The sequence below is a fragment of the Mastigoproctus giganteus genome, chromosome 8 (genome assembly GCF_048544385.1).
Source record: "Mastigoproctus giganteus isolate SK-2022 chromosome 8, ASM4854438v1, whole genome shotgun sequence".
Lineage (NCBI taxonomy): Eukaryota > Metazoa > Arthropoda > Arachnida > Uropygi > Thelyphonidae > Mastigoproctus > Mastigoproctus giganteus.
Window position 1 is genome coordinate 14,341,697 of NC_143582.1, and position 121,896 is coordinate 14,463,592.

Sequence of the window (121,896 nt, forward strand, 5' to 3'; positions counted from 1 at the left end):
CGACCAAGGCTCAAAACAAAATTTGGGTCTTTGATGATGACGACAAAGCCGTAATTGTCAGAAAATCCCGATCTGTAAAGAAGAAAATGATAGCTGTATTTTTCAAATCGAGTGGAATTGTGGAACGTGTCGTTTTGGACACGCAGAATACAGTCACAGCTAAGTGGTATACTGAACAATGCCTGCCTAAAGTCATTGGATCTATGAAGAACCTGCGGCCAAAGTCAAGAATGGACACCTGGTACCTCCATCACGAAAATGCTCCAGCTCACCGCGCCAAAGCCTGCACCGAATATTTGACCACGACAGGACTGAAACTTCTCGAGCACCCTCCGTACAGGCCAGACCTTGCTCCCTGCGACTTTGCACTGCTCCCGCATGTGAAAATGAAGCTAAAAGGGAAGCGGTTTTCCAGTGATGAGGACCTTCTACGGGCTTGGGACAACGAGTGTGCTTTACTCCCTAGTGAAACTTGGCAGAACTGGTTTAAAGATTAGTTTCGGAGGATGGAGAGGTGTATTGAATGTAGAGGAAATTACTTTGAAAAAATTAAATAAACAAAGCTGTATTGCAAAACTTTCCTAGTACCCTTTGTACTTCAGCAAGGTGAGGTGAAAGTGGGTTTCCTGGACTCAGCCCTTTCACTTGAAAGTAAAACATTGAATGAAAATTATTCTTGGACCAGGAATAATTAATGTGTCATTTTCAAATAGAGAATGTAGTATATTAATATGGATGTTATCATCATCCAAAAGAACTAGACTGGGTTATTGATGGGGTGTGCATACATGATATCCACAAGAGGACCATCTATTATATATCACATTATATGTTATAACCAGTGGACTTAACTTCAGTACTGGCTAACAGCCCTTCTGCCTTCAGTGCACAAAGAACATGTTACCCAGCCTACCTCTGAAACTTTCAGCTTCATTTCCTCTCTATTGGTGACATCTCCTTCCTTGAGCCATTCCAGTCCACATAGTTCTAATGAATTCTTGGATGAACTCCAGAAGAAATGTTGGTTCCCTTGATCTTTAAACTCATAAGCTGAGAAATCAAATGTGGGAATAGCACATGCATTTGAATAGACCGTGGTTCAAACCTGTATGACTACTAAATACATTTATTGATTGTATTTATGCTTGAATTATTAATTGTAAAACTCCTGTAACTTTAGTGGTTGTGTATAATTAGAACTTATTTTAACTTCATAGTTATTATGGTTTTCTCTGAAGTTTAAGAGCATACAGTTTAAAAACAAGTTAGTGTTCTGTTAATTTATTTTTCTGCATAATGAACAATAGCAACAACTGTGGTTCAAATAGGAATGGTTTTTTTCATAAAATCTTATTTGACACCAAGTATCAATAATACAAACGTATTACTTCTGGTCTCCCTCTTTATCCAGGCCAGTGTTTTTTTTAATTTTTTCGTGGGTAACAGAATACCAAATATATATAAACTTTATTTTGCTCATTCACTTTCAGTAAAGGGGGGGGGGGGGGGGAAAGCACTTCATTACTAGAAAGAGACTAATTCAAATTATTAACATCACAGGAATTTGTTTTTAGTATAGATATATTGATTTTTTTTTTTTTTTTTTTCATTTTAAAGTGCATCAAAATATCAAAAGGTATATAAGTACTACTTTTAATTGCACATTGCATGGAACACTTAAGTCAGTGCTTGTAGCATACCAGTCTCCGCAAGTGGTGTTTTTCAGTGGATTTTCCACAGAACATCAGTTGAGAGCATGCAGGCGTGCAAGATATGCAACCCACAAAGGCACCTAACTGGGGGGGGACATTTGGAGTTTAAAAACTATTTTAATTTTTTTTTAAAATTCAGTGTTTTAAAACTTAAACATTAATTTAAAAAGAGAATGATTATCTTTGATTTTGGTTGCTTTACTGTAACTTTTTTTTAAAAAAAATTTAGCAAACCAATATGTTATCAAAAATTTGTGTTCTTCTTCCTATCCAGTATTAGGCCTATAGGCCTGTTATGGTCTTTCTCCATCTTTGCAGGGGTCTACCTCTGTCTCTCCTTCCCTGGGGTTTGTAGTTCAGAATCTCTTTTGGATAGTGTTCATCCTCCGTTTTTCTCTACGTGCTGGATCCATCTGTTTCTGTATGAATCAATAAAATTCAATACTGATATCTCCAGTTCTGACAAGGATGTCTTGATTTCTTTTCATGTCAAGTCTGGTATAACCTGCAGTTCTGCACTATTCAGCTCCTCCTATCCCCTTTGTTCACTGTCAATGCCTCAGAGGCGTAAGTCAATATAGGTCTAGCAAGGGTGTTATGTATTTGCGTCCTTGTTTTCTTATGTACCAGATTAGATTTGAAAATGTGATTTATAGTTTTAGTTATTCCTATGTAATTATTTATTTTGTATTATTTATGTATTTTGCTATGTGTTCTTTGATCACTAAGAAACATAAAAAACTGTCAACAATTTATTCTCTTTTTTTGGGGGAAGAGGCACCAATAAGATTTTGCATAAAGGTGCCGCATAGCCACTTGGCATTCCTAGTCTCCATAGCTGCTTTGCATCCCTATTCTAATGCTGATCACCATGAGACAGCATTTGTCTTTTTTTTTTTTAATAAGCATTAGTCCACATAATAGTGTTTTGTTAAAGTTCACTTTACTGTACAAGCACAATGACTACTACATATATGTTTTTTTGGATTCCATTATATTTTCAAAAAAAAGTAGAAGCCTTTCCCTATCTACTTCTTATTAACATTTATGACAACATGTGAGTAAGCTAGTAACAGAATATTCATTCATACTTGAGCCACTCTCATATATTATCAATTAATATATAGTATTCACCAAATTTTATGGACTTTCTAACATTTCTCTCTTTTGTATAGATATTTTTATGAAAGTGTCTGCATGATGAATGCCACAAAGTTTGCCAGATAAACAAAAGAAAATTTAATAAATGGTAAGTTTATAATTCTTTCAGAGAATCCCAAGGATATTTTTTTATTGTTTTATTGCTGCTGTCAATTTTCCCCATTTTGACCCAGAGACCAAATGAAAACTTTGGCAACCATCTTGGAGACATTTTCATGCAAAATACTTATTGGAATAGAGGCATATTTCAGAAGTCATAAAAATATTTGCAATTCTAAGGATATTTTTATGACCTCTATTAAGTTCACTTAGAATTTAAAGCCTGCATTTTCCTTTAGTAGTCAAAATGCTAACTTTTTTGAACTGCTTTTATATACTTTACATTTTGTTATACATAAGTAATTGCCCAATGTAATTTTTACAGATCTTTATAAAATTTCTTCATTTATTCTAATACACAATCTTCTCAGATTGTATACTAGAATGGGATCATCCCTGAACATGAATTGAATTTTTGATATCTATAATAAAATGTTGCTTGTTATATAAACATGCCTGTGGCCTATTTATATATATCTTACATATAGTTCATGATTACACTACTCAGATATGCATTCCAGTTACTGTGCTGCAGAAAGTCAACTCTGGCTGCACATTGTTTCCAAATAGGGATGGAAAAACTTTACCACTCATTACAACTTTCCTCTTCCATTTTCCCTGAATAGCATAACGTACTTCTATATGCATTTCATAGTACACTGTGGTTTGGAATGATAGAATAATGCTGCCGTCCTTTAAGAACTCATGACTTGCCTACTGACAAAAATTGAGGACATGTCCTCAGTTTACATTACACTTAAAATATTTTCATAATATTCCAAAATACAGTTTTTCACATATAGGACTGTAACTAGGGTTGCTACCTCTTATGGATTTATGGGATTCTCCTGGAATTAATCTACAGTAGATAATTATTATTGGGACGCCATATTATTGCTTGGTGTGTGAGGTTCATGGTGTATGTAATAGGGACAGCATTTCAGGCTTTCACTGAAGAAGTACAGTAAGTACCACAAAAAACATCAGAGAATAATGTAACCCTTTAAGAAATTAAAAACAGATTACACTCTACACTGATTTAAGTTCTCATTTTCTCACTAATTTCCATTTCTTGATTTACGTGCACACACTATACCACTAAAAGAACGTTTTACAGTATTGTAACAATGAAAAGCAATACACTCTTGTTATAACACTCCTGCTTAGAACCCCTCGAAGTGGGCACCTGTACGTGGTGAGGGGACCTCCCAGTGATGCTGCTGGACATCCAGACTAGCATCACTGGGATCTAACGCCCACAGCCCAGGTTCCAGGCTTACATCAATGGAATCCGGCGTGTTTGCCGTGCGCTGCGACCCGTGGAAATTCGGAAAGGGGGATCCTGGTGGTTGAGGGGCCCAGCTTCAATACACCACTTTGGCCCCTGCTTCGACAAGACGGGTGGTCCTGGAAGGCCCGGCTAGGATCAATCGGCTAGTAGGCTCGCCTGCGAAGGTCAACCGTGTCAATGCCACGCCCCTACCCTCATGGTCCGAGGGACAGGATTCAGGCTGGCGGCAGTGCGGGTATAGTGTCTGGGTAGCCCTGGCGTTCCACTCCCGAGCGCATTTATTGCATGCCGGATAGTGGGCGTCCCTTTGGGCTCCGTGGTGGGTGTTGAGCCCGGGCACTGAACAATTTAAAAAACTATATGAATCCTGATAAACTTACTCCTTCAGGGGCCCCAACCCGGTCCCTATCTGAAAATTTAGACACAGATACAGATAGCATTATTGCTAAAAAGAGGCAGCGAACGGAATTACCATCAGGGCCTGTTCCAAGGTTCCTAATTATACACTCCACCGGAGAAAAACCAATTGGTAAAATGTCACCCTTCTTCATACAGAAAGGGTTAGATGGGTTAGCAGGGTCACCCAAATCGGTTAAGAGGCTCCGTTCTGGAGACCTCTTAATTGAAACCTAAACTGACAGGCAGTCTGAGCAGCTACTCCGTGCAACATCAATCGGAGGAATACCCATAACAGTGTCACCACACAGAACACTCAATTCATCGAGAGGTGTCATTTCAGAATGGGACCACCTCGACGTAACCGAGGAGGAAATCTGCTTAGAATTGAAACCACAAGGAGTTACTGCCGTTAAGAGAATTACTGCGCGAAGGGAGGGAAAAATTGTTAAAACCAGGAGCGTTATCCTGACTTTTAACTCTCCTAAACCTCCTGACGAGATTAAAGCTGGATATATCAACTGTTCAGTGTGTCCATACGTTCCGAACCCTTTTACGGTGTTTTAAATGCCAGAAGTATGGACATTCTCAAATGGCCTGCTGTGAAGTCCTTGCATGCGCTCGATGCGGTGCAAAGGACCACGAAACAACAGCATGTTCAGCCGCAAAACCCACCTGTATTAACTGTGAAGGCGAACACCCGGCCTACTCACGAGCATGCCAGAGGTGGAAAGAAGAAAAAGAAATTCAACGGCTGAAGGCAGAGCTAAACATATCATACCAGGAGGCAAGGAAATCGGTCAAACCCCTGAATATCAACAAACCTACCTACGCCCAGAAGGTAGCAGGGAGATGTTCCGTCGGAACTCAGACGGACATGACCATTCCTCCGAAGGAGTCTTTCACTCCCATCGCGCATTATCTCCTAAGTTCGCAAAAACCTGCACAGAAGGACCAATCAGCTGCCACTCCTATATCGGTACCTCCTAATGCTCCACAAGTAACAAAGGTACTTATGAAAGAAAAGAATAAGAAAGGGGAAGTCCCCCCTAGTACCCAAGAAAAGATGGATGTCGAGCAGAAGGAGGTACCCGAAGATTCAGTCTTGGAACTCTTTGCGGAGGAGGAAATGGACACGGGACAGCGTCGCGTCCATTCTTCCCCAAAAAAGATAAACCCAAGACTGATAAAAGTAAGCCCTCAGCACCTCGGAAGCCGCCTGATGGACCCACCAAGCCAAAATAATGGCTAAATTCCTACCATGGAATTGCCGTGGATTCCGGCAAAATGCAGAAGACATCAAGGCACTCCTGCAAAAGCACAAACCATCTTGCTTTTGCATACAGGAGACTTACCTAAGGGCAAATGATGACCCCAGGATGCACAACGTTACTGTCATTCACAAGGATAGAACTGAGGATGGCCCCGCTCATGGAGGAGTCACAAACCTTGTGGGCAACCATAACCCTTTTCAGCATCTGCAACTTACCACCAGCATAGAGGCAGTAGCAATTCGAATAACAGTGGGGTTTTTACTAACCGTTTGCTCTATATATTTGCCACCTGGTACTGACATCTGCCAGAAAGACCTTGATGATCTCGTAATGCAGTTGGCACCCCCCCCTTTCTTACTTCTTGGGGACTTTAATGGACATAACACCCTGTGGGGTAGTGCTAGCATTAATAGAAGGGGACGAGTCATAGAGCGTATGCTCACTGACAATGACCTCTTCCTTCTTAATGTGGGAACAAACACCTTTTTCCACATGCCTACCCGTACGTTTTCTGCCATTGATCTCTCTTATCAGCTCGCCTTCTCTTCTCTCTTCACTTACCTGGGGAGGTAGAAGGGAACCTGTATGGAAGTGATCACTTCCCCGTGATAACCACCTTAATTACTGGGAGACCTTGTCTTCCTGTCAGGTTACCGCGGTGGAAGTTTGATCAAGCTGACTGGAGTGCCTTTCAACACCTGGCAAAATTTGACAACTCTACAGTCAGTCAGGAGCCTATCAATGATGCAGTTACGTACATAACAGAAAATATTGTCCATGCAGCTGCAACTACAATTCCAAAAACGTCCACCCAGTTTCCTCCATTTCCAAAGCCATGGTGGAATCCAGAATGCACAGCAGCTAAAAAGGCTCAAAACAAGGCTTGGGGGATATTTCGAAGATATCCTACCACAGTCAGTCTATTAGCCTTTAAACGTGCCCGAGCCAAAGCACGCTACATCTGCCGTCAGAGTCAAAGGGAAATCGTGGATCCGTTTCACATCATCCATTACCCAGACGACCAGTACTAAGGTGGTCTGGGAAAAAATCCAGAAAATGAAGGGAAAATACACAGCACACCCTTCATCGGTCCTTGAATATAATGGATGTACTATTGCAGACTCTACTGCAATAGCCAATGCTCTTGGGGAAACTTTTTCTAACATCTCTGCAACATCATCTTACTCCCCGGAGTTTCTGGTCTTAAAACACAACATTGAAAAACAGGCCCTTAAATTCACATCGAAGGGTTCCCACCCATACAATGGGCCGTTTAATATCAATGAGCTGAAAACAGCACTCGCCCGTACAAAGGCTACAGCTGCTGGACCAGACAACATCCATTATGAAATGATCAACCATCTTTCACCAGAATCCATGGACCATGTGCTCTTCCTGTACAACAGAATCTTCCTTGAAGAGCATTTTCCGGATACCTGGCGCAAGGCAACTATTCTTGCTTTTGCTAAGCCAGGAAAGGATCCTATATGTCAAAAAAACTATCGTCCCATTGCTCTGACCAGCTGTCTGTGCAAAATATTGGAGAGAATGGTCAATGCCCGTCTCTTATGGTATTTAGAATCGAACGACCTAATTAGACTGGAAACATCTATCCGAGATGCTTTCCTAAAAAGAGAACATTTGGTGTCCATTTTCTTTGACATGGAAAAAGCGTACAACACAACTTGGAGATTTGGTATTTTAAAAGGCCTTTACAACCTTGGTCTAAGAAGCCACCTTCCAATTTTTATTAAAAATTTTTTATCCTGCCGTTATTTCCAAGCTCGTGTAGGATCCTCCCTTTTGCCATGAGGAGGGGGTACCACAAGGATCTGTCTTAAGTGTCACGCTTTTTGCCATTAAAGTAAATTCTATTTCTGAACAACTTCCTCCAACTATAAACAGTGCACTCTACGTCGATGACTTCAGCATATTCTCTCAATCATGCAATATGAGGGTTATTGAGAGACAACTACAACAAGCTATTGACCGTCTTAACTCCTGGGCCACGGCCAATGGTTTCAGGTTCTCACCGGAGAAGACCGTTTGCGTACATTTTTGTCGCAAACGTAACCTCCACCCTGAGCCTGAATTACGACTTGGACAAAGCACCATTCCAATTGTATCAGAGGCGAAATTCCTGGGACTCATTTTTGACAAAAAGCTGACATTTGTCCAACACATTCGTCAGCTTCGCACAAAGTGCACGAGAGGGCTTAACATCCTCCGCTCTCTCTCTTCTACCTCTTGGGGTGCAGACCGGTGCACTCTTCTATGTCTGTACCGTGCACTTGTACGCTCAAAATTAGATTATGGGTCTCAGGTATATGCATCTGCCAGAAATAGCGCTGTTCGTTGGCTTGACCCCATCCATCATCAAGCCATTCGTATTGCTACTGGTGCATTCAGAACATCACCTGTCCAAAATCTGTATCTCGAAGCAAACAAACCATCCTTGTCGCTTCGACGAATGCAGTTGTCTCTACAATATGCCTTCAAGCTGAAGTCCCTACCAGACCATCCCACGTGGACATCCGTTTTCGAGCCACGATGGGAAAATCTCTACAACACACGACGGACCGCCAATCGCCCATTCAGCATTCGTGTTCAAGAGCTACTCAATGAGCTTAACATCTCGGTAGACAAGGTCGCTCGATCACCAAAGGAACCCATTCCACCCTGGCATGCACAAACACCAGCATGTGACTTCTCGCTCAAGATTGCGACGAAGTCGAATACCCCAATTTCTGTCTACCTTCAGCTCTATTCACAACACCGTGCAGAACATTCTGACTTCTTGCCAGTTTACACAGACGGCTCGAAGTCAGAATCGTATGTGGGATCTGCTGCTGTCTTTCCAAATAATACCATATCAGAGCAGATACCCCTTGACTGCAGCATTTACACTGCAGAGCTGCATGCCATAGAGTTAACTCTAGATCGCATAAGAAAACACCGTTACCCACGGTGTATTATATATGCCGACTCAATGAGTGCACTACAGGCTTTATCAGCGATGTCACACACTAATCATCCAACCCTGTCCCGAATCCAGCAGATAATATACAGCCTCTATGAAAGTGTATTCGATATCCGCTTCTGCTGGATCCCCAGTCACATCGGGATTAGAGGAAATGATTTGGCTGACACTGCAGCCAAATCAGCAGCCCTGACCTGTTAGTCCCCTATACAGACTACAGGCAAGTGATCCGTAGTAACCTACAATCTCAGTGGCAAGATTCGTGGCATCGACTGATTACTACAAACAAACTATGTCAAATTAAGCCTATGATCCATCCTTGGCGGTCCAGCTTACGCAGGGATCGCAAAGAGGAAGTTGTTCTTGCTCGGCTCCGCATAGGACACTGTCATATTACACACTCCTTTTTGCTGAGGGCTGATGACCCTCCTATGCGTGAGCAGTGCGACACCATTTTATCCATTAAACATATTTTATGTGACTGTACCAATTTTAGAAATGCTCGTTTTACCGCTTTTAACCATCTGACTGAGCCGTATACACTCAGTCAGATTTTATCCGACAATGACAATGTGTCTGCTATTTTTAGTTTCCTAAAAACAGTAAACCTTTTTACTCATATTTAAAAAAATCTTGTTATTTTAAGATTTACTACTGTTACTTGTTTACAGATATTTGTATTTGTCTTTTACAGTTTATAATTGTTTTATACTCTGACTTAGTGACCTAATTCATTAGGTCACTGAATGTTTTACTAATTGTTCTGGCGCATTATAGCCTAAGTTGCTGATGCGCCAATAAAACTCAACTAACCAACCAACCAACCTGCTTAGAAACAAACCTATAAATTGTGGGCCCATGTGAGAGTTCCCAACAGCCCCACATGATCTTAAATGACCATACCAAACCAGCCATTGTTGCCTACCCCTCCTAGTGTGGCAGAACTAGCAGTATGTTCTACTCTGCTATTTCACTTTTAGCACTTTTCGTCTGGTCCTATGAAGTGTCTGGTCCTTTGAAAGTACTACAGGAGTTTACTATGTTTATCATTTGGGGTTTTTTTTTTTTTTTTTACTTGGAAAAAATCTTGCGGAATTAACTCCATGTTGTACTAACCTTGCTTTTAACAAACTTCTTTCACAGTATTAAAATCAAAATCCACACTATTCTCAAGTATCATCGAAGCAGTTTGTGAGTAATAAAAATTAAAGTAATAAAAATTACAAACTCCATTTGTGAGTAATAAAAATGCTTCATAAACTTATTGTTACTGATTATGTTTAATTAGAGGTAGGTATGTACATACCACCATTCTAAATAAACAGTTTTGAGTAACTTTGAGTTGCATGCAATTATGGGAATCACACCGAAGCATGGTTTTGTGGAAATTCCTACTTTAATGTACGATTGCCCACAGATGTAACAACTATGGGTATTGGAAGGTTCGTACTGTGGAGTGAGTGAATGATATAGTAGGTGGTTGAGGACCAACAGGTGAGATGGCAGTAAAAGACCTTACCATTCAGTAATAACATTGCTATTCAGGTCTGCTTCAGTGACCTTGAACGTGTCTGTGGTGATGGTTATTGGCTAGGTCTGTGGTGATGGTTATTGGCAACTGCTGTGACCAGTCTGTCATATTTTCAGTTGATTCAGCATGCAGAAGCTGGCTGTAGTGCACCTAAGGTTTCATATCTACCAATGAGTGTATATAACATTAAGGTTAGTGAATAGCATCATGTTTTTATGTAAGTGAATCACCAAATTGGTGAAAATGGCATTGTTTTTATCATTTCTTTCTTTCAGTCACAACTAACTAGTTTGGAAAATGAATTGTCACATTCTGCTTGCATTTCACAATGAATCTGCTCGTTGGCTGCCTCTAAACAAAATCATTATTTCCCTAAGTTAAGTACATGTTCTTGGCACCCTTTTTGGGTATAAATGTTACACATATAATTATTATAGTGGTATATAAATGCTCAACATATATTAAAATGCTATTTTTCTCTTTTATCCTAACACTGCAACCTCCAAAATAATTATTTCCTCTCTCCTCCCCTTCTACACAGTTTAGTAAATGCTGATGTTGTGGACTCAAGTTAGTGTTACATAAATCTCAAGTGTTCCATAAAAAAAAAAAAAGCAAGAGAGAGAATCTAGACGTCTATTCTGCCCAATGTGAATTGATAACTCAAGTTTTTGTTGAATGTGTATTGCTCATCCCATCCTTTTCTCAAATGTTTTCTTTATTGATTCGCTCCCAAGCTTGGACAGTGTTTGTTATTAGCTGCTTTATTATTAGGTATTTGTTTTGATATTTTCTTTCAGTTTAGAAATTGTTATGTGTATCAGTGGTTTTGTGGCGCCTAAAATTAATGGGCATATCATTGCATTTTGATCAATCACTTACATCAGTATATGCAGCGAAAGGAATTCAGAATGGGGGAAAAAAAAAAAAAAAAAAAAAACATTGGTGCCAAAATTTTACATCCTTTAGGTAAATCAAGTAAATAACAACAGGATCTCCAACATTTTTGTAGGATCCTCCAATAACAAAGGTTCTCCATCCATATTTAAGAGTGGACAACTGATATACATAGTGTCCACTATTAAAAATGGATAACTACTTAACGTCATTGTAACCATTGTAGATGTTTTGCTTGTTATCGGCCATATTTTTTTTAAAAAAAAAATGTTTCCAATGTTGCCTTAGGTTGCTCCATTTACACCACAGTATAAATGGAGCAACCTTAGACAATATGGAAAAATCTATTTCACTGAACATTTCCAGGAATGCATCTATGGCATTTAACAAAGCCTCCTTGTAAATAAATTTTCTGTTTATACTCTGCGATGACCATGTAAGGTCACAAGGTAGAGAGAATACAAGGACAAAACTGTATTTAGCAATCAGATGGTCTTGCGCTATAGTCTCTCGAGTATGTACTTCTGTACTCTCGTGCTTGACCACTTATATACGAACTACTATATTATAACTACTTGACTACTAATATATACAAACTTTTAGGCTGCTGTCTATCTTTTTATATAACCAGGTGTGCATTCTTGTCATGTTAATGAAGCTGTTCATGACAGTTGCTTTATTAAAGTTCTTTACAGATATGGAAATGTCTGCAGGGCCAGCATGAGTCCCCTGCCTAATAACTGCCAATTTTTCATAGGTTTGTGGTCAAGTATGATGTTGCAGATATACATGTGTTTCAGTGGCCATAATTCAAGTCCTTGTGACTTAAATATGGTGATGTTCTGGTATTTTCTCTATTTTGTGAACTTATATGGTTGTCCCCGAGTATAAACAGAAAATTTGTTTAAAAGAAAGCATTTGCTAAATGCCATAGATGTACCCATGGGAAAGTTGAGTGCAATGGATTTTCCCATATACTAAAGTATAATGGAGTACCTCAGGCAACTGATAGGAAACAATTTTTTTTTTTTTTTTTTTTCACAAATAATGCTACTAACAAGCAAATACAGCTACAGTGGCAACATTTAAGTAAACCTTGAAAAATAATGGCAAACCTTTTGCATGATCTGGTGAGTATGGACTTGGCACACCCAGAATCCTGAGCTGGACATCATCATCATTCTTCTCTTTCTTGGTGATTCCCTTCTATCTCTCTCTCCTCTCTCTCTCTCTCTCTCTCTCTCTCAGGGTAATTGAGGAATTTTTTTTGTGGCTAGTGCAGCATAAACCTCAGGCTTCCTTGCACCATATAATAATAATAATAATAATAACAATAATGAGAGATCCTGCTGTTATTTATTTTGTAAAGAGAATGCAAGATTTACCTAATATAACACACACAACCCCTTTAGGGCAGAATTTTACAAAAAAAAAAAAAAAAAAAAAAAAAACTGCAGCCATTATCAACCCTCTGCAGGATGGAAGCCTCCTCAACAATTCGTGCTGAGGGAAATGGGCCATAATCTGTCACGCTGGTCCAGTGTGGGTTGGCAGACCGACTGTTTTTAGCAGTCAGGGGCTTGAACCACGGTCTACTCAAAGAGTGTGCGCTCCCACTCGGCTACGGAGGCCTCCAAAGTCATATCCCAAAGGGAGTTGTAAAATTTTGACATCAGCTGTTTTTTTTTTTTTTCACTCTGATTTCCTTTCATTGCATATACTGGTGTAATTGATTAATACATTAAAAATTTTGTGACATTCATTTTCACATGCTTCATGCTTGTCAGACAGCAACTCTAGATATTCTTTTTGGAAGCTAATAACGAGTTTAATTGAGTTCAGATAACCTTGGTTATCTGAAATCAGTTAAAGTAGTTATGCTTTTGATTAGCACTGCACATCTTCCCTCTCTTACTCTTGTTTATGTGTTTTTGGTCTGAAACAAAGGAATTTGTATAGAGCATCACATTACCATTTACTTAGGAATTTATTTTTGGTACATGTTTGGTGGGCTCAGGTACACCAATGCTTAGATGGTGGAGGATTGAACGTCATCTGACAAATCCTGGTTCCTGCTGTTTAACATGGGCAGTATAACCAGATTGTGGACCCACCTAAATGTCAAAAATGCAGGATAGTGGCAGTCTAATGGTGTGTGTGTGTGTGTGTGTGTGTGTGTGTGTGTGTGTGTGTGTGTGTGTGTGTGTGTGTGTGTGTGTGTGTGTGTGTGTGTGTGTGTGTGTGTGTGTGTGTGTGTGTGTGGAGAGTTTCCTGGCACATATAGGCCCCTTGATACCAGTGGAGCAACATTTGGATGCCACAGGCTATGGGAAAATTGTTTCTGACCAGGTGCATCCTTTTGTAGCTGCAGTACATTCATCTGCAAATAAGTTCTTTAACAGGCCATGTTACAAGGCTAGAATTGTACAGAACTGGGTCCAAGCCAAGAAAATTATTAAATTCATCCTACTGTGGTGGTCTCCCCAGTCACCTGATCCCAATCAATTAAGTACCTTTGGGGTGGAGATCTGCCACCATCTAATTTACCACAACAAATCTAGTCTATTCTGAAGGTTTTGGGGGGGATATACTCATTGTTAGGTGCACCTAATAAAGTGGCCAATCAGTATACATAATGGAAGTATGGCATTATAGCATTTAGCACAGGGATGTTTGTTGAGGCCAGATTAGTGGAGACAAATCTTAGAGATGGAAGCCAGTGCTCCATACAACTAACTTTGTGTGCCTTGTGTATTAATGATGAGCCACATCAAGACCTCTGTGGAAGAATATACAGACAGACATGAATTATGACCACCTACCTAATACTGTGTTGGGCCACCATTCACAGCCACGCCACTGTTCACCTAGGCATTGACTCCACTATGTCTGCAGACGTCTGTAGGGCTCTACAGATGGTTGCATATTCATATGCCTCACTTCCTATTCTAAAACATCCCACAGGTGTTCAATTGGATTGAGGTCAAGCCAATCAAGGTAGGCAATATCTTCACTGCGTTCCTTGAACCACTCATGCACAGTGTGAGCCTGATGACAGGGCATATTATCATATTGAAAGATCCCATTTCTGTCCAGGAAAAAATGCAACATGGCAAGGTGCACGTGGTCTCCTAAGAGCTGCTGGTAGACCTCACCCATGAAACATTGGGCCATATGCACCAGAGGTCCCAGTTCTTGCCACCTGCCTGAATAGTAGGCACCATGCATGATGAGTCCATGGACTTGTATTGTTTGCTCTACATGAAAGCATCCATGAGCATGTTGCACCAAGTATTTGGACTCATCTGACCAATACACTTGTTTCCAGTCCTTCAGTGTCCAACCAGCATATTGTTGACACCACAGCATTCGCCATCAACGATGATCAGTGATGAGAGGACGTCTCTTGGGTCTTCTGCTGTGGAACCACATATGTCATTATGTGGCACGTCGTCATTTGGGATATTGTCCTTGCATTACCCATATTGTATTGCAATATCAACTATCTCATAGTGACCTGCCATTGAGCCTGTAAAATGCACTTCACCATGAACACCTTGCATAATTCTTTACAGTTCTGTCAGTGAGAAATGATTTGACCTATTCAACAGGCACCTCCGTAGCCAGGTGGGCAGGAGCAGCAGTGCGTTTCACACGCTTCTTGATTAGACTGGGATTCAAGCCCGTGACCACTAAATATGGAGGATGCAGAAAGGTCAGGGAATGACCACCGCATATCCCCAGAGCAATATGGCCTTAGTTGCTAATGCTCCTAAAAAACCAAATAACAACAACCTATTCGACACCATCCTTTGTTCACCTTAACTGCAGTGGGCTGTGAGCAACCGACGAGACATGTATTATCCCATATGGAAGCATCCAATGCACGAGCTCCCTTTTGAAGTTCCATGATGTCTTTACTATATCCCGTAACTATTACTTTATCACTTTGACTTGCACGAACAGATGCAAATTACCACTGCATTAGTGTAGGAAGCAGTTTGGCTTTTTGCACTGCAAGCTATGTGGCATCATAGTCTTACAGATGGGGTGGTCACAATTCAGCAATCATTGAGTGTATATATATATATATATTCATGACAATAGCAATGGAAACCAGAGTGGTTTACTTTTCTCTCTTTAAATTTATATCAACTACAATTTTAAAAATAATAAAGTCATTAAAATTTAATAAGGAACACCTGTTTACCTAAACCATGTAAGCTAATCATGTGTTATCAACTAAAGGTTCGTATGAGGATTCATTGTGCTCTCCAGCAGAACAGATGTACTATCCAACCACATGAAATGTGACCCTGAATACGTGTGTGCGTGACCAAGTCAGCATGGTCAATTTATTGAAAAGGGATGATTAGGTTAAATGGGCAAATATTTTTAAACACTTCAAAACTACTTATATATGAATGAATATATTACTGATTCAGTATAAAGTAGACATTTCATTACTATTACTTATTTACAACAAAACTTCAATCTGCTTAGGTTTACAACATTGAATTTCTTATAAAAATAAATAACAGTACCTTCAACGGCATCAGTAAATTGACTTCCATACATTTTATATTCATTCATTTCATCCTTAGAGGAACTAGTATGTTCATAAATCATTGTTTCGTCAGAACTTTAACTTATATCTTCATCACTGTCTTCAGTGATGAAGATAAGTTATCCCATCATAGCACATTTTCTCCAAATTTTCTTCCAAATTCGATACATAAGCCCAAAATTTTTAACAAGTTTCTTTGCCGATTGAACTTGTCCATGAATAGTTGGTTCTAATATATATTTTATTAAAATCTGCCCATACATATTTCAATAGCATTGATATTGCAGTGGTATGATGGCAGTGAAAAAACTAGAAACTTTTTTGTTCAAGTATGGAATTAAATTTATATATTTTATTTTGAGAATAGTTTTGCCAAATCTAAAAGTTCAACTTTTCTAAGATCATCACTGAAAGCAATATTATTCCAAGAAAGCCAATCCATTATTTCCTGTTTTTTGAATGATCAGTTAGGAGATCTGTTTAACTGTATGGAATGATGGCTGTTGTCTTTAATTACAACAGCCTTTTCAAATAAATTGGGTAACAGTTTATCTGACGCCCATTTTTTTTTTATAAAATTGTTGAATTTATCTGACCAACACAACATTATAAAATCAACAAAAACCATGATAAAAACAACAACACCCATTGTTTTTGCTTTGTATGCTAAATTTGAATTAGGAATAAATTCCATAAAATTGTCGAATTTATGTGATCAACACAACGTTATAAAAACAACAAAAACCATGGTAAAAACAACAACACTCATTGTTGTTTTTGCTTTGTATGCTAAATTTGAATTAGGAATAAATTCCATTTCTCCACCTGCACACAAAACAATAAGTCATTTTGAAGCATTACCATATTCATAGACACCACAACCATTTTGACTTTTCCAGCATTTACTAATTGCCAAATTGCTGTCATCAAGTTTTGTTTTTTTTTTTTTTTTTTTAAGTTTTACAATGGGCCTACTTCTCATCTAAGCCACATCATTATTTGTTGAAATATCTTTTCCTTTAAAATATAATTTTTTTTTGTTTCATTAAAAGCTTTTTTTTTTTTTTTTGAGATTTTTTTTCAAGAAATTCCGATATGAAGAATTTTTCAAAGAGATCTTTTAAAAGTAAAATTTATTTACCCTTTCAGAACTGAAATTAATTTAGATATTGTTTCAACTCTTTTCTCATTTATGTATAAGTTTGCCATAGACAGTTTGCCTTAACGTCTCAATTGATTTTCTCCACAGAAGATAAGCCTTGTTTTAATTGCATTTTTAGAGATTTAAAAGTGAGATTCTTGTTATCTTTCCATTCCCTCCTAATTTTTTAGTGGTTTCCAAACATCCAGTGGCGACATTTGCACAATTTACTGCTTATTTAACTGGCAAGCTGGGAATGCCATTTATAGAATTAGTTGGTCTCTGGCATAGATTAGTTTTTTTTCCCAGAAACTGGAAAACTTCACGAATGAGTTCCTCATATGTAGACAATCAAAATATTTTATATCACCATAGTTCCAGAAATGCTTGGTTTCCGAGTTTTGAAGGTCTGTCTATAACACTTAACTGTTCACGTCACCTTATAGTAATTGTTCAAAATGTCCACCTTCTGCCTGAATACAGGCCTCACATCCACGTCTCATGGACTCACGAAGACGATGCCAAATTCCTGGCATGTTTCGAATTATCTCACAACCTGCCACAATTTGATTGTGGAGAGTTTCCACACTAGCTACCGGAGTCGAATACACCAATGACTTTAAATGACCCCACATGAAGAAATCTAGTGGGTTTAAATCAGCTAAGCGTAGAGGTGAGAACATTACTTGTGCAGGGTAATCTGCTGGTGACAAGACCTGTACCCGTTGTAGATGGTAAGGATACAGTTGGTGTTCTAGCAACACTCTCCAAATAGTCGAACGGTGATCAGCCAGTTGCATTGCTATTCTGTGTGTGCTGATTCCAGGAGTGGCATACACAACATCCAAAATCTACTTCAGGAGTTGTAGATCTTGATCGTCCTCTGTCGGCAGCACGAGGTGTAAAGGTCCCACGTTCACAAAGGCGGTGATGGATACCTTCAAACGTTTTCCTGTCTGGACATCTTCGTTCTGGAAACCTTTCGGGTACAAACGACGAGCCTCCAGAACATTGCCGTCCGCCAAACCATACATATCCGCTTGCTCCTGATTTGAGTACATGGTCGGAATGCAAAACCACCAGATTCTGTCAGTACCTTGTAATGAAGTAAATCAACTGCAGGAGATAAGACATTCCGGTTAATAACTCGGGAACCAAACATTTCCGGAACTATGTGATATAAAATATTTTTATTGTTTATATATGAGCAACTCATTCCTGAAGTTATGCCATGTATTTTTGATACACCCTTTATATCAATGACAAGACTCCATAACCTGCCCTGACAGCACCTTTTCACTGCTCAAAGAACTTCATATTCGACTGCACAATTATTCCCAGTTCTTTTTCACTTTCCACATCCCTGAGTGTAGTACCACACAGTCGGTACATTTCTCGTCGGTTATTGCTACCCATATGCAGTACTTTGCATTTGTCAATGTTAAACTTCAGTTGCCACTTCTTAGCCCATTTTCTCAACTTATCTAGATCTAGTTGGAGTAGCATACTGTCTTTACTGTCTTGGACAATAAACCTGATATACCTTCATCAATATTATTATTGTTAGCCATGTAGTGCAAGGAAGCCTGAGGCTTATGCTGCACCAGCAAAAAAAAAAAAAAAAAAATTCTTAATAAGAGTCAGAAGAGAAGAATGATGATATCCAGCTCAGGACCATATCATTGATAAATATACAAAACAATGGTCCCAATACCGAACCCTGGAGAACTCCACTAATAACATTTCTCCACGTGGGGTAGTGTCCACTGGTTAACCACTCTGTCTTCTCCCACGCAACCATCCCCTTATCCATTGTAGCAACTTACCCTTAATGCCATATATCTCCAATTTGTACAGCAGTCTTCCATGTGCAAGAGTGTCAAAAGCTTTCCTGAAATCCAGGTATATGATTTCAAAATTATTTTTGGCATTCAGTTCGTTTGTAACCACATCATAGTATCCAATCAAATTGATCAGACAAGACCTCTCTTTAACGAACCCATGCTGTGCATTAACTATTACTGCAGTCTTGTCTAGATGATCCTGCAAAGCTTTAGCCAGTGTTTCCATTATTTTCCCCAGAACAAGTTAAACTAACAGGTCCATAGTTACTTGTGTCACCTTTTGAAGCCCTTTGTGAATTGGTAATACATTTGCCCCCCTTCAGTCCATGGGGACCTCCTGTGAGTCTAACCAAGCTCTCATCATTATGGCTAAGAGTTTGCATACTTCATTTGCTGCCTCCTTTAATATAACTGGATAGATTCCAGGTGCCTTTCTTATGTTTATCTTCAACAATTTCTCCTCCACTTTGCTCTCAGTTATTACAAAATCACTTAACTCCCTGGTAGCGTTTGATAAACTGCTGACACTCCCCTCATGTGTGAATGTAGATGCAAAATACTCATTCAGTTTATCAACTACCTGAGCACGATCATCAGTAGTCAACACATCTATGTTAAGTGGTCCAATGTGATTCACCCCTTTCCATCTAGGGTTTACATAAGTAAAGACTCTCTTTGCTGTTTTTCTTTGAGTCCTTTGCCAAGGATCTCATAATCTCCCATAGGCTTTTCTGTCACCTGATACTTTATGTGTAGCTCGTACATTTTTCTTCTCTGCCACGAGCCTCATTAGTTCAACTGACATCCATTTAGGCGTAAACATTGAACAGTTTGTTTGTTTGTTATTTGGTTTTTAGGAGCATTAGCAACTAAGGCCATATTGCTCCCATTGAACAGTATTTCTTAGTTGAAATGAAAAGCCTAGTAGCCTCCAAAATTAAGTCCTTGAAGGCTTAATTTTCAAGCCTACTAGACTTTCCCATTTAGAATTCAACGTTGGTAACATCATCAGTTGAACCCACTGTACAGAATTTAAAAACTGTCTGAGACCCCTGTAGTCACCTTTACGAAAGCAATAGTCCTTCCCTTTAGCCTTGATGGCAGTTACATCTTTAATTAATTCCCACATCGTGATCACTGTCACCCAGTGGTTCCTTTATCTGCAAATTCTTAATGCATGAATAATTACTGCTGATAATCAGATCAAGAGTAATACTCCGTCTGGTTGCCTCTCAAAGATGTTGCTGTATAAAAACAGTCATGCAATAAATCCACAAAAGCCTTGCTAGTGTGCTAGTGACCAACCCACAAGTTCCAATCGATATCTGGAAAGATAAAGTCTCCCATTATAAGAAATTCTGATTCACTGCCCCACTCTATTTCTCTGCACAATTGCTCATTATACTCATCAGATTCATTACACCTATAATATACACCTACTCTCATTTTTCTTTTCCCAGTGCTTATTTCACACCAAAAAGTCTCAACATTGCATTGTCCACCAACATCAATTAGATGCACTTTCTTAGATTTTATGTTTCTTAAATAACAGCATAACCCCTCCTCCATTCCTGGCCTCTCTGTCCTTCCTATACACATTGTACTCCCCAAATTCCAATTCTGCACTGCTTATGTCTGTGAAACACCATGTGTCCGATATTCCAACAATATCTACCTTTGATGTCTTGACCAGCATTTCAAGCTCATCAAATTTAGTAACTATACTCCTAGCATTGGTGTACATGCAAGTATACATGCACCTGTTTCTACTCTTAGTTACCCTAACACAGCCCATGTATTTACATTTTCCACTATGACTTCCAGAAGTCCTGGAAAACCCCATTGCTTTGCTTTCCAGGCTGCTGCTCAATTGCATTTCAATAGAAGCAGTGCAAGAATCACTTTCACCTCCACCAGCGGCTACTGTTAATCTATTAGTCTGTGTATCCCTCCTCAAGCTAGCAGTTTTCCGACTCAACTCTGCCTCGACAGCATCAATAAATATTCTTGCACCCTTTCTATTCAAGTGTACCCCATCCCTGTAGAAGCAGTCTCTCCTGTTAACAAGCACAGACCAGAATGAGAAAAATTCTACCCCTTGAGCCTTGCACAATCTCTCCAGGGCCGAATTGATCGACAAGGCTCATCATATATTCCCTCCTATCGTGTCTGGGCAGAATTGCAGATACTTTCACATACAACCCTAACTCGCGACTTTTTTTCAACATTGACCTGCACTTATTCAGTAAATCTGCAAATCTCATACTCTTAATGTCGTTACTTCCCGCGTGTACATCACTGTCACCTTTTGTTCCTTAAAAGATGATATCTGCTCTACAACGTCATCAACTTTTGCCCCTGGTAGACATATACAAGATCAATCTAGGAAAGTCTACACTGAAAATACACTGAGTGATCACTGAATTATGACTACCTACCTGATTCTTCGTAGGTCCTCCTTTTGCCCTCAGTACAGCAGCTATCCAACGTGGCATTGATTCAACAAGATGTCGGAAGCGTTTGGGAAGTATGGCTAACCAAGCTGTGTGTAATGCTATCAGCAGTGCAGGTATGGAGATGATTGGTGTATCCAGACCCCTGATATGCCTTTCCAAAGTGTCCCACAAGTGCCCTATGGGATTGATATTGGCAGAGTTCGGGGGCCAGTCGATATGTGGAAGTCAGAACTGTGTTCCTCAAACCATTCTTGCACAAAACGGTGCATTGTCAACTTGAAAGACACCATCGCCATTCGGGAAATAGTGTAACATAGCAGGTTGTATAATGTCAGCAATCAGTTGACGATAGTGTACACCACTGATACGTTGTTCCACATGCACCAGGGGTCCAAGTTCCTGCCAGTGAAACAACATACAACCGCCTCCACCGACTTGCACTTTTGATACTATGCATGATGAATCTAGAGCCTCTTGTTGTTGACACGAAATCCGTGCATGACCATCCTTGGTGTGGAGTAAATAACGTGACTCATCCGACCAAGACACTTTCCAGTCTTTTTTTTTTTTCTATGTGAACTCCAAACACGAGAGGTATTAGAACCTATAGTACTTAGTACCATGCTTGGGTTTGGGTTTTATTGGCACATCAGCAACTAAGGCTATAATGACCGTGCTTGGGTTGGAGGTTGAGAAGACGAAACAAGATATCTGTTGACATTGGACTTGAACTTCTGTAGATTGCAATTTTTAGGAAATACGTATGAAGGAAGGTTGTTCCAGAAAACGGCAGTTAACTGAGGAAGATGAAAAGTTTGTTCTGTGGGTTTGAAGTTGGACAGTAAATGAATGTTGGCTGGTTTCAAAACAGCCCGTGTTCGGACTGTTTTGAAAGAGAGAGCGGGAATTATAGAAGAACAGTGCCCATGGAAGTATCTGTAGAAGAGGCATGCAGCAGAAACAGTATGTACAAACTGAGAGAAACAGAGACTCTGTTAGAGATGAATCATTAATTAACCTAACTGCCCTCTTCTGAATGGAATCAAGAAGCCTGAGAGAAGTTTTGGGGGCACCACCCCCAGATGTGGGAACAATGTTCCATGGCAGGGCGGATTTGCAATTTATACAGAGTGAGCAGCAGTTTGGAAGAAAAGTAACGCTGAGAGCGAAAGAGAAAACCAAGTTTTTTAGAAGCAGAGGAAGCAATATTTGTAATGTGCTTGTGCCAAGAGAGATTAGAAGTCAGGGTAATCCCCAAAAGAGATATATCATTTTGCCTAGAAATTGGAGTGTCACTAAAGATAAGCAATGGAGCAGAAGAATCCTTTTTGCGAGATATAAGACAAGACTGAGTTTTAGAAGGGTTGAAATCAACTAAGTTGTCTTTGCCCCGCTGGAGAATTAGCTGAAGATCGGCATTTAAGGAATTGGTAGCAGATTTTCGAGAAGTTGAAGTTGATTGAGCAGGACAAGGTTTCTCAAAATGGAAAGTGGAATGCAATGTGCTATCATCGGCAAAACTATGGATAGGATTTCCAGTCAATGGAAGAAGATCATTAATATACAACAGGAAAAGAGTGGGGGAAAGAACTGATCCTTGGGGGACACCGGCATTAGTGAAGAAGTTAGAAGACAGAGCTATCTACCATCACCCTCAGTGAGCGATCAGAGAGAAAACTGGATAACCAATTACTAAAAACAGTTGGCAAACCATAAGATGGAAGCTTGTTTAGAAGACATTTATGCCAAACACGATCAAAAGCCTTCTAACATCCAACTTGCATGCTCTTTGCACCAGGCGAGTATTTTACCCCGATGAACCTTGGTTAGGAGAGGAAGCTGTAGGGGTCGTCTGCTTGTATAGGCCATACGTGCAGGCGTGCAACGCATGGTCATGCCAGATTTTGTTCCGGGTTGGCCATTGTTGTATTGGGTAGTCAACTTTTCAACAGTGCTACGCCTGTTCACCTATACGAGTCATCGGACCCAGCACACACCTCTAACACCAACCTTTCGCTGACCTTTGCAGTTTTGCTGTCGGGTTGTTGTTTGACCATTTTGACGCCACTCCTGATACACTTTAACTACGGCAGCACCCGAACACCCCACCATTTCAGCCGTTTGGGAAATCGAGGCACCAGCCCATCGTGCACCCACAATCCGTCCTTTATCAAAGTCCGATAAATCCTTTCTTTTACCTATCACACTCGGAATTTTACTACCTACTGAACCATCGACACCTTATCTATGCTACGTAGGTCGACTAAATCTGCACTCTTGTACCTCACGTGGTCTACGGATCGCATTCAGTTTTCATAGGGGGTGGTCATAATTCAGTGATCACTTCGTGTACGTCCTTGAAGAAGTTTTACAAAGTAATGGATTTTTGCCAAAGATCTGATTAAATTAAATCATAAACCAAATTAAATCTAAAAACAACCGGAAAACTGCGTTGTTAATCTTGAGTGTAATCTTTATTGCGTTCGAAATATATCCTTTAATGTTGAAGCTCTTCTTGCACAGCTCTCCTGACTTTTTTTTTTCTTATTTTATTTATGATTTTGAAAGATCGACAGCTTTCTTTTATTGGTTCAATTTACATCTATTCAAGGATCATGTCTGGTTTTCATAATACATTATGTAAAAATAATAGGCAAATAATTAATAAAACGGCTTTTGTAATTTAAAAATTAGAGAATACTTACTGTTCTAATAAAGCTTGGATGGCCATTTCAGCAAACAATAGAAACCTTAAAATAAGTCAACAACAATAGGTACTCGTGCCTCGAATAACCCCCTGACTTAATACGGTGCTGTTTCTTTTATTCTTTCAATCTTGGGAACACCTCTGATGGTGTGGTTGTCCTGGAGTATAAACAGAGTGTTATTTATTTATTTTACTCCAACGATATTAATGATGTAATTTCTCTTAACTCACATTCAGAGCAGAGCGAAATCCCCTCAGGTAAATTAATTGGGGATACCATGAATCTCAACAATTTTTATAATAAAAATTGTTATATATTCCATTTGAAAGTCCACTGATAGCGTAAAAGTCATGCCTTATCAAACAAAACATGTTTGAGTCTATTCAGGTGGTCTAGGGTATTGGCATTAAGCACAATATCTAGCAAATCAGTTAAGGGACTTCAAATTTCTAATTCTATTGCTGTATTAAGACCATAGGCGCCGGCAGCATGGTGGAAATGCACGACCTTTAGATTTCGAAGTAATACGTAATTTTTAATATTTTCCTTAATTTATTGAAACATAAGATATTGCATGTATTCGAAAATGTGGTGAACAAAAAATTTATTCCCACAATCACCACCTTGAATATATCCTGCCAGCGCCCATGATTAAGACACTTGATTTTAATTAAATATCGAGAACGATTTCGCAAATTCCGACATTAAATAAGACAACTATAACATCTTTTAAGAAGAGATGCTTGGAGTATTGGCCTTGGTTCAGAAAAAAATAGGTTTGAAGGTCATGTTAATATTGTATTGGGAAGGTATCTCACAAATTGGTTGCCAGTGCCGAAAGAAGTTTCTCAAAACCTAAACTGATTAAAACCTACCTTTGTACCCCAATGACAGAGGAGAGACCCTCATCATTGGTTATGTTGCCAATTGAGAACGAATGCTAGTTAGCTCGAATTGAATTCAACCATGGTTCATTTCTTTCAGTCAAAGGCTCAAAGTCAATTTTAGTCTTTGAGCTCTGTGTTCTGCAATTTGAAAATACAGAAGTAAATTTGTGTTCTGTGTTTGTTTCTATTCAGTTTTACAGATAAATATACACCAATGAGCGAGAGCATTATGATTATCCCCAGAGGCTCACTCTGGTGAGTATGGGCTTGGCACACTCAGGGTCTTGAGCTGGATACCATCATTCTTCTCTTCCTTAGCAATTCCTCTCTCTCTCTCTCAGTAACTCAGAAATTTATTTTAGCTGGTGCACCATAAGCCTCAGGCTTCCTTACACTATATGGCTAGTAATAATAATCACATACCTAATGTTAGCGTTAGCATTACTCGAGGCATATGATACAAGAAAGCAAGCTTATGCAGCATCAGCCAAACAAAAAAAACTACTCCCATTTCACCCATACGTTCGTTCGAAATATCTGTCCAGCTGAGCGTTAAATTTATTTAGGCTATCAACTTCCACAACAAGGGATGGAAGTCTGTTCCACCAACCAACTACCCGCTGCCTAAAGGCAAATTTCTGGACATCTATCCTACATCTGTCTTTCCTCAATTTGAATTTATACCCTCTCAGGTGATTATTCTGAGCAAGAGGCAGAATCCCATCAGCATTGAGCTGCTCAAACCATTCAAGGCTTTATACACCTCTATCAGATCACCTCGCTGGTTCCTAGTCTCCAGACTCTGTAATTTGCAAAACTTAAGCCTTTCTTCGTAAGAGCAACCCTTTATTCCATTCACTAATCTTGTTGCCCTTCTCTGCACTCGTTCCAGCAGCTCTTCATCCTTCTTGAAATGAGGCCTCCAGACCTGTATACAGTACTCAAGGTGTGACCTGACCATTGCCTTATACAAGGGAATAATCACCTTATCCCTGCGAGAAAAATACCTGTATATCATTGACAAGACACCATGAGCTACTCTTGCAGCCCGTCTGCACTGCTCAGAGAACTTCATATCTGCCTGCACAATTATCCCCTGGTCCTTTTCACTCCCTACCACGGTCAGAGTAGTGCCACAGAGTTGATACGTTGATCTGGGGTTTCTGTTTCCCATATGTAGTAGTTTACATTTGTCAATGTTAAACTTCATTTGCCACCTCTCAGCCCATCTCCTCAACCTTACCATATCCTGTTGCAGCAGCAGCATAGCGTCAGTAGTGTCCTTAATAACACTGCCAACCTTTGTATCGTCAGCAAACATGGACATTAAGCTTGATATACCATCTCTAAAAATATATATAAATTCATACACCGACCATTGAATAAAATTTAAAATGACTTGAATTTAAAATTCAAGGAACTATGTATAAGCAGGTTCGCGGTACTGCCATGGGTTCACCCATTAGTTCCACCGTGGCCAATTTGGCCATGGAGGAGTTGGAAAGTAGGGTTTTTAGTGGGTGTTCGTTTCCTATAAATGATGATGAGAGCATGATCTCTTTTGACGTTATATCTTTATTTACATGTATTCCTATTAGTCATGCAGTATATTGTGTAAAAATGGCATTGACCAGGGATATTTGGCCTCCCTTGGTAATAGATCACATCTCGGTGTGGAAGACATTTGCACCGGGGTAGAATTATGTCTAGCTAGTACTACCATGTTGTTTCAAGGAACTATGCATAAGCAGGTTCGCGGTACTGCCATGGGTTCACCCATTAGTTCCACCGTGGCCAATTTGGCCATGGAGGAGTTGGAAAGTATTGTTTTTAGTGGGTGTTCGTTTCCTATTAGGAACTGGAGAAGATATGTTGATGATAACTTTGCCCTGGTCCAGAAGGGGAGGGAGGATGATGCCGTTTGCTGGCTTAATAGCTTCTCCCAATTTATACTATTCACCTCAGAGGTGGAAACGGGTGGTACCCTGTCAATTTTGGATGTATTGATCTCCAGGGTGGGTTTTAGACTTAAGAAGTCAGTTTTTAAAAAACCCATGTGTAGAGGTCAATACACCCATTTCAATTCAGCACAAGCTGGACAATATAAGAATAGTGTAGCAAAAGCTTTATTTGACAGAGTAAGATCACACTGTACCACTTCTGAGGATAAAGAAAAAGAAATTAATCGTGTCACGGCAGAACTTAGAAAGTGCGGATACCCCCAGAGGATCCTGGATAGATATAGTAGAGGAGTGTCCGAACGTAGGGAGTCGTTCGTTCCGGTAGCCACAGCATACATCCCCTACTATCCGGGCCTTACTGAACATCTGGCAAGTATTTTACGGGGTTATGGGACATGCTGTGTACAGCTTCCTGGGCGGAGGCTGTGCACAGCTGTGTCTCAGGTCAAAGACCACATACCAAAAGATCTTAGTAGTGGAGTGGTTTATAGAATAGAATGCCCGGATTGTGGGGAGTGTTATGTGGGGGAAACAAAACGACGGCTCAGGGATCGTCTGGGGGAACATTTAAATGCCATAAGAACCGCTGAATACAACAAGTCTGCGGTGGCCGAACATTTTTGGGAGAAGCAGCATCAAATCTCCCCGGAGGACGCTATTATTTTGGATCGTGCACATGGATACTGGGAGCGTAAATGGCTCGAGGGTTTACGGATTAGTTCATCCAGTAGGAATACCATCAATAGAGATAGAGGTATACGTATTAATCCTATCTTTGAAACAATTATATTAAGGTCGGATGAACGATTTTCTTTGCCACGTTCCCGAGACATTTCCGCTTCCAGTTCTGACCATGTGCCGATTGAACCACGTGGAGAAATACCACGTGTGGAGGTACCGTGAGCCTGCTACTTAAGGAGATGTTGCAGGAAGTCATTTCACTGTTGAAGAAGGGAGCTGACGCTCCCGAAAGCTTCAGGTTTTTAGCGCTTTTATGTTTTATATTTTAGCAAATTTTATTGTAAATGATCTTTTATTACAGTTTTTAGCATTCCGCAATAGTTTATTGTAAATATTTTTGTGTAAAGATTGTAGTCATTTTAAATTTATTCAATGGTCGGTGTATGAATTTATATATATTTTTAGACATGAGTTTTCCCGACCTCCGAGGCGTCTTTCAGGATATTGATATACCATCATCAATATCATTTATAAATTCAGAAAACAATAAAGGACCCACACTGCACCCTGAGGGATTCCACTAATAATATTAGTCCATGATAAGCAGTGTCCATTGATTACCACTATGTCTTCTCCCCCTCAACCATCCCTTTATCCATAGCAGCAATTTTCCTCCAATGCCACACTGCTCCAATTTGTGCAGCAATCTTCCATATGCAACAGTATCAAAAGCCTTTCTAAAATCCAAATATATAATATCAAAGTTATTCCCTGCATCCAGTTCTTTTGTGACTGCATCATAGTATCCAATCAAATTGGTCAGGCAAGACATTCCCATTAAAAAAACATGCTGTGTCCGAACTATATGATTTACCAAGAAAAAGAAGAATGATGATATCTAGCTCAGGACCCTGGGTGTGCCAAGCCCATACTCACCAGGTGCGAGCCCCTGTGGTAAACTGAAGTCTTGTCTGGATGATCCTGCAGTGCTTCTTTAATCCGTGCCTCCATTAATTTTCCTTTTTTTTTTTTTGTTCCGTTTAACAAAAGTAGAAGGGAATCACCAAGAAAATGAAGAATGATGATATCCAGCTCAGGACCCTGGGTGTGCCAAGCCCATGTAACCAATCACTGCCTGCAATAAAGATATTAAATATTAAAATAACTGTCAGCGAATACCTTTGCTGCCAATTACATTTGCACAGTAATCGTCCCGTAACCGAAATTTAATATGATAGATTAATAATCTGTGACTTAATATAATAAGGGTGTGTTCAAGGGGTGGTGACGTGCATTCCATAACCTCTCCTACCCAAATGTCAACCTCACCTTCTCGGGGTGAACTGACCCGTTTCCACAAACGAGGCTCTGGCGACCGAGTCACGGCGGTATAATTGTCCCATCACATACAGAGGAAATGCTGTACCTGAAGCCTGTCTACAGGCTATAAGGTGGCAGCTCCGCCACTAGACTTACCCCGCGAAAGTCTGCGCCGGTAGCACAGTGGTATCGTCACCGTCCTCCCCACACCGGGTGGAAAAGGCCTGGGTTAGAATCCCGTCGATGACGCGAGGAACTTTAATGGGCTTTTTTCATTCCGTAGCTGAGTTAGTCGGTCTCAGGAGTAGATAGCAAGGTTTTTCTCCCCAGTAACTGGGGTTTTTTCGTCCAGCAAAACAGGCAAATCGACCATAGAACATACGCAATTTACAGACACAAATACGGGTTAATGTATTTAATTACGGGCAACTCTAAAATAATAATAATTTTAAATTACCCCGCGAAAGGCTGGTAACCTATCCGGGGGATATTCTAAATACTCGAAATAAACTCAAGAAAAAAAACTGGCCGGATCTCAAGAGTAACGACCTAGGATATAGGATTACGATTAAGGAACTTAAAGTAGCAACTTGGAACGTTAGGGGAATAAATCACAAATTAGATGAATTGACCATGGAACTAGAAAATAGAAATATTGACATAGCAGTCGTTACCGAAACAAAAAAGAAGAACAAAGGATCAAAATTTGAGGCATTGCTCAAAACATCAAAGGCAGATATTGTTGGGATATCAGACGTGGTGTCACACAGATATAAGGAATGCAGAACTGGAATTTGGGGAGTACAATGTGTACAGAAAGGATAGAAAGGGAGGAGGGGTTATGCTGTTAGTCTAAACAGGTTAAACACATAAAATCCAAGGAAGTGAAGCCAGTCGACATGCCTAGACAGTGCAGTGTCGAGTCAGTTCGGTGTGACATAAGCATTAGGAGATTAAAATTGAGGGTAGGAGTGTGCTATAGGCCTAATGACTCTGATGAATATAATAAGAAACTGTACAGGGAAATAGAGTGGGCCGGTAAATCAGAGAGTTTTATAATGGAGGATGTTAATTTCCCAAATATTGAGTGGAATTTGTGGGTTGGTCACTAACACACTAGCAAGGCTTTTGTGGATTTATTCGATGATTGTTTTCTACATCAGCATATTCGGGAGGCAACTAGAGGGAGTATTACTCTTGATCTGATTATCAGTAGTGATTCTTCGTGCATTAAGAATCTGCAGATAAAGGAACCACTAGCTGGCAGTGATCACAGTGTGCTGAAGTGGGATTTACTCAAAGAGGTAACTACCATCAGGGGTAAAGGGAAGGGTTTTTGCTTTCGTAATGATGACTACGATGGTCTGAGACAGTATTTAAATTCTATAGTGTGAGACCAACTGATGATGTTACCAACAGCAAATTAAAAGTGGGAAGCATTCAAAATACTTATCTTGGAAGCTACTAGGCTCTACATACCAACTAAGAAATATTGTTCAAGGTTTAGGCCTAAATGGATATCAGATGAACTAATGAGACATGTGGCAGAGAAGAAAAATGCATGGGATACATATAAATTAATTGGTGACATGGAAGCCTATGATAGATATAAGCTGGTCTGTAACCAAGTCACAAAGGAGATTAGGCAGGCAAAGGCAGATCATGAGAAATCCTTGGCAAAGGATGCAAAGAAAAACAGAAAAGAGTTCTTTACCTATGTAAACTCTAGAAGGAAAGGAATGAATCAGATTGGTCCACTGGATATTGATGGTTCAACAGTTGAGGGTCCTGCTCAGATAGCAACCAAACTGAATGAGTATTTTGCATCTACATTCACACATGAGCAGTTATTCAGGAAGGGGAATGCCAGAGGTGAAGTAAACTCTGGCAGTGAGCTAGATGATTTTGTAATAACTAAGAGGAAAGTGGAGGAGAAATTGTTGAGGATAAACATAAAAAAGGCACCGGGCGTGGATGGGATCTATCCACTTATATTATAGGAGGCAGCAAAGGAAGTAAGCAAACCCTTAGCCATAATTATGAGAGTTTCTTTGGACTCAGGTGAGGTACCCATAGACTGGAGATGTGCAAATGTGACCCCAATTCACAAAGGAGGATTAAAGGCTAACACAATTAATTATAGACCTGTGACTATAACTTCCGTTCCAGGAAAATTAGTGGGGCCACTGGTTAAACAAGCACTGCAGGATCATCTAGCCAAGACTTCAGTAATAGCTCGGACACAGCATGATTTTGTTAAGGGAAAGTCTTGCCTGACCAATTTGATTGGATACTATGATGCAGTCATAATAAAACTGGGTGCAGGGAATAACTTTGATATTATACAGGGTGTTTCAGTTAAACGTTTCAGAACTTCTAAGAGGGGTAGGGTACATCCTGACAACTCGAAATCATATAGCAATGTGGGGTCGGAAATGCTTTCCTGAAGCGGTGTTGTACACAGAAGCACCATAAAGAAAAGAGACCGTAAGTCAGAAATCGTTTTAATAATACATGAAAAGAAGCAAAAGGTACATGGATTAAAGTAAGTGTTCGAAGTTTCTTCCACGGGCTACAATGCACGCCTCACATCTCCGACGCATGGACATCCGAACATTCTGGAATACTCCAGGCGAATTTCGAATTTCTTCGGCAGCTACTGCGATTCTTGCAACCAGCTCCTCAGCATTGTCAACAGGGGTGTCATAAACTAGCGATTTCATATGACCCCAGAAATAAAAATCAAGACATGATAGGTCGGGTGACCGAGCAGGCCAACGCACGGGACCACCACGTCCGATCCACTGTTGACCAAATGTGACATCCAGGTAGTTACGAAATTCCCCCCTATAATGGGCAGGGGCTCCATCGTGTTGGAATCACATTGTCTGTTGCGTCGATGCAGAAATCTGTTCATCTCTCAAAAGTTGTGGCAATACTTGCTGCAGAAAGATCAAGTAGATAGGTCCGGTTAGACGACACGGTAACAGGTAAGGTCCGATGAGGTGATCTCCCATAATACCGGCCCATTCATTGACCGAAAATCGAATCTGTGCTGCACGACGTCGCACGACGACTTCTGTGTACAATACCGCTTCAGGAAAGCATTTCCGACCCCACATTGCTATATGATTTCGAGTTGTCAGGATGTACCCTACCCCTCTTAGAAGTTCTGAAACGTTTAACTGAAACACCCTGTATATTTGGATCTTAGAAAGGCTTTCGATATTGTTGCATATGGAAGACTGCTGCACAAATTGGAGCAGTGTGGCAGTGGAGGAAAATTGCTGCTATGGATAAAGGGATGGTTGAGGGGGAGAAGACATAGTGGTAATCAATGGACACTGCTTATCATGGACTAATATTATTAGTGGAATCCCTCAGGGTGCAGTGTGGGTCCTTTATTGTTTTCTGTATTTATAAATGATATTGATGATGGTGTATCAAGCTTAATGTCCATGTTTGCTGACGATACAAAGGTTGGCAGGGTTATTAAGGACACTACTGACGCTATGCTGCTACTGCTGCTGCAACAGGATATGGTAAGGTTGAGGAGATGGGCTTAGAGGTGGCAAATGAAGTTTAACATTGACAAATGTAAACTACTACATTTGGGAAACAGAAACCCCAGATCAACGTATCAACTCTGTGGTACTACACTGACAAAAGTGTAAAGTGTTCATTGTCTAACGGCCCAAGGGGTTTCCCCCATCTCCGTGTTGTGTACTCTGTTTGTGAAACACAGAACACTGTGAAGGCCAGAGATTTTAAAAAGTGTAAGGTACATGTTTATGTTGTGTAGTGTCATGTTGTGTTGTTCCTCTGACCTTTTAGCCGTTGGGCCCCTAGTGGGACCCCCCGTTGCCCACACTTAACCCCGAAGAGGCAGGTCAGGCATAGAGGGATCGCATTAGAAGTAATTACTCTGGCAGGCCCTGCCACCTAATTTCCTAAGATTTCAGTGAAAGGGCCTAAAAAAAAAAAAAATAAAATAAATAAATAAAAAAAATAAATAAAAATAATAATAATAAAAAAATCAATAAAAAAAAAAATAATAAATAAATAAAAAAAATAATAAAATAAAATAAAATTAAAAAAAATAAAAATAAAAAATAATAATAAAATAAAATAAAATAAAATAAAAATAAAATAAATAAAAAAAAGTAATAATAATAATAAATAAATAAAAAAAATTATAATAAAATAAAAATAAAATAGAATAAAATGCATATTTAGTTAGAGTAGGGGTGAAGACTGAGGAAGGGGGGGACAGATAGAAATATGGGGATGATAGGGAAGGCAACCCCAGAAAGGTCAGTGGAGACTGGCCCCACCAGGAGAAAAAAAAGGGTGTAGCAGGGAGGGGGAGGAGACAGAAACCCGTCCCCTCCCTCTCCCTACCAGGGGAGGGGGTATTAAAGTGAACCAAGTTAGGGTACATGGTTCGAATGCTAGTTGGCCAAGAAAAGAAGTTGACATCCAATGGCATGCCGGTGGCATTGTCAGTCTTTATCTAGGAGATTGTCTTATTGGTCACATCCATGAGAGACAAGTCCAGAAGAATAAGAACCTTTTGTCTTTCTTAGATTGTCTTAATTTGTGGGTTGTCTCTATTCAAAGGTAGTTATTTGGTAGTTATCTTTGGTGGGTGACATTTTGGAGAATGTATAGTAGTTCACACCAATGATGGTAATGCTGGTTAAGTTTAGCTGCCTGGTTCCAGTACCATCAGGGTCCCTGGGTTCATTTAGTAGAGGGTTATCATGTTGCTGCAATTAGTTGTCTTCTCCTCAAGGAAAGCTGCTGTGCATAGTTGGTGAGAGCTTGATACTCTTCCTTAGTATCCAGTAAGTGGTTTTCTTTGCCTTTTGGTATATAAGTCAACTTTGTGATAAGCTGGCAGCGGAGGTCATCGTAGAGGGGGCACTCGTGCATGAGGTGATCCCAGTCCTCAATTCCTCCACAGGCGCATGTTGAGTCCTCTTCTAGGCCAAAGGTTGTTAGTTTTGCCTTTATTGAACCATGGCCAGTAAGCAAATACGTGGCATACAAGCCTGGAGAAAACCATAATGGGGATTTTGGATAGATTCTGCTAACATCTGGGATGAATCTCCTGGTGATTTCCCCCTTGGTTGAATTTGTCCAGCGGTCCTGCCACACCCACTGCATGTGTGCTTGAAGTCTCCTCTTCTCAAATTTTTGGTTGTTGGTAAGATTCAGCTCGAATCCCAAGCAGGTCTGAGACACGCCCTTAGACAGATGATACAACATTCCATTTCTCACCACCTCCAGGTCGAGGGGGAGGGCCCCCACCAGGACCTGGAGGGCGTGAGTACTCACAGTGCAGCAGGCACGAGAGATGGAGAGCAGGACCGTGCGTTGAGTGGAATCCAGGATTCGTCTGTTTACTGCAGTCGTAGCCTTGCCAAACCAAATTCCGGCTGCATACGTAATCACAGGGATGAAGATAGCCTTGTAGTACAACGAGAGGGTTCGCTTGCTGAGACCCCAGTCCCGACCGGATATCCTAGCAACCATGGCAGTATAGTTTCTCACTTTGGTTCTGATGTATTTGAGATGAGCTTGGAAGGAGAGTTTTCTATCTAGTACTATGCCAAGATATTTCAGTTGCTCTGACAACTTTATGGTCTTGTTTCCAATTTTAATCTGTGGTGGTCTTGTAATACAGAGAGTTCCTTTAAGAAGCAGAGAGTTTGTTTTTGATGGTGATATGGTCAAGCAGTGTGTTTTTGCCCAGTCCTGGAGGATTTGGAGTGCATGGTTTGCCAATGTCTCAAGCTGGGCCCTGGAATTTGGAGTCACCATCAGGATGAGATCATCAGCAAAGGCTTCTGAACGAACCTCCCCGAGGTCAAGGCATAGAAATTCGTCCATCACCATGTTCCATAAGGTCGGCCCCAGGACCGAGCCCTGGGGGCAGCCACGGTGTATCCGTCTTGTGAGTTTCTGATAAGGTGCATTTACTGTGATTACCCTATTTGAGAGGTAGCTTTTCATGATACTGAACAAATTGTCCGGTACATTTGCTTGCCTGAGTCTGCGGAGGACGCTCGGCCACCAAAGGGTGTCGAACGCTCCCGCGAAATCAATTGTAATCATCAGGAAGTATTTTCTGTCTGCTTGGTGGGCCTCAGTGAGCAGTGCCTGTAGAGCATCAACCGTGGAACGCCCTGGTCTGAAACCATATTGGTTTGGAGATATTAGGTTTGCTTTCTCATAGTGGCTTTGGATCCGTACATGGAGGAGACGCTCTAGGAGCTTGCTGCATACGGACAATAGGGCTATGGGCCTGTACGAACTTGGTAGATGTGGTGGTTTTGTCGGATTTTTAAGGATAAGTTTCATATTTGCAACTTTCCAGTCATCAGGGAAGGTGCTAGTGTGTAGGCAGAGATTGAATAGGTGCAGCAATAGCTCCGGGGAAAGCTCCACAACCTTCTTCACAATCTCAGACTCGAACAAGTCAGGCCCTGGACATTTTTTCCCTTTGATAAGAGCTGCTGCGGCTAGGAGTTCTTCATGTGTGAACTGCGGTTCGACTTGTCCAGTCCAATACGTTTCATTTTCTCTGCAGATCTCATGCTGCTCAGTTGTTGTTGGATTAATGTTTGGAGGAAAAACGTTGTTTAAGATGTTTGAGACTGAGTCCCTCCAGGTGGTGGTTTGGTTTCCCTGCGGGGTTTCTGTAGCGGTGTTCACTTCCCCCCTGGGGAGTTTGTTTGTGGTGATTTTGTACACCACCCCCCAGGGGTCAGAATTTCCCGTGTAAGAGACAAGTTGCTCCCAGGATTGCTGCTTTGATTTCTTTATTCTTTCCGTATACACGTTTCTTGCTGTTCGATATACTTGTTTAAGTTCTTCGACCTCCACATCAGGCCAAGATCTTCTCGCCCTTTGGAACACTTTTCGTTTGGCTTGTACCTCCTTTCTCATCCTTCGAAGCTCCTCATTCCACCAGGGCACCGCTCCCGGAGAAGGTTTTTTCCTTTTAATTGTGGCATTGCAGACTTGTGTTAATAGGGTGGTAATCTCTTTTTGAAGAAGGTTTGGATTTTGAGTTTGCCTGAGTTTCTGCTGCTGTTTTCCCACCATTTCCAGCAGGGCACCCCTGAACGTGTCCCACTTTGTTTTTTCTATTGCATATCTATGTTGCATTACTCTGGAAATTGGTTGTCTATTACAGTTTTTTGTGATCCTGAATGTAATGGCTCGGTGGTCCGAGGTCGTCCAATCATCTTGGACCTTCCAGTCGGAGATATAGCTGGCTGTGTTTCTTGTAGCAAGAGAAATGTCAATGGTGGCTTCCCAAAGGGTGCTGCTGAAAGTGGGGAGGTTGTTTGGCTGATTGAGGATTCCGAAAGGGGAGTTACCCAGGTAGTTCTCCAGTCTTTGGCCGTTTGTTGCTCCTCGACGGTCTGGTGTTGTGCTGTACCACGCGGGAGACCTGCAGTTTACATCTGCCCCAACGATAATTCTCCCTCCAGGAAGAGTAGTACACTTTGAAGGTATCGTATAGCCCTGATAATATCTTCTCCTGGACGGCAGTATAGGGCAACGACGTAAAAGTTTCCAAGCGCTGTAATAATGTGGGCACATACGGCCCAGGCTGTGCAAAGTTGTGTTATCTTTGTGGCTGTGATGTCAGGGTTTCTTACAGCTATTGCTGCCCAGGGGGTTTCCCCTTCCACCTGGATGACTTTGTAGGTCAAGGGATAGCCTCTGACCTGGTTCTTATGGATGTACGGCTCTTGCAGGATAATTACATCCGTGTTGTCCTCTTCTGCCCGAATCCTGATTTGGCCGACCACAGCCCGGGCCCGCTGCGCGTTAATTTGCATTATTTTTACCTCTTCGAAGTTAAATTTTTTAAGATGTCTCCCCATAATCGATCCGTTGTTGGTGCTGACCCTTGGCTTTTATATATGTTGGACATATTCTGTCTCTGATGGAATGTGCTGAGTCGATTTTGAAACTTTTACAGTCACACAAATAGGATCTTTGGTTTTGTTAGGACAGCTGCTAAATTCGTGGCCTTTTTCAGCACAATGGCCGCACGTTGGCACTGTCTGGATACAAGTGTGTGAGGTGTGGCCGAACCTACAACATTTGAAGCATTTAGGCACAGCCACATGTTCGCGAAAGCGGTGGCTGCCCCAGTTTATGTAGACCCTTGCTTGATTGTTAAGGACCTTCCAGGCGATTGGGTTGATTTGAACAATCCAGTTTTTGCCTCCTCCTCCTTTGACTTTTTTTGAGTATTTAGGTGTGATTAAGGCATCTGCCTCTAAGTCTGGGAAGTACTCCTGCAAGTTCCTACAGTATAGTTGCTCAGTGAGTTGCTGCGGGGTCAGGTTGTCACTGAGGTCAAAAATGATGATAGAGGGCCCCAACTTTTTTGGCGGCTCTGCCTTTAGACCCATTGTCATTATTTTTGCATTGGTCATAATTTTATTAGCTTCTTTTTTAGTTTCCGTTTCGATCACTATGCCTGTATTTCTAGTTTTTCTTATTGCTTTTATTTTCGTAGTTTTGAGATCATCTTTCAACTCTGTCATTATTTTGGTCTTGATTTGTTCACTTGTATGTGATTCTTTGGAATTAATGGATCTGATAACGACCAGATTCTGCTGTTTTATCAGGGTTCCCTTTGTTATATGCTGGGGGTTTTGTTGACTGGTCTCTGGTGGATGCCCTTGGATGGAGGCACCCAGTTTAGAGGTTGGAAGGTTCTTAAATACAGCACCGGCATAAGAGGGCACTGTAGTTGATTCAGGTTCTGTGGTTAGGCCCAGTTCCCGCTCGGGTGAAGACTGCGGAAGCTTAGCGCAGATGTCTAAGGCCTTTTCCAGTATTGTAGACCTTGTCTTGATTTCTTCATTGACAGCTTTTAGCTTCTCATTCTCGATTAGAAGAGCTGTTGTGATTGTTTCTAGGCTTGTCCAAAGCTCCTGGACATAGTTTCCAGTGGCTTTGGTGAATCTTATGGAGTCTTGGGGTTGAGGAGTGCCACCAAGTTCCTGTGCAAGACTGAGATGATCTGATGGAAGGAGGTGGTGTCTCCCTCATTAAAGAGGCCAGCCAGAACAGGTGGTGCAGGAATGGTAAGCATACTGGATGGTGGGATCCCAGATGAGACCACTTGGTCCAGAGCAGACGGTAGTTGTGTAGCCAAGAAATCTGCTGGGGCAGTTTGAAGTGGCAGAGCTGATGGAGTTTGGTTAGCACACTGACAGTGGTATAGAATGAAAAGGACCTGGGGGTAATTGTGCAGGCAGATATGAATTTCTCTGAGCGGTGTAGACGGGCTGCAAGGATTGCTCATGGTGTCTTGTCAACGATATACAGGAATTTTTCTAGCAGGGATAATGAGGTGATTATTCCCTTGTATAAGGCAATGGTGAGGCTACGCCTTGAGTACTGTATACAGGTGAGGAGGCCACATTTCGAGAAAGATGTAGAGCTGCTGGAACGAGTACAGGGAAGGGCAACAAGATTTGTGAAGGGAACAAAGGGTTGCTCTTATGAAGAAAGGCTTAAGTTTTGCAAATTACGGTGTCTGGAGACTAGGCACCGGCGAGGTGATCTGATAAAGGTGTATAAAGCCTTGAATTGTTTTGAGCATGCTCAATGCCGATGGGATTCCTCCTCTTGCTCAGAATAATCACCTGAGAGGGCATAAATTCAAATTGAGAAAAGACAGATGCGGGATAGATGTGCAGAAATTTGCCTTTAGCCAGCAGGTAGTTGGTTGGTGAAACAGACTTCCATCCCTTGTGGAAGTTGATAACCTAAATAAATTTAAGGCTCAGCTGGACAGATATTTCGAACGAACGGAGGGGTGAAATGGGAGAGGTTATTTTTTATTTTTTTTTTTTTTTTGGCTGATGCTGCATAAGCTTGCTTTCTTGCATCACATGCCTCTACTAATGCTAATGCTAATGCTAATTGCAAAATCCGAAGATGAACTACAGCTAGCAGCAAATGAACTTAATAAAATAGGTAAAAAGTACGAGATGAAAATCTCAACCTCAAAAACAAAATCAATGGGATTATGTGGAAAAAACATACAAAGAGTCAAAATTGTTAATGATGATCAAATAATAGAACAAATATCTGACTTCACCTATTTGGGAAATTTAATATCAAATGAAAGGAAAGACATCCACACTAAACTACAAAAATATAATAAAAATGAATGGAACGATTAAACGCCACTTCGGAAAACAAATGACAACTGAACCGAAATTATGACTGCACAACATCACTTGAAAACTGGGTGCGAGGTTGGCCTGTGCGGACATTGATCCTTAAAGCTCTTCAAACAGAGAAGTTTTTCCTGATTTATTTTCTGCTTTATTAGTTTAAATTGTCATATTAACTTATTTTCTAGAGTAGCTTTATATTCCTAGTTACGATACTTAGTTTAAAGTTTAACTTAGACAGAGATTTTGTAGATATTACTTAGTATCCGTAACGGTATCAAATCCACGTGTCACAAACCAAATTTTTTTTTAACCAAATTTAGTCGATTTATTAACCAACTGTTATATCAAATTATCTTCTATAAGTAGATTATAGACCTAGTTAGGATCCTTAGTTTATTCTAAATTGAGATAGCGAGATTTGGAAGCTAATCAATACTTACCAGTCCGTAGAAATACCGTTCGTGATTTCCCGCCATTTTTACACTAGCATAAGCTTAGTGTCGTATAGTGCATAATATAATATTGTCAATTAATCAGTAAATCTATTAATCTTGATAAACTTTATTGTCAATTATATTGTACTTTTAACTCTATATATATATATATATATATATATATATATATATATATATATAACGACTTAATCGTAACAAATAATTAATACATAACTATAGTGGTACACGTGATACGGAAGTTGTATAAAGGGAACTCGTAGAAAACACTAGATACCGAAAAAAATATATATATAACATAACTGTTTTGGGATATAACTTAAGGATTTAATTTTTGTTTTGAATTTTATTGAATTAAATCGGAATCATGACTCTGACCAGAGCAGCAAAGCAAAAGGCTCAAGCTAATGGGAGTGCTGTGGTTCAGGGGAGAACTGAGGGGGGCAGTTGCCCTCTGAATCACAGTCTATTAAAATGCACTGTTTGCTTGATGTTTGCGGAGCAGTCGGGTACGGGACATGATATTGCCAAGGGGGATGTCTTTGTGTGTGCAGATGTAAGGAGTGCAAGGAAATCAGGCGACAACTCAGCGTTGTTATGGGCCTTTATGAGAGCTTGAAGGACAGGGTGGATGCCCTCGAAGGAAATAAATTGAGGGGCCCATCAAGCTCTCAGCTGCCCACATCAACGCCAGAGCTTGCACTTGGTCATCAGGCAACACAGAAGCAGCCCCCTAGGCAGAATGCGCTGGTCCCACAGGAACTAGTAGTTGTTGGTGACTCTATTGTCAGGGAAACGGGGAACATACTTTGTAAAAAGGATAGGTGGAATAGGACCAGGGTATGTCTGCCAGGGGCAAAGGTTGATGACGTTGTAGAGCGGATATCATCTTTTAAGGGCACAAAAGGTGATATAGTTGTACACGTTGGCACTAATGATATTAAGAGTAGGAGACCGGCGGAATTACTTAGCAAGTACAGGTCATTGTTGAAAAAAAAGCCGTGAATTAGGGTTGAATTTGAAAGTGTCTGCAATTCTGCCCAGACACGATAGGAGGGAGTATATGATGAGAGCCCTGTCGATCAATTCGGCCCTGGAAAGATTGTGCAAGAAGCAAGGGGTAGAATTTTTTTCAGCCTGGTCTGTACTTGTTAACAGGAGAGACTGCTTCTACAGGGATGGGATACACTTAAATAGAAAGGGTGCAAGAATTTTTGCTGATGCTGTCGAGGCAGTGTTAGGTGGGTCGGAAAACTGCTAGTTGGGGGGGAAACAAGGACTAATAGATTAACAGTAGCCAGTGGCAGAGGTGGAAGTGATTCTTGCACTGCTTCTATTGAAATGAGCAGAAGTCTGAAAAACAAGATGCAGGATATTTCAGAGACTGCTGGTAGTCATTGCGGTACAAGTAAACACATGGGTTGTGTTAGGGTAGCTAAGAATAGAAACAGGTGCATGTATACCTGCGTGTACACCAATGCTAGGAGTTTGGTAAATAAATTTGATGAATTTGAGGTATTGCTCAAAACATCAAAGGCAGATATTGTTGGGATATCAGAGACGTGGTGTCACACAGATATAAGTAATGCGGAACTGGAATTTGGGGAGTACAATGTGTAGAGAAAGGATAGACAGGACAGGAGGGGAGGAGGGGTTATGCTATTAATTAAGAAACACATAAAGTCCAAGGAAGTGAAGCCAGTCGACATCGATGGACAGGGCAGTGTCGAGTCAGTTTGGTGTGACATAAGCATAGGGAAATCAAAATTGAGAGTAGGAGTGTGCTATAGGCCTAATGACTCTGATGAGTATAATAAGATATTGTACAGGGAAATAGAGTGGGCCTGTAAATCAGAGAGTCTTATAATGGGGGACTTTAATTTCCCAGATATTGACTGGAATTTGTGGGTTGGTCACTCGCACACTAGCAAGGCTTTTGTGGATTTATTAGATGATTGTTTTCTACATCAGCATGTTCGTGAGGCAACAAGAGGGAGCAATACTCTTGATCTGATTATCAGTAGTGATTCTTCATGCATTAAGAACCTGCAGATAAATGAACCACTAGGTGGCAGTGATCACAGTGTGTTGAAGTGGGATTTACTCAAGGAGGTAACTACCATCAGAGGTAAAGGGAAGGGTTTTTGTTTTCGTAAAGGCGACTATGATGGTCTGAGACAGTATTTAAATTCTATACAGTGGGACCAACTGATGATGTTACCAACAGCAAACTCAAAATGGGAAGCATTCAAGGAACTAATCTTGGAGGCTACCAGGCTTTACATACCAACTAAGAAATATTGTTCAAGGTTTAGGCCTAAATGGTTGTCAGATGAACTAATGAGACATGTGGCAGAGAAGAAAAATGCATGGGATACATACAAATTAATGGGTGACATGGAAGCCTATGATAGATATAAGTTGGTCTGTAACCAAGTCACAAAGGAGATTAGGCAGGCAAAGGCAGACTATGAAAAATCCTTGGCAAAGGATGCAAAGAAAAACAGAAAAGAGTTCTTTACATACTTGAACTCGAAAAGGAAAGGGATGAATCAGATTGGTCCACTGGATATTGATGGTTCAACAGTTGAGGATCCTGCTCAGGTGGCTAACAATCTAAACGAGTATTTTGCATCTACATTCACGCATGAGGAGTTATTCAGGAAGGGGAATGCCAGAGGTGAAGTAAACTCTGGCAGTGAGCTGGATGATTTTGTAATAACTGAGAGGAAAGTGGAGGAGAGATTGTTGAGGATAAACATAAAAAAGGCACCTGGGGTGGATGGGATCTATCCAGTTATATTAAAGGAGGCAGCAAAGGAAGTATGCAAACCCCTAGCCATAATTATGAGAGCTTCTTTGGACTCAGGGGAGGTACCCATAGACTGGAGATGTGCAAATGTAACCCCAATTCACAAAGGAGGATCAAAGGCTGACACAAGTAATTATAGACCTGTTAGTTTAACTTCTGTTCCAGGTAAATTAATGGAGGCACTGGTTAAAGAAGCACTGCAGGATCATCTAGACAAGAATTCAGTTATAGCTCAGACGCAGCATGGTTTTGTTAAGGGCAGGTCTTGCCTGACCAATTTGATTGGATACTATGATGTAGTCACAAAAGAACTGGATGCAGGGAATAACTTTGATATTATATATTTGGATCTTAGAAAGGCTTTTGATACTGTTGCACATGGAAGACTGCTGCACAAATTGGAGCAGTGTGGCATTGGAGGCAAATTGCTGCTATGGATAAGGGGATGGTTGAGTGGCAGAAGACAGAGAGTGGTAATCAATGGACACTGCTCAACGTGGACTGATGTTATTAGTGGAGTTCCTCAAGGTTCAGTGTTGGGTCCGTTGTTGTTTTCGGTGTTTATGAATGATATTGATGATGGGATATCAAGTTTAATGTCCAAGTTTGCAGATGATACAAAGGTTGGCAGGGTCGTTAAGGACAATACTGACGCTATGCTGCTGCAACAGGATCTGGAAAAGTTGAACAGATGGGCTGAGAGGTGGCAAATGAGGTTTAACATCGACAAATGTAAAGTGCTGCATATGGGAAACAGTAACCCCAGAGCAACGTATCAACTCTGCGGTACTACACTGACAGTGGTGGAGAATGAAAAGGACCTGGGGGTAATTGTGCAGGCAGATATGAAGTTCTCTGAGCAGTGCAGACGAGCTGCAAGAGTAGCTCATGGTGTCTTGTCAATGATATACAGGAATTTTTCTAGCAGGGATAAGGAGGTGATTATTCCCTTGTATAAGGCAATGGTAAGGCCACATCTTGAGTACTGTATACAGGTCTAGAGGCCTCATTTCAAGAAGGATGTAGAGCTGCTGGAACGGGTACAGAGAAGGGCAACAAGATTAGTAAATGGAACAAAGGGTTGCTCTTACGAAGAAAGGCTTAAGTTTTGCAAATTACAGAGTCTGGAGACTAGGCACCGGCGAGGTGATCTGATAGAGGTGTATAAGGCTTTGAATGGGTTGAGCATGCTCAATGCCAATGGGATTCTTCATCTTTCTCAGAATAATCACCTCAGAGGGCATAAATTCAAATTGAGGAAGGACGGATGTCGGATAGATGTGCGGAAATTTGCCTTTGGCCAGCGGGTGGTTGGTTGGTGGAACCGACTTCCATCACTTGTTGTTGAAGTTGATAGCCTAAACAAATTTAAAGCTCAACTGGACAGGTATTTCGAACGAACGGAGGGGTGAAATGGGAGTGGGTTTTTTTTTTTTTTTTTGGCTGATGCTGAATAAGCTTGCTTTCTTGCATCATATGCCTCTGCTAATGCTAATGCTAATGCTAAAACGAGCCCTCTTCTACAGTTATGAGACTTGGGTCATAAATAAGAAATATGCACAGAAACTAGAAGCAGCACAAATGAGATTTTTAAGACCATTATTAGGCTCTACAAGACTAAGCTTTACTTTGTGTAGTTTTTTTTACCACCAAAGAAATTTAGATATCCGCGAGAAATTAAAAGTAGATAACATAGTAAATGACATTAAACGATATCAGGAAAAATTAATCAGCCACATAGAAAGAATGAACCCAGACCGGATCGCAAAATTAGCCTTTAACTACAAACCTACAGGCAAAAAAAAATTACTATATTAGGGTTACCCGTAAATGATTACATTAACCCGTATTCGTGTCTGTAAATTGCGTGTGTTCTCTGGTCGATTTGCCTGTTTTGTTGGACGAAAAAAAACCTCAGTTTCTGAGGGGAAAAACCTTGCTATCTACGCCTGAGACCGACTAACTCAGCCACGGAGTGAAAAAAGCCCACTAAAGTTCCTCGGGTCATCGACGGGATTAGATCCGGCCTTTTCCACCTGGTGTGGGGAGGACGGTGACGGTACCACTGTGCTACCCACGCAGAGAACCTACAGGCAAGAGAAATGTTGGTCGACCAAGACAACAATGGCGAGATCAAGTCTACCTCCAAGAGCTACAACGGAATAGGTCTTAAAAGACCTAAGCCGGTCCAAGTTCATGATGATGATGAATGACTTAATATAAGCATTTCCACTTGAAACCCTCGGCAACACGCCGTGATGGGTATATTGTATCGTGTTTTTAAGTGCAATAAAGATTACTTTATTTTTATATTGAAACAAAATAAATTATTGTTATTATTATTATTAGCCATATAGTGCAAGGACGCCTGAGGCTTATGTTGCACCAGCTAAAAAAAAAATTTCCGAGTTACCCTGAGAAAGAGAGAGAGAGAGAGAGAGAGAGAGAGAGAGAGAGAGAGAGAGAGAGTAGTGAGTTAACTGACTTTGAAAGAGGGATGATCGTGGGTGCCCGACGCATTTATCACTCTATCGCGGAGATGGTACCGCAATTGTTCTATCCCCGTTCGACAGTATCAAGAGTGTATCGGGAATACGCCATTTCTGGAATAACATCTTATCGTGGACAGCGCTGTTTGTAGGGAAAGGTTTTGGATGAACGTGGCCGTCGACGTGTCTCGCATTGTTTTAGTCAACGTGAGAGCGACAGTGGCACAAATCACCGTCGACTTCAACAAGAGAGATGCTAGAAACGTCTCCACCAAGACTATCAGGCGATCATTAGCTGCAATAGGTTATGGGAGCTTTCCCCCCCCCCCACCAGAGTCCTATTGCTAACATCAGGACACAGGACTCTACGCCTCAACTGAGCGAAAGAACTTCGGCATTGGACCTTGAATGATTGAAGACGGGTTTCCTGATCCGATGAGTGCCGTTTCCAGTTATTTTGAGCGGACGGGAGGGTACGTATCTGGATGAAGCCCCACGAAGCTATGCACCCATCATGTCAACAAGGAACTGTTCAGGCAGGTGTCATAATGGTCTGGGTTGTGTTCAACTGGCACACGGGCCCTCTGGTACGTCTAGACGCATCTCTGAACGGGCCAGGTTATGTGTCCATCCTTGCAGACCATCTTCATCCCTTCATGGTCATCGATTCATCGTGCACCCACAGGGCACTGTTCAGGTGTACTCTTCCAGCAGAAGAGTACATTGCCCTGTACAATGCGACTTCTCACAGAGCCGTGGCGATTTGAACATAGTTCGAGGAGCATTCCGCAGATTTTATCACCAAGGAATGGCCTTCCCTTTATTGGACATGACCCCTGTGGAGCATCTTTGGATAGTGTGGAAATTCAGTTCAAGCTTTGGATACTCCACCCAGGAACACAATGGAATTATGGACAGCGGTGTAGCAAGCATCGATGGAAATACCTGTGGAACGATTTCATGAACTAGTGCATTCAATGCTATGCCTTGTGCCTACCCTTATCCCGGCGAAATGGGGTCCTAACCGTTACTAGATAGGTATCCCGTGATTTCTACTATGTGTACTACTCTGTGCTACCATGCCCAAAAACTCAAAGAAAAACTTACAATCTTGGGTGCCATCATGCCATGGCAATCAAAAATCCACAAGCATCGTCGTGATCGACTGGTTGGTTCAATTCAAACACCACTAGCATGTCAGTGCCTTCTTTTTTTTTTTTTTTTTTATTTGTTTCCACCAACACTGTTAAAGTTTAACTAATTAAAATACTTTGCATTTTAAGTTAATTAACGCGTCAAACCGGTATCTTGCTCTTGCTCTTGCTTAAAACTATCAGTCACTCACAAAAACTGCTACTGTCGGGTACCGTGAACGAGAGCCGACTACCAAGAGTCGATTTATTCCTGAGTGAACAGCTCACTATCGTATCGTGACTGCTCACTCTTCAGGTGTACTTCGTTTCACGTGTTCTGCAGTCAGATGATTTTGCGAGTTGCTTTTATCGTTCTTAAATAATCGACAAACTTTTCTTTTTCATGAAGTTACTGGGTAATTACTTTCCGTCTTAATAAAATTGACATTGCCTTACCAATAAGGTATAATAGCAAATATTGAAGCTGTCTTAACGTTTTCTCCCAAAGTGCAGTTTGATTTTTGCTTAGTTACTTTTTAAGCATTTTAAAAATGACAGTTATACGAAATATATATTTTGTATATATGCGTTTCGTGATGAAGGTACTTGATTTTTGTACTGGCATAGTGCTAAGTTGCTGGTATGGAGAACGTAAGACTGTGTCTCCAATTAATGATCCACTTCTTTTGGTGCCTGCTGTGGAGTTAGCCACGAAAATTAGGAAAGGAGAGGTAGGAAATATATTATTGCAATAATTACATTCAGCACATAAAGTGGTTTCATATATTTATAGTATCTTACCTAAGCTTTATAATGCCTTGCTTAAGAAGTGATTGTAGTTTTGTAAAAATTTAAAATATGTTACAGTGTCTCTGAACTTCAGCATTTGTTGTTAATAATGGTTATGTTATTACTTATTACTTTTTAATTAGCATTGTGGTTTCATAAAATAATATCGTAAATTTCTTATGTAATTTAAGTTGAAAATATATTTAAATTGTTTTCTGTTTCATTTATCCATAAGATCCATGTTCTTTACTGCTCTGCATCTGAGGATTTTTACTGTAGGCAATTTATTCTACCAAGAGTCGATTTATTCGTCTGTATTCTTGGTCTGATTCTTGTTCTGATTCTTGTTCCAGATTGGCTCCTTACTGAAGATTTACAGGAATAGGCTTTGGTCGAGATCCTTTTCTTGGACTATGCTTCTTATTTTGGATCCTTGCTCAACAGTGACTTCATATGGTTATTTTTACTCAGGATTGTGAGGATCTACTCTGATATGGAGCCTCACTTTTCAAGTAGCATGGTCATTGCATCCTGGCAGTCATGCTAGAATGCTTCATTAATCAACGTGGATTCCTTGCTGTGTGTATTATCTTATGCCTGGACTGACTCACTTGATTTGATAAATTTTCTTCTTGGAAGTTTGATTTCCTGGGCTCTGTCTCGCATTGGGCAGTCTGGTATTACATATTGCTGAAAGTAAAGCTCCTGAATCCTAAGCCTTTTTCTTGAACATATGCTCCTTACTTTTGATACCCCCATCTCTCTCTCTCTGAACTTTGAAAAGCAAAGTTCAGAGAGAGAGATGGGGGTATCTAATTTTCTTTGTTTCCTTTCCTTGCTCATTCAGTATGCCTGAGGGTAGAGGGTGGGTTCAAACAGTAATTGGCAACGACAGCAACTAGATATTATGGGATTCCACAATTACCTTGGTTAAGAGGCTGATGAACAACACAACATACCATGATACACTACACTGTTATATTTACACTATTCGTGATGATTGACTCAGGTCATCACATTAGTATAGCTTCGCCACATGTTCACACAGTGAATTTGAGAGCTTTCCCTCTGAAATCACTTACACTGAATAAATAAAAATAATAAATATCCTTCAATCAAACCTTTCACATATCAGAAAGTTGGATTCTGTTTCATCAGTACTGCTCTTTGGTGTTGCAGTTGCTATACTTGGACCCTGGTTCTGGAATTCTTCCTTCAAACAAGGTGATGCTCATGTGCATGTACTTTTTATTGTAACTCTCCATCTTTTTTTTTTTTTTCTGAAAACCCCAAACACAAGATGTATTAGAATCTATAGTACTTAGTACTGTGCTTGGGTTGGAGGTTGAGAAGATGAAAGACGATATTTGTTGACATTAGACTTGAACTTCTGTAGATGTAATTTTCAGGAAATACGTATGAAGGAAGGTTGTTCCAGAAAACGGCAGTTGAATGAATACATGAGGAAGATGAAAGGTTGGTTCTGTGAGTTTGAAGTTGGACAGTAAATGGATGTTGTCTGGTGGCGGCACATATTCGGACTGTTTTAAAGAGAGAGCGGAAATTATAGAACCCAATTCAGAAGAACAGTGCTCATGGAAGTATCTGTAGAAAAGGTATGCAGCAGAAACAGTAGGTCTATAAGCCAGTGAGTGGAGAGACACTGTTAGAGAGGAGTCATTAATTAACTTAACTGCCCTCTTCTGAATGGAATCTAGAAGCCTGAGAGAGGTTTTTGGGGGAACTACCCCAGATGTGTTCCCACATCTGGGGTGGTGCCCACAAATATTCCATGGTAGGGCGGATTTGCGATTTGTACAGAGTGAACAGCTGTTTGGAAGAAAAGTAACACCAAGAGCGAAAGGGAAAACCAAGTTTTTTAGATGCAGAGGAAGCAATATTTGTAATGTGCTTGTGCCAAGAGAGATTAGAAGTCAGGGTAATCCCAAAAGAGATATATCATTTTGCCTAGAAATGGGAGTGTCACCAAAGATAAGCATAGGAGCAGAAAGAATCCTTTTTGCAAGATATAAGACAAGACTAAGTTTTAGAAGGATTGAAATCAACTAAGTTATCTTTGCCTCACTGGAGAATAACCTGGAGATTGGCATTTAAGGAATTGGTAGCGGATATACGAGAAGTTGAAGCTGATTGAGCAGGGCAAGGTTTCTCAAAATGGAAAGTGGAATGCAATGTGCTATCATCGGCAAAACTATGGATAGGATTTCCAGTCAATGGAAGAAGGTCATTAATATACAAGAGGAAAAGAGTAGGGGAAGAACTGAATCTTGGGGGACACCAGCATTAGTGGAGAAGTTAGAAGACAGAGAGCCATCTACCAGTGAGCAGTCAGAGAGGAAAGCTGGATAACCAATTACAAAAAACAGTTGGCAAACCATAAGATGGAAGCTTGTTTAGAAGACCTTTGTGCCAAACATGATCGAAAGCCTTTGAGATGTCAACAGCAACTGCTTATGTTTCACCGAACTTTTCCATTGAATTTGTCCATAAATGGGTAACATAAGCTAGAATATCGCCAGTGGATCGACATTGATGGAATCCATACTGGCGATTGTTGATCAGACGGAAGATTTCTAGGTAGTTTAAGAGTTGGCGGTTAATTGATTTCTCCATTACTTTAGAAAGAGTAGAAGTAATTGCAATGGGACAATAATTGGATGGGAGGGATTTGTCACCCTTTTTAGGAACTGGCTGGATATGAGCAAATTTCCAAGCAGAAGGAAAAACACCTTTGAAATAAGAAAGTGAAAACAGGTGGCAAAGAACAGGAGCAAGTTCAGGAGCACAGGTTTTGAGAACAAGTGGAGAAATACCATCGGGACCTGGAGCTTTCTTAGCATCAAGATTCGTCAAAATCCTTCTGACATCCTTTTGACAAAAGGCCACAGGGGGCATTGAATGGAACATGTTGGGAATGAGGTGTTTTACCAAGATCATTAATACATGAGTTGGAAGAAAAATGGGATGCTAGCAGGTCAGCTTTAGCATTGGCTGAAGTGACAACAGAACCATCTGGTTTTTATAGAGGTGGGAGCAGAGATGGGCAAAAGTTGCAGCCAAAAGCTTTGACAAGAGACCAGAATGCTTGGCTGCCATTAGGGCAACAAGCAAGTTTTCTATTCTTAGCCTGTTCAAAATCTAATTTGGACTGATTAATAACTGCTTTACAATTTTTGCAAGCTTTGGTGTAGGCAGAAAATGAAATTGAAGAATTGGAAACAAGCCAATTATGATATGCAACGTTCTTCTCTTACACATTTTTAGCACATTTATTGGGAAACCAAGGTTTAGATAAGGAACGAGATTTTAATGTGGAGTGTGGAATAAAGGATTTCATTCCTACAAGAATAATTCACTGACACGATCTGAGCATACATTGACATCAGAAGTTTAGAAACAGTAATCTGACCAAGGAAAAGAAGAAAAGAAATCTCGCAGGTCATCCCATTTTGCATTCTTGTAATGCCAAACAATACGAGGTTGGAAATAGCCATGAGATTAAGGCTCCATTGGTGAAGTGACAATCACCAAGTTGTGATCTGAGGTGCTTAAAGGACCACTCACTTCGACCATGTAATTAAAGTGTTGTTTGTGAGAAAGATCAAGCGTGTTGGCTGTATGGTTAAGATTATCCTGTATTCTTGTAGGTAAATGAACAATCGGTGCAAGTCATCATTAGTAATTGCAAAAGCCTCAGCATCTGGACCAGTTGGGTTGGTGTGCCTAGAAAACGAAAAGCCAGCCGGAGTTGTGAACATTAAAATCACCAAGGAAAATTACCTCACTGTTAGGAAAGTTGGACTGGAGCAAGTCAAGTTACAAAGAGAGGAAGTGAAAGAGCTCCGAGTGATTGGAGTTGGGAGAATGGTAGAGACAACAGATGAATTTGACGTGATGAGGTAGAGAAATTTTAAGCTAGAGAAGATTGAAAAGAGAAGATTCCAAATGAAAAAGTCTCTGACAGGGAAGATCGGAATGGACATATACACAAGTACCACCTTTGAGGCGAAAGGAATCATACAGCGAATAATTTTGGCAACCGAGATGAGCAGTAGTTGAATCAACCGATAACTGAGATTCTGTCAGAAAAAGTACATGGGGTTTGGCAGACTGCAAGCAGAAATGCACATCATTGAGATTAGAATTGAAACCACGTATATTTGTGAGATGAACTATGATGTGTTTGGGAGGTTCAGATCTTCTCGCAGATAAGCTTACTTTATTAGTTTGGCAATTCGTGGTGTATTCAATGGTAAGAAAAAGTGGGGGGTGGGGAAGACATGCTGTATGAAGTAAAGAAATTTTTGGATATGGTGTACACATGGTAAGAATATACCCAGATCCTTCACATAACGTGGCCTCAACAATGCTCCCCACATACACACTACTCGGACTCCTTCCAGTCACTATCTGGCAGAGTAGCAGTAGCAAGATTATACTCTAGCTGATCCGGAAGCCTCCTAAAGAGTTACCAATAGGTTCAGTACGGTGTACTAACTAGCGGCCGTCCTGCGAACACCGTTTTAGAGATGTACCCTCGAAATGTACTGAAGATTGGATCTCGCCATCATGTTCATCATAACCTCAAAAGTCATCAGTCATACTGCATGATAGAAGAGGTGGGGAAGGGATGACCGGAACTTAGCTCTGGAGACTAAACATGGGTTCCACCACTTCAAGCCTCCAAGAAGCAAAGTGGCGGTATTGCACCAGTTGATCAGAGTCATCTACCACCTAGTATTGCCTGGTAAGAGAGGGGTGGCATTCCTCCCTGTGGTGTGTGGTGCCACACCTCAACCCCTGCTTACGTTGGTTCACACCTGGATGGTCACCCATAGTGTGCTTGTGCATGGATCACCAAGTTGTGATCACCCAGGATCACCAAGTTGTGATCTGAGGTGCTTAAAGGACCACTCACTTCGACCATGTAATTAGAAGGGTTGTTTGTGAGAAAGATCAAGCGTGTTGGCTGTATGGTTAAGATTGTCCTGTATTCTTGTAGGTAAATGAACAATCTGTGCAAGTCATCATTAGTAATTGAAAAAGCCATCGTGAAGGTGCAAGCAGAAGGTTTCGCTGTCATAGACCGTCCTGATTTCGCTGAAATTGGGTCCACTTGACTTGAATATCACCCGATCATCAGTTCCATCAGCGTTTTAGACTCCCAGGTAGCAAGTACAGCTTGTCTGGCATATCTGAGAGAATATCTGCGACAACTTCAAGGAACCGACTTGGAAATTGTGACTATGTGGTTTCCTTGATGCCATGGTTGCCAGTGTTTTCTCCTGATGTGGAATTTGTATCTTATATTTGCTATTTGTATCATGTTGACTTTGTAGCTTGCCCTCTTAGTGCTTTGATATGACATGAGCAATTGCTTATCTCATTAGCATTAGTAAGGGAACATGATGCAAGAAAGCAAGCTTATATAGCATCAGCCAAAAAAAACACACACACACACTCTCACACACACACACACACACACACACTCTCACACACACACACACACTCTCACACACCCCTTCTCATTTCACCCATCTATCTGCTCCAAATGTTTGTGTAGTTCTGCCTTGAATCTGTTTAAGCTATCAAATTCTACAATGACAGATGGAAGTTTGTTCCAGCAATCAACCACCTGCTGTCTAAAGGAAAACTTTTGCACATCTATCCTACAACCGTCTTTCCTCAATTTGAGTTTATGCCCTCTCAGGTGATTATTCTGAGCAAGAGGAAGAATCCCATCAGCATTGAGCATGCTCAAATCATTGAAGACTTTATACACCTCAATCAGATCACCTTGCAGGTGCTTAGTCTACAGACACTAATTTGCAAAATTTAAGCCTTTCTTCGTAAGAGCAACCTTTTGTTCCATTTGCTAATCTTGTTGCCCTTCTCTGTACTCATTCTAACAGTTCTACATCCTCCTTAAGATGAGGCCTCCAGATTTGTATACAATACTCATGGTGTGGCCTGACCATTGCCTTATACAAGGGGATAATCACCTCCTTATCCCTGCTAGAAAAATTCCTGTATATCATTGACAAGACACCATGAGCTACTCTTGCAGACTGTTTGCACTGCTCAGAAAACTTCATTTACTGCCTGCACAATTACCCCCAGGTCCTTTTCGCTCTCTACCACTGTCAGTGTAGTACCACACAGTTTAAACGTTACTCTGGGTTACTGCTTCCATTATGCACTACTTTACATTTGTCAATGTTAAACTTCATATGCCACCTCTCAGCCCATCTGCTCAACTTTTCTAGATCTTGTTGCAGCAGTGTACTGTTATTAGTGTCATTAACAACCCTGCAGACCTTCGTATCGTCTGCAAACTTGGACATTAAGCCTGATATACCATCGTCTATATCATTAATGAATACAGAAAACAACAATGGACCCAACATTGAACCCTGGGGGATTCCATTAATAACATTTGTCCGCGATGAGCAGTGTCCATTGATTACCACCCTCTGTCTTCTCCCTCTCAACCATACTTTTATCCATAGCAGCAATTTGCCTCCAATGCCACACTGCTCTTATTTGTGCAGCAGTCTTCCATGTGCAACAGTATCAAAAGCCTTTCTAAGATCGAAATATATGATATCAATATTATTCTTTGAATCCAGTTCCTTTGTGACTACATCATAGTATCCAATCAAATTGGTCAGACAAGACTTCCCCTTAACAAACCCATGCTGTGTCCGAGCTATAACTGAAGTCTTGTCTAGATGATCTTGCAATGTATCTTTAACCGTTTGCCTGTCCTGTGCATCACATGTGATACACACAGCGTATTTTCTATATGATTGTGCATCACATGTGATACACACTTACTGGAGTTTTAAATATGATAAATTTGCAATAAACATCTGAAATGTACTCAGTTTTTCGATCTAAACACATTATAGTTTGTCTTCCAATTCAGTGTGCATCACATCTGATTCACAAAGCGCAAGAATGTGATTTATCTGAAATAATATGGTGGAGTTACTAAATGTATAAAAAAAACGCACAAATATAAATAAAGTAGCTTTTTATTTCTCATTCAGTACACTACATAATATTATTTATGGTATTAATTGAAACAAGGTAGGCAAAATGGTTTGTCACGTTCGACACATTCTGTTGAGACTTGTTTAGATTTTTTCATTGCTTTTTTGTGATTTTCCTTCGATATGATTTTTGTGTAACAACAATGACACCTTCAAACAACGAGCTTTCTGTCTTCTCTTCTTGGTATGTTTCGTAATATGTGGGCCTTTTTAATTGGTTTATTTGTAGAGCTTTTTTCGGCCATACCCAGCAGAGACATCATAACAGCTTTTGAAAATGGTGCTAGCTGGATTGTTTTATTCGAGTAAAACTTGTTATAGATAACCAACTATTCACTACAGCAATACTTTTCGATACCATTTTACACTGTTTCTGGCCAGACTATAATATGAGATAATTTGATCTGAAAGATTAATTCCTCCTTTTATTCTGTTATATTCTTTTATAACTGCAGGTTTTGAAATTGTTTCTCCTTTTTGGTTTTTCTTTTCAACGGCCTCTCCTGCGTTTCTTCTTTTTTCAACGGCTTTCTTATTTGTACCGTAGTAAGCTGAAATCATATACTGTATATATCTTTCTTGCCTTTATATTTCATAACACGTATTCCATTGATATTTACCATTCCTACTACTTCTCCTTTCTCTAATTTCTTTGACTTTACTTTGTTGGGCAGTCCTTTTCTATTAGATTTTAAAGTTCCACAATAATCTGTATTTTTGTTCTTCGGGTAAGTTGCTAAAGGTATGCTACTGTACCAGTTGTCTGCAACCAAAATTCTGCCTTCATTTAGCAGTGGTTCAGCTAAAGATACGACTACAGATCCGGAATGATCCAGGCCTGGTAATAAATTAGAAATTCCTTGGCTGCATTAAACATAAATTCCATATATAACCCATCATTTCACACAGTTTGAATAATTTAATCCTGTATTTATGGGCTTTTCCTGGGTTATATTGACAAAACTGAAGTCTGCCTCTGTGGGAAATCATAGTTTCATCAATGGAAATTTCTTCGTCGGGGGTATAAACTTCTTGAATATTTTTATAAAGTTTTGTGAAATTAGAAATTTCATATAACTTGTTGCCTGGTACCGCTGCTTGATTGTCTGGGACATGCAGTTTTTCAAAATCAAGGTAAATCTGTTATAGCTCATACCAATTTTGTGCAAACAAGGATGATAATATAACTCATCTTTCTTCCAGTAATATTCTAGATTTGGATACCTAATAAGACCTGTGGCAAAAATCACACCAAGAAATGATCTCATTTCTTCTTCTGTTACATCTGACCATCTTTGCATAAGTGATGTATGTAAAAGAGGATATCTTGCTAAATGCTGCTGTGCATTCTTATTTGTTTCGATCATTAGTTTTATAATTTCCTTGTCAATAAACTGCTCAAAAACATCAGTTGGTTGCACGATACCATTGGTTGGAGAAATACGTATTTTCAAACCAGAATTTCCCGTGAAATTAATTCTTGGCGATTCTTGAAAATTGCTTCCCCATGTAGTCATATTTTGTGGATTATTGTGGTTAGGCTGTACATTTTCAACACCACATGACTCTGAAGAAGAGAAAGAATTGTTTGAGCCACTTTCTTCATTAGACTGTACATATTCATCTTCACTGCCATTGTCGGAATATTGGCCATCATACAACATCTCATCCTCAGAACTACTTTCTTTATCGCTAGTCGGTTGTTTTCTTTTCCTGTAAAACATTGCAGGGTTCATATTAAGAACATATTACAGTGAGGTAATAAACGCTGGACCAATTGTGCATGTGTTCTAACGGTTTGGCGCAAATATAATATGAAGAAGTGGGAGACGGGGTAATTCTAACGTGCATCATATGGGATGCACACATCCTTGCATATCCTTGGTCCGTTACGTGTACCCTGACCTACTAGATACGTAAAAAATTACTCTAGAGAGCCACACAACATGATAAAAGTAGCTATTTCAAACGAATGTACAGCTTAGTACATGAAAAATGTATGTGGACAGGCAAAAGGTTAATCAGTGCCTCCATTAATTTCCCTGGAACAGAAGTTAAACTATCATCATCATCATCAGCCATTTTCAATCCACTGCAGGATGAAGGCCTCTCCAGCAACTTTCCAGTTCTTTCTGTTTTGAGCACTGGCCATCCATTTACTACTCAAAAACTCATGAATTTCATCTATCCATCTCCGCCTTTGTCTTCCAGGTTTTCTTCTAGCTCCTCTTGGGTACCATTCTGTTATTTTCTTAGTCCATCTGTCATCATGTCTTCGAGCTATGTGTCCTGCCCAAGACCATTTTAGTTCTTTAGTTTTGATAAGAATGTCCTTTACTTGAGTTTGCTGCCTAATCCATGTGTTTCTCTTCTTATCTAACAGTCTGATTCCCAATATAATTCGTTCCATTCTTCGCTGTGTAGTTCTTAGCTTCTCTTCCATTCTTTTGGTGAGTGCCCAAGTTTCACTTCCATAAGTCATGGTGGGGAGTATACATTGATTCATTATTTTACGTTTCAGACAAACTGGGATATTGCTCTTCAGTATGTGACTATATTTCCTGAATGCTATCCATCCAAAATTTATTCTTCTCTTGACTTCCAGCCATTTATCATTATTCCAGCTAATAACTTGTCCCAGATAAGTATATGACTCCACCTTTTCAATTACTGCTCCTTCAATCATTATTTCCCTTTCCGTGGCATACTTGTTCATCATTACTTTTGTTTTAGCCATATTCATCTTTAGTCCAAAATCCTTACTAACTGTGCATAACTGATTAAGATTTTCCTCTAATCCTTTGGGATCGTGGCTTATGACCACAATGTCATCTGCAAATCGTAAATGGTTTAGGTACTCTCCGTTCACACTGACTCCTTTCTGCGACCAGTCTAATCTTCTGAAAGCTTCCTCAAGGGCAGCAGTAAACAGCTTCGGAGATATTGTGTCTCCTTGTCGAACTCCTTTCTCGATTTTAAATTTGCTACTGTCTTTGTCTAGTCTAATAAAGGATGTAGCACTCTCATATATTTTCTTCAAAATCATAATATATGGAGTATCTATGCCTTGTCTTTCCAGTGCCCGAAACATTGCCTTATGCTGTATGGAGTCAAATGCCTTTTCATAATCCACAAATGCCAGGCATAATGGTGTTTTATATTCATTTGCTTTCTCCATTAGCTGTGATATTACGTGAAGGTGGTCCATAGTTGAGAATCCTGTCCTAAAGCCAGCTTGCTCTTTCGGTTGATTCTCATCAAGTATTCTTTCTAATCTGTTAGTAATGACCCTTGTGAACAACTTGTAGATATGGGATAACAAGCTAATTGGTCTATAATTTCCAATTTCTGATTTATCTCCTTTTTTATGCAGCAATACTATGATTGCATTATTCCACTGCTTAGGCATCACACCTTTTCTAATGCACTTTGTGAAGAGCCTTGCCAGTTTTTGTATTATGTCTCTTCCTCCCAATTTTAACAACTCTACAGTAACTTCATCTTCCCCCGGGGCTTTCCGATTCTTCATTTTCTTCAATGCATGTTCTACCTCATCAGGAAGAATATCGGGTATGTCGTATGTGTTGCTACTTTGCAATCCATCTTCCCCACTGCTGGTATCATTCCCTCGCTCCTTGTATAATTCTCTATAGTAGTCTTCTGCTATTTGAATTATGCCTTCTCTGCTGTTTATAAGTACACCATCGCTATTCTTCAGTTTCAGTATCATTTGTCTTTCTGTATTACTGCTCATGGCTGCTAATTTAAATCCTTTGTTTTCCCTTAATGATTGTTCTACTTTTCTTGTGTTAGATCTTATGTCCTCTCTGAGTCTCTTTCTAATGGCTTTGCATAGCTCAGTATACTCAATTTTCTCCCTGTCAGTGTTTTTCTTGCTCTTCATTTGTCGTCTTTGGTTCATCATGACAAGTGTTTCTTGACTAATTTTTTCTTCTTTGGATTTCTGTTTCCCTATAGGTTTCTTGGGCTTTATCACTTTCAGAAAGTTGTAATATTCCTCGTCGATATCTTGGTCCTGAGCAGTCTGCAGAAGCTCAAACTTGTTCTTAAGTTCCAGTACATACTGCTTTTTCTCCTCCTCTGTTATTTCAAAGACATTTGTATTATTTACTCGAGTCAGTTTTTTCCTTTCCTTTCCTACATCTATATCAAGTGTACATCTTACCATTCTGTGATCACTTCCAACATTTACCTTATTCAGGACGGTAACATCATTCACAATATATCTTCTGTTAGTGAGGATGAAGTCGATTTCATTAGTTGTTAATCCATTTGGACTCTTCCATGTCCACTTTCTGTTCACCCTTTTCTTGAAAAAAGTGTTCATTACTGACATTCCTTGAGATTCTTCAAATTCCACAAGTCTTTCACCTCTTTTATTTCTTTCACCAATTCCAAAATTTCCTATAGTTTCTCTTTCTGCGCTGTTTTGCCTTTTTCCAACCTTAGCATTGAAGTCCCCCATAATAATAGTGTAGTGGGTTTTCTGCTCATCTAGAAGACTCTCAATTTCAGTGTACATTTCTTCAACCTCTTCATCATCATGGCTCGATGTTGGTGCATAAATCATTATAATCTTTAGCTTGTGCCTCTTAGAAATCTTGAGTATTAGTCTTGACACCCTTGGTGATGTACTTTTGAATTCCAAAATGTTGTTTTTAAAATCTTTATGGACCAGAAACCCAACTCCACCTTCACTCCTTTCACTATTTCCATTAGTGTACAGCAGATTTCCACTTGATAAACTTATAAGTGATTCATTTCTTCTTCTTGTTTCAGCCAAACCGAAGATATTCCAATTCACATTTTCTAATTCCTTTTCCAGCTCTAATATCCTGTCTTCACCGATGAGTGATCGTACGTTATAACAGGCCAGGTTCAATTTCCGTGCGTGGCAGCCTGGTCGTACCCAGAGATTCTTAGCACCCTCTGCTTCCACTCTGATCCTCTCGCTGCCGTAAGAGGGAGAGTGAAAGCTGCTGGGGACTGAGGGCCATTTGTATTGTTGTGCTCTCATTGCTGGAGGGTTTGGTCTTTTCCTCTTCACGCTGACCAGGCGTCTTGAAGAGAACCACTCTACACGTTCATTGCCACCTAAGTGACGTAACAGGCCTTACCATCGAGAAGGTGTGCATGAGTGGATTTTAGGGAGGCAGGCCAACCGGACTTCTCCTAAATCTTCTGTAATAGAGAGATATTGGATCCATCAGTGTTTTAGGCTGAGTGTCTGATAACACACAGTATACCTGTTCCCCTCTAAGTTAAACTAACAGGTCTGTAATTACCTGTGTCTCCCTTTGATCCTCATTTGGGATTGGGGTCACATTTGCACGTATCCAGTCTATGGGTGCCTCCCTTGAGTCCAAGGAAGCTGCCATAATTATGGCTAAGGGTTTGCGTACTTCCTTTGCTGCCTCCTTTAATATAACTGAATAGGTTCCATCCACCCCAGGTTTCTTAGCATTAGCATCAGTAAAGGCATATGATGCAAAAAAGCAAGCTTATGCAGCATCAGCCAGAAAAAAAAAAAAAAAAACTTCCACTTCATCCCTCCATTCGTTCGAAATACCTGTCCAGCTGAGCCTTAAATTTATTTAGGCTATCAACTTCCACAACAAGGGATGGAAGTCTGTTCCACCAACCAACTACCTGCTGGCTAAAGACAAATTTCTGGACATCTATCCTACATCTGTCTTTCCTCAATTTGAATTTATACCCTCTCAGGTGATTATTCTGAGCAAGAGGCAGAATCCCATCAGCATTGAGCTGCTCAAACCATTCAAGGCTTTATACACCTCTATGAGATCACCTCGCTGGTGCCTAGTCTCCAGACACCGTAATTTGCAAAACCTAAGCCTTTCTTCATAAGAGCAACCTTTTGTTCCATTCACTAATCTTGTTGCCCTCCTCTGTACTCGTTCCAGCAGCTCTACATCCTTCTTGAAATGAGGCCTCCAGACCTGTATACAGTACTCAAGTTGTGGCCTGACCATTGCCATATATAAGGGAATAATCTCCTCCTTATCCCTGTTAGAAAAATTCCTGTATATCATTGATAAGACACCATGAGCTACTCTTGCAGCCCGTCTGCAAGTTAAGCTCAGAGAACTTCATATCTGCCTGCATAATTACCTCCAGGTCCTTTTCATTCTCTACCACTGTCAGTGTAGTACCACAGAGTTGATACGTTGCTCTGGGGTTGCTGTTTCCCGTATGTAGTACTTTACATTTGTCAATGTTAAACTTCATTTGCCACCTCTCAGCCCATCTGTTCAACCTTTCCAGATCCTGTCGCAGCAGCATAGCGCCAGTGGTGTCCTTAACAACCCTGCCAACTTTTGTGTCGTCTGCAAACTTGGACGTTAAGCTTGATATATCATCATCAATATTATTTATAAATGCAGAAAACAATAATGGACCCAACACTGAACCCTGAGGGACTCCACTGATAACATTAGTCCGTGATGAGCAGTGTCCATTGATTACCACTCTGTCTTCTCCACCCTCAACCACCCCTTTATCCATAGTGCATGCATACTTGCATGTACGCTAATACTAGGAGCATTGTAAATAAATTTGATGAATTTGAAGTACTGATTAAGTCATCAAAGACAGACAGTATAGGAATAGCTGAAACATGGTTTGTTTACTTAGACATAAGTGATTCTGAATTTGAATATGGGAAGTACGGACAGGACAAGAGAGGTAAATGGGGTTATTATGCTCTTGGTTAAGAAGAATATTAAATCTGCATCCAGGTGACTTGGATGACAAGTGCAATGTTGAATCAGTTAATGTGATATCAGCAGTGGTAAAATTGAGAGTAGGAGTGTTATTGGCCTAATGACTGTGCTGAGTATACCAAACAGCTATACAGGGAAATAGAGTGGGCCAGCAGATCATAATGGAGGATTTTAACTTTTGCAACAAGAGGAAGCAATACTCTTGATGTGGTTATCAGCAGTAATTCTTTATGCATTAAAAATCTGCAGGTAACTCGCCCACTGGGTGGCAGCAATCACAGTGTACTAATGTGAAATTTAATTAAAGACATAACTACTGTCAAGGGTAAAGGAAAAGGCTTTTGTAAGGGCAACTGCAGTGGTCTCAGATAGTTTTTAAATTCTGTGCATTGGGAACAACTGATATTGTTACCAACAGCAAATTCTAAATGGGAAGTAATCAAAAGAATCTACTAGGCTTTTCATACCAACAAAGAAATACCGTTCAAGGCTTAGACCTAAATGGATGTCAGCTGATCTATTGAGACATGTGGCAGAGAAGAAAAGTGCATGGGATGCATATAAACTATCAGGTGATACAGAAGCCTATGGGAGATATAATTTAGTCTGTAGTCAAGTCACAAAGGAGGTTGGGAAAGCTGAGGCAGATTTTGAGAAGTCTCTGGCAAAGAATGCAAAGAAAAATATCAGACTTCTATTTTATATTAACAGTAGAAGTAAGGGGTTGAATCACATTGGGGCACTTGATATCTATGGGTCTGTTGATGACCCTGCTCAGGTTGTGGACAAATTGAATAGGTATTTTGCATCTACATTCACACTTGAGGATTTATTTAGGGGAGCCAGAAGTTTATAAAACTAATGAGGAGCTAAATGACTTTGTGATAACTGAAAAGAAAGTGAAGGAGAAATTGAGGATGGACATAAAAAAGGCACCCATGGTGGATGGAATCTATCCAATTATATTAACGGAGGCAGCAAAGGAGGTAAGCAAACCTTTAGCTATAATTATGAGAGGAGGAGAGGTCACTATGGACTGGAAATGTGCAGATATACAGTTCATAAAGGTGGATCAAAAGGTGACATGAGTAATTACAGACCTGTTAGCTTTATGCATGTTTAAAGGAAAATAATGGAATCAATGGTTAAAGAAGTAATGCAGGACCATTTGGACAGACATACAATTATACTGCAATCACAGCATGAATTTGTCAAGGGGTGGTCTTGTCTAACCAATCTGATAGGTTACTATTATGCAGTGACCAAGGAACTGGATGCAAAAAATAATTTTGACATGATATACAGTGGACCCCTGCTTTACTATATTAATCTGTTCCAGAGATACCATTGTATTGTGAAAATATCGTAATGTGAACCCAATAACACATTGTTTTTTGGTAATTTGATCCAAGACCTCAGAAGTTGAAATTTTCGCTATATAACTACGCTATTATCTAAAATCACCTTTTAGAGAGAACTCTAAAAGGTGATTTTTATAATGGAAATTGTACATAATGATTTAAAAAATTGATTAAAACTAATATATTGCTTAAAGCACAACACAAAAAATCACTTCAACTAAAGGATACAAAAACAAAACACGCAGCCAACACGTTTACAAATGCTGCTATTGGCTGAGAGGAAGGACCACGTGGTCCGGTCGGAGACGATCGTAAGCCCATCCCATCGTAAAGTGAAATAAGTAGGTGCCTGATAACATCACTAGTTAGTGGAATCAGCTGCTTTAATTTCAAAAAACCAATTCAGATCATTAAAATGCACTACACTTTCATTGTTATCATATGTTCGGTTATAAGAATCAATTTTGAATGCCTTTGTGATATTTTTCTAAAGCACATTTCTGGAGGTCACTACCGTAAAACAATTTGTGGTTTCTGGTTTATTGGGCTTTTCTGTTAGTGCAATCTATTATAAATGGGTAGTAAACTCTATCTTATTGCCTTTGTGATAATACCGATAACTGGAATTCTGTGTGTTTTTATGTTATTATGGTGAAATGTGTTTCTCATTCCATGAAATCTTCAATCGGCGAAGGTAAAGCAAGCCAACATGAGAACCACAGGAAACTTTTAGTGGTCAAACGCATTTCCCGATACCGTAGCTTCTCCCTGCATTCTCGCTAAACAGATGGTGCATGTTATCGATAGTGGCAGTAGAAGTTAATAACGATGTATTGATTACTTTAGTTCACGAGTGTAATGCCTTCATGTTCAGTTCATGAGTGTAATGCCTTCCTCGCTGAAATTTACTTACACCCTCCAGGCTACCTCAGTCTTAGAGTGTTTATCCCCCCCTTCCCTCTGTTTTAACCCAATATGAAAACAACTTCTACTGATAACACACACCGTCTGTAGAAGTCGTTTTTGTATCGGGTTAAAACAGCGGGAAGGGGGAATAAACACGCTAAGACTGAGGCAGTCTGGAGGGTGTACCCATAAATTTCAGCCCACCCACGAACTCCGATAATTTGCTTTTAATAATAAGAAAAAACTAATCAATACATCATATTGACTACCACTACCGATAACACGCACCATCTGTTTACCAAGAATGCAGGGAGAAGTTGCGGTACCAGGGAAACGCTTTTGACTGTTAAAAGTTTCCCATGGTTCGCATGTTGGCTTTCTTTACCTTAGCCCTTCAACATATAAAAAGCATAAAGAAATTTTCAGAATCTTATCTTCATTCCTATTTATTATTATTATTATTATTAGCTATATGGTGCAAAGAAGCCTGAGGCTTATGTTGCACCAGCCAAAAAAAAATTCTGAATTAGCCTGAGACAGAAGTATAAGGGAATCACCAAGAAAGAGAAGAATAATGATATCCAGCTCAGGACTCTGGGTGTGCCAAGTCCATACTCACCAGATGTGAGCTCCTGGGGTTTTTTAAGCTTCATAAACTTGTTACTCCATATCTCACTTGCACAAATTTTATTAGTTGCAATTTGTGCATGCCATGTTCTTTGTTATTGCTTGCTTATCTTTTTTTACTGTTTTAAATTTTACAATCCCCCCCCCCCAAAAAAAATGTCAGTGAACAGAAATATCAACTAGTTAGTATTTACATATTACACTATGTATTAATTAAGCTATGTACATAAGCATAAATTTATTTTTATTTTGCTGTGGAAAATTGTTAATTGATAATGTAATAAAGTGTAAATTTGTGATCTTTACTTTTATAGTCTGTGGATAATATTCCTCCTATTTTTGCCTATTAGAATTGCCATTTAATAGAATTAAAATTCAATTTGCAAATGTGATCACAATGACCAGCGCTTACCATATATCATATAGCGAATGGTATTTTATTATGGAGAGTCCATTGTAAAGTGATTTGATCATATGACCAATCATAAAGCTTGCGACCACTTTACTTGGATTTTAGGAAGGCTTTTGATACTGTTTCACCTAAAAGACTGCTGTACAAATGAGCAATGTGGCATTAAGGCAAGTTACTGCAATGGATAAAGATATGGTTAATTGGAAGAAGACAGAGTGGTTATTAGTGGACATTGCTCTTCATGGACTAATGTTATTTGTGGAGTTCCCCAGAGTTCAGCGTTGGGTCTTATTGTTGTTTTCAATATCTATCAATGATATTGATGGCTTAGTGTCTAAGTTTATAGATGAAATGAAGATTGACAGGGTGGTTAACGACAGTCATCAGGTTTAGCTCCTGCAACAAGTTCTAGGAAAATTGGGTCAATGGGCTGAGAAATGGCAATTGAAGTTTAACATTGACAAATGCAAAGTACTGCACATTGTAACCCCATGTTATAACAGTAACCCAAGAGTAACTTAACTGTGTGATACTACACTCAGGGTATACAGGTATGAGTATTGTATACATGTGTGGATGCCTCACTTTAGGAAGGATGTAGATCTGTTGGAACATGTTCAGAGAAGGGCAACCAAATTGATGAAGGGAAAAAAGGATCTCTTACGTAGAAAGGCTTGAGTTCTGCAAATTGCAGTATCTCGAGACTAGGCACCTTCAGAGAGATGTGGTGCCTCCGTAGCCAGGTGTGGGGAGGAGCAGCAGTGCGTAACACACGCTTCTTGATTAGACCGGGGTTCAAGCCCGTCACCACCAAATACGGAGGATGCGGAAAGGTCAAGGGAATAACCACCGCATATTCCAGGAGCAATATGGCCTTAGTTGCTAATGCTCCTAAAAACCCAATGACAATGGTATTACACAGAGAGATGTAATTGAGGTGTTTAAAGCCATGAATGGATTGAGTAAACTGAATGTTAATGGGATTCTTCCATTTGCTGAGCCTAAACGCATGATGGGACATTAATTGAAATTGAGGAAGGATGGTTGCAGGATAGATTTCAAAAGTTTGCCTTCAGCCAGCAGGTGGTTGATTGTTGGAACAAGCTTCCATCTGTTGTTATGGAAGTGGATGGGTTGAATAAATTCAAGGGAGAACTAGACAAATTCTTGGAGGGTATGGATGGGTGAACTGTTTTTCTTTTTTTTTTTTTTTTTGATGATGCTATATTCTAGAAAGTAAGCAAGATGAAGCTTGCTTACTTTCTTCTTCTTCTCCTCCTGCTCCATATGGTGCAAGGTAGCCTGAGGCTTGTGCTGCACCAGCCAAAAAAATTCCCAAGTTACCCTGGGAGAGAGAGAGAGAGAGTGAGAGGAACCACCAAGAAAGAGAAGAATGATGATATATATATCCAGCTCAGGACCCTGGGTGTGCCAAGCCCATACTCACCAGATATGAGCCCCTGGAGGGAAGATTGCATCATTTGCCATTACTACTACTTATGGAATTCATATTTCAACGAATATCTGATCTGCTGACTACAAATACACCTTCATTGATTTTAGCATCACTAATGCATGTAAACTTTAGTTAAACATTGAAAGCAATCTCCATTCCTATCCATAGCTTTTATGAAATTTTTTGTTTATCATTTTATGTGAAGCGGTAATAAAAATTTGTTCGATCAACTGGCAGCTTAGAGATGACATTTTTCTTTTCAGGTATAAGATTTTGTGGAAGGGGCCCAAACTTTAGTTTCATAACAAATGGTTTTGATTTGACTGTCCTACTCACACAAAAAAGGAACAATATTTTATATAGCCAGATTGGAGACCTACATTGGAGGTCTACAGTCTGGTCATTGCTGAACACTGCATCAAGATCTAAAAAACTTGTGATTTTAGTACTTCACAATCAGCAGTCAGACTATTATGAACAGATGAATTTCAGGGGCGTTAAAAATTGGTAGTGCATTAAAAAATATACTAGATCTACCATGTTTCTTTTCAAAAATATTATTTGCTGTTCAGTGTTATTTATAGATGCATTATCTTCATAATGTTAAAGAACAATTATATCAAGGTAATGGGTACGTGAGTTTATGAAGTTTGGTTGGAAAAATATAGACAGAGGAGAGAAGTGTGTTTGAAAAAAATATATATATTTAAAATAGTAATCTTAAATAGCTAGATAGCAGATTTGCCTAAGACTTTTATTTGGATTCTCAAGATTGTTTTAAATATATAGAATATAATAAGAATATAATATCTTTTTCTTGTTAACCCTTTGAAAATTCTGTATCATCATCATGTATCTAATCTATGCACTATTTTCATAATTTGCAGTTGAATGTGCAATTTTTGCATTTTTTTTGTAATCGAAATAAAAGTAACTGTAATTCTTTCCTTTTATTTCAATTACAAAAAAAAATGTAATTGATCTTCATAGATCAATTACATTTTTTTTGTGTTTTTTTTTATTTTTTTTATTTTTATATCTTATACTGTACAATACAACAAAAAGTGTATAAATTGTTTTGTTATGTTGATACTAATACAAAGAAATATGTTTCCTTGTATTGTTATCTTATAGTGATTATCAGCATTTTGTTATTTTAGCTAAAGAGTAAAGACTTAGTTGAAGCTTACATTGCTCGAATTAAGGAAGTTCAACCAGTTATAAATGCTGTTGTTGATGAAAGATTTAATGAAGCCATTGAAGAAGCAAAGGAAGTTGATGAATTAATATTATCTGGTGTAAAGACTGAAAAGGAATTAGAAAGAGAGAAGCCATTTTTGGGGTTGCCATTCACATGTAAAGAATCTGTGGCTGTTAAAGGTAAAGTATCCTAAACATGTGATTTTAATACATTTTGTCTTCTAATGTATATATACAAACAAAACAATAATAAGTGAACAATATCAAATTCTAATTTTCATGCCCGTATTCACAATTATCGGATTTTATTCCATTTCATTGAAACTTGGGTTGGCTTGGGCGAACCAAGTTTTATCTGAGACCCTGAAACATATGAAATCCCTGAACAACCACATTAATTTGTCTCATTTTAGATAGTATGAAAGAATAAATAATGTTGTTTAGCGATTTGTACTGTAAATTTATAAAGTTGGTTAACTCCCTATGCTTGACGGTGTAAAGAAAAACTTTATTCTGTACAGGGTGCCCATAAAGCCAGGAATCAATGTAAATTTATTTTATTTTAAAACATAGTTATAATATTTGTTCAGAATGGCTACTGTCAATTTCAAAACCTTTTTTGTAAAAAATGCATTATCAAAATTTTTTTCTACTACAGATTAAAATACTGTATCCCCCCCCCGATGATTGTTATTGAACTCTGCAGCTCTTTCTCTCTGTGTCCATTACAAGATAATTTCCAGATACTCTTTTAAGCATAAGGACATATTTATTACATATGAGTAACACAAACCTGCATCAAAAAGGAAAAAATAAAATAAAAAAATACTTTAAATCAGTTTACACTGATTTCTGACTTTATGGACACTCTTTATTTCAACATGCAGATCTTAAAATGCGTTGGATTAATTGCCACTTTTTCAGTATGCAGGTTGTGTTGAACTAACATGTACATACAAACACTCTTAAAAATCACAAAATTCCTTAAAAACAAAAATTATACTAAAAATATTTCTTGATTAAATGTCTAAGAGTATGAAAAAGGTTGCTTATGCATGGGTAATGCACTTCCATCATTTCTACTACCCAGGTAGTATGCATATATCATTTAATTATATCTCATATTGTGAATACCTTCACAAGTTTCTGAGGTATTGCACTGATTTGAATAAGTAACCCATGCATAAACAACCTTTTTCATACTCTTAGACATTTAGTCAAGAAATATTTTTAGATTAAACCATGCACACCATCAAGCATCTCTTATATTGTGGAGTTATACTTCATAACTGGGTTGTCACTATTGCAACAACAGGGTACCTGCCCACCCATCGATGAGTAAGTCAACAAGCTTCAAAACGGTGCTGTCTAGGTGGTGGTATCCGCTGAGAATAAGTAACATTAGTCTTCTCCACTGGTGAAGCATTACTTATTCAAAGCAGTGCAATACCTCGGCAACTTGTGAAGGTATTCATAGTATGAGATATAATTAAACGATGCATGCATACTACCTGGGTGGTAGAAATGATGGAAGTGCATTATACATGCATAAACCTTTTTCAAAAATTATACTGTTTCAGTGGACAATAAAATATAACTTGTGCTCCCTACAGAATTTTTTAATTTGCTAACTTAGTGACATTAAAAAAAAAAAAAAAACTACACAGAGTAGTGTTTTTTTTTTTTTTTTGTTTTTTTTTTAATGAAAACCTTAAGCATGAGAGGTATTAGAACCTATAGTACTTAATACCATGCATGGGTTGAAGGCTGGGAAGATGAAAGAAAATATTTGTTGACATTAGACATGAATTTCTGTAGATTGTAATTTTCAGGAAATACATATTAGTAAAATAATAAGAGGAGTATACCTCAATATAGTACGTAGAACACTTCCGTATGATACCCTCCAGAAATAAAAACGAAAAAATCGCCAACTTACCGGTACATTAGAGTAAAAAATATAAATAATTAAATAATCAATTTAACACAATTCAAATCAATTTAAAACAACTAAAAATCAAATTAACGCAATTAAAAGAATCTAATGAAAATATTCAAAACGATTTTCCTTCCTTATGAATCAGAGCTGTATCTATGTTCTACGTTTAGATTCTTGGTTAGATTCTTTTAATTGCGTTAATTTGATTTTTAATTGTTTTAAATTGATTTGAATTGTGTTAAATTGATTATTTATTTATTTATATTTTTTACTCTAATGTACCGGTAAGTTGTCGTTTTTTTTTTCATTTTTTCCGTTTTAATTTCTGGAGGGTATCATACGGAAGTGTTCTACGTACTATATTGAGGTATACTCCTCTTATTATTTTACTAATATTATTATCAACTTAGAACATATTGAGTATTACAGCTCTGATTCATACTATCTAGGAAATACATATGAAGGGAAGTTGTTCCAGAAAACAGAAGTTGAAGGAATAAATGAGGAAGAAGAAAAGTTGGTTCTGTGAATTTGAAGTTGGACAGTGAAAGGATGCTGACTGGTTGTGGCAAGTATTCAGACTGGTTTGGAAGAGGAAGTGGGAATTATAGAAGCCATTTCAGAAGAACAGTACCCATGGAAGTATCCATAGAAAAAGCATTCAGCAGAAACAGAATGCCTATAAGACAGAGTGGAGAGACTGTGTTAGATTTTGTTAAGACTTTGTATCAGTTCATCAGGAAAAGTACAAGGGGCACAAATATCCTTGATCTGTCCATCACTAACAATCAAAATAAAATTACAAATATGATGTTACAGAAAACTGCCAGTGGTAAGTGTCCATATTGTCCTAAAGTGGACAATGCCAAATGAGATTTTGGTGCTCCAGAGTAAGAAGAAGAGTTTTTTAATTTCAAAGCCATCAACAGTGATAATGATTACTGTGGAGTAAGGAGCTTTTTAAGCTCATTCACTTGGGATGAAGTATATAAGAGTGAAGTTACAGTTCAGCTGTGAGGATACTTTTAAGATATTTATCATAAAAGTCACATGAAGGTATCATATAAGGAGGAAGCCAAGATGAATGAAAAGTGGTTGTTCAGTAAATCGATAGATGATTTATTGTTCCTGGATATGCCTGTATTATTTGATATTGCAGGTATCTGCCATCACACAGACGTGATCATAGTATCATGATAGCTGTAAGGACTGATACATTAGTTATGTACAATATACATAACTGATGATAATATTTAATAATTAACAGAACACTATTAAAAAAAATTAAGTTTACTGTATAAGTACCCCCACCCTCATGTCATGAAACAAGCACAAGATATCATTTCACTTTTACTACAAAAAAATCTTGGAATAATGCACGTGAAAAAAGTATTTTATCAGCCTAATAGTTCATATAAAAATCACAGGACTAAGAAACTGAATTATCTATATATGGAATTGTCAAAAGGCATTTTGCAATGCAGGACTTAAACCATGAGGGACGGAGACTACACGGCATTGAGCTGTTGAAAATTTGGAAAAGTAATAAATAAATATACACTTATACATTATGGGACTTGCTTTACTCTCTTCTCTGTAGCCTTTAGGGATAACTAGCAGTTAAATTAATATTTAAAAGTTCCTAAAAATGCTTAATGCTTAAAGGATAGGCATTGCTGGTGACTGCTTGGGGTCTGCATAACACTAAAGAAAGGAATTTCCTTGTGTTCTGCAGATCATAACAGATTAATCATAATATAATTATTCAGCTTTCTTTGTTGTGATAATGATTGCTTAACAGATTATGGCAGATGTTATAGCAGTGGCTTGAATGTGTGATTCACAAATCAGATTACTCAGAAAGCAGTTTTTCTTTTAATATAATATTTTCTTTTAGGGAGATATTATCAGTTTTGTTGTTCATTATAACCTTATTTCTCAGGTTTGCACCTAACTATAGGCTTAATGTGCAGGAAAAACACTGTGTCTGAAGAGGATGCTGAAGTAGTAACAAAAATGAAAAATACAGGGGCTATTTTAGTGGCTGTTACAAATGTGCCCGAGTTGTTAATGTGGATAGAATCCAACAATAAAGTGTATGGTATCACAAAAAATCCTTATAACACTTCAAGAATGGTTGGTGGGAGCTCAGGTAAGCTATAATGCAATTTCTGACTTTAAATTTTGCCTAATACTGCATTTTTTATAATTGAAAAAGTTCTTACCCATTACCAATATAGTATAAAAACATCACCACAATGTATTTGTAAAATGGGGAAGAAGAAAAAAAAACAATTTGGCTAGTGTGATGTGCACTCTTTCTGCAGTTTGAACCATGCATAGCAACTCTTACACGCAAAAAACAGTTTTTTTTTTTTTTTTTTCTTTTGGTTGAAAATAAAACCTTTTTTCATCTGACATATAACTGTTCCAAGGCATTGTGGGCATTAGACTAAGTATTAATAGAAAGAACGCAAAATACTGTGTTGTTAAGTAGGTAACAATTTATTTATCACATCGATTTTTGAAAATAATTATGCATTATCCTTGAGATGGAGGATGCTTGGGAATACAACATGACTTTATATTGGTACTCATCAGTGGCATCACAACTTCAGTTTAAGCTGGGTAAGCTGAGTATGTGTTTAGTGTAGCACAACAAAAACTCTGCTAGAAGGATAAGATAAAAATAGAGAACATAAGACCAGATAGGCCTGTGACATGACACTCAGTTTGACAGAGCAGAAGGAAACAAAAAATCTACAAAGCAGCATTAAAAGTATGTGCCTTAAAAATTGCCAAAAACGAACATATGCTAATTAAAAATGTAGTAAATTTAAATTCAATTAAATTATAATCCGAGTTAAACAGGTGACTCTTAAAAATAAGAAATAGTAATTTAAACACAAGAAACCTTACCTACTCTAACAAAAGGAAGAGCAAAGAAAGTTATCAAATGTCAAAAAAAATTTATCTTGAAATTGATAAAACATATTAAATAATAAAACCAGCAATAGTTCATCTCCTGTCACCGTCAGAATTGTAGAGCAATCAGGCTTGCATTGGATCCATCAGAGGTTGGTTATGTGACCTAATTGAGAACCTGTTAGGATACCTATGCCTACATTCTAAAGGAGGCTGTCGGGCTCCGACCCTAGTGGGGTAGGATGATGTATACAGCTGCTGTGTCAGCCTGGAGAATGATAAAGAACTAGAACAGGTTGTTAAGACCCATTCATGGGGTCTCTACTCTTCTGCCTCTGAGGCCTGTGGTGAATGTGGTCCCTATTAATAGATACATACAAAGAACTTCTCACAAAGATGTTAAGCCAAAATAGGCTTACCTGGGGGCCTTGTATATTAAGGATAGGTAATTTGTTGGCTTGAATAAAAGGGATTTATTTAAAATGTCCTAATAAAGAATCTGGTATATTTCAATAAGTTGAAAATTTATTTCACAGAAAATCAGTGGAAATCACTACCAGCTCAGTTTTATGGGATCCTCAATTAGATGTTGATCCACTTCATGTTGCTGCTGCAACAGGATCTGGAAAGGTTGAACAGATGGGCTGAGAGGTGGCAAATGAAGTTTAACATTGACAAATGTAAAGTACTACATATGGGAAACAGTAACCCCAGAGCAAAGTATCAACTCTGCGGTACTACACTGACAGTGGTGGAGAATGAAAAGGACCTGGGGGTAATTGTGCAGGCAGATATGAAGTTCTCTGAGCAGTGCAGACGAGCTGCAAGAGTAGCTCATGGTGTCTTGTCAATGATATACAGGAATTTTTCTAGCAGGGATAAGGAGGTGATTATTCCCTTGTATAAGGCAATGGTTAGGCCACATCTTGAGTACTGTATACAGGTCTGGAGGCCTCATTTCAAGAAGGATGTAGAGCTGCTGGAACGGGTACAGAGAAGGGCAACAAGATTAGTGAATGGAACAAAGGGTTGCTCTTACGAAGAAAGGCTTAAGTTTTGCAAATTACAGAGTCTGGAGACTAGGCACCGGCGAGGTGATCTGATAGAGGTGTATAAGGCTTTGAATGGTTTGAGCATGCTCAATGCCAATGGGATTCTTCATCTTGCTCAGAATAATCAGCTCAGAGGGCATAAATTCAAATTGAGGAAGGACGGATGTCGGATAGATGTGTGGAAATTTGCCTTTGGCCAGCGGGTGGTTGGTTGGTGGAACCGACTTCCATCACTTGTTGTTGAAGTTGATAGCCTAAACAAATTTAAGGCTCAACTGGACAGGTATTTCGAGCGAACGGAGGGGTGAAATGGGAGTGGTGTGTTTTTTTTTTTTTTTTTTTTTTTTTGGCTGATGCTGAATAAGCTTGCTTTCTTGCATCATATGCCTCTACTAATGCTAATGTTTCCCAGGATTAACATGATTAGCTGGAAAGGCATCCTGTTTGCATAATGTATACCTTCTGGCACTTGCACAGGATACAGTAGGTGGTACTTCTGGTATTGGAAGGGCTGATTTAAACTACTATTTTGATTTATAGTAGTTAAAAAAGAAAAGAAAAAAAAAAAAACATGATCCACAGACTTCAATTAGCGAGCTGTGGATAATGTCTTGAGGATATTGTTTTTGAATAAAGATATAGTGTACTTCAGTTCCTCCTGTGTATAGAGGACGCTGACTCTCTTTAAAAATACAGCTGTGAATTACAGGCTCCAAAAAAGTGATGTTTGCCATTTTATTTACCTAATTGTTATTTTATATTGAACTTTATAAGTAGCCATATAGTTCTAGATACGCTGGTTATTTTTATTTTTAATTTAGATAAGAGTTTTTGTAGATTACTACTTAATATACGTAAAACCGTTGTTTTATTCGAATCTTGCAGCCATTGTTTTTGTTTAGAGTGGTAGGGAATTCAAATTTTTAATTGTGGTAACTAGATAGCTCTAACGTAAAATTATATATTGTAATTCGCATCCCTGCATTTAGTATTCTATTAGATAGTGTAGTATTGACAATTGATTAATTAAATTTATTGATCTTATTAATTTAAAATATCATGCCCCAGACTAGAGCAGAAAAGCAACGGGCACAAAGTGGCAGGAGTGCTGTGACTTGGGGAAGAAATGGGGGGGGGAGGCGATTCTCCAATGCTTCACAGCCTAACAAAATGTGCAACTTGTGAAATGTTTGCCGAACTCTCTGGAACGGAACATGATCTAGCAAAGGAGGATGTCTTTGTGTGTGCCAGATGCAGAGAGTGTCTAGAAATTAGGCATCAGCTCAGTGTTCTGATGCGCATCTATGAGAGCTTTAGGTGTAGGTTAGAAGAAATTAATATGAGGGCCTGTCAAGCTCTCAGCTGCCCGACTCAATGCCAGAGCTCACTCCTGGGCATCAGGCAATACAGCGGCAACCTCCAAGGCAGAATGCGCTGGTCTCACAGGAGTTAGTTATTGTCGGTGACTCTATTGTCAGTGAGACGGGGAATATATTGTGTAAAAAGGATAGATGAAATAGGACCAGGGTATGTCTGCCAGGGGCAAAAGTTGATGTTGTAAAGCATATATCATCTTTTAAGGGCACAAAGGGTTTACAGTGACATTAAGAGTAGGAGATCTGCAGATTTACTAAACAAGTACCGGTCAATGTTGCAAAAAAGTCGTGAATTAGAGTTAAATTTGAAAGTGTCTGCAATTCTGCCGAGACACAATAGGAGGGAGTACATGATGAGAGCCTTGTCAAGCAATTCGGCCCTGGAGGAATTGTGCAAGGCTCAAGGGGTAAAATTTTTTTCAGCCTGTGCTTGTTAACAGGAGAGACTGCTTCTACAGGAATGGGATACACTTAAATAGAAAGGGTGCAAGAATATTTGCTGATGCTATCGAGGCAGTGTTAGGTGGTTCGGAAAACTGCTAGCTTTGGGGGATTCACAGACTAAAAGGTTAAAAGTAGCCGCAGGCAGAGGTGAAGGCGATTCTTGCACTACTTCTATTAGAATAAGCAGCGGCGTGGAGCGAGGGGTGTTGTGGGTTTCAGGGACTGATAGCAGTCATCGTGAAACAGGTGGGTATATGGGATGTGTTAGGATAACTAATAATAAGAATAGGTACATGTATACCAGTGCTAGAAGTATAGTAAATAAATTTGATGAATTTGAAGTGTTGGTCAAGACATCAAAGGCGTATATTGTTGGGATAGCAGAGACTTGGTGTCACACAGATATAAGGAGTGCAGAACTGGAATTTGGGGAGTACAATATGTACAGAAAGGATAGACAGGATAGGAAGGGAGGAGGTGATATGCTGTTAATTAAGAAAAACATAAAATCAAAAGAAGTGCATCCAGTTGATATAGATGAACAGTGCACTGTTGAGTCAGTTTGGTCTGACATTAGCACTGCGAAAGCAAAAATAAGAGTAGGAGTGTGTTATAGGCCTAATGACTCGAATGAGTACAATGAACAATTGTACAGAGAAATAGAGTAGTCTAGTAAATCAGAATGTCTTATAATGGAGGATTTTAACTTCCCAGATATGGACTGGAACTTATCAGTTGATCACTCGCACGCTAGTAAGACTTTTGTGGATTTATTGGATGATTGTTTTCTGCAGCAGCATGTTCAACAGGCAACCGGAGAGGGTAATACTCTTGATCTGGTTATCAGCAGTGATCATTCGTGTATAAAGAATTTGCAGATAAAGGAACCATTAGGTGGCAGTGATCACAGTGTACTGATGTGGGATTTACTTAAAGATATAATTACCATCAGGGGTAAAGGAAAGGGGTTTTTGCTTCCATAGAGGTGACTATAGTGGTCTGACAGTTTTTAAATTCTGTACAGTGGGACCAACTGATGACGTTACCAACAGCAAATTCTAAGTGTGAAGCATTCATGGAATTAATAGTGGAAGCCACTAAACGTTTCATACCTATTAAGAAATATTGTTCAAGGTTTAGGCCTAAATGGTTGTCAAATGAACTAATGAGACTCGTGGCAGAGAAGAAAAATGTATGGGATGCATATAAATTATCAGGCGACACAGAAGCCTATGGCAGATATAAGCTAGTCTATAATCAAGTCACAAAGGAGGTTAGGCAGGCGAAGGCAGATTACGAGAAATCTTTGGCAAAGGATGGTAAGAAAAATAGCAAGGATTTCTTTACTTATATAAACTCTAAAAGGAAGGGGATGAATCTGATTGGTCCACTTGATATCGATGGTTCGACTGTTGATGATCCTGCTCAGATAGCAAGCAAACTGAATGAGTATTTTGCATCTACATTCACACATGAGGAGTTAAGGTTTGAAAATGCCACAAGGTTATCAAATTGTAACAGGGTGCTAATGATTTTGTAATAACTGAGAACAAAGTGGAGGAGAAATTGTTGAAGTTAAACATAAGAAAGGCTCCTGGGGTGGATGGGACGTATCCAGTTATATTAAAGGAGGTGGCAAAGGAAGTAAGCAAACCCTTAGCCATAATTATGAGAGCATCCTTGGACTCAGGGGAGGTCCCCACAGACTGGAGATGTGCAAATGTGTCCCCAAATCACAAAGGAGGATCGAAGGGTGACACGAGTAATTACAGACCAGTTAGTTTAACTTCTGTTCTGGATAAAATAATGGAGTCACTGGTTAAAGATGCATTGCAGGATCATCTAGACAAGACTGCAGCAATAATTCAGACACAGCATGGGTTTGTTAAGGGAAAGTTTTGTCTGAGAAATTTGATTAGTTATTGTGAAGTGGTTACAAAGTAACTGGATGCAAAAAATTATTTTGATATCATATACTTGGATTTCAAGAAAGCTTTTAACACTGTTGCGCATGGAAGACTACTGTACAAATTGGAGCAGAATGGTATTAAGAGTAAGTTGCTACAATGGATAAAAGGATGGTTGAGTGGGAGAAGACAGGGTGGTAATCAATGGGTGGTGCTCTTCGTGGACTAATGTTATTAGTGGAGTCCCACAGGGTTTCTGTTGGGTCCACTGTTGTTTTGTATATTTATCAATGATATTGATGAAGGTATATCACTCTTAGTATTGAAGTTTGCAGTGATACAAAGGTTGGCAGGGTTGTTAATGGCAGTGCGTTACTGCAACAGGATCTAGAAAATTTGGGCAGATGAGCTGAGAAATGACAACTGAAGTGTAAAAAACATAAAAAAATGCAAAGTACTGCAAATGGGTAGAAGTAACCCCATAGAAATGCACTACACTTAAGGAGGTAGAAAATGAAAAAGACCTGGGAGTAATTGTGCAGTCAGATATGAAGTTTTCTGAGCAGTGCAGACAGGCTGCCGTGGCAGGTCATGGGGTGTTGTCAATGGTATACAGGAATTTTGTTAGCAGGGAAAAGGAGGTGATTGTTCCTCTGTATAAGGCAATGGTCATTCTATGCCTTGAGTACTGCGTGCAGGTCTGGAGGCCTCATTTTAGGAAGGATGTAGATTTGCTTGAGTGTGTACAGAGAAGAGCAACAAGATTGGTGAGGGGAATGAAGGGATCCTCTTACCAGGAGAGGCTTAAGTTCTGCAAATTGCAGCAGCTGGAGACTAGGCACCTGCGAGGTGATCTGATTGAGGTGTATAAGGCCTTGACTGGGGTTGAGCACGCTGAATTCTGATGGGATCCTTCCACTTGTTCAGATTACGAACCTAAAGGGGCATAAATTCAAATTAAGAAAAGACAGATGTAGAATAGATGTGCGGAAATTTGCCTTTAGCCAGCGGATGGTTAATTGCTGGAATAAACTTCCATCTGTAGTTGTGGAAGTTGATAGGTTAAATAAATTTAAGGAGGAGCTGGACAAATATTTGGAGGGAATTGTTTTGTAATTTTTTTTTTTTTTTTTTTTTTCAGCTGATGCTGCATAAGCTCATACGCTTGCTTTCTTGCATCACATGCCACTACTACTATAATTACTATCACAAATGATTAGGATTTATCTAATGTGTAGTGCATATGACATGCCTTTGTGCGAATCAAGTGGTTAGACAAAAAATGCAGAATAATACCTGTCTAGTTTTTATATAAAGGCCTATCTAGATAGACAATTAAGATGTCTAAGGGTAACTGACAGTTGTAATAGTTATACATCCATCAGATTAATTAAAAAAATAAGATTCCTAGGACTGCTTGGTGTGTTTTTTTTTTTTTTTTTTGAAAATATAATTATACCACAATCGATATGTTGCAAAAAATATGAGGGAGTATCAAAAAGTTGCTTAGTTACCCTTACCTAGAAATAATATTCCTAGAAGAAAGGTGAAATTTCACAGGAACTTTAATCCTTTTATATGTACTCTCCATGTATAGTAACACATTTCTCCCATCTATGGATCAGTTGTGTAATGCCTTGATCATAGAAGCCTGCACTTTTTTGCCTGAAACCACGATTCCACTTCATTGATGACTTCCTGAGATGAATCAAAGCAGCATCCATGCAATGGTTTCTTCATTTCTCGAAACAAGAATCTGATGGTGCTAGGTCAGGAGAATAGGATGGATGCTGCAGTAATTCGAAGCCACACTGGGCAACAAAGTTGGTGGTGGCAACGGTCGTGTGAGCTGGTGCATTATCTGACAGAAGACGGACACCTGTGGTTAACATTCCACGCCTTTTCACCTTCAAAGCATCACGTCACTTGTTCAAAAGGTTTCTGTAGTATTCTCCAGTAAGTGTGGAACTGCGAGGTAGGTAATCTGTCAGGATCACCCCTTTTTTGTCCCAAAACATGGACAACATCACCTTCTTAACAGATGGAGTGGTCTTCTTTGCCTTTTTAGGAGGTGTGCTTCCACTGCTTTGACATGTCTTTAGTCTCTATATCATACTGGTATGCCCAGCATTTGTCATTTGTTACCAACTGATCAAAAAAGTTCTCGACGTCCTCATTACACAAATCCAACAGTTGGCAAGAACATTGCATTCGATATTGCTTCTGCAAAGGCGTCAGCAATCTTGGAACACATCGTGCGGAGACCTTAGACATGTGCAGATGGTCATGTAAAATGCTATGGGTAGACCCATAACTAATTCCCACTGCATTTGCGATGAAATGAATTGTCACATATCTGTCACTCGGCACCTCAACCTTTGCAACCATCTCACTTTCTGTGGATGTTGATTGCCTTCTTTTTCTTGGCTCATCAAGACACTAGTACAATCGCACTGGAACTCCCATTTCCACTTTTTTACAGTGTCATAGGATGGACAATTCTGCCCGCTTTCATTTCTTTGTCAATTTCCTGAGCTTTCTTGCTCTGCAAATGCAGGAACTTGATCACTGCTCAATCTCCACTTTATCAACCATAGTGTCCTTCTTCAGGTTCTGGGCTCTGCCTCTGGTGTACGATCACCTATGGGAATGAAATTTCACTTGTTAGTTATTGAATATGTAGACAACTTATATTAATAACGGCATCTTTCTACTGATGTTTTATCTAGGTCAGGGTATGAACTTTTTGATATCCCCTCATATGCCATGACCTATCCAAAAAAACTTGAAACCAAAATCATACTTGGGTGTAACAGGTTATCTAGATTCATTTTATGTTAAAGAATACTGTCTGTGCTACATAGTCATGCTGCTTGAACAATAAAGTTAACTGTGGCATAAATGTTGTCACACACTCAGCCCAGCACTTAAAATAAAAAAATATAAAAAAAGTGTGACACACATGCTGTATCTCAGGGTGATTAACATATTAAACTTTGATGGTTGAATAACTTTAATTTGTAATAAAATTATTCTATTATTCTAAGAGCTTGGTTCAAGTGTTAAGTTTAGGAAGATTAACCATTAACACTTTCTAGTATATAAGAAAGATGGTGGGGGATTGTCCATACTGAGAGGCCACATGAGTGTTGATACCTTTCTCCATTGAAAATGAAATATAAAAGTGACCAACTGCGAGTTCAGTATGTATTCTTTACAGAAAAGTGGATTTGGGCAGCCAGTGTGAATGAGAGGATTGAATATTTACCAAAGATGAATAAACTGTTGAGTATGGAAGGTTTATTTGAGGAGTCTGGTAATATGATATTTTCAACCTAGTCCCCTTTGGAGTCAGTACACTTTTGCCACTGATGCTGCAATGCATTGCTTCTAGCTGTGAAGAAATTTTTTTCTTGGGCCTCCAGAAATGCGTCCACTATAGTAATGACATCACTGTTAGTAGGAAAATGGAGCCAGACAGGTATTTTTTAAAATTATGAAATAGTTGCAAGTACGATGGTGCTAAATCTGGCAAATAAGGGGAATGGTCCAAGATTTGAAAGCCACACTTGTGCAGGCATGGCAGTGACAGGCTTGGGATCAGGTGCATTGGTATGGTGGAACAAGACTCCATTTTCCTTGACATTTGTTTGATGTTTTCACACAAATGCCGCACACGGTCTGTATAATAAGCCCCTGTGACTGTCTGGCCTTTCTGAAAGTAGCATGCTAGCAGCACTCCATCAGCATCCCAAAAAATCAGTGTCACCACCTTGCTAGCAGAAGGAATCAACTTGACTTTCTTTGGAGGGAAGAAGAGCTGTGTTTACCTTTTTTGGACTGCTCCTTTGTCTCTGGCTGAAGGTGATGGACCCGTGTCTCATCCATGGTCACAAATCATGCATAGAGCTTTGCTGGATCTGCTTGAAAATGCTGAAAATGTTCACTTGACAAGCCTTATAACATTTTTGATCTACTGTCAACATCTTTGGACCTATCATGCTGACATTTTTTTCATAGCAACTCCTGTGATTACACATGTTCGGATAAGATGCGTAAGAAGCTGACAGTGTTGATAGTGTACTGAACTGTCATTCATCGATCACTCATTACCAGATCGTGCACACTGTCAGAAACTTCTGGAGTGCAATCCAGAAGTTTTCTTCCAGGCAATCCTTCCCTCATTTAAATACTGCTGCATACTTCTTAACCATAGAATAGGAAAGGGCACACCCCCCACAGTGTCGTAACCATATCCTCATGAATTGCCTTTGGTGGTAGTCCCTTTTTTTCCCAAATATTGGATGACTGCACAGCAACTGATTTTTTTTTTTTTTTTTCCTTCCCCATCTTCTCTCATTCACACTTTGTTGACTTCAGCACCTGTAATTGAAAAAAAAAAAAAAAAGACTATTTGAAGCTGCGCAAAACTTGATGTATTACTGTTTGAAGAGTTATACATTAAACACAGAAATTTTAACACTGTACTACTACCCTTTTAAACTCAGACCATGAACTTTTCAAACTCCCCTCATATATAAACTCATAAAACTGTTTCTTTAAAATTTCAAATTTATAAACATTTCACTTACGAGTCTCTTATTTGAAATTTGAAATTTGCCTCGATTAAACTGAAGTAGCACATAGGCTTATTAGGTTTAGAATAAGCTATAATAACATTAATCACCACATTTAATTTTATCAGCTCTGAATACTACTGGCAAGTAGCAGCAATTAAATTATCCATATTTTTGTGTGTTTTAAAATTATCTATCAATATGATTAATGCAACCTGGCGATTAGGTCTAACTTACATGCTTCAATTTCAATTCTTATTAAAATGTGCAATTTAAGATACAGCTTGCATTTTCTGACTTCTAAAAGTTGGCAAGTCTGTATAAACTATAGTTTTAGAGTTATGATCCAGTAGGTTGAACCTTAGATAGAAACAATTAATATTTGAAATTGGGGAAAAAAAAAATTGTCTTAAACAAAATGAGAGTTGTTCTTTTGTTTATTTCTTTGACAGAAAACTATTACTTTCATTATGTGAGTAGCTTTGTTGCTTAGTTATCAAGCTTTAACCAACTCTATTTTAATTTTAATATATATTTTTTTTATATATAAGTAATTGTATATAGCTATTGCTGCTGGATATAGATAAATAATTTTTGCCTTCAATCTGTAATCTTTGCATTACATTATTGTTCATGTTAGCTGATCATTTTAGAACAATAACGTTTGTTGCATTCTGAATATTCTTAATATATTTCCATTATTTGGAATTATATTTCAGGAGGAGAAGCTGCACTAATAGCATCTGCTGGATCAGTGTTTGGAATTGGTAGTGATATAGGTGGAAGCATTCGTTTTCCTGCATTCTTTAATGGAATTTTTGGCCATAAACCATCAACAGGTAATACCACTGGATGACATTTTAAAAATAAAATTTTATGTATACATAAGTGAACTATTAGAAAAACTCGTAGTAGCTAACACTGTTCTTTAATAGTGAACACAATCCTGTGTAAATGCTATGTAAAGGATATACATTATTAAGAAACAGTAATTTAACCTGGTTTAACCTACCACAGTTATGTGAACTTGTATACGAAGTATTGCCACTTTAGGGGTAATTTTTCTGACATTCAATAGAATTTTCTCAAATATTTAATAACCTTTGGCAAAAAAATACATATGAAAGCACTGTAAATTACATATGCTAAAATAACAGAGGGGGGATAGAGAATGTGAGTCAAAATGATTCTATTGCAGTTTTCCAAAAGAAATATCCCTACCCTCCATATTTGTGAATTTCCAAGTTTCCTTGAATAGTTTTTGAGAATGGAGGCTTGAATTTCGAAATTCATCTTCTGTCTTATAATTGAGCTATAACTACCTCATGCTACATCACATTAGCACATAACTTATTGCAACATCTCAAAGTATAAAGTTTATATTTGGATATTTTATGCAAATGAAAATTAACTATACACAGAGCTTCAAAAGTATAAAATAACCAATGCTATTTGTCCTTATTGAAATTATATGAAGTTGGGAGGTCCGTTTTGTCCTTTCATGTGTTTTTGTGGACAGGATTTAAATTGCTTAGCTTATGCAATAAGTTTATCACTCACTGCAGAAAAAGCTTTGCCTTCACAGCAAGTTGCCTTGATATTTACACTACTTTCAACCAAATGACCAAGTAGTTAATCGGTCATTTATTTAAAAGATGGGACACTGCTGTGACAGTCTGTCAGAACCTATTATTATTATTGTTGCTCTTATATTATTCCTTGATTGGGGGATTCCACTCTGTGATGGGTACTGCTACCAAGTACACAGGGTGGTTGTAATGTCTGCTGTTTCTGTTGGTCAAGGAAATCTCTGACTCTCCTACAGGTGTTCAGGATTGGGACTTTCTGGAGTTCCTTGTAGGTGTTCTCTGGGAGACCTATTGCTGCTAGGCTGCTATGTAGAGTATTTGGCACCATACCGGTGGTTGACACGATGATCGGGATGGTTGATACTTCTTGCATATGCCACATCTCCTTGACCTTATGTCTCAGGTTCTTCTTATTATTATTATTATTATTATCCACATGGTGCAAGGAAACCTGAGGCTTATGCTGCACCAGTCAAAAAAAAAAAAAATTCCCAAGTTACCCTGAGAGAGAGAGAGAGAGAGAGAGAGAGAGAGAGAGAGAGAGAGAGAATAGAAAGGAATCATCAAGAAAGAGAAAAATGATGATATCCAGCTCAGGACCCTGAGTTTGCCAAGCCCATACTCACCAGATGTGAGCCCCTGGGGTATTGTTTCCTTATCAGATATTAGGTAGTCTCTTTTAAACATATGGCGATTAACTGTTGGCAGTGCAATTGCTTGAAGTAGTGCAGTACATGGGTAACTCATTCTGAAGGCAAAGTTTATCTGCTGTTCGTCATATTGCATTAACTAGGCAATTTAAAATCTTGCTGGAAGCAAAAACACATTAAGGAACAAGACAATCCTCCCAACTGCATATAACTGGATGACAATTACTGCATTAATGTTCTTTACAAACATGGCAATCTATTGTGAAAGGTGTAAATGTTGTTCAGTGTTCTACCAGGAAATGCCTTAAGTCAGCCTGATTTTAAGTGCCATAATTATTGTCTAATAATGGGAGATTTTAACTTCCCAGATATTAACTGGAACTTGTGGATTGGTCACTCACACACTGGTGCGACTTTTGTGGATTTATTGGATGATTGTTTTCTACAGCAACATGTTGGAGAGGCGGCCAGAAAGAGTGATGCTCTTGATCTGGTTATCAGCAGTGATTATTTGTGCATTAGGAATTTGCAGATAAAGGAAACAGTGGATGGCAGTGGTCACAGTACACTGATGTGAGATTTACTTAAAGATATTACTGCCATCAGGAATAAAGAGAAGGGTTTTTCTTCTGTAAAGGTGACTACAGTGGTCTCAGACAGTTTTTAAATTGTATACAGTGGGACCAACTGATGTTACCGGCAGCAAATTCTAAATGGAAAACATTCAAGGAAGTAATCGTAGAAGCTACCTGGCTTTTCATACCGATTAAGAAATACTGTTCAAGGTTTAGGCCTAAATGGATGTCAGATGAATTAATGAGACTTGTGGCAGAGAGGAAAAATGCATGGGATGCATATAAATTATCAGGCAACACAGAAGCATATGATAGTTATAAGCTAGTCTGTAATCAGGTCATAAGGGAGGTTGGGCAGGCGAAGGCAGATTGCAAGAAATCTTTGGCAAGAGATGCTAAGAAAAGCAGCAGGGATTTTAATTATATAAGCTCTAGAAGGAAGGGGATAAATCAGATTGGTCCACTTGATATCGATGGTTCAACTGTTGATGGTCCTGCTCAGATAGGTGATAATCTCAATTGAGTATTTTGCATCTACATTTACACATGAGGAGTTATTCAAGGAGGAGATGGCCAGATGTTTATCAAACTCTAATAGGGAGTTAAATGATTTTGTAATAACTGAGAGCAAAGTGGAGCAGAAATTGTTGTTAAAGTTAAGCATAAGAAAGGCACCTGGAGTGGATAGTATCTATCCAGTTATATTAAAGGAGGCTGAAAAGGAAGTAAGCAAACCCTTAGCCATAATTATGACAGCATCCTTGGACTCAGGGGAAGTCCCAGTGGACTGGAGATGTGCAAATGTATCCCCAATTCACAAAAAAGGGGATCTAAGGGTGACATGAGTAATTACAGACCTGTTAGTTTGGCTTCTGTTCCAGGGAAAACAATGGAGTCAATGGTTAAAGAAGTATTGCAGGATCGTCTAGACAAGACTGCACTAATAATTTAGACATGGCATGAGTTTGTTAAGGGAAAGTCTTGTCTGACAAATTTGATTAGATACTATGATGTGGTTACAAAGGAACTGGATGCAAAAAATAATTTTAATATCATATACAGGAGATCCCCCCCAGTATCTCAGTCCTCGCAGTTACGAGGATTAATTTCTGAAACCTGATGCAAGCAGTGAAAATAATGTGGAGGATTTTTGGAAAAGTTTTACTATTCTGCATAGTATAAAAATGATTGGAGATTGGAAAGAAATTTTGTGTAGATTAATTAATAACTCATGAAAAAAGTTATACCCTGATGCAGTTCGTGAATATGAAGAATACAAAGTGACCGGGTTACAAAATGAAATTGTTATTGCAATGCTGTTTTGCAATCTCTTGTCCAAAGAGGTGTACCACAGGGATTGGTACTTAGTGCTGTATTGTTTGTGCCTAGAATAAACAATTTAGCCCAGAACATTTTGGGTAATGTAGACATCTAACCTTATGCCAGTAACTTTGCAATATCTTGCCATTCACAGATATGCATTCCACTGAAAGACATCTGCAGCTTTCAATAAACAAAATAGTGTCATGAACTTCACATAATGGTTACCGTCTGTCGGCAACCAAAACTACAGATGTTCACATTTTGTAAAAAAAATGCCAACTACATCCAGAACCTGCATTATTACTGGCAATCAACCGTAACCAATTACCAACAATATCCGATTCTTGGCTATGACCTTCGACACTAAACTGACATTCCAGAAACACATACTACAAATACGAACTATCTATAAAAAAGCTGAATATACTTAAAGTCATCTCATCTATGAAGTGGGGAGCTGATCGTTATACTCTACTCCACCTATACTGGGACTTAAATCAGATCTCGATTAGATTATGGTGCCCCTGTTTATGACTCTGCCTGAAAGACTCTGTTAGCGTCACAACACAACAATTGGTTGTGCTCAGGTTGGTCTTGGTGCGTTCAGGACTTCGCCAGTCCAAAGCTTTTATATAGAGGCCAATGAACCTTCACTCCACATTAGGATAAAGATGCTGCTCCTCAATTATGCAGTTAAAATAAATAGCCTTCCATCTCATCCTATCTGGTCATACCTCTATGATTCTCAATGGATAAACCTTTTTATAAATAAGCCTCTTGAAAACAAATCTACAGGAATCCATCTACAAGAACTGATTCAGCAGTGGAATATGCATTTGACCAATTCCCATAAAGACAGAGAAATTGTACAACCTCCATGGAAAGTGTGTATATCTACATGTGATGACTACTTCTGACATTGGGGGAAACACTCCCTGAACAATCAAACCATTCAGAAACTACATGCAGCTCACTCCTTGGCAAATGTAGAAACCCTCAAATTTATACTGATGGCTCCAAAAGTGACACAGCTGTGGAAGCTGCTGTGGTGCTACCAATATCAACAGGCTCTGTTTCATTACCACAAGAATGCAGCATTTTCACTGCAGAACTCTGTGCCATTAAGATGAGTTTGACCTTACTTGCTAATGATTTCACTCCGAAGAGTCTGTATAATCTATACAGACTCTTTGAGTGCAGCGACAGCCCTCCAAGGCAATTTTTGCTCTCCATATCCATTTATAAATCAAATAAGAACCTCAAATATCTGAATTTTATAACAGGCAGACTATCACTTTTTATTAGATTCCAGTGCATCCAAGTACAGGGGGTCCTCATTATTCTTGGATAACGAGGACCCCCTGTATACTTGGATTTCAGGAAAGCTTTTAACACTGTTGCACATGAGGCTACTGTACAAATTGGAGCAGTATGGTATTAAGGGTAAGTTGCTTCAATGGATAAAAGGATGGTTGAGTGGGAGAAGACAGAGTGGTTATTAATGGATGCTGCTCGTCGTGGACTAATGTTATTAGTGGAGTCCCCCACTAATAACATTAGTGGGGATGTTGGGCCCAGTGTTGTTTTGTATATTTATCAATGTTATTGATGAAGGTATATCAGGCTTAATGTCGAAGTTTGCAGGTGATACAAAGTTTGGCAGGGTTGTTAATGACAGCAATGGCAGTGCGCTACTGCAACAGGATCTAGAACATTTGGGCAGATGGGCTGAGAAGTGGCAACTGAAGTTTAATATTAACAAATGCAAAGTACTGCATATGGGTAGAAGTAATCGCAGAGAAATGTACCAACTTGTGGTACTACACTTAGGGTAGTAGAAAATGAAAAAGACCTGGGAGTAATTGTACAGTCAGATATGAAATTTTCTGAGCTGTGCAGACAGGCAGCCAGAGCAGGTCATGGGGTATTGTTAATGATATACAGGAATTTTGCTAGAAGGGAAAAGGTGGTGATTATTCCTTTGTATGAGGTAATGGTCAGGAAGTACTGCCTTGAGTACTGCGTACAGGTCTGGAGGCCTCATTTTAGGAAGGATGTCGAGTTGCCTAGGCGAGTACAGAGAAGAGCAACAAGATTGATGAGGGGAATGAAAGGATGGTCTTATGAAGAAAGGCTTAAGTTCTGCAAATTGCAGCATCTGGAGACTAGGCACCTGCAAGATGATCTGATTGAGATGTATAAGGCCTTGAATGGGTTGAGCAGGCTCAATTCTGATGGGATTTTTCCTCTTGCTCTGATTACGAACCTGAAGGAGCATAAATTCAAATTGAGGAAAGACAGTTGTAGAATAGATGTGGAGAAATTTGCCTTTAGCCAGCGGGTAGTTGATTGCTGGAACAAACTTCCATCTGTTGTTGTGGAAGTTGATAGCTTAAATAAATTCAAGGATGAACTGGACAAATGTTTAGAGGGAATGGATGTGTGAAGTTTTTTTTTTTTTTTTGCTGATGCTACTTGCTTTCTTGCATCATATGCTGCGATTACTACTACTGGGGGAATTAGAAATTCTTGGGCATTTCTCACAAAATGCAAGAGAATCTAGCGACCTGACAAATTTCCCACATCCCATAAATATAATATACATCTTAAATATTATAGGTTACTATATGTTTACTTTATGGAGAATTGTAAGATTTTAAGGGTTCACATACACCACTGCATAGTGTGTATGAAATTCATTAAAAGGACATTAGTATAGTAGTTTGCAAATGATGCAAGAAAACAAATTTATGTAACTGCAGCCAAAAAAAAAACCACTTCTCACGTCATCTGTTTATGTCCTCTAAGAATATATACTTCCTTAAAATTATTCAAACTATCCACTTCCACAATGCTAGATGGAAGTCTGTTGCAACAATTAACTACCTGCTTGCTGAAGGCAAATTTCCACATATCTAACCTACACCCATCCTTCCTCAATTTAAATTTATTTCTCCCTTGTGTGTTGTCTGAAAGAGAGCCTTAAATACCTCAATCAGATCTTCTCACAAGTGTCATTGCAGCATCTGAAAATTGCATTTTCAGATGCTGCAATTTGCAGGACCAATCCATCCTTTTGTTCTGTTTTGTTTCTGTTCTGCGTGTTTTGTTATATCTTTTGTTCCCCTCGCCAATCTCATTGCACTTCTTTGCACCCCCCCATCTAACAGACCCATATCTTTCTGAAAGTCAGGCTACTAGATGTGTGTGTGTAGTACTCAGGATATGGCCTAACCCTTGCCTGATACAACAGCATAATGACCTCCTTATCCCTGCTGGCAAAATGAACCCCATAAGCAGTCCTAACTGCCTTTCTGCACTGCTTGGAGAACTTCATGTCTGACTGCAAAGTTGTTCCCAACTCTCTTTCATTCTTGGCTACCCTGAGTGTGGTACCACACAGTTGGTGTGTTATTGTGATTACTGCTACCCATGTGCAGTACCTTACATTTTTCAATGTTGAACTTCACTTGCCACTTCTCGGCCCATCTGCCTAGTTTTTCCAGATCTTGTAGCAGTAGCATTTCTAGTAGCATTTTATGTTATTTGCAAACTTAGACATTAAGACTGATATGCCTTCATTAGTATCATTAATAAGTATTGAAAATAACAGTGGGCCTAGCACCGAACTCTGGGAACTCCACTAATAATATTAGTCCAAGAAGAGCAGTGCCTATTGATAATCACTTTGTGTTATTGATAACTACTCTAGTAATGTAATATAAAAATCAGCATGAATGAATTAATATATTTCAGTTATAAAATAATTTATATTAAAGCAACTTTTTTTTTTTTAAATTCTAGGAATTGTATGTAATAAAGGCCTGTATCCAGTTCGAACAGGAGAACAAAACAAGTTTAAATGTGCAGGTCCCATGTGTCGTTATGCTACTGACCTATTGCCAATGTTGAAAGTTTTAGCAGGAGATAATATATCCAAACTAAAACTGGATAATACAGTTAGTGCCTTCTTTTATGTGAAATATTTTAATTTATTTTATTTTATACTACTGGTGGTTTGTTTTTTTTTTTTTTTTTTTTTGTCTGCATATCCCAGCCAAAAATTTTAAGATCTTAATTCATTACTTTTTTTTTTTTTTTTTTTTTTATGTAAACCCCAAACACAAGAGGTATTAGAACCTATAGTACTTAGTACCGTGCTTGGGTTGGAGGTTGAGAGGACAAGAGAAGATATTTGTTGACATTGGACTTGAACTTCTGTAGACTGTAATTTTCAGGAAATACATATGAAGGAAGGTTGTTCCAGAAAACGGCAGTTGAATGAATAAACGAGGAAGATGAAAAGTTGGTTCTGTGAGTTTGAAGTTGGACAGTAAATGGATGTTGGCTGGTGGTGGCATGTGTTCGGACTGTTTTGAGAGAGAGAGAGAGCGGGAATTATAGAAGCCAATTCAGAAGAACAGTGGCAGATTTGCAATTTATACAGAGTGAGCAGCTGTTTGGAAGAAAAGTAATGCCAAGAGCGAAAGAGAAAACCAAGTTTTTTAGATGCAGAGGAAACAATATTTGTAATGTACTTGTGCCAAGAGAGATTAGAAGTCAGGGAGATGTATCAAAAAGAGATATATCATTTTGCCTAGAAATCAGAGTGTCACTAAAGATAAGCATAGGAGCAGAAGAATCCTTTTTGCGAGATTAGCATTAGCATTAGTAGAGGCATTTGATGCAAGAAAGCAAGCTTATGCAGCATCAGCCAAAAAAAAAAAAAAAAAAAAAAACCCACTTCCACTTCACCCCTCTGTTTGTTCAAAATACCTGTCCAGCTGAGCCTTAAACTTATTTAGGCTATCAACCTCCACCACAAGAGATGGAAGTCTGTTCCACCAACCAACCACCCGCTGGCTAAAGGCAAATTTCCGCACGTCTATCCTACATCTGTCTTTCCTCAATTTGAATTTATGCCCTCTCAGGTGATTTTTCTGAGCTAGAGGAAGAATCCCATCAGCATTGAGCATGCTTAAACCATTCAAGGCTTTATACACCTCTATCAGATCACCTCGCTGGTGCCTAGTCTCCAGACACTGTAATTTGCAAAACTTAAGCCTTTCTTCGTAAGAGCACCCCTTTGTTCCATTCACTAATCTTGTTGCCCTTCTCTGTACTCGTTCCAGCAGCTCTACATCCTTCTTGAAATGAGGCCTCCAGACCTGTATACAGTACTCTAGGTGTGGCCTGACCATCGCCTTATACAATGGAATAATCACCTCCTTATCCCTGCTGGAAAAATTCCTGTATATCATTGACAATACTCCATGAGCTACTCTTGCAGCCCTTCTGCACTGCTCAGAGAACTTCATATCTGCCTGCACAACCACCCCCAAGTCCCTTTCATTCTCTACCACTGTCAGTGTAGTACCACAGAGTTGATACGTTGCTCTGGGGTTGCTGTTTCCCATGTGTAGTACTTTACATTTGTCAATGTTAAACTTCATTTGCCACCTCTCAGCCCATCTGCTCAACCTTTCCAGATCCTGTTGCAGCAGCATAGTGTCAGTAGTGTCCTTGACAACCCTGCCAACCTTTGTATCGTCTGCAAACTTGGACATTAAGCCCGATATACCATCATCAATATCATTTATAAATACAGAAAACAATAATGGACCCAACACTGATCCCTGAGGGACTCCACTAATAACATCAGTCCACGATGAGCAGTGTCCATTGATTACCACTCTCTGTCTTCTCCCCCTCAACCACCCCTTTATCCATAGCAGCAATTTGCCTCCAATGTCACGCTGCTCCAATTTGTGTAGCAGTCTTCCATGTGCAACAGTATCAAAAGCCTTTCTAAGATCCAAGTATATAATATCAAAGTTATTCCCTGCATCCAGTTCTTTTGTGACTGCATCATAGTATCCAATCAAGTTGGTCAGGCAAGACTTCCCCTTAACAAAACCATGCTGTGTCTGAGCTATAACTGAAGTCTTGTCTAAATGATCCTGCAGTGCTTCTTTAACCAGTGCCTCCATTAATTTTCCTGGAACAGAAGTTAAGCTCACAGGTCTATAATTACTTGTGTCAGCCTTTGATCCACCTTTGTGAATTGGGGTCACATTTGCACATTTCCAGTCTATGGGTACCTCCCCTGAGTCCAAGGAAGCTCTCATAATTATGGCTAAGGGTTTGCTTACTTCCTTTGCTGCCTCCTTTAATATAACTGGATAGATCCCATGCACCCCGGGTGCCTTTCTTGTGTTTATCTTCAACAGTTTCTCCTCCACTTTACTCCCAGTTATTTCAAGATTCTGTAGCTTACTGCTAGAGTTGAATACACCTCTGGCATTCCCCTCGCTGAATAACTCCTCATGTGTGAATGTCGATGCAAAATATTCATTTAGTTTGTTAGCTACCTGAGCAGGATCATCAACACTTGACCCATCAATATCAAGTGGACCAATCTGATTCACCCCCTTCCTTCTAGAGTTTACATAAGTAAAGAACTCTTTGCTGTTTTTCTTTGCATCCCTTGCCAAGGATTTCTCGTAATCTGCCTTCGCCTGCCTAACCTCCTTTGTAACTTGGTTGCATATCAACTTGTATCTATCATAGGCTTCTGTGTCATGTGTTAATTTGTATGTATCCCATGCATTTTTCTTCTCTGCCATATGCCTCATTAGTTCATCCGACATCCATTTTGGCCTAAACCTAGAACTAAGATATAAGACAAGACTGAGTTTTAGAAGGATTGAAATCAACTAAGTTGTCTTTGCCCTATTGGAGAATTACCTGGAGGTTCAGCATTTAAGGAATTGGTAGCAGATTTTCTAGAAGTTGAAGCTGATTGAGCAGGGCATGGTTTGTCAAATTGGAAAGTGGAATGCAATGTGCTATCATCGGCAAAACTATGGATAGGATTTCCAGTCGATGGAAGGTCATTAATATACAAGAGGAAAAGAGTGGGGGAAAGAACTGAACCTTGGGGGACACTGGCATTAGTGGAGAAGTTAGAAGACAGAGAGCCATCTACCAATCGCCCTCAGTGAGCGATCAGAGAGAAAACTGGATAACCAATTACTAAAAATAGTTGGCAAACCATAAGGTGGATGCTTGTTTAGAAGACCTTTATGCCAAACATGAACGAAAGCCTTTGAGATGTCAAGAGCAACTACTTGTGTTTCACCGAACTTTTCCATTAGTCCATAAATGGGTAACATAAGCTAGAATATCGCCAGTGGATCGACACTGATGGAATCCATACTGGCGATCGTTGATCCGACGGAAGGTTTCTAGGTAGTTTAAGTGTTGGCGGTTCATCAATTTCTCCATTACTTTAGAAAGAGTAGAAGTAATTGCAATGGGATAATAATTGGATGGGAGGGATTTGTCACCCTTTTTAAGAACTGGCTGGATATGAGCAATTTCCAAGCAGAAGGAAAAACACCTTTAGAATAAGAAAGTGAAAAAGGCGACAAAGAATAGGAGTAAGTTCAGGAGCACAGGTTTTGAGAACAAGTGGAGAAATACCATCGGGACCTGGAGCTTTCTTAGCATTAAGATTCGTCAAAATCTGACATCCTTTTGACGGAAGACCACAGGAGGCATTGAATGGATCGTGTTGGGAATGGTGGGAGGTGTTTTACCAAGATCATTAATACATGAGTTGGAAGAAAAATGGGATGCTAGCAGGTCAGCTTTATCCTTTGCTGAAGTGACAACAGAACCATCTGGTTTGGACAGAGGTGGGAGCAGAGATGGGCAAAAGTTGCAGCCAATAGCTTTGGAAAGAGACCAGAATGCTTGGCTACCATTAGGAAAAGAAGCAAGTTTTCTACTCTTAGCCTGTTCAAACTCTAGTTTGGACTGATTAATAACTGCTTTACAATTGTTGCGAACTTTGGTATAGGCAAAAAATGAAACTGGAGAATTAGAAACAAGCCAATTACGATATGAAATGTTCTTCTCTTGAACAGATTTAGCACATTTATTGGAAAACCAAGGTTTAGATAAATGACAAGATTTTAAAGTGGAGTGTGGGATAAAGGATTCCATTCCTGCAAGAATAATTTCACTGACATGATCTGAGCAAACGTTGACATCAGAAGTTTTGAAACAGTAATCCGACCAAGGAAAAGAAGAAAAGAAATCTGGCAGGTCATCCCATTTTGCAGTCTTGTAATGCCAAACAACACAAGGTTGGAAATAGCCATGAGATAAAGGCTCCATTGGAGAAGAGACAATCACCACATTGTGATCTGAAGTGCCTAAAGGACCTCTCACTTCGACCGTGTACTTAGAAGGGTTGTTTGTGAGAAAATGATCAAGCGTGTTGGCTGTATGATTGGGATTGTCTGGTATTCTTGTAGGTAAATGAACAATCTGTGCAAGGTCATTAGTCATTGCAAAAGCCTCAGCATCTCAACCAGCTGAAGTTGTGAACATTAAAATCACCAAGGAAAATTACCTCACTGTTAGGAAAGTTGTACGGGAGAAAGTCAAATTGCAAAGAGAGGAAGTCAATGAGCTCCAAGTGATTAGTGGAGTTGGGAGAATGGTAGAGACAACAGATGAATTTGACACAATGAGGTAGAGAGATTTTAAGCCAGAGAAGATCAAAGAGAGGAGATTCCAAATTGCTAAGTCTCTGACAGGGAATATCGGAACGGGCATATGCCCAAGTACCACCTTTGAGGCGAAAAGAATCGTACAGTGAATAATTTTGGCAACTGAGATAAGCAGTAGTTGAATTAACTGATATTCTGTCAGAAAAAGTACATGGAGCTTGGCAGACTGCAAGTGGAAATGGACATCGTTGAGATTAGAATTGAGACCACGTATATTTGTGAAATGAATTAGGAAGTGCTTGGGAGGTTTATATCTTTTCACAGATAAGCTTGCTCTACTAGTTTGACAATTCATGGTGTATTCAGTAGTACAAAAAAGTGGGCGGGACATGCTGTATGAAGTAATGAAATTTTTGGATATGGCGTACACATGGTAAGCATATACCCAGATCCTTGATATAACATGGCCTCAACAATGCTCCCTGCATACACACTACCCGGACTCCCTCCAGTCACTATCTGGCAGAGTAGAGGTAGCAAGATTATACACTAGCTGATCTGGAAGCCTCCTAGAGAGTTACCAATAGGTTTGGTCCGGTGTACCAACTAGCGGCCGGCCTGCGAACACCGTTTTAGAGCTGTACCCTCGAAATGTAAGGAATATTGGATCTCGCCACGACGTTCATCATAACCTCAAAAGTCATCAATCATACTGCATGATGGAAGAGATAGGGAAGGGTTGACTGGAACTTAGCTCTGGAGACTAAACATGGGTTCCACCACTTAAAGCCTCCAATAAGCAAAGTGGTGGTATTGCACAGGTTGATGAGAGTCGTCTACCACCTAGTACTGCCTGGTAACATAGAGGGGTGGCATTCCTCCATGTGGTGTGGGCACCACACCTCGACCCCTGCTTATGTTGGTTCACACCTGGGTGGGCACCCGCCATGTACTTGTGCATGGAGGTTATACCCACAATTACTAACAGTCCCACCATCATGAAGGTGCAAACAGAGGATTTGGCTGTCACAGACCGTCCGGACTTCGCCGAAATTGGGTTCACTTGACTTGAGTTTCACCCGAATATCAGTTCCATCAGCATTATCTGAGAGAATGTCTGTGACAACCTCAATGACCAGAATTGAATCACTACATCTTGATGACAGCTTGAATACAACTTGTCTTAGATTCCGCATACCTACCAACTTTCATGGTTTTTCTGGAATATTTTGACAGTCTTCTGCATTTTACAGAAGTTTTACTTTTCTTACTTATTTTAATCAAGTTTGTTATGTACTTTTTTTTTGTGGAGACGGTGTAATTTTGAAGTACAGTAAAACCCTGTTACAAAAAATAGTGTTTTAATGAAAATTTCACTATAATGAAAATATTTTTAGGTCCTCTTATTTAATGAAAATTTTGCTATAATGAAAATATTTCCAGGTCCTCTTATTAGTGGTGATTTGTAAGTCTCATTTGAACAAAATAAATCAGGTGACAAAATTTAGCATAAATTTTGTCATCTATGCATAAAATGTATTGGTTTACAAATAAAAACTATGAAATCATGAATAGTTGGTGGAGGAATAAATAAACCTATTTTAGTGTCATCAATTGTATCCGATTATGTAGAGTACTACATTGAGTTTGCACCATATTATAAATAAAATGCCAGTTCTGGCCCCTGAGGTTTGCTTGAGGGAAAAAATTTAAGTTTTGAAAGATGTAGCAAAATAATTCAATACTCAGTTGGGGTTGGAGGCTGAATGTGATATGTCATGCCAAGGAATGTGGAGAAACAACCATGAATGGTGTGCAGTAATGCAGTCTGTTTTATGACAAATTTGTGGGGGGGGGGAACATACTGCCCAAATTTTAAAAAATTTAAACATATAACAAAAACTAGATGTATTTATATGTAAAAATTAACAGTGAGGTATACTTACTGTAATATATTCCTAGATGCGTGGTTTTTTTTAAATTTTTATATGAAAATATTTTTTATAAACTTCTGGTCCCTGAGGTTTATTATGAATATTCCTCAGGTGATAATAGTGAAATTTGCTACTTGAGAGTAAAATGCTGATGGAGCTAATATTCAGGTTCCACTTAGGATGTGGATAGTGTGTGGAATTTTGACAAAGTTATTCTGTGTAAACCAGATCCTCTGCCAGCATCTGCATGCTAGTAGGATTGTTAATATTCATGGGTATATCTTCTCCCATCCATTTCTAAAGTCTAAGACTATTATGCCTAGCTTGCTAGATTTAATCACTTGGATATGAAGAAACATAAGCATAGAGTTGGTGTGGTATTTGCACCACACAGAGGCTGAGTATCTATGAAATTAGGCAGTATTAAATTGACTAATTACCAACTCTCACTAGTCAGTACAGCCACTCCCCGACTTACGTAAGGGATGTGTTCCGTGGAACTCTACGTAAGTCAGAATTTCCTTAAATGCTTATGCGGCACTCGCAAATTTGATTGAATTTGATTAAAGCAAAAAAGAAATGTTCAACGAACATGTAAATAGAATTGTAAATAACTGTAAATTGTAAATAGAATTGTAAATAAATTTTTTTATCTCATGCGCAGGAAAAATTACAAAAATTTCAAAAAGAGAGAGGAGACAGGATAACGTCAGCAAGTTTTACCTTTTGAGCATTGTTGCCAGAATTAACTCTCCAGCTGATATGCACACTGCTGCAGAAATTGAGGGCTGTGGAGGTTTAGAAGGGGTTTTTTCCAACACAAAATTTCTCTGCGGCTGCAGAATCAGCATTGGCGACTTCACCGCATACTTTAATGTTTTAGAAACTGGCACCATGCTTGAACCTATTAAACCACCTATTGCTTGCCACGAACTTGGCTGTGTTGATCCTTTGACATGTTCTTTTATACATGCACTGTCCTTTAAAATAGTATTCACTTTTGAAGCAGCGAGACCTAATTCCGTACAATAGATGACAAACTTTGTCCTGCTTCGTACTTCTTAATTAATCATCTTCATTTCTAAATCAATTTTGTTTCGTTTCCTAGCACTGCCAGCACTTGCACTTTCTGTTGGTCCCTTTCCCTTCACCATTGTAATAAGTAAATAGGAAGGAGAGAAGATTCTGAAAATTTATTTGTTTTTTATATGATTTAAGATTTCAGTGAAGGGGAACTCATTTCACCATAATACCGTAATGTAAAAACCTACATAATTACAGTTATCGGTATTATCGCAAATGCAGTAAGATCAAGTTTACTACCCATTTATAACAGATTGCTCTAACAGAAAAGCCCAATAAACTGGAAAGTGCAAATTGGCCTTATTGTTTTATGGTAGTGACCTCCAGAAGTGTGTTTTAGAAAAATATCACAAAGGTGTTCAAAATTGATTCCTATAACGATGAAAGTTCAGTGCAATTTCCATTATAAAAATGACCTTTCACAGAGATAAATAGCTTAGTTAGATAGCAAAAATTTCAACTTCCGAGGTCTTTGAATGAATTACCAAAAAAAAAAAAAAAAAAAACAATGTGTTATTGGATTCACATTATGATATTTTCACGATACCTCTGTTTACTCCTATGGGATGCAAAATACGTTTCCACAATTTAAGTTTGAACTGGCTGGTAAAATCTTACGTAAAGTTGAATTTCCATAAGTCGAGTATTACATAAGCCGAGGACTAGCTGTATAATACTACAACTTACCTAGTGGAGATTTTAAGTGAAAAAAACTCATGTTTGTTCTTCAGAACAAAGCTGAAATCCCTCCCATCTCTTTGGTCATATGGTGTGAGTCATGTCTCTTGGGGTTATTACAGCCATCATGGAAAAAATCCATTATTCCTTACTTTGAGAGTATACTTTTAAAATGATTTTTAAAGGCTGTCTATGAGCTAGTCCACTGCCTGAATCTGTTGGTAACCCTCTAGGAGACATCCAGAATGGCTGGTTTGGCATTAAAATTAGTAATAGCATTAGTAGAGGCATATGATGCAAGCTTGTGCAGCATCAGCCAAAAAAAAAAAAAAAAAACACTCCCATTTCACCCCTCCGTTCATTCAAAATACCTGTCCAACTGAGCCTTAAATTTATTTAGGCTACCAACTGAGACTAGTCTGGACCCGACCAAGAATGACTTCTACAACCAGCTCCAACATACGCTGGATTCAATTCCACAGACAGAAGTGATCATCCTCGCAGGGGACTTTAATGCCCACATTGGCGTGGACAGATCTGGTTGGGAAAAAACAATGGGCAAGTTTGGCCATGGGAAGATCAATGACAATGGACTACGTTTGTTGTCCTTTGCCGCATCTAACAACCTGATCATCGGAAACAGTCAGTTCCAGCACCCTCAAAAACATCAACTTACATGGCGAAATCCATCTGGCAAGGACTCAGCAATCCTGGACTACATTCTGATCAACGCCCGATTTCACTCATCACTCATGGACGTTCGTGCCATGAGGGGACCTGATTGCGGATCTGATCACTGCCTCATCCGGGCTAAGGTGCAGCTCAAATTACGGCATGCAAAAAGGTCATCTCGGTCAGCCAAGCTGGACTGGTGGCAGCTAATGAATACTGCCAACAAAGGGGTATATCAGATCGCCCTATCCAACCGCTTCGAGATGCTAGCCGTGCCCGAGGATATAAATGAAGAAGAAAAGCAGATCTCTGATGCCATCCTGGAATGTGCCAAGCCCCTATGTCCACCTGCCCGACGTCGAACGCAACCATGGATATCAGACGAGTGCCTTGACCTCGTGGACAAACGGAAGCAGGCAAAGTTGGTCGACTTTGAACGGTACTGGCAGCTAAACTGAGAAGTCCGACAGAGGATGACAGCGGAAAGAGAAGCATACTGGAATCAAGTGGCAGACGACCTTGAAGCGGCGGCATCCAAGAACGAGTACCGCACTCTCTATCGCACCCTCAGATGTCTGAGTGGAAAGACCAAATTGACTAGTGACAACATCAAGAATGCTGATGGGACCTTCGTGCGATCACCGTCCGAACGCTTGCAACGGTGGAGTGAATTCTTCAAAGCATTGTATAATCACGACCCACCTCAGGGACCGCCAGAAGCTGCACTATCGATTGATCCCCCTGAAGTCTCCATGGTCGATGTTGAGCCTACAGTAGAAGAAGTGAAAGCAGCCATACAATCCCTAAAGAATGGCAGGGCACCAGGAGTGGACCAAGTCACCACAGAAGCGATCAAAGCTGGGGAAGATGTACTGCTTCGCCGACTACACTCACCGCTCAAAACCATCTGGTGCACTGAACAAATTCCGCTAACATGGAGGAAAGCCATTATTGTACCGATCCACAAGAAAGGTGATAACCGGGATTGCAAGAACTACCGTGGCATCAGCCTCCTTTCCATCATCAGAAAGGTCTTTATGACGATCATCCAGTCAAGGCTGCAAAAACATCGCGAGCAAACCAGTCGAGAAGAACAGACGGGATTTAGACCCGGGCGAGGATGCTGTGATCAAATCTTTGCCATCCGTCAGCTGATGGAGGAGAGGATCCGGTGTGGACAGCAAACCGTCATTGTTTTCATTGACTTTAAGTCTGCTTTCGACTGTGTCCATCGGCCTGCCTTATGGAAACTACTAGAGGTCGAACATGTACCTCGAAAAGTCATCACACTCCTCCAAACTGCATACAATGGTTTAACCAGCCAGGTGCGCATCCAGAACGATTTATCTGAGAAATTTACCATCCAAACTGGAGTCCGCCAAGGGGATGTAGCCTCCCCGTTGCTTTTCAACATCGTGGTCGACGCCATTATGAGGCAAGCATTCAGAAACAGACGGGGCATACAATATGACAAGGATCACTATGTGACTGACCTGATGTTTGCCGATGATAGTGCTATCTTTGCTGGTAACGACTCTGAAGCCACGGACATCCTCTACGCCATTGCCCGGCCAGACGGTTTGAAGATCAATGCTGATAAGACAAAGGCCCTGACAACAGATGGGTCGCAAGCCACCATCTATCTCGAAGGCATCCAGATCGAGCAAGTGCAGGACTTTAAATACCTTGGGTCGCTGGTCCAGGAGAAGAAAGTTGCATCCACCATGGAAATCCACAGCAGAATTGGACAGGCGGCCACTGCGTTCGCCTCGCTCAAATGGTGTCTGTGGAAGAGGACCAACATTTCCTCAAAGACTAAAATCCGACTCTTCCGGACTTTGATCCTGCCCATTCTCCTTTACGGATCAGAAACATGGATTTGTCTCAAGCTAGATTTAAACAAACTTGAGGTATTCCAAATGCGATGCCTGCGGCAGATTTTGGGCATCTCACTTCGTGACCGCATCACTAATGTTACCATCTGTGCTAGATGCCAACAGCAACCAACCATTGCCGACCAAATCCAGAAGCGAAGGCTTAGATGGTTTGGCCACGTATGTAGAATGGGCACGAACAGAATACCATCCACACTCCTTTGGAGACAACGACCCACCCAATGGAGCATCCAACGGACCGCGCCTAGGAAAACGTCGGCCAAGAAAATGGAAAATGACTTGAAGAGCCGACGTCTCGACCTTAACCAGGCCAGGACTGACGCCATGGATCGTAAAGTATGGAAGAACATCACAGAGCAAGTCCGAAACCCTGCAGCACCTATAGCAGCATACTGGTTGCGTGGCCAACCGCCTCCCCCAGCTGCCAGCTAAGGACCAAGAAGAAGAAGGCTACCAACTTCCACAGCAAGGGATGGAAGTCTATTCCACCAACCAACCAACTACCCACTGGCTAAAGGCAAATTTCCGCACATCTATCCTACATCTGTCTTTCCTCAATTTGAATTTATGCCCTCTCAGGTGATTATTCTGAGCAAGAGGAAGAATCCCATCGGCATTGAGCATGCTCAAACCATTCAAGGCTTTATACACCTCTACCAGATCACCTCGCCGGTGCCTAGTCTCCAGACACTGTAATTTGCAAAACTTAAGCCTTTCTTCGTAACAGCAATCCTTTGTTCCATTCACTAATCTTGTTGCCCTTCTCTGCACTCGTTCCAGCAACTCTACATCCTTCTTGAAATGTGGCCTCCAGACCTGTATACAGTACTCAAGGTGTGGCCTGATCATTGCCTTATACAAGGGAATAATCACCTCCTTATCGCTGCTAGAAAAATTCCTGTATATCATGGACAAGACACCAGGAGCTACTCTTGCAGCCCATCTGCACTGCTCAGAGAACTTCATCTGCCTACACAATTACCCCTGGGTTCTTTTCATTCTCTATCACTGTCAGTGTAGTACCACAGAGTTGATACGTTGCTCTGGGGTTACTGTTTCCCATATGTAGTACTTTACATTTGTCAGTGTTAAACTTCATTTGCCACCTCTCAGCCCATCTGCTCAACCTTTCCAGATCCTGTTGCAGCAGCATAGCATCGGTAGTGTCCTTAACAACCGTGCCAACCTTTGTATTGTCCGCAAACTTGGACATTAAGCTTGATATACCATGATCAATATCATTTATAAATACAGAAAACAATAATGGACCCAATACTGATACCTGAGGGACTCCACTAATAACATTAGTCCACAATGAACAGTGTTCATTGATTACCACTCTCTGTCTTCTCCCCCTCAGCCATCCCTTTATCCATAGCAGCAGTTTGCCTCCAATGCCACACTGCTCCAATTTGTGCAGCAGTCTTCCATGTGCAACAGTATCAAAAGCCTTTCTAAGATCCAAATATATAATATCAAAGTTATTCCCTGCATCCAATTCTTTTGTGACTGCATCATAGTATCCAATCAAATTCGTCAGGCAAGACTTTCCCTTAACAAAACCATGCTGTGTCCGAGCTATAACTGAAGCTTTGTCTAGATGATCCTGCAGTGCTTCTTTAACCAGTGCCTCCATTAATTTTCCTGGAACAGAAGTTAAACTCCCAGGTCTATAATTACTTGTGTCAGCCTTTGATCCTCCTTTATGAATTGGTGTCACGTTTGCACATCTCCAGGCTATGGTACCTCCCCTGATTCCAAAGAAGCTCTCATAATTATGGCTAAGGGTTTGCTTACTTCTTTTGCTGCCTCATTTAATATAACTGAATAGATCCCATACACCCCGGGTTCCTTTTTTATGTTTATCCTCAACAATTTCTCCTCCACTTTCCTCTCAGTTATTACAAAACCGTCTAGCTCACTGCCAGAGTTTACTTCACCTCTGGCATTCCCCTTCCTGAATAACTCCTCATGTGTGAATGTAGATGCAAAATACTCGTTTAGTTTGTTAACCACCTGAGCAGGATTCTCAACTGTTGAACCATCAATATCCAATGGACCAATCTGATTCATCCCTTTCCTTCTAGAGTTTACATAGGTAAAGAACTCTTTTCTGTTTTTCTTTGCATCCTTTGCCAAGGATTTGTCATAATCTGCCTTTGCCTGCCTAATCTCCTTTGTGACTTGGTTACAGACCAGCTTATATCTATCATAGGCTTCCATGTCACCCATTGATTTATATGTATCCCATGCATTTTTCTTCTCTGTCATATGTCTCATTAGTTCATCTGACATACATTTAGGCCTAAACCTTGAACAATATTTCTTAGTTGGTATGTAAAGTCTAGTAGCTTTCAAGATAAGTTTGAATGCTTCCCATTTTGAATTTGCTGTTGCTAATATCTTCAGTTGGTCCCACTGTATAGAATTTAAATACTGTCTCAGACCATCGTAGTCGCCTTTACGAAAGCAAAAACCCTTCCCTTTACCCCTGATGGTAGTTACCTCTTAGAGTAAATCCCTCTTCAGCACACTGTGATCACTTCCACCTAGTGGTTCCTTTATCTGCAGATTCTTAATTCATGAAGAATCACTACTGATAATCAGATCATGAGTATTAATCCCTCTAGTTGCCTCACGAACATGGTGATGTAGAAAACAATCGTCCAATAAATCCACAAAAGCCTTGCTAGTGTGTGAGTGACCAACCCACAAATTCCAGTCAATATCTGGGAAATTAAAATCCCCCATTATAAGACTCTGATTTACTGGCCCACTCTATTTCCCTGTACAGTTTCTTATTATACTCATCAGAGTCATTAGGCCTATAGCACACCCTTACTTTCAATTTTGATCTCCCAATGCTTATGTCACACCAAACTGACTCGACACTGTACTGTCCAGCGATGTCGACTGGCTTCACTTCCTTGGATTTTGTGTTTCTTAACTAATAGCATAACCCTTCCTACCTTCCTATCCTGTCTATCCTTTCTGTACACATTGTACGCCCCAAATTCCAGTTCTGCATTCCTTATATCTGTGTGGCACCACGTTTCTGCTATCCCAAGAATATCTGCCTTTGATGTTTTGAGCAATACCTCAAATTCATCAAATTTATTTACCAAACTCCTAGCATTGGTGTACACACAAGTATACATGAACCTGTTCCTATTCTTAGCTACCCTAACACAACCCATGAGTTAGGTGTGTTTACTTGTACCGCAATGACTCCCAGCAGTCTCTGAAATATCATGCATCTTGTTTTCCAGGCTGCTGGTCATTCCAAAAGAAGTATAACCTTGCTATCTGTCCTCTTTTGGCTGTGACCAGAGAGCCAAAGTACTGTATGCAAGAGATACTGCCAAGGTCACTGTATTCAGGGTTGTTAAAATTAAAGTATCCCTATGTAGAGGGCTCTGGAGCAAGTTCTAAGGCTCATACTGAAGAGAAATTTGGACAACAGGTACAATAAAGAATGTACTCAGCATTTATTGGGAAAAAAAAAATTAGTTACAAAATTTATCACTGTATGGCACATAACTATCTTAGTTGCAATTATGCAAATAACTTATGTTGTTTGCATTATCATAAGTTATTGCCACAGTGGCACTACTCAGCTCTACTGTACTGTATAAAAGCAAAGCAGTCTCTTCAAAATCATACAATAGATGTTTGCCTGTATAAAAGCAAAGCAGTCTCTTCAAAATCATACAATAGATGTTTGCCTGTACTACAGCAGTAATGCCAACAACATTGCAGGAAAAGATGCTATTACTGAAGTTGTACTATCAAAACTGCAACAGTGCGGCTATCAGAGAATTCTGGCATCAGAAGCGCATAATGTGTGGACCTATGACTGTTTGTGCTGTCTGCAAAATGATTGCGAAATTTGAAGCGACAGGGTATCTTGGTGTTCAACCAGGTAGAGGTCGAAAACGAATGGACTCCTCTCGCATTGAAGATGTGGCTATGGGAGATTGACTTGATTTGTCAAGTCAATCTCCATGTGGTAGTGCAAGTGTGCCAGCTATTTCTCGTGAAGTGGACATGCCGTATTCCACTGTAAGGCTAGTAATACGTCGGGTGTTGCGGTACTATCCTTACAAGATGCACATGCTACAGCAGCTAAAGCATGGTGATGCAGATATTCATTTCACATACGCACTTCAGTTTCTGGTGCAAATGACAGTGGATATCACTTAGCAATGGAACATCCTTTGGAGTGATGAAGCCTACTTCTGCTTAAATGGACAAGTGAATATTAACCCCAGGGCTCACATCTGGTGAGTATGGGCTTGGCAAACCCAGGGTCCTGAGCTGGATATCATCATTCTTCTCTTTCTTGGTGATGCCTTCTACTTCTCTCTCTCTCACTCTCACTCACACACACACACACAGGGGGTAACTCGGGAATTTTTTTTTTTTTTTTTTTTGGCTGGTGCAGCATAAGCCTCAGGCTTCCATGTACCATATGGCTAATAATAATAATATTATTAATGCACAACTGTCTCATTTGGGCAACAGAAAACCCTTGAGTTATTCAAGAGGTCCCATTACATTCTCCAAAAGTGACAGTGTGGTGTGGATTTATGGTGATATTCATGACTGGGCCATATTTTTTTGAATAGGTAACACTGACTGGACCCCACATCTGTTCCGTCACTGGACAGCGATATTATGAAATGTTGACAAATTTCGCAATACCAGGGCTGCAACAACATGGGTGCCTTCAGGATACCATATTCATGCAAGATGGTGTGCCACCCCATACCCACCGTTGTGTCCAAAGATTGCTGAGGCAACACTTTACAGACGAACGGATCATCAGCCATTGTTTCCAGACATCTTGGCCACCCTGATCACCGAACCTCACCCCATACAACTTCTGGTTGTGAGGTTTTTTGAAGTACCAGGTGTATCAGGAAGGATGTCAAACTCTGGTAGATCTGAAGGTCATGTGCTGGCAATTCCAGTTGACATGCTATGTTCTGCTGTAGAAAATGCTGTTCTTCGAATGGAAACTGTTGTTGACCAAAATGGAGGACACATTGAACAATTGTAGTGCTGTTCAAGTGATTTGTATTGCCACAGCACCATATAGTGACCAATTTTTTTTTTTTTTTTTTTCCCCATTAAATGGCGAGCACATTCTTTATTGTACCTGTTGTCCAAATTTCTCTTCGGTACGAGCCTTAGAACGCACTCTAGCACCCTCTACATAGGGATACTTTAATTTTAACAATCCTGTATTGTATTTACTTTTTTACATTGTCAGTTTGAAATAATTTGAAATTATTATTTATTATTATTTTTTTATTTGAAATTGTCTCACTGTATTGACTGTCTGAGATATAATGGGTTTATTTTTTAACTTTACTTTCATTAAATATTAAAAAATAAACTGCCAATGAGTAGAAATTTTGAAATATTTTGTTCTTTCTGGTGATATAATTATTGGAAAAATCACGGCAGAAAAAGTCTTGGTGAGCAGTTGTCACTGCCCATCAAAGCTAAGTCAGTGGGTGAATTCTGAAAGTGACTGATGGTATCAATTGCTAATTCTTATAATTCACAAACTACAGTATATATCATTTCTTAGGATCACTCTGGCAAGATTCCATTTTGGAAGTCATTTGTTTACACTGCATGCTAAACAAATGAAGTTAATATTTCAAAATATATTTATTTTTATTTTAATTCTACATTTGCTAAATTACTAGTTTTAAATGTATATGAATGAAAATTAATGTTTTTTTTTTTTTTTGATAATAGGTCAACTTAAAAGATTTGAAAATATATTACATGGAAGAGAATGATGGATACGCTTTTGCAAATTCAGTGCATCCAGAACTAAAGGAAGCCATGAAAAAAGTATGTGATATCATGTTTGTATGGGTGACTTTTAATGTTTTGTTTTGGTATATAAAGGACATTGTTATGTTTAAAACTTATTGAAGGCATAGTGCTAAAAAGTTAGTTATGTGAATTACTAATGGATTTCCTAGCAGAGTTATAACATAAACATCCAAAGAGTTTACATTAAATATTTGATGTATTTTATCAAATCTACAGTACTGCTTTCAGTAGTACTAATGAGCATTGCTGTTTCTTGTGTTCTGTCTATCTTGTGAACTCCTCTGATCATTTGGTCGTCCCGGAGTATAAACAGAAAATTAATTTAATTTATTTATTATTGGGGATAGTCTCAATTTGTAACCTTCCTTGGCATATCATAAATATTGCTTCCTCTACATCAAAAAAGCTAGTATTGGACTTGGTTTCTTTTTCATTCATGGTATTTCTTTTCTTCTACCAACTCTGTAAATCCCAAATCCATCCTACCATATGATAGTGTTCCCAAAAATGTCCCCAAAACTGATCTTTAACTCTTCTCCATCCAAATGAAAGCAGTCCAGGTTATTAAGACCAGCTTTTTATAAACCCTCTCAACTCTTCCTTGCACAGGTATTCAATTCTTCTGCATGCCTTTTCTGTAGATATTTCCATGGGCACTGCTCTTCAGAATTGGTACCTATAATTCCATTCCCCCCCTTTCAAACCATTCCGAACACATACCTCAACTAGTCAACATCCATTCACTGTTCAACTCCTGTTTTTTGGAACAACCTTTTTCATTATTTATTTTCCAAAAATTACAGTATACAGATTCAAGTCCAATGTCAACGAGTATCTTTTGTCTTCTTAGCCTTCCATGCACAGTACTCAAGTACTATAGGTTCTAATAGTTTTATGTTTGGGATTGCTATAAAAAATTTTTTATTTTGCAATAACTATCATAAAATAAGTAGAAAACTATTATTTATAGAATTGTTTATTTATTAGAAAACAAATTCATAGTGTTATTTAAAATAGCAAACCTGTAACCTTTACAGAGTCCAATTTGGTAAGCCTCTCATCTATCACAGTACACATTTTCCAATGAAATATGGATTTTTATCAATTGAAATTGTCAATATGTCGATTGTCTTTTATAGCATGCCATGAGTACCAGCTCTGTCCAACACTCTATTCCAGTGGTTCAGATTAGACTCCTCTGTGAAGCTGCGTTGATTTCACAATATGGCTCAAAAGCTATGCTTATGATGGCTTGGCCTTATTAGCAGCACCGAATCCTGTTGAAATATCAACAGCTCCATTAGAATGTTGTTTCGTTAAAGAGGCTTCTCTCGTCTTATATGACACCTTCATAGCTCCCCATCACTGATTCCGGATATGATAATCCTCTCCCCTTTCCGATCTTATGCATAACACTTACAGCCTCTCTGACACCTGCCAGACAAACTTTATGTACAGCAAGTTCCAGTTTATTCTCTAATGGACATTTTTTATCATTTTGATGGTTAAATTTTTTTTTTTATTTTTATTTTTTTATTGTTCGAAAGGATTGTTCTGTATCTGCATTTTGTGTACCGCTGTAATAACAATTTTGGTCATATCCTCGTGTCTGCCAGGAACAAAGGTTGATGACGTAGAGCAGATATCATCTTTTCAGGGCACAAAGGGTGATATTGTTGTAAACGTTGGCACTATTGATATTAAGAGTAGGAGACCAGTGCAATTACTTAACAAGTACAGGTCAATGTTGAAAAAAAGCCTTGAGTTAGGGTTGAATTTGAAAGTGTTTGCAATTCTGCCCAGACATGATAGGAGGGAGTATATGATGAGAGCCTTGTTGATCAATTCAGCCCTGGAGAGATTGTGCAAGACTCAAGGGGTAGAATTTTTCTCAGCCTGGTCTTTGCTTGTTAACAGGAGAGACTGCTTCTACAGGGATGGGATACACTTAAATAGAAAGGGTGCAAGAATATTTACTGATGCTATCAAGGCAGAGTTAGGTGGGTCGGAAAACTGCTAGCTTGGGGGGATACATGGCCTAATAGATTAACAGTAGCCGCAGGCAGAGGTGAAAGTGATTCTTACACTGCTTCTATTGAAATGCAATTGAGCAGCAGCCTGGAAAGCAAGACAATGGGGATTTCCAGGACTGATGGGAGTCATAGTGGAACAAGTAAATACATGTGCTGTGTTAGGGTAACTAACAGTAGAAACAGGTGCATGTATGCTTGCATGTACACCGATGCTAGGAGTATAGTTAATAAATTTGATGAGCTGGAAGTGCTAATCAAGACATCCAAGATAGATATTGTTGGAATATCAGAGACGTGGTGTCACACAGACATAAGCAGTGCAGAATTGGAATTTGGGGAGTAAAATGTGTACAGAGAGGATAGACAGGACAGGAAGGAAGGAAGGAGGGGTTATGCTGTTAGTTAAGAAACACAAATTCTAAGGAACTGCATCCAATTGATGTTGGTGGACAATGCAGTGTTGAGTCTGTTTGGTGTGACATAAGCACTGGGAAAGGAAAAATGAGAGTAGGTGTGTGTTATAGGCCTAATGAATCTGATGAGTATAATGAGCAATTGTGCAGAGAAATAGAGTGGGCCAGCAAATCAGAGTGTCTTATAATGGGGATTTTAATTCCCCAGAGATTGACTGGAATGGAATTTGTGGGTTGGTCACACACACACTAGCAACGCTTTTGTGGATTTATTGGATGATTGTTTTCTACAGCAGCATGTTCGGGAGACAACTAGAGGGAGTAATACTCTTGATCTGATTATCAATAGCGATTCTTCATGCATTAAGAATCTGCAGATAAAGGAACCACTAGGTGGCAGTGATCACAGTGCGCTGAAGTGGAATTTACTCAAAGAGGTAACTACCATCAGGGGTAAAGGGAAGGGTTTTTTTCTTTTGTAAAGGTGCCTACGGTGGTCTGAGACAGATCTGAGACCAACTGATGATGTTTCCAACAGAAAATTCAAAATGGGAAGCATTCAAAGAAATAATCTTGGAAGCTACTAGGCTTTTCATACCAACTAAGAAATATTGTTCAAAATTTAGGCCTAAATGGATGTCACATTAACTAATTGGACATGTGGCAGAGAAGAAAAATGTATGGGATACATATAAATTAAGAGGTGACACAGAAGCCTATGATAGATATAAGCTGATCTGTAACCAAGTCATAAAGGAGGTTAGGCAGGCAAAGGTAGATTACGAGAAACCTTTGGCAAAGGATGCAAAGAAACACAGCAAAGAGTTCTTTATCTATGTAAATTCTAGAAGGAAAGGGATGAATCAGATTGCTCCACTTGATATCGATGGTTCAACTGTTGATGATCCTGCTCAGGTAGCTAACAAACTAAATTAATATTTTGCATCTACATTCACACATGAGGAGTTATTCGGGGAAGGGAATGCCAGAGATGTATTAAACTCTGGCAGTAAGCTTGATAATCTTGTAATAACTGAGAGTAAAGTGGAGGAGAAATTGTTGAAGATAAACATAAGAGAGGCACCTGGGGTGGATGCAATCTATCCAGTTATATTAAAGGAGACAGCAAAAGAAGTAAGCAAGCCCTTAGCCATAATTATGACAGCTTCCTTGGACTCAGTGGAGGTATCCATGGACTGGAAATGTGCAAATGTGACACCAATCCACAGAGGAGGATCAAAGGGGAAGACAGGTAATTACAGACCTGTTAATTTAACTTCTATTCCAGGGAAATTAATGGAGGCACTGATTAAAGAAGCATTGCAGGATCATATAGATGACTTCAGTTATAGCTCGGACACAGCATGGGTTTAAGGGGTAGTCTTGTCTGGCCAATTTGATTGGATACTATGATGTAGTCACAAAGGAACTGGATGCAAAGAATAATTTTGATATCGTATATTTGGATCTTAGAAAGGCTTTTGATACTGTTGCACATGGAAGACTGCTGCACAAATTAGAGCAGTGTGACATTGGAGGCAAATTGATGTTATGGATAAAAGGATGGTTGAGAGGGAGAAGACAGAGTGGTAATCAATGGACACTGCTCTTCATGGACAAATGTTATTAATGGAGTCCCCCAGGGTTCAGTGTTGGGTCCATTGTTGTTTTTTGTATTCATTAATGATATTGATGATGGTATATTAGGCTTAATGTCCAAGTTTGCAGACAATACGAAGGTCTGAAGGGTTTTTAATGACACTAATGACCGTATGCTGCTGCAACAGGATCTAGAAAAGTTGAGCAGATGAGCTGAGAGGTGGCAACTGAAGTTTAACATTGACAAATGTAAAGTACTACATATAGGAAGCAATAACCCCGGAGCAACTTATCAACTGTGTGGTACTACACTGACAGTGGTAGAGAGTGAAAACGACCTGGGGGTAATTATGCAGGCATATATGAAGTTTTCTGAGAAGTGCAGATGGTCTGCAAGAGTAGCTCATGATGTCTTGTCAACGATATACAGGAATTTTTCTAGCAGGGATAAGGAGGTGATTATTCCCTTGTATAAGGCAATGGTCAGGCCACACCTTGTTTTGTATACAGGTCTGGAGGCCTCATTTTAAGAACAATGTAAAGCTGTTGTAACGAGTACAGAGAAAGGCAGCAAGTTTAGTGAATGGAACAAAGGGTTGCTCTTACAAAGAAAGGCTTAAGTTTTGCAAATTACAGTCTGGAGACTAGGCACATGCGAGGTGATCTGATTGAGGTGTATAAAGCCTTGAATGGTTTGAGCATGCTTAGTGCTGATGGGATTCTTTCTCTTGCTCAGAATAATCACCTGAGAGGCTATAAATTCAAACTGAGGAAAGATAGTTGTCGGATAGATGTGCGGAAGTTTGCCTTTAGCTAGTGGGTGGTTGATTGCTGGAACAAACTTCCATCTGTCATTATAGAAGTTGATAGCTTAAACAGATTCAAGGCAGAAATAGACAAACATTTGGAGCTAGTGGATAGGTGAAATGAGAAGGGTGCGTGCGTGCGTGCGTGCGTGCGTGCGTGCGTGCGTGCGTGCGTGCGTGTGTTTTTTTTTTTGGGCTGATGCTATATAAGCTTGATTTTTTGCATTATGTGCCCTTGCTAATGCTAATAATTTTGGAGAATTATCCCAACATTTAATTAATGTTTGTATAGTTCTGAATGATATTTTTATTTCCCTAGCCATCTTTGCAGAGAGGATTTCAACTTTTCTTTGCAGAGAGGATTTCAACAAACTTGTTTGCTTTGTAGTTGTCACCCCGAAAGTCTGGCTGTGCCTGGACAGTAATCTCTTGCATATCACTCATCTCTTAATGGCATGGTAAACAAATTGGCTGTTAATTCCTAATTGCTGGAGCAATTTGAAAATGTTGGATGGAAATTGCACTTTTTGTGCAATGCTATAATAGCTACTCACTTTTCTTTGTTTCCCTATTCTACATTAAAGTGTATAGAGAGATCAGCATAATTATTACTATTAATTGTTTTGCTAATTATTTAGTGTATTTTTATTCTCCATTCAAATATATTAATACATAATATACTAAATACCACAATTAGGGCGCCTCCTTAGCCTGGTGGGCAGAAACAGCAGTGCGTAGCACATGCTTCTTAATTAGACCGAGGTTCAAGCCCGTGACCACCAAATACAGGATGCGGAAAGGTCAGGGAATGACCACCGCATATCCCCGGAGCAATATGTCCTTAGTTGCTAATGCTCCTAAAAACCAAATAACAACAACAACCGCAATTAGGATTTAATTTTGTTTTGGTATTTCATCCCTCAAACTCTGTAATAGAGTTTATGGATATACTATGTAATAAATTATGGCACCTGATTACCATAATGATGCAATTATACATAGTTTATATAAAGGACACTAATGAGAACTTGGCAAATGGTAGTTGTTTTAATATCTTTCAACAGAGTGCTTTATCTTGCTAGGTAAAATTATTATTTCTTTTGCTTCTTTAAATGCTACAAAGTCATTCTTGGGCAGAAAACACATTGAATACATCTGCTATACATGCTAGTACATTTATAATTGTCTTTGAATATAGATATTATGATTAATTTTATATTAAAATCTACCAAAATGGCAAATAGGGGGAAAATCAAATCTATATCACACAGTAAACAACTGTTAATTTTTTTTTAATGAAAATATTTTTTTTCCAGGTATTGAATTATTTTAAAACTGCATATGGATGTCAAACCCAGAAGGTATTCCTTGAAGAAATGAGAAGTGCTTCAGAAATTTATAGTTGTAAACTTAATTCTGGCAGTGATCCATCCTTCAATTTACTTTTGACAGATGGAAAAGAAGAAACTTCTATACTAAAGGAACTACTAAAGTATATTATTGGTTATTCTGAGCATACATTTTTTGTATTATTGGTTGCCATAATCTCGAATCATTCAAAATGGTTAGGTCCCAAGAAACGGGCAAAATTATTAGAATCATATGAATGCTTCAGGACAAAATTCAGTCAATTACTTGGTGATGATGCTGTTTTCCTTTTACCCACCTATCCAACACCTGCTGCTTATCACCATCAAAGTCTTTACAAAGTTTACAATTGTTCATATCCATTTCTCTTTAGCATATTGGGTTCACCAGTTACTCAGTGTCCATTAGGCCTAACTAATGATGGTTTGCCTATTGGTATACAAGTAGTTGGTAATTTAAATAATGATCACTTGACTTTAGCTGTGGGAGTAGAATTAGAAAAGATATTTGGAGGATGGGTCAGTCCAAGCACGGTAATGGACAATAAAAAACAAATATAAACAGTTATTTATTTAAGTAGATATGACAAGTTTCAAACTTGGAATATATTGATGCTTTATTGTCTTTCCATTTGGCTTCAGAGGTTTGAAAAGTCATTGTTTATGAATTGTTTAGACATTCCTTAGTGGTTGTATAATAATTGTAACCATTTTCTAACTAAAAGAAAGTGCTCATTTCGATAAATTAGGGGGAAAAATATATTTCTTGGCAATACCTGTAATTGTGTTTAGTGGGAGTTTTTTTCTTTTTGCAGTACTAAGCTATTGTTTTCCCCCCTAAAAAAAAAAAAACCCTGAAACCTCTAAAAATATTCCAAAAGCAATATTGCTGTAGAGGACTTGCACAGCACATTTGCATGACAATCTGTTCAGTGTTTTTCCCTCTTATAACAAGGATTGCTCCAGTACTTCATAAAATATGGAATACTTACATAGTAGTATGTACGTTATGTACAGATTTTACTTCAAATTGGTGTGCAGCTATTTCTTATAATTCCCTTTAAGAATCTGGTGTTAAATTTTATTTAGCATCTTGTTGGCCAGTCAACAAAATGCTAAATAAAATTTGTATGTATTTAGTATGTATGTATTTAAATATATCTATTTGGAAATAATGTGCAGCATGTATAAATTGTTTGTTTGTTTGTAGGGATATACTTTCAAGGAAAGTATTTGGAATATAAATATTATTGACTGGAATAAATGCTTTGTTGCCTTTAGAGCCATTGAGCTCTAAAGTAGAAATGAATGTTTTTTAATAGAATGTTTGGTAATTCTCTTTTATAGTTTTCTTAAAGTGGTATTATAGCAAAAACTGTTTTGCGATAACTGCAGTTGTAGTAATTTCCTGCTTAATTGAACATCAGTCTGTTGATAATATTTAAAGCTAATCACTTTGAAAATGTGAAAAGTAGCTGCTAAATTTTTTTTTTATTTACAGTACCAAATCTTATTTTGGCTTGATGAATTTAATGCTGTGCAAGTTTGTGTAAGGAATTTATTCCATTTTAGATTATTTAAAATATGGGATTAGATAGTATATAGTACAACTGAGAAGTGTGCTGTATCGTTTAATTTTATATGGCCAAACAGAGCAAGAGGATTTGTTGCTTTTGCTGTAATATTATGATGGAAGGTTCTTACGTGAATCAGAACGTTATTTTTGAAGTTCTTTTAATTTATTTTATATTTCTGCTTTAAGAGGTTGTGCCAATGGTTATAGGGGTATATTTAGAAATCTGCCAATAATGGCCTTAGCTTTAATCAGTTATCTCATTTGTTGAGGTTAGTGAGATTTATGTAGCTCTTTCATTGGCTATTTATAGATTTTTAGATATGAATTTAATGCCATGCATTCCAATTTACAGTGGTAGTTGATCTCATGTTTATTTTGTTCTTTCTATTTCATTATGTTTTGTAATATAATAATTCTTAATGGAAATTAGTTTGTACTTACTGTTTTTTTATTACATCATGATAATGGGAAATTTTAAAGTCTGGTTTCATCAAATGTTTTAACTGTTGTGTGTTGTTAATAGGTTGTTATTTACTGGTTAGGGAGCTGTTTTATTCCTCTGTTATATTTCTTTGTTATGTTATTGTTTTATTTCAAATATAATTAAGTATATTATTGGGGATAAATCATTTGAGGATATATATCATTAGTTTTTAGAGGCTTTTTTTGCGCTGAAATTATATTGATTTTTTTTTTTAAACTGAAAATGTTCCCCTATGGCTGAGTGGATTAATCACTAACACTCTATTTAAAAATATCCAAATTTCATTGATGATAAAGGGAGATTATTGAAGTATTTTTCAGACAAGGATGAATTAGTTAGTCGTAAGTAATGTTATGGTGCAAATGGAAACCAGTATGCATTATTACATACATTATACAAAAGTACCTCATTTCTTTAGTTGTAAGATAACTAAAAGCTTTTGTACTCATCTAAATAACCATCCAGTTGAACTGGAAATTCTGCTAATTAACTTTCTCACAAGTTTACAAAGGCATTTTTGTAGACTTAAGATGAAATTCTCAATTCCACAGAGGTCTACTTTGTTCATAAAAGTTTTATATATTATTATATCAAAATTTTAACAATTTTTGGTTTCCTTAGTGTCAGTTACACTTTTGCATATTTCAGCACATTCCAAACTCCTAGCAATAAAGTTTAGTATGTTTTCTTGAAAATGATACTTTGCCATGCCATTGCATTATATGTGATTATCATAAAAAACTGTAAAGGGGGAACAATATATATTTATATTTTTTCTCTCATGTCTTGACTGTTGGTTTCAGTTCCTCTTGCCCTTCTTTCTCTTGTACTAAAAAGACAAAATTAAAAAATATCTTTCCACTTTTGGACCAATTTAGAAAGCCTGTGATGTATTTCAGAAATTATTGTCACAATATTGAATCCATAAGAGTTAATGGGAACTTGGTTAAATAATTTTCTGTTTAAATACTTAACTTTTATAAATTTTATAGAACAATCGGGAATTAATTTTAGATTAAGGCAGGTATTATAACTAGACACATGAATTTAGATGGTATTTCATTAATAGTTAGGTGAAATCAATATCACCCTAACCAATTAAAAAATACACACACAGTTAGTTTACTTGCAAAGCATAATACCATCAATTGAAGTGTCTTCCATTTATTTGATTACCAAAAAGAATAGGGTAAGTGCATAAACTACAACAAAGGTGGCACCAGAGACTTTCTCAAATTGTATAATAAGATGATTTTGTTTAATCATTTCAATAAGGTGTCGTCATGGAAGCCATCACAAAAATGGAGAAGTTTAAGGATTTTTTATTTAATTTCAATGCAGAATGCATAAATAATTTAAAAACTGCTCTTTCACCCTGTGTGCGCTCATTTTTGCAAAATAACATCAGTTAGTTTTGTCATACACAGACTCCTCCATTTCAGAAATTCACGTTTTGCACCAGAGATCCCCATACCAGTATGTATTCCAGCACCTGGAAACTTGCGCAGTTGAATCTTCTTAAAAGTTTCCAACCTTTGCAATACCATAGCATTGTATCAATTGTAGCATCAGTGGGTCTGACTGCTTCCTTCACAGTCATGCTTTCTGTGCTACTTGCAGTTTCCTACAAACATCAAATGCCATTATTACATTATTTCAATGATGGCGGCAGTTGTCTCTGATGACCTAAGAAAAAATAAACTTTTGTCACCTTTTTAATTTTACTAGTGTTTTATGTCTTACTAGAGGATGAGTAGGTTGCAGGTGAACTCATGGGCAAATATATGAAATCCAGTAACAGAGACCTTGATTTACTTCTTGGTAAAAATCCTAACCCTTTGCTTAGGAATAGCAAACGTTTTTACCTGATAATCTCACTTGTCACTCATTTAAAGAGGTCTGTGTTCAACTGACTGTAATTAGCTGATTTTGGGCAGAAGGAATGTGGTTTTTATGTGAATTACTCCAGTTTTTTCACTTCATACAATACTTAAGTTGTCCAATGACACTTGTATATTTGTTTTTCCTTCTTGAGAATTGTCAGGACTTTTTTGTTTTATTTTTTGTGCCATAAACAGAAATAAATGTTAGTGATATATTTGCCGTACTAGAACCAATTATAACTATTTGGCCATATGATTACATAGTTAAAAAAATTCCTGTAGATATACACAAAAAAAAAAATTATTCAGTTTTAGTGATACAGTAGTGTCAGTTATCTGGAATAATTGATGTCAGACCTCTTCCGGATAGCCAAATTTTCCAGACAATCAAACATAAGATAAAATTATATAAATTTAATCTTATCTTACGATTAAATTAAATATTTAAGATTAATTAAATAAAAAAAACTTTATAAACCAATCTCAGAAAACAGAAACATCCATCCAGGCATTTTTATGATTTTTATACAAAACAGGAAAATTATAAATATTTTTAAAACTGATAACAGTCACGGACAATCTGTGCGTCCCTATAGCATTTGCAAGCACAGCAATTGTAACTCGCTATTTTCTCATCTTAAAACCTGGTGCAGGCATTTCTCTTTTAGTGGCTAGGGTTTTTCGGGTAATGCTTTCCATAATAAACCTATCTCATCAACATTATAATTTTTTTATTTCTGGTAATTTGCTATAACTGAAGCAAACTTACTTTTAAAGGAAACCACTGCCGTTTGTCTGCAGAAAGTTTCTCGCCTTGAATATCTCGTTCATGTATACCGTGTCTCAGTTTAACCCCTTCCTGAAACTTTTTTCCTGAAAATGTGCCATAACAGATCGACTTTCTTTATTTTACAAATTAAAAGGGTGCATAATAGCCATATGTGCTATTATGCATATGTGGCTTATGTGCCATTAATAGCTTATGTGCCATAGTAGCTTATGTGCCATTAAACTCCCGTAACAACAACAACAATAAATTAAAAGTATGCATCATGCAAATACTCATTGTATAGTTTTTTTGTGTTTTTTTTATAATTTTTTTAGTAGAAAATACATGGGAGTAATTAACCCATTTGGGCTATCCTGAGTTATCTCGTGTATGCCAAAAAGTGTGCAAATTATACAGATTTTTTTAATAAATTAGTGCTTGAGCTAAAAGAAAGGAACAGAAAAACACTATTCACTACTCATTATATAAATAAATTTAAAAAATCAAGTGGAACACACAAGCAGTAACCTCCCACCACAAGCGATAATCATGAACTAACTACATTCTGACGCACAGCTGCTGCAAGTAGATAGGCGAGGTAAGTGTCGCTTAAGGGCTGCAGTTCAAGAGGGTGCCGAAATATTTTTCAGTATTGTTTTCTAATTGGTTAATGCTTATCGGTATTCAGCATTTAGGATGGCAAATTTTATTTTGTTTACTGGCGGCACATAGGAACACACGCTACTGTTCTGGCATTGCTGTACAATAAGTAAATATATGAAAGCTAGTCGTCTGCTGCCAGGCTTAAAAGAATCCCGAGAAATCTCAGGACTTATCTGGCTAATGCAAAATTAATAACTTTTAAAATGAAAAACAAGATGTTGGGATAATCCATGAAGGAGTTAAAAGTTTTTCAGCTGACCTGTGAAAATCTTCATTACCTCTTAATTTTCGATTAAAATCCACTGCTTTTTTACAAAACATTGGTATACCTAACCAGGTATAGGACCAGACATTGGTATACCTAAACTTACCGCAAATAAAGTGCACTCTCTAAAGCGTCATTTTTGGGTTTCGACATAGTCTTTTTCCTGCTAGATCTTCCTTCACTATCCATAATCAACACAAATTCTGTTTTAGCATTGCAATTTTTCTTGATATTGTAAATTGTTTAAGTCCCCACATTAAACTCTCTCTGGAGAGATTTCCTAAATTTTCACCTTTTCTAATTCTATTAATAATTTCCGTTTTTTGTTGCAATGTTAAAACTATGTATTTTCTTTTTGTTCACATTTTACGGTAAAAAATTGAGAAAAATAATAAATCGCAGTTTCTGGCCGATATTATTCTTACCGAATCTGGAGCTAAACTAATCTGAAATTCACTCGTGGTTTCTGAGAAAACCCAGTAGTCTGTGATATTTTACAAAAGCACATTTCTGAAGGTCACAGAATTCTAGACACCACAACCATAAAACAAAAACAATTTTCAGTTTATTGGGCTTTTTGTTTGTACAATCTGTTATAAACGGGTAGTAAACTCGATCTTTTGCTTATTAGAATCAAAATTCAATTTGCAAACGTGATCACTACAGTAACTGGCATTACTGTACTACCATTAATAATAAAAGAAAAAAAAAAAAAAAAAGAAAGATCAGCCTTTCAAATTATTCCGGATAACTGACATTCTATTGTATATGAAATTATATAGCAGTAATTCTATCGAAATTGAATTTCAAGTTAAAAATACCTACACCAAATAATTGGCTGAATTTGTGAAAGAAATAAATCAAAGTATTTCTAATTACATATAATAATTCATATGAAAGAATTAATTAGGGCTTAAATCTTAGGCATTAATTAGACCTTGAAATATAGAAGACTGAAAGATGAACATAAACTTATTTTTCTTGAATATTTATCTTGTTATTGGTACCTGATGCAATTAATACTGAAGTTGTTAGCCATTCAGATTATTTATTGATGATGAAAGAATAGATCTTTAGTACAGCAATCAGTGATATTAGATAAGTGCATTTACATTCCAACTTTTATTTTTGATTAAATAGGTTTTTTAATTCACAATTTATGCCAATTTAAACTTTGTAAAATAGCATAATAGATATGTTCTTGAAAAATTTCATCCCTAAATAAGTTTTCATTAAGTTAATATAGTAGTATAGTATGTGTCTGATGAATGGTGGCACTTGGAATGTCAGTTCAACTCTTCCATGTTTTGCTGTGGTGAGAGAGGACATGCATATAGATAGAAAAACAAAAGTAAACGTGAAAGAAACCATTTCAGGTTAAATTAGGAATTCAATTAAAAGAAATTTTGTTTAGAGTTAGATTTTCTTTAAAAATAGAAGAACCATTTAGAGATAGATAACATGAAATAGTTTAAAAAAAAAAAAAAAAAAAAAGGCATTACTCAATTTTTTGCAAGAAAAGTAATTATACAGGAAATTTACAAAATACAGTAGACTCTCTCGATTTTCTGGGGGATAGATGGTAAAAAACAAATCCCGGATAATCGATTTCCCGGTTAATCCAAAAATACAGAAGTCCCGACATACGTAAGTGATACATTCCAGACTTCTTACTTCGTAAAGTTTTACGTAACTCGGGGATGACTAGTAATATATTGCTACTATATTTGTCAATAATAATATTGACAAATATAGTCTTATTAGTTTAATTTTCTGATCCAAATCGATTGCTTTCCTTTTGTTGGTAGATGTACTAGTACCGCTGTCACTTATTCTCTTAGTTGGCACCATCATAATGGTCAAAATGAAATTTTCTGTAAAGAACTTCACGGGCAAAAACTCATTATCAACCCGCATGAGCTCACATTTTACTAAAGCACATTTTTGAAGGTCAACAAAAAACAATAAAAAGAATTTGCACTTTCCATTTTATTGGGCGTTTCTTGTTAGCGCAATCAATCTTCAGTCATATATAAAAAAAAAAAAAAAGTAAGAATCTTCTCTTTTTTTTTTCTATTTTTTTGTTTGTTACTCCGATCTCACCTGTGCAATTTGTGCATGTCGTGATCGTTGTTATTGATTGCTTATTATTATTTTTTTTGTTGTTTTAAATTTTACAATCCTAAAAATAAAAAATGGAGTGAAAACAAATTTACATAAATCCATAGTTGCGTAAGTCGGGGATTTTATGATTTCTAGTTGGGGGTTTTTTTTTTTTTAAATTTGGGGTCTTGAAGTGTCCCGGTTAATCCAATCCCAGTGAATTGAGTCTGCTGTATATAGAATTATACAAAAAACCAAACAAAAGAAATTTTTACATATTTAAAAAAAACACATTTTTAATTGTTAAAAAAGGGAATTTACACATTGTTAAAAAAGGGAATTAACCATTAAAGTTAATAAATGGACAATTAATAGGAACTGGTGTTCAACACAATAAATTTAAAAAAATAATGACCTAAGTTACATTATTGTCCATAAGAGTTCATAATGTTCAAGTTTTGAATCGAATCAAATAAACATTGAAGGTGGTAAAGAGCATACTTTATCACAAAATCAAAATAAAACTATGAAGAAAATGCTATTTAAATATAATTTTAATCACTATTATGAACATTTATGAAATGTCAAATTTCACTGTAAAAGAATACGGAGCAAACAGTTGAGATAAATGTGCTACCAGGCTGATAGTAACAAGTAAATTTTTGGATACACTTTCCTTAAAATTAAGAATTTAACAAATTTAGAGGAGAAGCTTCGTGAATAAAGTGGGTTTTTACATTATTATGGTGATTATGTGTTTGCCCTTTACTGAAATCTTCAATCATAGAAAACGCAAATTTTCAGAATCTTCTCTTCATTCCTATTTACATATTACAATGATGAAGGGAAAGCAACCAATGGAAAGTACAAGTGGTGGCAGTGCTAGGAAACAACAAAATTGATTTAGAAATGAAGATAAAAATTATTAAGAAGTACAAAGCAGGACAAAATTTGTCATCTATTGCATGGAAATTGGGTCTTGCTGCTTCAACAGTGAATACTATTTTAAAGGACAGTGTGCATATAAAAGAACATGTTAAAGAATTAACGCATTTAAGATCAACAGCAATCACAAAACAGCATTCAGGTGCTATATTGGAGATGGAAAAGCTATTAATAATGTGGATGGAAAATCAGATTCAGAAGCGAGTGCCCCTGAGTCTAATGGCCATTCAAGCAAAAACAAGTATTTATGGTGATATTAAGGATAAATACAGCGAACCCAAAGCCAAGTTTCTGGCAAGCAATGGGTGGTTTAATAGGTTCAGGCATCACGCTGGTTTCCACAATGTTAAAGTAAGAGGTGCAGCTGCAGAGAAATTTTGTGATGTGTTGGAAAAAAATTATTGGTGAAGGCAGCTATTCAACACAGCAAATTTTTAACATTGACGAGCCTGCTTTGTATTGTAAAAAAATGCCGGATTGCACATACATTGCCAAAGAGGAAAAGACTATGCCAGGTTTCAAGGCTTCAAAAGATAGGGCAACACTCTTGCTTGGAGCTAATGCAGCAGGAGATTACAGATTAATACCACTGCTTGTGTACCATTCTGGAAATACTCGTGCATTTAAGGGCATTAATAAAGCCACCCTACCCATGCATTTCCGGTCGAACCAGAGAGCATGGATAACAGTATCTCTCTTTGAGGATTGGTTTAAATGCTGCTTCATTCCTGAGATTGAAAAATATTGTAAAGACAACAACGTTCCTTTCAAGATTTTGCTTCTATTAGATAATGCTGCTGGACATCCTACGCATCTACATGATTTCAATTCGAACGTGAGAGTAATATTTCTACCACCAAACACGACTTCACTCATCCAGTCTATGGATCAGGGTGTTATTTCGAATTTAAAAGCATACTATTTACGCACAGCATTTGCTCATGTATTGTCAGTAGATGGTGAGAAAAATTTGATATTAACGTTAAGAGACTTTTGGAAATCTTATGATATTTGCCACGTTATCTTAAGCATTAATAAGGCCTGGGCGGAAATTCCTAAAAGTTGTTTAAATGATGGTATGGAATAAAATATGTCCACAGCATGTAAATGGCTTTGAAGGATTTGAAAAAGATGAATCATATGAAGTGGTTACAGATAAGATTGTAAAGATTGCAGAGCTACTTCAGTTGGAGGTTGATGCCAAAGACATGGAGGAGTTAATAGAGGAAGAAGAGAAGGAATTATCTTATGAAGAACTTATTGACTTGCAGGCAGCGATAGTGAAAGAAGAAAATGCTGACGAAGCTCAAGATGAACCAAAAGAGTGTGCAGAGTTTGGTTAACATCTATGTCATAGATAATTTTTTTTGGGCAAAAAACTTTA

General features: G+C 38.7%; 1 protein-coding gene across 1 annotated transcript; it reads left to right on the forward strand.

Moving 5' to 3' along the window:
- Positions 1-46,581: 46,581 nt before the first annotated feature.
- LOC150081275 (fatty-acid amide hydrolase 2-like) lies at positions 46,582-112,385 on the forward strand. The gene is made up of 7 exons (XM_090379480.1): positions 46,582-46,749; positions 66,570-66,789; positions 70,491-70,700; positions 81,549-81,668; positions 88,771-88,925; positions 105,523-105,621; positions 111,774-112,385. Exons 1-7 carry the CDS (start codon positions 46,603-46,605, stop codon positions 112,383-112,385), a joined length of 1,563 nt encoding a protein of 520 aa, XP_090235606.1. The 5' UTR covers positions 46,582-46,602.
- Positions 112,386-121,896: the final 9,511 nt, after the last annotated feature.

Excerpts from the sequence above, each read along its gene's own strand:
- LOC150081275 (XM_090379480.1), top strand. The coding sequence starts at position 46,603 with ATGCGTTTCGTGATGAAGGTACTTGATTTTTGTACTGGCATAGTGCTA. Across the intron at positions 46,750-66,569 it reads CGAAAATTAGGAAAGGAGAG|CTAAAGAGTAAAGACTTAGT; the intron begins GTAGGAAATATA and ends TTGTTATTTTAG. Across the intron at positions 81,669-88,770 it reads TGGCCATAAACCATCAACAG|GAATTGTATGTAATAAAGGC; the intron begins GTAATACCACTG and ends TTTAAATTCTAG.